The sequence below is a fragment of the Hippopotamus amphibius genome, chromosome 12 (genome assembly GCF_030028045.1).
Source record: "Hippopotamus amphibius kiboko isolate mHipAmp2 chromosome 12, mHipAmp2.hap2, whole genome shotgun sequence".
Classification (NCBI taxonomy): domain Eukaryota; kingdom Metazoa; phylum Chordata; class Mammalia; order Artiodactyla; family Hippopotamidae; genus Hippopotamus; species Hippopotamus amphibius.
Genome location: NC_080197.1, coordinates 11,447,060 through 11,573,702, shown reverse-complemented (window position 1 = coordinate 11,573,702; position 126,643 = coordinate 11,447,060). Strand labels below are relative to the sequence as shown.

General features: G+C 42.8%; 1 protein-coding gene and 1 non-coding gene across 8 annotated transcripts; one reads left to right on the top strand and one right to left on the bottom strand.

The window, feature by feature from the left end:
* Positions 1-11,623: 11,623 nt before the first annotated feature.
* B4GALT5 (beta-1,4-galactosyltransferase 5) lies at positions 11,624-85,726 on the bottom strand. Of its 7 annotated transcripts, XM_057703371.1 has the most exons (11): positions 57,662-57,796; positions 48,672-48,794; positions 47,423-47,740; positions 33,433-33,567; positions 22,710-22,823; positions 21,477-21,601; positions 20,346-20,462; positions 19,539-19,726; positions 18,705-18,827; positions 15,673-15,774; positions 11,624-14,756 (listed from the first exon to the last, which is right to left on the bottom strand). In XM_057703371.1, the coding sequence occupies exons 4-11, from the start codon at positions 33,548-33,550 to the stop codon at positions 14,609-14,611; spliced, it is 1,035 nt and encodes a 344-aa protein (XP_057559354.1). In that variant the 5' UTR covers positions 33,551-33,567; positions 47,423-47,740; positions 48,672-48,794; positions 57,662-57,796; the 3' UTR covers positions 11,624-14,608. The 7 variants fall into 7 exon arrangements, with proteins under 7 accessions (XP_057559354.1, XP_057559350.1, XP_057559353.1 ...); XM_057703367.1 differs by lacking the exons at positions 47,423-47,740; positions 48,672-48,794; positions 57,662-57,796 and adding exons at positions 69,735-69,848; positions 85,444-85,726; XM_057703370.1 differs by lacking the exons at positions 48,672-48,794; positions 57,662-57,796 and adding an exon at positions 85,444-85,726.
* On the top strand, positions 38,973-39,102 carry LOC130834224 (small nucleolar RNA SNORA17). The gene has a single exon (XR_009048612.1). It is a non-coding gene; the product is annotated as a small nucleolar RNA SNORA17 (small nucleolar RNA).
* Positions 85,727-126,643: the final 40,917 nt, after the last annotated feature.

Sequence of the window (126,643 nt, the reverse complement as noted above, 5' to 3'; positions counted from 1 at the left end):
CGCCCTTTCTGCTGCCTGAAATAAACACGTGTGAGGATTCTCACATTCCCCTCAGCATCCTGATCTCTCCAGGGCTCTGGACGTGAATATCTAACCGCCAACTTGAAACATCCTAAAAAGACATCGTGCATTTCTCCAAACACTTATTCCTCCCCCATCCCCACCCCAATCTCCAGTCTTTGCTCCTCGTGACACCACCCAGTGGCTCAGGCTCCAAAGTTAGGCATCACTCTTGACTCCTCTGCGCCCCTCACCACTACCTCTAAATATGTCCTGAATCGTCCACGTCCACTGCCAGCACCTGGCTCCAAGCCACCACCATCCTCACCTATAGCCTCCTTGCTGGTGTCACTGCTGCTGCAGTGCTTCCCACAGCAGGCAGAGGGAAAAATTTTTCTTTTTTTTTGCTTCATTGTGCAGCATGTGGGATCTTAGTTCCCTGACCAGGGATTGAACTGGGCCCTCAGCAGTGAAAGTGTGGTGTCGTAACCACTGGACTGCCAGGGAACTCCGGAGAGGGAACTTTTAGAAACGTAAATCTAAACACGTCACTTGCCTGCTGAAGCCTTCCAGTGGCTCCCAGCCACCCTTCCGCCATCGCCAAAGTTCTCACCACGGCCTGCAAGACCCTGTCCTTGCCTCCTCCTCTCCCCTTCAGCTGCTCTGGCTTCCTTCTGCTTTCTCCAAAAGCTAAGTTTTCTCCTGCCTCAGGGCCTTTGCACTTCCTCTTTCCTCTTCGTGTAACTCTTTTTCCTCTGTTCATGTCATAACGGCCCTTTTTTCTTTTATTCTTTATTTTTTTTAAATAAAAATATTTAAATCTTTTGCCTTTTTTTTTTTCTTTTTTCTTTTTTTTTTGGCCACGTGACATGTGAGATGCTAGTTCCCTGACCAGGGATTGAACCCATGCCCCCTGTAGTGAAAGTGGGGAGTTTTAACCACTGGCCCACTAGGGAAGTCCTCTGCCCTCTTTCTTTTAAACCTCAGCTGAATCGTCACCTTCCCAGGGGTCTCTTCCCTAACCATCCAACCATCCAATAGAAGGAGCCCCACCCTGTGTCCTGGTCATTCTCAACCCCATCTCCCAGTTCATTTCCTTTACAGCTCTTAGCACACCTGGAACTCATTTATTTATTTACTTGTTTATTGTCCATCCACCCCTCCTCCCCAGAAAGTCAGTTCCACGAAGGCAGGGATTTATGTCTGTCTTGTTTGCTGCTGTAGACAGAAGCCAGGCACCCAGCACAGTGCGTGGCACAAAGTAGATGCTCAGTAAATATCTGTTGGATGGATGGATGTATAAATTCATATGCAACTAGACAGATGAACCTAAATGACACCTTTAATCCTGCCACTCTCCCACTCAAGAACCTTCCTTGGCTCCCCACTGTCTATAGAATAGATAGGAAACTCTTCTTTGTGACATTCAAAGCTTTCTTAACTGGTCCCAAATTGGGTGCTCACTGCACCCCTAGAAGATAAATCATTCATCCTGGCCCATTAAGAAGTGGGTTGGCTAGCTGTCTGCCTCACCCACAGGGCCACGACCATCTGAGAACAGGGTCTCAACAGTCTTCATCTTGGTCTATTGGCATTTAGCGCCTGGTCAACAGCACCAGAGATGTTTGATGGATAAATAAACACAAGAGTGAGTGAGTGAGAGAGAGAGAGAGAGAGAGAGAGAGAGAGAGAGAGAGAGAGAAAGTGGCCTCACTGTGACTCGGGAAGCCAGCAAGCAAGAAGGCTCAGAAGCAGGAAGCTTCAGACTCAGAGAATCGCACTTTCTAAATTTAGAATATGGGAGTAGTTTCACTGTTTCAGGTCACTGCTCCTGGTCAGAGTTTCAGAAGGGCATAAAGGTAGGGTTTTGTGGTAACAGGGAAATTTTGAAAGCTGCCAGCAATCAGCCCAGCAGTATCTCAGGAAGGCATGATTCGAAAGATAATTATCGGACCCTCCAGTTCTGAGAGCTGTGCAGCCTCAGATTAGTAAAAACACACTCTCGCATGATTTTGACAAAAACCATGAAACCCCACAGCCCTGGCAGAGAAGGTTGTTGAGACTTACAGTCTTGCTGGCGTTCTTCTGGTCTTTGCGCACCTCTCAGGCCCTTTCAGATCTCTTGGTTTGCAGGTGGGATGGGAGCAGAACTGTGATGGAGGAGAAGCAGCTATGAGAAGCCACCATGGCCTAGCACACTTGTCTCACATTGCGTGCTTATCTGGAGTGGTTTGGAGGGCACTGAAATTATGGGGAAGAGACAAAGGCACTTCCCACAGCCCTGATGCCAGCCCTTGATGCTACCATTGGCCATAACACCCCAGGCCTGACACGACAGATGGCAACGTTCCCTCCTAACCTGGCCCCAGGACCCCACGCTACAGTGGGGCTGAACTGTTCCTTTAACAATCATGATGGCTGAGCGCTGATTCATATTTACCATCACCTGCGAATTCGTTTCGAGGGAAAAGTGTTAAGGGTAATTTATGCCACTTGTGAAGTGAATTCTGCTCCTTGTTGTAGCAGAAAACTTCCTTGGGAGGTTATGAGCCGTGCAGCTCAAGACAGCACGGCTCTATGTCCTTCTCTCCCTCCTACCACCTCTTCCTGCTCCCCTCAGCGGCCCGCTCCTACTGCACGTGGCACCAACAGGCGTTGTTTGATTGATTTCTGGGACAATGGTGGGTGGCTTGGTGAAGTAGGTCCCTGTTTTGTGGGGAAGCAGGGTGGGAGGAAGGAATAGGGGAGATGGAGATGTAAATCTGCTCTTAGTTCTAGAAAGAAGAGGGACCAGGAAAGATGCTCTATAGCTGGATTCCACTTCTAGAGTTAGCTCTATAGCTGGAACTCCACAGCCTGGGGAAGTCATTTCACTTCTCCAGGATTCCATTTCCTTAGCAGTGGTTCATATTTTTTGTAAGAAGGACAAATTGAAAAGCCAAGAAGTCTGGGTAGCTGGGTAGGCATCTCTCTCTCTCTCTCTCTCTCTCTCTCTCTCTCATTCAACAAATATTTTAAGACCCTCTACTGTCACACCCTCCCCTGGATGGCGAGGAGACCTGCGAGTCCTGCCCTGCAGAAGTTTACAGTGTAGAGGGGGAAGAACAACAGAGAAAGAACACAGAACTGGGACAGTGGGCTGCTCCAAAGTGGGTGTTCAGGGAAGACACCTGAAATTGACAGAGTGCTCCCAGCAGAGGGAGGAGTAAGGGAAAATTCCCCAAAGCTCATGTCCCCAAAGTCACCTTTAAGTGCACTACAATTCTTGACTTACTACCCTACTGAAGATGTGCCAGATGCACCTATAAAATTTAACCTTTTAAACTGAATTAATTAGGCATGAGGCTGGCAAAATTTTTCCTGTAAAGGGCTAGATAGTAAATATTTTAGACTTTGGGGGCCATACGTTGTTGTCCCTGTCACAACTCAACCACTCAATTCTGCCACCGCAACTTGAAGCAGCCGTAGACAATATGTAAACCAACGGGCATGACTGTGTGCCAATAAAACTTTATTTATAAAAAACCACAGGCTAGCTAGCCAGAGTTTGCCAGCCCTTGTCAATTTTTAGGCTAAAGGGACTCCCTGGCGGTCCAGTCTTTAAGACTCCGAGCTTCCAATGCAACAGGTGAGGGTTCATTCCCTGGTCGGGGAACTAAGATCCCACATGCCACATGGCATGGCCAAAAAAATAAAAAATAAAACATAAATTTTAGGCTAAAAATTAACAGAAATATGAATGGTGAAGGAGGGTCACAGAATAAGAAATGAGTCCAGGAAAAATAAAACCAACAATGTGTACTTGCCGGTTTATTACCATGTAACACGTAATAGCAATCCCATGGAAGGAAGTCAAAACTGCCCAACAAGAATGGACAAACACTCTAGGCTCTGTCAACACAAAGGAAAAGGAAGTGACAGCAAAGAGTGACAGATTACACAGAAACATGGAAAAGCAAGCCTGACAGTGAAGAAAGGATGCACCACAGGAAGGATGTGCCAATTACCATATTAAACTATCCATTCCTTGATCCTGGCCAATGGCTGGAGAGAGTTAACCAGAGATTTAGAGCAATGGGGGACATGGTGTTTTTATCTGTCATTCTGTCTTTATGTCTGTCATTTTATGTCTGACAAAATTTATGTTTGTCATCTGAACAGATGATCAAAAAAAGAACAGAAGCAAAATTTTTTTTTTAATTTACAAATTGATTCAAAAAATATTTAATAAGGACCTACTATGTTAGGGGTTACCAAGACTTAAAGCGGGGAAAATGGCAGTTCCTATTAGATGGGGTTATTGAGAAGCAGAATTTTTATAATTATTTAAAAAAAAATTTTTAATTGTGGTAAAATATACACAATGTAAAAATTATCATCTTAACCATTTTCACATGTACGGTTCAGTACTGTTAAGTATATTCACACTGTTGTGCAACCGTCTCCAGAACTTTTCATCTGGCAAAAATGAAATTCTATTATCATTGAACAATAAAATTTCATTTCCCCCTCCCCTCAGTCTCTGGCAACTACCATTCCACCTCCTGTCTGTATGATTTTGTCTACTCCAGGAAGCTCATATAAATGGAACCATAGAGTATTTGGCTCTTTGTGACTGGCTTATCTCACTTAGCATAATGTCCTCAAGGTTCATCCATTCTGTAGCCTGTATCAGAACTTCCTTCCTTTTTAAGGCTGAATAATATGACATTACATGCACCACATTTTACTAATCTATTCCTCTGTTGATGGACACTTCGGTTGCTTCCACTTTTTGACTACTGCGAACAACAGTGCTATGAACGTGGGTGTACAACTCTCTCTCTAAGACTTTCAGTTCTTTTGGATACACACCCAGAAGTGGAATTGCCGGATCGTGTGGTAATTCCATCCTGAATTTTTCAAAGAGAGACTGTTTTCCATACCATTTGCACCATTTTACATTCCCACCAACAGTGCACAAGGGATGCAATTTCTCCACATCCTCATCAACAGTTACTGGAGGCAAAACAGTTTAGAACTGAAAACTTAGCTGCACTCTGTCTCTCTCTCCCTACCATGATATATTGATATATACTATGAAGTGGGTTTTGTTTGGTTTTGTTTGGTTTTCTTCCCTACTGGATTGGAGGATAAGGACTCTGTTTTTCTCACTGCTCAATCCCCAGCACCCAGTCCAGGACTTGTATACAGCAAGACCTAAGGTATCGTGTAGGTGCTCACATATTTGCTGAATGAACAAAAGAATGAACCATCTCAGTCTGACAGGGAAAGAACCAGATGAGCTAAGGGGAATGCAGAAAGAGCCAGACACTTCCAGCTCTGAATCCCACTCAGGGGCTGGTGTCCTTAGTGAAGTCACATTTCTCTGGTCCTGTTTTCTCTTTTGCAAAAGGGTGACAATACTTTCCATATGAAGTCATTTTGAAGGGTAAGTGCAAAGACATATGTGAGTTACTTAGCACAATGCTTGGCACGTCATAGGTAGTCTGCCAATTTAGCCTCCATCATGGCGGCTTCATTATAAAGCACCATATAAAAAACTAAGGTACTCTTATTATTAGTAAAGACTCATTCTTTTCGCTTCATTGAATTCTGAATTTTGAATTTTGAATTTAAAAACAAATTTTCTTGGCCGTGCCACACGGCAGGTGGGATCTTAGTTTCCCGACCAGGGTTTGAACCGGCACCCCCTGCAGTGGAAGCTGAGTCTTAACTACTGCACTGCCAGATTAGTACCTAGCAAAGTGTAATTTTTTTTTTTTTTTAAGAATTTTTGAGATATAATTGACATACAATAAACTGTATATATTTAAAGTGTACCATTTGATTTTTTTCTTATTAGTAATGTATATATGGCGATCCCAATCTCCCAATTCATCCCATCCCAACCGCCCCCCCACTTCCTCACCTTGGTGTCCATATGTTTGGTTCTCTACATCTGTGTCTCTATTTCTGCCTTGCAAACCAGTTGATCTGTACCACTTTTCTATATTCCACATATATGCGTTAATATACGGTATTTGTTTCTCTCTTTCTGACTTACTTCACTGTGTATGACAGTCTCTAGGTCCATCCATATCTCTACAAATGTTCCAATTTTATTCCTTTCTATGGCTGAGTAATATTCCATTGTATATATGTACCACATCTTCTTTATCCATTCACCTGTTTTTTTTTTAAATTAATTTATTTATTGGCTGCATTGGGTCCTTGTTGCTGCTTGTGGGATTTCTCTAGTTGCAGTGAGTGGGGGCTACTCTTCCTTACAGTGCACAAGCTTCTCATGGCTTCTCTTGTTGTGGAGCATGGGCTTCAATAGTTGTGGCTCATGGGGTCAATAGTTGTGGCTTGCAGGCTCCAGAGCACGGGCTCAGTAGTTTTGGCACAGGGGCTTAGTCACACCGCAGCATGTGGAATCTTCCCAGACCAGGGATGGAACCTGTGTCCCCTGCATTGACAGGCAGATTCTTAACCACTGCGCCACCAGGGAAGTCCTATCCATTCATCTGTTGATGGGCATTTAGGTTGCTTCCATGACCTGGCTATTGTAAATAGTGCTGCAATGAACATTGGGGTGTATGTACCTTTTTGAATTTTGGTTTTCTCTGGGTATACACCCAGTAGTGGGATTGCTGGGTCATATGGTAATTCTATTTTTAGTTTTTCAAGGAACCTCCATACTGTTCTCCATTGTGGCTGTATCAATTTACATTCCCACCAACAGTGTAAGAGCGTTCCCTTTTCTCCACACCCTCTCCAGCATTTACTGTTCATAGATTTTCTGATGATGCCCACTCTCACCGGTGTGAGGTGATACCTCATTGTAGATTTGATTTGCTTTCTCTAATTAGTGATGTTGAGCAGCTTTTCATGTGCCTCTTGGCCATTTGTATGTCTTCTTTGGAGAAGTACCTATTTAGGTCTTCTGCCCATTTTTTGATTAGGTTGTTTGTTTTTTTGATATTGAGCTGCATGAACTGTTTATATATTTTGGAGATTAATCCTTTGTCTGTTGATTAGTTTGCAAATATTTTCTCCCATTCTGAGGGTTGTCTTTTCATCTTGTTTATAGTTTCCTTTGCTGTGCAAAAGCTTTTAAGTTTCATTAGGTCCCACTTATTTTTGTTTTTATTTCCATTACTCTAGGAGGTAGGTCAAAGATCTTGCTGTGATTTATGTCAAAGAGTGTTCTTCCTATGTTTTCCTCTAAGAGTTTTATAGTGTCTGGCCTTACTTTTAGGTCTTTAATCCATTTTGAGATTATTTTTGTGTATGGTGTTAGGGAGTGTTCTAATTTCATTCTTTTATATGTAGCAAAGCGTAATTCATAAGACCAACTCACCCACCGGAGAGGTAATTTAGAGCCAAGATTTCTAGTTGGTGACAAGATCACGGACATTTCTGTCAAAAGAATAATTGTAATGGAATGAAATACAAAATAATACAACAAAATAGAAAGATGCCATCAGATTTGTTTGCCTATCATTTAGGGATTTTTCTTTTCTCATAGTATTCTGGTTGTGAATCCACTAATAAAAACATAGTTGCAGGATCATGAGTTGGTCACAGCTAGAGGGAATGGTTCATGTTTTCTCTGAGCAAAAGGATTGGGTAATTCTGAAGATTAGACTTCATATTGTAAGGACACTAAGTCTTCCCAAATTAATACCTCAATGTCATGTCAATCATAATCCTACATCAGTTTTTTAAAGAGAACTTGACAAAATAAACCTAAATTTCACTCGATTAAAAAAATACATAAAAATAACCATGACAATTTTAATAATAAACAACGATGAGGTTATATGGATGTATTCACTCTGACAATTCAGAGCAATTCACTTATGATTTATGGACTTTTCTGTAGGTATACTCCACTTCTAGAAAGCTTACATTTAAAAGTTGGAGGAGGATACAGATGAGAGACGCTTACCTTATGAAAACATACTACAGGACTAAACATAAATTATATAAAGCAGAATGAGACAAACAGCTTGGTGGGATGAAAGAATCTTGCTAAAGAATTTAATGCATGAGACATGGTATTTCAAAAAAATGAGGAAATTACATATTATGACAAATACTATTGGGACAATTAGCAGTCCATTCAGAAAAAAAATAAATTCGGACCCTCCCCCTACCTCAGCTCATACACAAAATCAAAGATATAAAGGGCATGGTCATTCATAGACAGTGGAGGGGTTCATTCAGACTGCCTCTCTGTAGGACAGACTGGTGTGTTCCATCAGCATTTAAAATGTGCAAATCCTTCGCCCCAGCAGTTTCACTTTTCGGACTCTCTCAAGTTGACCTACTTACATATATGCTCCCGAATTTATGTGCAGCTGTGTTCACTGTGGTGCATATGCTGTGATAGTGGAAAACTGGAAAAAGCCTCCACGTCCATCAGGAGTAGAATAGCTAAATAAATTACATCCATCCATACCATGGGTTACTACATGCGACCATTCAAAGGAACATAGGTCCATTCATCCGTTCATTCATTCAACAAATATTCACTGAGCACCTACTCTGTGCCAGGACTGCTTCTTGGCACTGCGGATAAAGCAGAGAACAAAACAGTCTCTGCCTTCATGGGGATTACATTTGAGTGAGGTTGACAGTCAGTAAACAAAGAACAAATAACCATATAGTAGGATTCAGAGTAAGAAATCTTATGAAGCAAAAGAAAGGTGAATGAGGGCTGAGGTATAGTAGACTGCGTGCCTGTGCAATGCTTCCCGGAGGAGGTGACATTTGTACTTTATTTGAGAAAGCTCTTCATTCATAGAGAAGAGGTCTCCAAGAAATAGTAAGATAAAAAGCCAAAAGTAAATACAATTTACGTTTCTTTAAAGGTATACACGTCTTTATCTCCCTATACACGCACGTAGGTATATAGGTACATATAGACACCAGCTAAACTGATAACATTAAAGGGAGAGTTAGAACTTTTTTCAGCAAGCATGTGCTCATGTATTACTTTTATAATAAAAATATCTGAGAACTGTGTTTGTGAACAAAAGTTAGTAAGAGCCCATATACAAAGAACTTGCATCAGACGTAGCGTAGGGGTTCAGAGCAATTACCTTGAGGTAAAAATGACCTGGTGTTGAGATCCTGGCGGGCTCCATGACTAGTTTTGTGACCTCAGGCAAGCGGTGGCTTCCGTGGCTTCCGTTCCCCAGCTCTAGAGCAGTGGTTCCCAAATGGGGGATCCTGCTCTCCCTGAGGTCATGTGGACATATCTGGTGACATGTTTGGTTGTCACAGCTGGGAGGAGGGAATGCTATGCTACCAGCACCTAAAGGGTAGAGGCCAAGGGTGCAGCTAAATAGCCTACATTGCAGCGAGCATGTCAACGCTCCCCTCTCCATCCTGTACAAAGAATTACCCACCCCCAAATGTCAAGAGTTGAGCGCGCTCTAGAAAAAGGGGCAGAGTCCACCTTGCAGGGCTGAGGACTAAGAGTGTACAGTGCACTTAATTAGCACAGCCCCTGACCCAGAAGCAGCACTCAGTGAGTGGGAACTACTATTTTTATGACTGGACTTCCCCAAAGTAGAAAAAAATTTGAGTGGGGAGGAAGTGGTAGAACCAGAAATCAATTCAGCCAAATTCTGATTCTCGTGACTTACTGAAAGGGACCCTGGATTTTTGTAATAGCAACATGGGTCTTCACAGGGTGTTTGCCAATGACAGATGGCATAGGAAGGGCTCCTAATTCCTCCTGGTTTTGGTTTTTGCTTGGATCTCACCCCCTGCTACTAGCTCAAGAGCATTCCTTGTCTCATGTATATTCATCTGTCTTTCTATTGTGGGCATCTCCTTAGGGTTCAAAAACACACTCAAGTTTCTCTTGTTGGAAAACTAAAATCAAAATGCACCCTGAGCCTCACACACTTCCTCCAGGTATGAGCCTTCTTTTTTCACCCCTTTATAGGAAATTCAAGAAACACCTGCACTCGCTGTTACTCCATCTCTTCCTTTCTTGGTCTTCTCCAGTGTGGCTCCCCCTGCACCCCGACTTCAGCAAAATGACTCTTGCTTCGACCAATGTCCTCCCCGCTGCTTATCATGAATCCTCACACCTCATCTTGCATCACTTCTTTGCTGCAGTCATTGCTATTGACCACTCCCTTGAACACCTGTCTCTTCCCTTGACCTTCCTGTCCTATCCATGCCTGTCTTCCTCCTACCACTCTTCCTGTCCACCTCGCTCACTCATCCTCTTCTTCCCAATTGTTATTAATGGGGATCTTAGAGGCTTGGGTCAAGGCCACTTTCTGTTCTCTCTCTATGCGTCCTGTTCTACTCTGTCCCTACGCAATCTCACCCACTCCTAGATCTTCACTTGTCTCCTACCCCGGAGACTCACAAACCCATCCGTGGTCCCGATCATTTCTTTGAGTACCCGAACGAGCATACAGAGAACAGTCTGTTTGCCGTTTCAGCTTGGTTGTCTCAAAATCCCCTGAACTCAGCCCACTCACAACTGATCTCATGATCTTCCCCATGAACCTGGTTCAATTCCAGTGCCCTCATCTCATGACGATGGCCTTGCCAACCACACAAGTGGGGAAGCCAGAAACTTAGGGGATTCCTCCATCCCAACAGCAATCTGTGTCCAGGTCTCGGGAGTATTACGTCAGCATTCCTCCATCTCCTCTCCTCCGTCCGCACACCACGCCCCCACCGTGACTGCATTCAACTACCTGGTCCCCCTACTTCTTTGTTTCTCTACAATCTGCCATTCTCCCTGCAGCCAGAGGCCTCTGTTCAAATTATTCTCTACTCACATCACACCCAGCCCTATCTGCTGGAAACACTTGAACCCACTGCTCTGAAGATAAAACCCAAACGCTTTACCTTGGCTTACAGGGCCCTGCACTGCAAGGTCCGGCCCCGTCCATCTCCCAGCCTAACACGGCCCGCTGTGCCCCTTTGCCCTTTTTGCTCCTGCCTTACCAGCTTTCTGTTCCTGCAGCTCCCGGGGTACCCTGCTCATCTCCCCTCAGCTCACCCACCACACCTCAGGGATGCCTTCCCAACCTTGCACTCACGGTCTGTGGTTACTCCTTTATAGCACTTACCCTTGTAAGTTAAATCATACCCCCTATCTGCGAGTGCAGGAGGAGAAATGGACGGTAAGCTTTATGAGGCCACTGACCCTTTATTATTTTGCTAATCATTATATCCCTAGCACCTGGGCACAGAACTTTCCATGCAACAGATATAAGTGAGTGGTAAACATTCAACAAAAAGCAGCTATGATCACATCTCCAAGCAGAATCAGGCAGACAGCAAACTCTGGACTGGCCCCAGAGGACCTTCTGCAGGTAAACTCCATTGACCCTCACCTCACCCCTTGCCCAGGTGTCTTATTTGACTTGATGGGCATCACCTGGGCCAATTCTTGAAAGAAGACCCATGCATGGGCGGATGCACAGTGGGGTTCGATGCTTTGGCTACAACAGCAGCGTTTTTCACTCAACTGGTGTGACTGCAGGGCTTGGGCCGACAGTATTTCTCTCAGGACCACCTGGAAGTCAGCCTGGCAGAGCGGAAGCCAAGGTTCTAAGAAGCCAAACTGTCCTGGACAAAGACAGACGACCACCAAGGTTCAGTTCTTGAATAGGTATTTTTTTTACTGAAAAAATCATTCATAAATTAACATACAAAAATGTACAAACACATGAGTAAATAATGTAATGACAAAGGACTATTTTTTGTGAAAAGTGTTTTTTTAAAACATCTTTAGATTTCAGTGCAAAAATGTACCCCTGGCACCTCTTAAAACATAAGAGCAAGCTCAAAAAACCGTAGTGATGGTAATAAGCTAGCTACGTTCAATGTCATTGTCATTGGTGAGTGGATACAATCAGCTGTTAACATCTGTGGTAGAGAGGCTCTCACAAGAAGCCCTGTAATGTCAACACGAATAGTTTTGCAGATAACTTCCCCTCACCAAAAAAAAAAAAAAAAAAAAAGCATGAGAGGAAAACTTTTCCCTGTATGCAGCAATCAAAAGACAAGACTGATTTCAGGGGTCGTTCATCGATAGCCTTAAGGAATTTCAGTTGCCAAAATATGTGCAAGGGCACATTTGGTTCTTGTTTTTTTTCTTTAACATGAGAATTTCACACTATTAACAGCACACAGGACTGGTTGTGTTTTTCACTTTTACGTTTCTCCACATGATACTCAGCTTGGTGGAAAAAGGACTTACAGTGCACAGTAAGAGATTTCACATGAATAAAACAAACTCACACATGATTGCAAGATGATTTAAGTGACCCTACTTCGAGCAGTGGAAAGAGACTTCCTTTTGCCCTCAAATCAGCATTTTCTTCTTCAAATCAGGTGTTAGCCTTCTGCCAACATTTTGTTCTTGATAGTAAATACATTAACGAAACGCTTCAAACAAGATCATTTTACAATACGCCGCCGAGTGTACCCGAGCCACTCTTGACCGAGAATCTGTCTGGCCTGGCAAATTCTTCCAAATGACATCATAATTTTGTCACACTGAAAGCGGTTCACAGCCCTCGGAGAGAGAAGAGGCCAGGCCAGCACAGAGGCCTGGGGGTGCACGGAGGAAGCGGGGAGAGAAATCTTTATTGCTATATACACCATACATCAAAGGAAAGCCAAAACAACACCTGTGTGTCCTGTTCCTCATGAAGGTCTTTTAAAGCTAGAAATGCTCAAAACTCTTTTTAAAACATTATGACACAACTTACCAGCGTGTTCAAGGGCAGCAGTCTGCTCTCTCATATGAGCCAGTAAGAGCTCTGCAATGCAATTTATTTTCTAAATAGCATTCTCCTCTTTGAAAGAACAAAAACACAACAACAACAACAACAACAACAACAACAACAACAAAACAAGGCCTGGCCAATCACTCCCACAGCTTGTGGGGATCATATGTCCACGGAACCAACACATGCAACAGAAAAAAACCCAACCCACGAGTATGTACACAAATACAGCCCCTACGCACGCGTCCATGTAAACCATGAAAATTAAGGAAGTTGAAGGCAAACAAGGCAATTAAAAAAAATATGAAGTACTCTTCAGAGAGTACTCCTAATAACGATATATAAATATGCTTTATGGAAAAAAGGAGGGGGAAAACCTGGCATTTTTCAGAATTCTGCGGAAGCCAAAGGGGACTATGAGGTGAGGGATTTGGCTCAGGGGAAAACAGGCACAAATTCAAATGCAATTTAGAATCTGACTTCAAAAAGCACATGGGGGTGTGAACGGAGCACTCGGGCTCCTGCATCTGTCCGGCAGCTTTGTTCGCCTGCTCCCAAAGCTTGGACTTGGTCTAACCTGGATCCCAGCCGACCCGCAGCACACGAGTGTCACCTGATCTCCGGCTGAGTTCTTCATCATTCAGTTGCTCATTACTCTATGTCCTAGTTAATTATGTTGACAAAAAAATCTTTCCAGAAACCAAAAAGGGAAATATTCAAAGGAATCGTTGAAGCTGGCTGGTAATTTAGGCACAGATTTCAGAAACTGTGGCCGAGTTCCATTAGAGCAAGTGAAAGAGAGAGAGAGAGAAAGAAGGACAAACCAACGCCCACACTCTTTCTCTATGATGCTGCAAGTCCAGAGATCCAGGGGGTACGCACAGTGGGCCCACCTGAAGGGCTGGCTTCGAGCAGGAGAGCAGTGTTCTAACACAGCAGCCTCCTGTTCAGCACAAGACCGGGATGAGAGGATGCGCCCAGCAGGGAAGAGAGAATTCAGAGTTGATGTCGAGAGCGAGACTTTCGGAAAAGCGGACGGGACGGGGGAAGAAGTTAGCTACCAGCAATAAAGATTGGACTTTTTTGTTCTTTTGTGACATGCCCTATATCCCCTCCTTTCCAGAGTGCCAGCAATTTGGAAGATGATGTTATTCCATTTTAGCTGAGTTCCTGCATCTGCCAAACAAATACGGGACCTAATGTATAAACCCTCGGTTTGAATTGGAGCCAGCTAAAAAATTAAATGTAAAAAAGGCATTTTACACGGCTTATTTACAATTATACTTCTTCAAGAAGTGATTGTAATATGTCTATTTATCTTCCCCAGTCCCTCCCCTCCACCCTCAATCCCCACCCAAAGCAGGTAATTTTTTTTTTTTTTTTTAATGAAACCAAAGAGAACACCAGAGATGTAGAAGAATGGTTGTGTGGAGTTTCTTTTGCTCTTCCTAAAACACAGCAGCCCTGTGGCGGGTCTGCCTCTTTGCTCCAAAGGCCAAGAAGCTCCCAAGGCCGTTTGCAGGAAGAGGCTCCACTGCAGGCCGGTGGCGGGTCACAGTTCCCGTTCTGGGGATCATGGCTGAGACGGTACGTCAGGGCAGGAGACGGGGGAGAAGAGCAGCAGGACAGAGAAAGTCAGTTCCCAGCTGACTCCCTCAACCCCAGCAGGTCCAAACGGTGAAGGCGTTTTGTGCATGTGCTCTGTTCACATTTTTTCCTTGAACCCTGTGATCCTTCGCGAGACACTGGATCTCTGTTCTCTTCCTCTGTGGAGCCCCGAGACACGTCGTCAGGCTGCTTTCTTGGGGGTGGTGGGTGAAGCAAACATATATTCTCTCCTCGTCTCAGTACTCGGTCACCTGAGCCAGCTCAGGTGTCAAGTTGACAGTAATGTTTTTATACAAGGCGTCGTATGTGATGTTTGCAAAGTAGTTCAAGTTGTTGAGGCCGTCCAGCGCTTGTCGTTCTTTGGACTTCCTCAGCAGAGCATACCTGTCAAGCAGAGAACAGAGGGTGGCTCTGAGCAAGGGTCCACGCCCCTCACGACAGGGACGGAGCAGGGCAGACCCCTGAGGGTGCACAACCCGTGGCGATGCCCCTGTCCAGCATGGCAGGGGACCAGCCGTTCAGCTCCTCCAGGCCACACGTCATGATGAGGATTAGAAACACCTCCTATTTCATATGAGGTGTTTTCCTTACAGCATGGTTTCATTTAATGCGCCTGCCCCTTAGCACATGAGGAAACCAAGGCTCACAATATGAAGTGGCTTGCCCAAGATCACAGCGTGGGGAAGTGGGAGGTAAGCTGTTAAATACATCAGATGAGAACGTTCAGTCTGTATTCAGTGCCCGCTTACTCTCATGAAGACGGACTTCACGCAATCAGATGGACTGTCCGGAAAACAGTCCTCCCCAAACTAACAAAAGACAGAAAGAGTCACTCTTGAGAACACAGAGATGCACTCCGTCCACATGCTCCGCTCAGTCCAATCTGGCATTTCTTTATTGAAACGTAGAGGGTAATAAAGCAGCTGCAACCACACAAATACAAGCTCAGGGACACCCTTCCAGAACCAGAGTTTGCAGAGAGGGTGAGTGTGAGTTACACAGGAACCCTTACCTGAGGCGATTCTTCTCCAACTCCCTGAAGGCTACAGAGGAGACTACAAAGCTTAAGACACAGAATGAGTGATTTCCTTGAACGATCTTACTATCAAATTTTTCATCAATCATATGATTTGGCCCCCAAACACCTGCCTCACACTTAAATTAAAATATATACAGGAACTCTAAAACAGCTGCCTGAACAAGACCTTGGAGAGGGGTGGGGAGCAAGACAAGGGGCTGTAACACCTGGGGACACCTGGAAATGTCCCCGATGTCTGTACAAGGAATAAACTGCACCAACCTTCCAAGGAACTGGACTTCTCCTCGATGGTGATGAGGAATGGATTTGTACTTCCCTGTGTCACCTTCCGGCCGACTCACAGAATAGCCTGCATTCTGTACTCTGTCCAAGAAAGAGAGGACAGGCTTTAAGGTAAAATGATCAAGTCCTACAGGTGACCAAACCTATCCCGAGGCTGAAGAACCCCAAGGTGAACAAGAGAACTTCTTCTGCATCTAAATATTCATATCGTCTCCCCTCTGGATAAGTTCATGGTTTTAGGAAAGACATCTACCATACAAAAACGTTTCAAAGAAGAGAAGTTTGAAATTCAAAAAATAAATTCAAAACTCTTGAGGTCTGACATGGGGTCTCAGCGACAGGTACAACCATGAGGGTCCCCAGCAGGCGGGTGCACACACACTCCCTCTGGGCCAGCTTGTTTGGGTCCTATCACAAACACGTTCTCCCCAGTGGGCACACCTTTCCTTCCATGACCCAGTGCAGAGCAAGCCAGCAGAGTCAGAGTCACCACGTGTTTCCTCCAGTTAGAGAGGTCTTATGTCTCTGCCCACCTCCCCCACCACCAAAGACAAACTAACTTATATGCTGTCCTCTGATCTAGATGTAAAACTTCACAATTTATGAAAAGTCACTATGAAGGAAGAAGAACTCAGAGGAGGTTTTCAGGATACATATTCTTAATATGATAAAGGTAAGATTTCCCCGACTGGGTTTCCTGGAAACTTGATAGGATTCCAAGAAATGCTCAACCCACGGGGTGGACTCTGGACACCTATGCAATATTTATAGTCACTTCCATATTTTAAAACTGTGGGGTTAGAATGTTTCCATATCCTCCTTGACTCCAAATTAGACTCTCATTTTGATACAGTCATCCCTCAGTCTCCAGGTGGGGGTGGGAGCTGGTTCCAGCACCTGCCCCGCAGATGCTGACATCTGTGGATGCTCAAGTCCCTTATGTAAAATGGCACTGAATTTGCATATAACTCACACACATCCTCTGGTATACCTTACAGCATCTCTAGCTTGCTTATAATACCTAATACAATGCTATGTAAACAGCTGTCGGCATGTGGCAATCCAAGTTTTGCTTCTTGGAACTTTCTGGAATTTTTTTTTTTTTTTTCATTTTTTCGATCCATAGTTGGTTGAATCCTCAAATTAGGAACCCATGGATACGAAGGGCCAACTGTGTTAAGATATGTTCTCACTCTCATTTGACAAATATATATGAAATGTATACTCTGTGTTTGGAATTGTGCAGGGTGCTGGGAAAAATCAGTCACAGGTTCCTGCACTGAGGGGCTCCTTGCTGAGCCAGCGAGAGAGCAAGATGAGAATTGTGGCAGATGTCCTGGGGGAGCTCAACTGGATTCAAAAACCGGTCAAACCAGTTAAACGCATGGAAAAGTTGTACATCCTCACCAGGTTCCTGAGTAACCCAAATTAAAAGGATGAGATGCCATTTTTACCTAACAGACTGAGAAAAAATTGTCTGGAGCTGCTTTGCCCAACAGTAGCCACAAGCCACACGTGGCTACTAAAGAGCTGAAATGTGGCATGAATTTAAAAGGTTGTTTTTATTCCATGTTGGTGGTGCTGTAAGAAAATTTGTATGCTAATGCACTGTTGGTCAGAATAATTTTGCAACCTTTTCTGGAGAAAAATTTGACAATAACTATCAAAATTTAAAAGTGCATTTACTTCTTGACTCTGCAGTTCTGCAACTAGGAATTTAATCTAAAGAAATATTCACACACATGAACAAAAGATGTTCAAAATTAAACAACAACGTTCATCAGTAGGAGAGGATTAAAATAAATTGTTGTCTATCTACATAAAGAAATACCATGCAATTGTTAAAAATAATGGAGTGGCTCTCTATATTAACATGGTTGGAAGGGGAGAAGGGATGAGTCTGGGTTGTTTATGTATGAATAGAAAGAAGTATATAGAAAGAAACAGCCTGGGACTTCCCTGGTGGCACAGTGGTTAAGAATCTGCCTGCCAATGCAGGAGACATGGGTTCGATCCCTGGTCCGGGAAGATCCCACATGCGGCGGAGCAACTAAGCCCGCGTGCCACAACTGCTGAGCCTGTGCTCTAGAGCCGGTGAGCCACAACTACTGAAGCCCGAGTGCCTAGCGCCCGTGCTCCGTAATAAGAGCAGCCACCGCAATGAGCAGCTGCGCACAATGAAGAGTGACCTCCACTCCCTATAACTACAGAAAGCCCGCGTGCAGCAGCCAAAACCCAACACAGTCAATAAATAAATAAATAATTTTAAAAAGCTTAAATTAAAAAACAAAAACAAAAAAACACATTTTTAGAAAGAAACTGCTTGTTCAAATGATTCCTTCCTGGGAAGGAAACAGGATAACAACCGGGGATTAAGATCTACACTCTGGATTATGCACTTTTGTATCATCTGAATTTTTACCAGCAAATATTACTTTGTATTAACAATCAACACATCCTTTCTTTTTTTAAAGCTGAGCTAGAAAGTGGATACAAGGTAGAAATTCTTTTGGTTATTTGTTCCTTATTAGGTTCCTATTTACTTACTCTGTAAAAATACTACTTTACTACTCCTCACACACAGGATTGTTCATACAAACTTACATAATGCAAGCCTTATCTCAAGGCATGGATACATCTGTGTCCACATAACTAACATCTGACCTCTGGTTTGGGGGGGTTTCAGTGAAATGTGCTATGAGTGTAAAGTACACACCAGATTTCTATGATTTAGTAAGAAAAGAATGAATGCAAAATATCTCCAATATTTTATATTGATTACATGTTGAAACGGTATTATTTTGCATATACTGTGATAAAAATAATTGTTAAAATATTTTTATTAATATAATAAATTAATTTCACCTTTTTCTTCTTTAGCCTTTTTAAATGTAGCTAGTAGAACACTGAAAATTACACACATGGCTTAACACGTGATATTCCTATTAGACAGTGCTGGTCTGGAGAGTCTAAGGTAGCGTTTCTAGAAGACATCAGAAGAAGGGTAGTACCTGTTCCACAGGTCGTCGTCTTCTCCGCCCCAACCCCAGAAAGCATTAGGGAAGCCGTTGATTTTCCGAAACTGCTCCACTGTTAAGCCACTCACTCCGCCAAAGAACTCAGTATAAGGAAGCCTAAAAGGAGATGTCAACCATCTGGGTATTAAAGGCTGATTTTCTTCCCCCTAGAACAGGCCATCTCACTGGAGAACTAAGTCTTAAATAACACGATACTCTCTGTGCTACTGAACCACCTGAAACTGTTTCCTCAGGATGAGACGCATCAACCTGAGTAGCTAATGGAACTTTTTTCTAATTGATTTTTTAAAATCACAGCTTTACTGACACAGAACTGACATACCATATACTTCACCCATTTAAAGTGCATACTTCAGTGGTTTTTAGTGTATTCGTGGAGTTGTGCAACCATGCCCACCCCGCCCCCCCCCGAAAGAAGCCCTGAACCCACCAATCAGCAGTCACTCACATCCCCCTGTCCCCACCAGCCCTATGCAACCACTATTCTCCTTTCTGTCTCTATAAGCTTTGCCTATTCTGGACATTTCATACAAATGGAATCATATAATACATGGTCTTCTGTGGTTAGTTTCTTTCACTGAGCATAATGTTTTCTAGGTTCATCATGTGGTCACATATATCAGTACTTCATTCCTTCTTATTGCCAGATAGCATTCCACCACATGGATGGATATACCACATTTCGTTTATCCATTCATCAGGTGATTGCCATTCGGGTTGGACCTAATTGGATTTTGCCATCTTTGCATCTCTCACCCACCATCCTTTTAGATTTAACCTCTTTAATGAAGGGGAAATGATACTCACAGATACATATACTTATCCAGTTTGGTTGCAAAGTGCCTTGGCATCTGTCCACATCCATAATAGTTACGATCACTTTCTGGTATATGATCCACGTCATGAAAAATAAGACAGTCCCAGTCCAAGTCCTTCATTGCTTCTTGAAAACCCACGTTAAAAAGCATGGCTCGATTAAAAGGATGGGTACCAACCTAAAAGAAGCAGAACTTTATTTTTAGAAGGACTCTTGAAGCACAATCTTTGCTGCCTCAACTCTGCCTAAAGGAGAGCTTACTGAGAGATCACTGGGCCAGAAGGGAGGTGGGTCGTCCTGCCCAGCTCATCACTGACCACAATCACTTGACCTCCGGCCTCGAATTCCTCAGAAATAGAAAGCGGTGATAAGAAAACCCAAGTTCCCCTCTCCCAAGGCTGTTATAAAGGCAGACGGTCAGCCATGTAACAGCATTTAGAAGGGTACCCAGCCCCGTATATAGAAGGAAGAACAACACTGCCATATCTACCTGTGGCTCCTTATCTTAAGGGAATTTCCTGGGTCTGGAGCCTAAAGACACCACACAAAGCAGCTCTAGCAAAACCAGCCCACAAGAGGCCTTTGTTCAAGGGTAAACACATTTCCATGCTGTACTCAAATCTGCTGGTATTGAGCAACATCTCAAACCAGGAGAACAGACCTGCTCTCTGTTCCCCCGCCACTGCAGGGCAACTCAGACGTGAGCTTTCAGTTTTACTGCCTCTTAACACCAAGGATGGATGAGCCTGAAGCTCTCTGTCTCAGAAAGAAAGAAGAGAGAAGAAAGGACCACTCACTTGCTCCACCACATAAAACGCAAACTGCAGGCGCTGGCGCTGGAGCATGGGAACCAGGTGTCGGAACAGGACCGGGAGGTGCTCGTGGCGGTTCCGGAAGGGGATAAGGATCGCCACCTGCAGTGGGTCACAGCAAAAGAGGCTGCCCTGTTAGTCCCCTCAACTGCTGCTTTGCAGGAAGGCACTCCTGCAGAACTGGGGACCAGCTCTTGGGGAGTTCTGGGAGCTGCCTTATCTTCAGCTTCTCTAAATGAAGACCTGTGGTGGCAAGTCGACCCTTGAAAGTAAGTGGACCTTGTTCTTACAGGCACCATGCCAGGTACGTAGTGGGCCTGCGAGTGAATTCGAGACCACGACCCAGAGAAAGACATGCGTTCTATACTCACTGTGACCCAGTCCACAAATACAAAAACATACAACTAAAACATGCTGCACAAAACATGCAATGCACTTACACATATATATATCTATGGATACATATATAGATATATCTATGTATCTATATATTTTAATGCTGGTCATTAAATTGATTTCACATCCCAGCGATGGGTTAAAAACACTGATCTGTTCCAGATATGCTTTGATCACTGCTGCACCACAGCATCTCACAGGGCTGGCACAGAATAGCACTTTACTAAATACTTGTTGAAAGAATGGACTTAAGCCGGTGTCATAAGCTTGATCCACACTACTGATGTTTCCTGATTACAGCCATGCAGAAAAAAAACTAAACAATTCTCAGTGTCAGGCTAGATAACTCCACTTTTTATTCTACTAGACTCCCAGCAACAATGCCAAATAAGGCAAGAAGCACTGAATTTGTGAAGATGGCTTCTGCAAATTTGTCACAAGAGACCTACCACCCCGTACCCCAACTGCTTAGCCAATATTCCTGTAAGGAAGAAAAAGGGTCCTGGCTCAGTCACCAGAACAATGTGAGTTTCTGTGGCTAAAGAAGAGTCCTCAGGGAAACCTATTCCTCCAACATGTTCCCATCAAATGCAAATACTTTGCATTAAGTAGTAAGTAGGGTGCAAATTACAAAATGTCAGCATGAAACCCACGGTGATTCAGATGATGACAAGTCCCAGGTAGGCTTCCCAGCACTTGGGGTCTGACCTCACCCCCTACCTTCCATCGAGGCACGCAATCCGACGGCTTCCAGTGACCACCGAGCTTGATGGTTGGGTCTTTAGAGAAGAGTTCATGGATGGCATCCATCCCAATTTCACTCATGTTTATGTCTATGGGGCCCTCTGAACAGAGAAGGGAAAAAAATAATAATTAAGAAGCCAGAAAATGGTAGGGTCTTATTCCTATGTTCAGGGTTGTAATCTCTGGAGCAGTTCAGTGCTTTTTCAGCAGGTTATGTTTTTAACAGGGATGGGGGTCCCGTCCTCTGCTTTCCAACTCATTGTATTTCAGTTCATCACTATTACTGGCTAAAGCAGCAAACCAAGAAATTAAGACTTCAGAGTTCTGCTTCTGCCAAGGGTGTAGAAAGAAATTAAGACTAAGTGCAATAGCAGCCGAACTTCTTAAAGAGGAAGGAGAAAAGCAGCTGAGCTTGCCACCATCTCTGTGTGCTCCTGACGCAAGTACACACACACTGTCCCAGTTCACTGATCACTGACCCCGGCTGGTCATGTCCAAACTCAGAGCACTCATCAAGAAGTGGACTGTCCAAGAAGCCCCAAAGTACAGAAACGGTGTAAGAGTACATCGTAATTGCTTTAGATTACACATGAGATTCTAAGAAGGAAAAGGAAGGGGAGGGGAAGAAGGGAAAGGAAGAGAAAGAAAAGATGCAAGAATTTTTTTTTTTTTTTTTTTTTTTTTTTTTTTGGCACACGGGCTTAGTTGCTCCGTGGCATGTGGGATCTTCCTGGAGCAGGGATCGAACCTGTGTCCCTTGCACTGGCAGGCAGATTCTTAACCACTGCGCCACCTAGGAAGCCCGCAAGAATTTTTTTTAACCAGCACTTTGTTAAGAAAATAACTTTCCTCATACCGAATGTTATATAATATAATCAGTATGAGATTTACACTAAAAGACAAAGCTGGTTGCCTACACTTTTTCTGGGACATCGTAGACCCCAGGTTACAAAGGAGGGACCATGTGTAAAGCAAAGAGTGAAAAATGTAGCAGAAAATGGCACCAGGAACACAGGCCACCCTGCAGGAGGGCTGAAGAGGAGCCAGGGCACAAGTAACTTTCATAATCCCTGTTTCTAATGGCTGGGGGGCATTTGTAATCTCTATAAGTAGACATTGAGAGATCAAGAACAAGCTCCCTTTTATTTCAATCAAATAAAAGGACATCAGTTTTAAAAGCAGAGGAAGATAAACAAGAGCTCTACTCACTCATGGAAGGGAGCCTTTCGGGGCAGGTATGGTTTGCAAAGTAAGTGAAGTCTTCGGGAAGAAAAGTCGTTGTTTGTAGGAAGGTTTCGCTGTGGTTCAGGTCAAGAGGATAATCTAGAGAGGTAAGAAAAAAAGGCAGCTCAGATTGGTACATGTCATCACTTCTGCAATTCTCAGATGCCTACCAAAGGAGTATTTTTCTTAGATATCATCTTTTGGGGAGGCAGGATGCTGGCCTAGCTCTTCAGCTAAAATTTGAACCCATCAATAAAAATGTTAACCAGATGATACCAGTTTATCAGTGTTTCTATTCTTACTGTTATTATAGCTATATATGCAGTCAGTTCACAGTCAAATAACACTACAATGTAATTAAAAAAAAAAAAACAGCACCCCCTCCCATGTCTTTCTCTAAAGGAATTGCTCTTACTTCTTTCAGCAACTACCTTAGTACTTCTCTCCATCAGCCTGTACAGCCAATCTCGATGCTTCGGTTTTAGGTCTATCTGTTGATTTCTCACTATAGGGGAGGAAGATTTGTTCCCTTTCTCCCCTGCCCCCACCACACACATAGCCTTTCCATCCTCCAGTGTCCCTACGGTCAAATATGATCATTGTGGTTAGGACAATCTTCAGTATTTATATTACGATGATTTGATACATACTCTGCAGCTGAGAAATGTGGAAAGTTATGATTACTTTTCCTTTCCTGCATAATCTTTTTTTTCCTGGAGTGACTGTCTTGTTTTTCTGTTTGCTTAGTTTTATGTGAAATGATGACAACTCGACATCATGCCCTTTGCCACTTCATCTCCCCTTAAGACACAGGCACCAGGTCTTCCCTCAACTTCCTCTTCCCTAAGCAGGCCCAGCATCCCCTGATTCACTCCCAATTGGACAGGCTTTCCTGTGAACCTGATGTGCACATGCTACTCAGGGATCTCCCTTCCTCAGTGTCCTGGGGAGTCCCTTCATCTCCCTATACTATCGAACCTCAGTTTTCCTAAGCTCAGCTTCTCCCCGCTCTCATTTGGTAGAACACATTCTTCCAGTGGCTTCCTAAGAAGGCAGAAAGGGCAGTGATTTTGAAACCCTGTATATCTGATTATTTTTATTCTTCCTCATGTGATACATGGGTTGGTTGGTTTTATAGAATTCAAGGCTGGAAATAATTTTCTTTTATAATTATAAAGGTGCTATCCCACTGCCTTCTGGATCCCCCTGTGCCTGTTAAGTCCAAGGCCGTCCCAATTCCTGATCTTTGTAAAAGGTGACAGTAATTTCTGGAAGTGTAAAGAACTTTCTCTTTATTCAGGAAATTTCATATTGGTGTGCCTGGTCCACTGTGTTGACCTTTGGGGGGCCTTTAAAGTCTGGAAATTCATGTCCTGTTGTAGAACTGGGGGGGGGGGGCGATTGTATTATTGTGGTGATGATTTCCTCCCTTCTGTATTCTGTGCCTTCTGAAGAACAGAAAACATGACTTAGATGTCGGACCTCCTGGCCCTATAATTTTCTCATCTTTTCTACCTGACTTTCCATCTTGCCATTTTTCTGCTCTACCTTTGGAGAGATTTCCTCAGTCCTACCCAGCCCTTCTTTTAATTATCATTTCCTGCCATTATATTTTTTATTTCAAAGTGTTCCTTTAATTTTCTGAATGTTCTTTTTTTTTTTTTACAATATCTTGTCCCATGTTTGCAATCCTTTTCCTCTGACCCTCGAGCACATATGAGATAGTTAAGTTTTCTCCTCCCGGCATATTCTGTCTCTTCCAATTTGCAGCTTCTTGTTTGGATCTCTAGCACCGTGATCCATGGCCACGTGCTGATATGTACGAGTGTGAGGCGCGCATCAGCTAACTGGAAGGGTCTCAACTGAGGTTCTTCATTGGTGGGCGTTCTGGCCAGAAGTTTGGTTTGCAAACCTCCAGCGTCAGTATCTTTGGGTCTTTCCTCTTGGTCCAGCCAGGTTCCCCAGAGAAGTCTATTCTAATCTCCTGCCAGAATGGTATAGTCTTTACTGCAAGCATCCTAAAACTGAGGAGGAGGAAAAGGCTGGGCTACCCTAAACCAAGCCAGGTGCCCCCAGTTGAGGGACCCTCTGCTTCACCATCTCTGGAGATTATCAAGTCTCCAGTACTTTGCCAGGGTGGGGGAAGGAAGCTAGCTATCTGACCGCTTTTAAAACAGCTTTCAACCAACCTTTAACTTAGTTGCCACCTTTATTCTTATCTCCAAAAGTATTTGATATTGCTAACTCCTGAGCTTCTGAGGGGTTCTGGGGTATAAACTGTGGTGCTTGCTGGCTTTCCTTGCTTCCACATGAGCAGTCAGTTTTCTTGGGCCCATGAAGTCCTTTATCACTGGTCCATCTGCTTTCCAACTTTCAAAATTTTTTTTGCTGTGGTCTCCTTTTTTGTTCTTGTCAATTTTAAGGGTTTATGCCATTAAACACACAAACACATACACAAAATCTACTGTCATTTTAGTGACATTTTAAGAGTAAAGCAGATGCCTTTTTCCTAGGGGGAGGTACAAAAGGGATCCTCCAACCTCTTCTCTTTTTACAGATAAAGAAAGTGAGGCACGGAGGGACTTCCCTGGTGATTCAGTGGTTAAGATTCTGTGCTCCCAATACAGGGGACCCCAGTTCTACCCCTAGTCAGGGAACTAGATCCTGCATGCCGCAACTAAAGATCCCGCACATGGCAATGAAGAAGACCCTTCATGGTGCAACTAAGACCTGACACAGCCAAATAAATAAAGTTAAGTAAGTAAGTAAATAAATAAATAAAATATCTGGGGATTTCCCTGGTGGTCCAGTGGTTAAGAATCACTAATTAGAATCCTTCTAATGTAGATGTGCATTCGATCACTGGTCGGAATTAAGATCCCACGTGCTGCGGGGCAACTAAGCCTGCATGCTGCAACTACTGAGTCTGTGCTGCAGCTAAGACCCAGCACAGCAAAAGGAAGGAAGGAAGGAAGGAAGAAAAAGAAAGAAGGAAAGAAAGAAAGAAAGATGGAAGGAAGAAAGCAAGCAAGCAAGCAAGGCAGACAGGCAGGCAGGCAGGCAGGCAGGCAGGCACTGTATACACAACTCACACAAGGAGATGCGGCTAGTGCATAACAGAGACCCTACTGAACTCTGGGTTGGTGATCTGTCCATTACTCTGCACTATTTTTTCAGAGTACGAAAATCTCTTTCACCAGTCCTTTTGGATTCATGCTGATGCTATGAAAATTAAAACTTCCTATTCTCACTCAATTTCCACCCTTGAATTCTAGAATCTTCAACTAGGATATTTTTTTTAAAAAGCACTAAGAAAGGGCTTCCAAGAATCAAATGGCTAATGCAGAGAACCCTTTTACACAGACCTATGGCTGCCTATTCTACAAGTACCCAGAGGGCAAAACTCAATGAGAGGCAACTTGAAGAGAATTTTAAGTCTCTTTTTTTAACATTATGAATATTTATTATTAAAATGGCCGAATACATGGACTCACATATATATTATAGGTTTAATATCATCTCATGAATACAACAATATTTAAGTCTCAACAGGGGATGAAAGGAACAGAATGCTTTCTGTCCTTTTTAGTTGCAGCTTTCCTAAAAAATAATAAGCTTGCATTTACATAAAGACATAAACCAAGTCACATGAACACTAAAGGTAAAATTACATTTACACAGAAATTAGCCCTAAGTCCTAGTTCACACATGCAAATCTATCCTAAGTTGAGCCCTTTCTGAAGGTATGAACACTTCAAAAAGCTATGTCAAGAACCTCCAATGCTAATCATTACTCTGGATGATTCTCATTTCACTTCTTAATTATATGTACATATAATAAAAATTATATATATATAACTTTTTGTACATAAAATGATCTCTTTAAGGGAAAAAAATTAGTTTTCATGTGTTCTAGAAAACATGTATGTCTGTGATGTGCACATGTGTGGAGGGAGAAGCTGGTTAGAAATGACATTACAGTAATTAGGCAAAGAAATTCCCAGAAGTATTACAATAGGCATTTTCATAAACAAATCAACAAGAACAAAAGTGTAATGCTGGGCAAAGACAGAACCAAGCCTTAGAGCTACAACCTAAGTAGGAAATAAGAAGTTAAAAAAACATGTGGGGAAGGAGACAACACACCTTCTAACCTTAAAGATGCTACTTTTGGGGTCTACTTGAAGACACAGATCAATTCCTTTCTAATTCCTTCCAACACTGATATACACAACAGGTCTGGTAGTGAAACCACACAACCCTAACTGGGATTTGAACTCACTGTTTTGTTTTGGTTTTGGTCGCACTCCACAGCATGTGGGATCTTAGTTCCCTGACCAGGGACCTAACCTGCACCCCTGCATTGGAAGCATGGAGTCTTAACCACTGGACCGCCAGGGAAGTCCCATGAACCCACTCTTTTAACTGAGATCAAATACCTGGTCTCAGGACTTACTGAAGCTCAGGTTGTTTATGTCTCAGCACAGAAATTCAAATTCAGTGAGAGACAAAGTGATAGGTAAGAAATGGATTTGTTTAGAGAGATATACATTCCACAGACAGAATGCAGTCTGTCTCAAAAGGCGAGGAGAGTGGCCTTGGAAGAAACACACTCCAGAGACAGAGTGTGGACCCATCTCAGAAGGTGAGAGGCCCCAAAATATGGGGTTGTTAGTTTTTCTGGGCTGGGTAATTTCCTAGGCTAATGAGTGTGAGGATTATTCCAACTATTTTGGGGAAGGGGCGGAGATTTCGAGGAATTGGGCCATCGCCTACTTTTTGACCTTCTCCAGTTGGCCTCGGAACTGTCATGGCGGCTGTGGGTGTGTCATTTAGCTAATGTATTATGAAGAGTATAAAACAAGGCTCAAGGTCTACTGGAAATCGAACCTTCCATTATCTTGGACCTAGTTGGTTCTGACCAGTTTATGTCGTATCCAACGGCTATGTCATTCTTTTAAATTTTATTTATTTATTTATTTATTTATTTTTGGCTGCACTGAGTCTTCGTTGCTGTGCACAGGTTTTCTCTACTTGCAGCGAGTGGTGGCTACTCTTCATTGTGGTGCAAGGGCTTCTCATTGCAGTGACTTCTCTTGTTGCAGAGCTTGGGCTCTAGGCACGTGGGCTTCAGTATTTGTGGCACATGGGCTCAGTAGCTGTGGCTCACAGGCTCTAGAGCGCAGGCTAGTAGTAGTGGCGCAAGGGCTTAGTTGCTCCGTGGCATGTGGGATCTTCCCGGACCAGGGATCGAACCCAAATACCCTACATCAGCATGCAGATTCTTAACCACTGCACCACCACGGAAGTCCCTATTTTATTTTTTTAATATTTTACTTATTTATTTGGCTCTGCCATGTCTTAGTTGCAGCATGTGGGATCTTTGTGTGGCATGCGGACTCTTAGTTGCGGCAACGGTGTGGGATCTAGTTCACTGGCCAGGGATCGAACCTGGGGCCCCTGCATTGGGAGCACAGAGTCTTATCCACTGGACCACCAGGGAAGTCCCACTATGTCATTCTTTTAAAGGTTGTGCCCTGTTCCCCCTTCCTTCCTGTTTCATAGCAGCTAGCATGAAACAAAACACCACTTACTTTTTTCTTCTGGTTACTGAATTAATAACATCATTTAAAGAAAAGAAAACCTCAAATACACAACTCCTAAATGCAAGTCCTCCATAATCTTGCCATACACCTTGGAGAAGCCCCACTCCTCAAAAACCCTAATTTCCTCATTTCTAATTTTAAATTCTTTACATAAAAATTTAAACAAAATCTACCTTCCCACTAGCAGCAGAAACCTTTTCAAGTGGAAGAGGCAGAGGAAATTAATTGCTCACGACCTGGTGAAAACTGTGCCTGGTTATTGTGGGGGCCTAGCTCTCCTGCAGCTGCCAAAAAACAGGCGGACTAAACTGCATACTCTCCTTAGGGGCTCCAAACACCAATTTCTCAGTCTTCTAAAGCACGACCCCACTGAATGAGGGAACTGCTGTAAGAAAAAGCCAGCCTGCTGAATTTCTAGGGCCACAGTTTTACGTTCTCATTTAAATATAATCCATTTCGAACCAGGACATGTTCTTCTAGCAAGGGAGGTTGACGGCAAAGAAGGCACCTGCTTTTACATTGATAACATAGGAGAACAGACATCCTTCCTATCTGCAAATTCAAATGGCCTGCTTGGTCAACTGTGCTTTCCATCAGTGGTTCAGCAGCCTTGGCTGCATATCAGAATCATCTAAGAAAGCTTTAAAAAAATCCTTATGCCCAGACTATACCCCAGACTAATGAAGTAAGAACCTCTGGGGTTGGGGAGGCAGGCATCAGTAAAGCCCTCCAGGGGAGTCCAGTGTGCACTCAGGTTGACATGGCTACCTCAATAGGTGGTGTTGGTAAAATTCCGCTTTCTCCATCAAATTACCGAATCCAGTTGAGCAGGGAATGAAAAGCGCTGACTAACACATTCCAGGACGAATCACGACTTTCTCCTCCCATCTGAGAAAGGGCCAAACCCTTGCCTCTCTGATTGAAAGACGTGGAAATGCATATATACTAGAAAGATGTCATCAGGACAAGTATTTGTAAAATATAAAGAAATCTGCATTCTTCGAGAGTTAGTACGCTTAAGGCTGACTACCTGCTGGGAGAGAAGACATAAAGACAAGTATGGACTTAGCATCCAAAACCAGAGAGAAAGAGGTGAAGAATATCTACCTCATTGAACATAGTACAAAACGTGCTGGCAATGACTTTGTTCATTTTATTTGTCTACAACAACAGACCTGTTTTGAAGGATGCAGGCAAGAGAACACTCTTCTGAGTATGTGACCAGAAGGGGACTGGGACCATCAGCGTGGGGAGGTTTGAGTGCATGCGCACGCAGGTACAGAGGGAAGAAACCTCCCTCTGGGTGAAAGTGACTGGGGCGAATGGCGCCTAAGTGCCAGGCCACCCAACCTCTCACCTCAAATACACAACTAAGTGGCTGGATTGGATGAACCCAGAGAATTCTCTTCTGATGCCAACATTCTCTTGCGTGTCTCCCCCCACTGCTCAGAGTAAATTTTACAGGACTCACAATCTCATGTACCGAAGACAAGAAGCTTCACCAGTCATTATTTCAGGCTTATTTCCAGGTCACAGTCCTAACCCCTCAAACTACATTCTTTTTAGGCAGCAGCCACTGTAGCTTTCAGGGATAAAGAAGGGTAGCACTGCTCCAAGGACACACTAAGCTTTTTAGCTACACCGGGCCTCCTGACGGCCTGTGAATGTGGGTGTCTGCCACAGCACTTTCTCCAGGGTGGGGCAACACAGCTCACGAACTACCTCAGCCCAGGCTACACTCTCTACCAAGCCCACAGTGCTCCTGGTGGGAGTGGCCAGGTCAGCAGTGATGGTCATTTAGCTCTCTCAGCAGCGTTAGGCCCCAAACGCTCTTTCTGACTGTGGTAGGCAGAAAACTACTTTGAAGTGAATAAAAGTAGTTGGTTTTTACTGGATAACTTCCAATGAAATGATGTGCCAATAACAGAAGCCAATCAAGATGGCAATTTCAGAACTAGGTTACAACACTTAAAATGTGTTTTCTTGTGAAATCTATCCACTCACACACTCAAAAATCACTCACTCCGTGCCTTCTGTGTGCTAGGCAGTGTACCAGGTACTGGTGGTAGAAAACCAAAACGGGCAATGAAGGAGGTGCTGGGGTTCAGAGGTCAGCAAATCCCAATCCCACTGCTGCCCTTCATCCCTAAAAGGGGGACACAGTAGTTATCTTACTGAGTTCTTGTCAGGAGCCCATGACATAATGCAAGCAAAGCGTCTACCCCACCATAAGCAGGCCCCGAGGGCAGACTCCAAATTCACAAGGAAAAGAGACACACTAAACATGAAATGGATGATTAACTAGTCCAACCGGAGTGGTGCTGGGAAAAATCACCTTAGTGTATGAGAATTTGAGGATAAACACATACAAATTCAAATAATGATGGATCCCTGGATACGCTTTCCATGGGTGTACTCACTTCCTGCTCAGCTTCCCAGGGACAACAACCCCTCTGGGAATTAGCGTGAGCCTGTGTTGCAAGACCAGCAGCGGTGCAGGGACAGAGAACTGCTACACGCCCTCTAACTTTGCGAGGAAACAAGCCACCTCACCAATGACCCAGAGAGAAGCTCCAGCATCCTCTGACCTTGGAGAGGGACGAACACTTGGAGTGGGTAAAGGCCATGCCAGTACACTGCTCCTTTATCCAGAGTGACACAGGGGCAAGAGCTCCGAGTGGCAGTCGATGGATTCCCGAGTTTCATCATCCAACTAGAAGCAGGTTCGGGCAGAGTATAGGGAAAGTCACATGACAAGCCACTCCGGCACCCCCAAAATTATTTGTACACGTGAAAAATGGAAGTAACAACCCTGCCTCCCCAATGGAGTCATATCCGAGTCCAGTGAGACAACGTGTGTGGGATCATTTGCAAAACCCAACACCACCACACAGGATGAATTTGGAAACAAAAACGCGCTCAGCCTTCCCCCTTGACTTCAGGTTCTGCAGGGACTCCTCTTCCAGGTACGGTGCAGAGCTCAGGCAATTCATCCCATGGGGTCACAATCTGGCTGAAAAGCTCTGAAAAGTTCATCATTTGCTCTTTGCAAACAAGAAGAAAGGAAGTACCGAAGTTTATTCATTTGCTAACAGTAGTTCTTGGATGCTGCTAAATTGGCCAGCAGGGCAGATTGATAAATTAGGATGTGGTCAGTTCTTCTCAGGATTTAACTTCCCTTTCACAGGCAATGCTTTCTCTTGAGATCCCAACAACACAGAATAATTCTCACTTGGCACATTTGCAAAGCAATTTCACATGCTACAGTGAGCTCTGGACAATCTTAGAACTTACTAGAGAAGAACAAAGGACTGATATGGAGGAAAGAATAATTTTTAAAAATACCTATTTTATAACACTAGGCTTGGGTGAAATCAGTAAAAAGCCACAGGGAAGCACATTAGTCCTTAGTTAAAGAAATAAGAGGCAAATCATAAATGTGAAGCAAAATGAAATTTCAGAATCTATTTTCTAAATAAAAACCATCCCTGGCTGGAAACTAGAGAAGCCTCATGACAGACCCATTTAACCATCTGGAAATACTTCCTCTGTTCAATTTTTGGAACAGTTAAAAAGACAGATAAAAAAGACAGCTTTAAAAAAAATAAAAATAAAAAATAAATAAAAAATAAAAAAGACAGCTTTCTCTCAAAGGTTAAGAACTTGTTATGTATAGTCTTTTGTAAAAATCGTTTAAGTCAAAACCACAATTCAGGAACAAGTTCTTACAATATAATGTTAGGCAACCATCTAACATCAGTGTTCTTTTTCCCTCTTTACATAATTAGTGCTTATAATATAATACAAGCTACAGGTAAAAGTTCCAAAGATTAAGGCAGAAAAGTTCACTCCTGGGTCCATCATTGATACTTAGCTGAATAATCTGAAAAGCTTTCTTCAAAGCTAAATGAGTCTGGACTTCCTACATGGCACAGTGGTAAAGAATCCACCTGCCAATGCAGGGGACACGGGTTCGAGCCCTGCCCGGGGAAGATTCCACATGCCACGGAGCAACTAAGCCTGTGCGCCACAACTATTGAGCTTGTGCTCTAGAGCCCGTGAGCCACAACTACTGAGCCCATGTGCTGCAACTACGGAAGCCCACGTGCCTAGGGCCCGTGCTCCACAACAAGAGAAGCCACTACAATGAGGAGCCTGTGCACCCCAATGAAGAGTAGCCCCCGCTCTCAGCAACTAGAGAAAGCCCGTGTGCAGCAACGAAGACCCAGCACAGCCAATAAATAAATAAAATTAATTAATTAATTAAAAAAAAAAAAAAAGCTAAATGAGTCTGACCACCAAACTCAGGCATGCAGCTAGTATTCAACCACAGGATGAAAACCACACCTGACTGGGGAAGGTAAACTAGGTGATCCATTCAACTTTTCTTCCAGAAGTCGCTTTTATAATTTGTGGAAATTGTCCCAGACTGCACGATGATTATGAAACGGAAATCTGTTAAGCTACAACTAAAGCATTTATAAACAATGAGGTGAACAAGTCCTACTGGGCTCAACAAGTTCAAGCAGCATCCAGAGGAGCTGGACCAACTCTTCTTGTATGGCCACCAGGATCATATTACCTTTGAAAACACTGTGGACACACCACTACCACATGTAACGCAAAAAACAAAACTAACAAACAAACCCCGCAATGTTAAGCCAAAAAATAAGTGTAAGCAAGTCCACGCAACCTGTTTTTCCTCACTGACGGTATGGGTTTATTTTTTTAAATCAAGTTATTTTCAGGAACAGCTTTTAGTGCTCCTGCTTTGCTGGTGTCCTAAAGATACATGCTTAATCTGCCCACTTAGGGCAACTACACAAAAAAGTAGGTCTTGAAAGATACTCCTGACCTCCCCCACTCTCTGAAAAGTATTAGGAATGAAATGGAGTCATCCAGTCACCCTTAATACACTGTTAGCAAAACGAACAAGGATTCATTTTGCAAGAGCTTCTTCTTTTGGTGATAACATAAGACTCAGCCAAAACTTCCCTCCTTCACAATGCACTTTTTTTCCATCAAAAATAATTATTTGAAGCAAATTTACCTCTCCTGGGAGGAGACACTCTGAGCAGACCACCCCTTTACTAAAAATATACCTGAGTCATTCACGCTGCTGTTCCTCTTGGCATAAGCGCTCCGAACCACCTGCTCGTAAACCTGAGCGCCGATCGTTCTCATGTTGTCCCGGATGAGAATGCCTTGAGCCTGCATCATGAAGAGGTAGGTGTTCACTGCAGAAAACAGAAGGAGAGGGAAAAGAGGTTAATTCAGAAGCAATCAATAACACAAAACACACAAAAAAGCCACATAACTTTGGCTTTCTTTTTTTCCCCCTTTTCCTTTTGAAACCTCTTTCAGCTCTAAAACTCTACAAATGCCCTAACTTCTATTTTCCAAATTGGGTTCTACGTTTTCAGGACACCAATATTCCTTGGGTAGCTAGTAGGACTCAGGGGAATTTCTGTCCATATTCAGCAGTTTAAAAAAAACCATAAATTAAAAAAATTATATTCCACCTGGTCTTCAAATGCCCAAGCTGTATCCTAATACTGTCAGGATCAGAAAGACCTTTAAGAATCAATTAAAACATTTTGAAAAAGATCGCTGCTCTCTTTAAGTTCACATTCTTAATACATGACGGCTATCCTCAGAGAAAGGAAACCACTGACTGCCCTGCCTTCTGGAAACACTTAGAGGTAGATACATCTGGTCCTGGCTATCTTTGGAAAGTGGCGATGAAGGTTCTAGCTACTTTTCTTTGCGGTATTTGGAAAGAAAAAGAAGATAATGAAAGAATGTCAGCAGTCCTCGCTACCCACCCACCTTAGCCCCAAAGTCCAAAACAGGAAAGAAGCAGGTGGTTTGGTCCAGGTGTCAGCTAAAACATATTCCCTTCATGACACACACAAATATCAAATCATTATATTGTGCATCTGAAACTAAAATAATGTTACATGCAAGTTATAGCCCAAAGAAAACAAAGCAAAACAAAAAACATATTCTTAACAAATGATTATTCAGATTAACTGCCCAATCATCGTCATCTTTGGAGAGCGATCTCCCCTTGGGTTTTCCTGAAGTCTCTACAGCATGAAATTAGAGGATCTCAAATATAATTCCTGTATTCCATTTGCAATCTCAAGTATCATTTATTTTCAAGAAATTGTAAGGTTTGTAAACACAGCTTCTTCACCAGCCATCCTAGTTTACTCATGTTCCCCTCACCACTCACTGTGAAAGGGGGATGTTTTACAGGGGTGGCAAATGCATGAGTCTCCACTCTGGCGTGTGCTAGGGATCATCTGAACACCTGGCTGACCTCCAACCAGGCCCCAGGCAGGTATGCAACAGAGAGGCTGGGCCACTGCTCCTGACTCAGTACACACGTCCTCGGGTGGTCCTGGCTCTTCAACAAGGCATATTTTGTGGACACTGTCTCATCATAATTATCACGGTATCCTGCACGTAATGGGCAGTAAATAACGACTAAATGGATGAAGTTTAGAAGTCAATTTACTTTTATTTCAAGCTGTTGTGTGTGGTGCTCGTACGTGTGGTGGGGGTGAGGACAGGGATGAATCATCTGGCACAACTCTCAACGTGGAAAACCTCCGGTGGCCCACATTAAACGGGGACATAAAATCTTTCAAAAGATTTCAAATCATCTCTAAGGTAAATCCAGAGCCATAAAATAATTAACAAAAGAAATCAATGTTCAGAATGGTTTTCGAAACGAGGGAGCCGTTTCACATTTGGCCTGGCAGTGACTGGAAGACAACTGCATGGTTGTTACCTCCTGGCATCTTGGGGAATAGATCTGATGCAGTGTTTACTCTCTGTAGCAAGAAAAAGTCACTGGGAAAAAAACAGCTTCAAATCCTTAAAGAAAGTATAATGCTCTGAAAACTCTGAAAACAAGAGTAGCATCTCATTTTCTATTTACAGCAGAGAGCACAGTGCCCGGTCACAGTAGGCAGGCAGTGAAGCCTAAGATTTAAACTTCATCCAATATCATATTTCTAATGTGGTTCTGTAGTATTTTTCTTAATCACTTAGGCTATACATTATGTATAATACACATATTAAATCTTCCTTCCATCCCCAACATACTACTAAACCAGTTGTCTTCAATAATATAAAAACAAATATTTATTGAACATTGTGTATAAAGCTGTCAGGCACTGCATAAAATACACTACCTCTTTTCTCCAAAATTTCATTTTCTCTGAGCTTCTTATCTTCTACACTGTAAAGGACACTGTTGTTAGCCCCTCTTTTAAAAATTTCCTCCCTTTCTTAGTTATGCAGGATTCCCCTAGGACAGTTCTTAAACCCCTCCCTGCCTATCGCCTGGAGAGCATTCTGAAGCCTGCTTCTCCGCCTCCCACCCCCAGATACCCTGATGCAGTAAGTCTGAGTTAAGGCCCGTGAATCTGCACTTGTAACAAGCTCACAGGTGATACCATTGTGGCTGGTCAGAGGACCACACTTCCAGAACCACGGCTCTAGGGAACCTCAGGACATAATAAATAATAGTGAGTAACATTCATTGAGCACTTAATTACTTAATCCTTTATCTTGTTTAATCCTCATAAACCTAAGAGGCAAGTAACACTCTCCAACTTAGAGTTAACTTCTAGGCTTTGGTTTCTCCACCTTGCTCCACCAAGGTCACTGAGGGGTGGATCTGAGCCAGGTGTACCTACGCTCTAACCACTAGGCTTAAGAACGTGCTCATCCATGTTCTAGCCACAACCTGTCCCTCAAAGATTTCACACACCCACAAGACTTAAATGATTGCTCTTAGGCAATAGCTCTCAAGTCTTTATCTCCTACACAAAGCTGCCAAGTGGATCTATCTTAATTACAGATTTATCCACACTGCTTCTTCTCAAAAGCCTTCTACGTCTCTTGCCTTCATCCCCGGGGCTTGTGCTGATCGGCAATGCTTCTGCTCTCCTCTCTGCCATGCAAATCTCATCAATCCTTCAAGCCCCAGTTTATAAATGTACTTTTCCAGTCTTCCCCTTCTAGAATTTCTGTGGTACTGTTAAAGATTGTCAAAAATTTGCCTTTTGTTTATATTTTGTCTTAGTTTGCTAACAACTGTCTCATGTGTTAGTCTTGTCATTCAATTAACAAATTTACACAAACCACGTATTATTAATGCTATTTCTAATTATCCACAGGAATTAAGCACAAGGCTGAAAAAATAAAAGGCTGAGGAAATAAATTTTGCCAAACAAAAGAAAATAATCACAAATTCACAGACTCGGGGTTGGATGGGATTTTAAAGAACACTTTTCAATACCTCCTCATACACCACCACCTCAAAACTATACCTTCCAAGAACACAGAGTCAGTATGTAAAATACAGCCATCTTCAAAGAAAATTCTACTTTGGGTTGGGTCCAAAATGTTTTCCAGTCACTTTTACCTACTGATTCTCATCCTGCCCCTTGATGGAACCGTCAAGGCCCTTTCCCACACTCCAGATATTGGAAGACAGGCATTTTCAACCTCCCCCCACCCTCACCTCTGCCCCACCTAACCTTCTCCTGCAGCCCCATGCTAGAGAGCCCACTTCCTCTGTGTGCCCTCCCCACCCTGGAGTCACCACAACTTCCTTCCCCATCCTGGCTGATCTCCTCTGGATACCAGCCCAGGAGTCTACACTTTGACAAAGGGTGGTGCCCATGCTGATGGTGGTCCAGGTGCAGTCTGATGCGCCCAGAAACAAGCAGAACTACCAGCAGCTCTGTTCCATCTGTTCCCAAAGTGCTGTCAACTCAAGCCCCCTCTTGGAGGTGCAAATGCACAATAACTCAAGGCCAAAGAAATCCTACAACGGGGATGCTGAATCATCTAATCCACCATTTCCCAAACCTGCCCCTTTCCCCACCACATAACATAACTAGTAGCATCAGGTGATTCCCTGCAGAACTCACTGTGGGAAATTCTGTTTTGGATAATTTTAGTAACAGAATTTAAAACTCCCATTATATGCTAGATAATCAATCCATAACTGCTGAGTGTTGTTGGCAGACAGCAGTCACACCACATTATTGATTCACAATAAGCTTGCTAGAGGCAAAATACTTGATCTTTTTAGCTGCTAAGCTACACTTCCTCTTGTTCTGTGCTCATGCAGTTGGTTATATACATCAAACTGCAGGACCTTATAATTGTCCCTATTAAAAGTTTTGTTACTAAATTTAGCCCATGGTTCTGGCCTAAACTAGTAAGTACCTATGCGCAAGCACACACACCTTGCTTTCAATCTAAATGATCTCATTTAAAATTCACTTCTTTGTGAAGTAGATATCATCTTGATTTCTTGAGATAGATGTCAAGTCCTCCAGAAGTCATTTACCCAAGGTCACATAGTGAAGTCAAAAACACAGAGAGAGGGACTTCCCTGGTTGGCACAGTGGTTAAAAATCTGCCTGCCGATGCAGGGGACCATGGGTTCGAGCCCTGGTCCGGGAAGATCCCACATGCTGTGGAGCAACTATGCCCGTGTGCCACAACTGCTGAGCCCATGTGCCACAACTACTGAAGCCTGCACGCCTAGAGCCTGTACTCCTCAAGAATAGAAGCCACCATACTGAGAAGCCTGCGTACTGCAACGAAGAGTAGCCCCCGCTCAATGCAACCAGAGAAAGCCTGCGTGCAGCAATGAAGACCCAACGCAGCCAATCAATCAATTTATTAAAAAAAAAGAATGAACCTGAAATACTGTATTTAAAAAAAAACAAACAAAAAACACGAGAGGTTGAGTTAGGCGTTCCCTACCACTTTGATGAACATTTCTTTGAAAAACGGTACTCTCCAATAATGTGTTCCTGATCAACTGTAGGTGAATCACAGGTTAAAAAAAAATTACACTGGCACATGGTTGTTAAATCCTCCATTGTGTCAACGAGTGCCTACTGAGCCTCTACTTTCCTATGTGCTTTTTATTTTTTTACACACAGTACTAGGCCGCTGCATGCCAAGGATGAGCAGGACAACACAGAATAAGGTACAGACACAATTAAACAGGAAGGTATAATGCAGTGTGATAAATGCTAAAATAACATTTACTACAAATTCAGGCTTACTAGTAACTTTTTTATACGTTGGAGAAACAGTAATATTATCCAGCACCTATTTCTGGATTGAGGCATCTCTTATGATCATAACTCAGCTGAGAAAAATAAGCCCCACTCATGTTTACGTAATTGGAAATTTCCACCAAGATGCCAGTGTACGCAGACTTGGGCCATGGCTTTAACTGGAGAGTTTCCGGGAGTAAAGCACTGGACCTCCTAACAGGAAGGCATCCTCTCCTCTCTCCAGGAGAGTTCCAGTTGGCCTCCATATCCATATCCTTATGAATCAGGTAACGTGGGATTTTCACTTGAAAACCCACATCTGACGCTGAAAAAATTCCTCACTAGATAATGAAATCTGACATTCCAGATTAGGAGCAAAATAATTTGACACCATGAACCCAGGAGGAAATGACACAATTAGAAGTTTCTGTACCCTTAGGAGTTCATAATTTTTTTAACCTAAACATGTGTATCCTTGATGCCTGTTGCATCTGGCTTGGTAAGCTAAAACAGAATTAAGAAGTAGAAAAAGAAAGCCCACTGCCCCTAGAGGCATTGCAGGTGTGGCTGCTGTGTCACGTTTGTGTCATTAGGGGCAAAGAGAAGAGAGGCTTGTCCATAGCCAGTGCTCTGGCCCGTGGGTGTCTGGATGGTGGATAGTCTGACACTCAAGGGTTAAAAAAAAAAAAAAAAAGAAAGAAAGCAAGCCATTCCTTTCCTGACCAGTCTTTAAAAATCTGTGTCTTAACACCAACACTCAAACACGTGCATGTGCACAGCCCCCAGCCACCTTTCCCTCTTTATTTTTCTATTTAACATATTACACCTTCTCTTATTTGTCTTGTTATCTCCCTTAGAATGTGAGCTCCAGGGGGCAAGGATCTATGCCCATGGTGGCTAGAAGAGTGTGTCTGGAACACAGAAGACGCACAATTAACACTTGAATAAATGAGTATCTAAGTTGGGACAATGAACAGTGGAGACGTCTAAACTCAGCTGTGCCCAAGAAGGCAGGGATATGGGATTTCAAGCCTCTCTCTCTCCTTTACCAGAGGAACTCAAAATGTTTTGAGTTAACCAGCTTCACTGCACAAACCTGTTCTTAAGAAAAGTTCAGCAATTCCTTTTTACCAACTGAGCAGAGCTGCCAAACAGATTAGCCTTTCACTAAAAACGTTCTCTGGTACTCTCACTCGTCAAGTTGTGTGGTTTCTTCATGTTTCTTAATATGAGGCACATGTTTATTCAAAACTTTGTGCAATATTTGTAATCGGAAAACACTGGGAAAAAACCGAAACGTCACCCAAAGGGAAATGGTTGAATAAATTACTGTACATTCACATAGATGCGATACCGCGAGGCTACACAAAAGAATGAGGAATCATTCAAAATAGCCCCAAACTGGAAAGAACCCAGAAGTCCATCTACAGTAGAACAGATTAAAAATGTGTGGCCCATCTGAATCTTGGAATACTATACACCAACCAGAAGAGACAAACTACAACTATAGCAACCACACGGATGAGTCTCTCCTACATCACATGGAACAAAGACACCAAAGGGCACTGATGGTGTGATTCTATGAACACAGGGCCCCAGAAGAGGCATGACTCATCTGTAGTGTCAGAAGCCGGGAAGAGGTATCTATGGGGCAGGGGAGGAGAGCTGGAAAGGGAACTTCTGGTCATTTTTTATTTCTAGACCTGGATACTGGTTTCAAAGGTATATTCATTTTGGAAAAAGGCATCAAGCTGCTCACTTATTTGTGTACATTTTAATATGTATGCTATACCTCCATAACATTTACCACCCGCCCCCTCCTCCCCCCAAAAAAGAGGAAAATCTATGAACTAATTTCCAGAATATATTGTTAACTGGGAAAAAGCAAAGCTCAATAGCGTGTGTGTGTATGTGTGTGTGTGTGTGTGTGTGTGTGAGAGAGAGAGAGAGAGAGAGAGAGAGAGAGAGAGAGAGAGAGATGCTGAATTGTTCCAGAAATACGGTGAAATTTTATACACACACATATTTTTATAGGAAGAAACAGAGGAAAGGCAAACCAGGTAAATATTCATTTTACACCCATTATGTGCCAGAAACTGCCCTCTACTCTGTGAACAAAGTGATAATTAGAAGTAAGATACAGTCCTTGCCACTATCTTAGTGAAAGAGCCAGACAAGGAAGCTGTAACCAGTGCTGTGTGGAAGGGAGCACAGGAGGGTGTAACTTATACTGTGAGGGCAGGGGTCAGAAAATACTCACAAGAAGAGGTGACTCTAGGATACAGTCTTGAAAGAAGAGCTGAAACAGGAAAGGGAAGAGCAAATGAAAGGGCACAAAGAGAGAAAATACATTTGAGGAACTAAACGCAGTCGGGTGTGGCTGGAATGAAGGGTATGTATGGCAGAAATGCTATGCGGGGAGACACGACTAGAAGAGCAGATGGCAACAGGATCACAAAGGGCTTTCTGCACTATACTTAGGGGCGTGACATTGAAGAAACAGTCCAGGATCAGACTGCAGGTGGGCCAACTAGTAGGAATCAATCAAAACAAGCGAATACATCCCTACTCAAATTCACGATTCGCGGCTTCAGATAAAAGACAGCTTTTTTAGTATCCAGACCTAAGTTCCTTAAAGGAAGGAACTCCTTTGGATGAAACGAATAAGGTGCTGTACGTAGAATCCCATTTGGTTACTACAAGCTGGATGCCAAATCTTACCAAAGACTGTATTTCTGCTCTACATGAAGCAGCAGGAGGAATACCCTGTCTGCCAAATCTTGGAGCAAGCAGATGGAGTAAAGACATCATGACATAAAGCCAGTACTACTGGTATACAGCCAGGGAGAGCTGGTGCAGGGCTGGGCAAAGGTGGGCCGAGTGTTCAGTGTGGGACCAGTGTTCAGTGCGGGCCTGTCAGACTAGGTGTTCTTTCCTGTGGGTGACTCACATCTGGCATCTTTGTTCTGAACACCCCCTACAGACCAATGTGTGATTTCTAACACGGTCAAGTACATTCCAGGAAAACAATGGAACAAATCTATGAACCAAGGATTATACCCCATTCACATTCATATGATTTCAAAATAAAATAAAGGATGGGGAAAGGGAGAGAATATACAGGGAACAGAAGCAGAAAAGGAATAAATAGAAGAAAACAGGAAGGCTGCTCACTCTCTCTTCCTGCCCCCATATATAAAATACACAAGTGAGATGTAATAAAAATCAAGGGGAAACAAAGCACAGAATATGTCATAGGAATGTTGAAGTTTGATTTCTGCCATGCTAGAATATCTGCAAAGCTTGCACAGCATTTTTGGACCAATATTTTCTGAGAAACACCAGAACCTGAAAAACAACTGATTTCTACCCTCCAAATCAGAGATGATCAGTGCTCACTGCTCCGCACAATAGGTGTCCTGTACAAAATGAATCCACATATTCTGCTTATAAAGAGATGGAGTCATGTAAAAGGCAATTCATTTCTTGAGTCCCCTGGGTGCCAGTGCCTCTCTAAATACCTCCTGCATTACCTCATTTCATCTTCACAATAAACCGAGAGGTAGGTTACTATCCTCACTTTATAGGTGAGGGGACTGAGGTCTGGATAAGTACCTTGACTATTTGGAGCCAAGATTTCCCACCAGGTCTTTGTCTCCAGAGTCCAGGTTTTTAACAAATATGTTCCATTATCTCCCAGGTTCTGGATGCCCAGGAGTCCTGTGAACCTACAGCTGTCACAGCCACACTTTGCTCGCTGATTCCTTTCACCTGGATCTTTACATCAAAATCTTATACATGGGGACTTCCCTCGTGGTCCAGTGGTAAAGAATCCGCCTTCCAATGCAGGGGGCGTTGGGTTTGATCTCTGGTCAGGAACTAAGATCCCACATGCCGTGGGGCAACTAAGCTCACACATCAGAACTACTGAACCCATGTGCCTCAACAAAAGACTCCCCATGCCTCAACAAAGATCCTGCATGCCACAAGTAAGACCCAACGCAGCAAAAAAAAAAAAACTTATACATGATTTGCCTCCAATATCCCACTTCAGTGGCGGTGCCAATGACCATGGTATAGTATGGTACATCCCTAAAATTTTATTAAGTTTTACTATAATTTTATCAATTTGAAGCTTCAGTATGAATCCTGAATTTCTGCATTTCAGATCTCCTTACAATGTTGGATATTCATACTATACAGAGAGAGAGATGAAGCTCCCAGGTTGTGGGTACACAGTGACATACATTTAAGAAAGAAAAGAAAGCTGCGTGGGTTTTTTTTTTAAAAACACAAGGAATTTTTTGACAATAAATTTACACCCTTTGGCACATCTATTTTAATGTTCTGGAGCAACTGTGTGATAATTTCACCCAAAAAGTATTTAAAGAAAATGAGGGTGGGGTGGGGAGGGGGCGAGAGACATTAACAGTAAGGAATCCCAAAAGTTATTTGGGGGGGAGAATTTCATTTGATGAATCTCTTTCTTTCCCAGTCCTACCCATCTGAGGCAGAAAAACCACCAAGTCAAACAAGGTTTTTTCCACCCTCGCTAGTTATTATTCCCAGCTATTTAAAAAAATTTTTAAAAAATCCAAGTGGTAAAAATTAACAGCTTTGAAATACCCTGTAAACAGTTCCACTGACCTGTTAGTCTGTTATCTGTTAAATTATTAAACTGTACATGAGACTGGAAATGAAAGTGCTGCCTAAACAGGTATTAGCTAGCTGAGTAGCCCATGGTGGTCACTTAACTGATCTAAGCTGCAGCTTCGTTTCCCCCCAAATTCTTAATAGTGTGATCAATTAACAACCTCCAGAAATACACACCCACGAGAGGGGCTCAGCAAACAAGCTTGCCCAATCTAGCACTGGGTCAGAGACAATCAAAAATTACTTTTCTGCTGCTGTTTGCATTGAATTGCCTGCAGCTACTGGCCCTGCCCCGGGGGTAAAGCTGCAGGACGAAGAGAGATATCACAGATGAATGTGCCTCTGCCCACCTCTTGGGCCTAACCTCTCCCCCTCAGTCCCAGTGGCTGGAGAGAAGCATGCCTCCTGCAGCTGCTGACACCTCCCCAGCTGCTGAACCTCCCCTCTGCATGAATGCACTCTGGGGACACCTGTTCATATTAAGCTTTAGTGGCTCTTTTCATGGCTTTTCCTGATAGCATCCCATCCCCAAGATTAGATCTGTCTTGACTCTTTCCCAGCTGATACATAAGCTCTTGCCATGACCCCTATAAACGTGAACATGTCTCTTACAGCAGGCTGTAAACTCCTTATGAGTACGGACTGTCTTACTCTTTTTTTCACCTACAATGTCTGATAAACAATAGATAATTAGCTATTTATTAACGGAATGAATTATAGCTCAGCAAACAGCTTTGGCCATTTGGTGGAGATGCCTTGTTTTCTCAAGTTAGAAGTAGGCTGGTATTTCTGCAATCATACAAGATCCTATAAGCCAGAAGACGGCATAGTGAAACTGATACTTGACTAGCTTTGCCTGTGTAAATGTAAATTGGTATAACCCTTTGGGAAAGCTATTTGCAAATTCAACAGAGCTATAAAAATACTCATATCCTCTGATCTAGCAATTTCAAGGAAATTATCCTAAATATGAGGACATTCTATGCACAAAGTTTTTAATTAGATTATTCCTAAAAACCTGGAAAACAACTCAAAAACAACAATAAAAGAACAGATAAGTAGGGGCTTCCTAGGTGGCGCAGTGGTTAAGAATCCGCCTGCCAATGCAGAGGTCATGGGTTCGATCCCAGCTCCAGGAAGATCCCACATGCCGCGGAGCAACTAAGCCCGTGTGCCAAAAAAAAAAAAAAAAAAAGAACAGATAAGTTAACTGTGATACATGTACCTGGTAGAATCTTATACAACTTTAAAAGTAAAAGCTATAAAACCTTATCAACAGAAATAAATGTAGAACACCTAGCATAGACTATCATACTCTTACCAATATGGGAAAAAGTTGTTATGGTAATTACCGTTAAACAACAAGCACATGCATAAGACAAAAAGTGACTAGAAGTGAATTTACTAACATGTTTAGGTATTGGGGTAACAGTGATGTGAGATGACTTTTTTCCTTCTTTCTTCTGCTTTTCTAATTTTTTTCTACAACAGCTTTTTGTTGTTGTTGTTAATATATAATAGGGAAAAACTAAAGGATTCCTCCAGCCAGACTGAATTTATCTAACATGATAGCAGACATTTCTAAACAAGATATTCACAATTCCGTTCTTTGCTTGTCAGGCTAATGGGAGATGGGGTGGGTGGGTGGGTGTACAAAGTGTGCCGCTGCCACCCCTGAATAATCTGCACATCCACATTCTGTCCTAGAAAGGCTGCCAATAATGGCTGTCACATCGTCAAGTCCTCCCTACCTCGAAGCCCAGGAGAGCTTCTTAGACCAGAACTGCCTACAGAAACCAAGAATTTACGCACAGACAAGGTGTTCTAGTTTCCTCTCTTGGGAGTAGGGTATAGCTACACTACACAAACGACAGACATGAGGGGAAAGAGAAGAAACCCCTCATGTTCTAAGGGGGAAAGGTAGAGGCGAAATTCTTGGACTGTGGAGGCCGACGACACTGGTTCGAGTCCTGTCCCTGGCTGGCTCTGTGGTCCTCTCTGGACCTCAGTGGCCCCATCTGTACAATGGCATTACGAACTGGATATGGTTTCCTCATCCTTTTCTACCAAGCCAGACCCCGATCACTGATATTCTGCAAATAAAAACATTTATATTTACACTGAATGTCTTTAAAACATGAAATTATGTAGCACTGAATGTGCTTTTACAAATCACACAAACCCCTATAAATTCTGATTCTTCTTCCTTCCCTTTGGATCTTGAGAAAAACTAGACTGCAAAGTCTCTTTCAGTTCAAAATCCCACAATTATAAACTCGTTTTCTCCTCTCCTCATTTGGGAAAAACTGTCTTACAAACACCTCAGGTTTACGTCTGTCTACCTCCTCTCTCCTCCCTTTCCACAGGAAGTGAGGGTTTGGCTGTCCTTACACTGTCGGCCTTCCTTTCGCTTCATCCCTCCTCATGACAAAGCGGGGAGTGGAGCCTGAATGAGATGGGGAAGCACATTCCAGAGCCACCGCCCTCTCTGTACACAATGGAGAGATCTGCAGGGAATCCGGGTCCACACAGGGCTTCTAATTCTTTGTATTTCCTCTCTTCCTCTCTGACCATGTTGAAAAACTGCATTTTCATGATAATTTTTTTTATAAATTTATTTATCAATTTATTTTTTATTGGTTGTGTTGAATCTTCGTTGCTGCACACGGGCTTTCTCTAGTTGCGGGCGAGCGGGGGCTACTCTTTAGTGTGGTGCGTGGCCTGCTCATTGTGGTGGCTTCTCTTGTTGTGGAGCACAAGCTCTAGGCATGTGGGCTTCAGTAGTTGCAGCACATGCGCTCAACAGCTGTGGCTCATGGGCTCTAGAACGCAGGCTCAATAGTTGTGGCGCAGGGGCTTAGCTGCTCCGCGGCATGTGGGATCTTCTTGGGGCAGGGATCAAACCCATGTCCCCTGCACTGGCAGGCAGATTCTTAACCACTGTGCCACCTAGGAAGTCCTTCATGATAACTTAAAAGAAAACATTTCTATAGCAAAGAGCTGAATTTCTTTAACGTGAAATGCTATCTGCCTACAACTAAGTTTCTTCTATCCCCTTGCAAATGTATAACATAAGATTTTAGGATGAGGCTAAAAGTTGCTTGTCTAAATGATTCAAAAGACGGACAGTAATGAATGATGGTGAGGACGCGGGAGGAATAGGTGTCTCCTACCTTGCTGAAGGGAATATAAGTTGCTATCACCCATAGAAGGCAACCTGGCGATGTACTATGTCAAAGTGAAATGTTCATACTCTTTAAACCCACTTTCAGGTATTCATCCTAAAAAAGTAACTTGACAAATACGAAGTATGTTCAAGGATGTTTATTTCAGCATTATTTATAAAAGCAAAACACAAACCTACCTAAATGAGCAACAAAAGGACTAGGGGCAAAATCTGTAGCAGAGTCATACCATGGAAAACTAAGCAATCTACCTCGTGAAAAGAAATCATATTGTATAACAGTGTATACAGGACATCACATTTGTGTTAAACTAAAAGACACAGAGGAAAATACATGCATAAAACAATTTTGGAAACTATACATCAAGAAGTTCACAGTGTCATTTCTACTCAGTAGAATTATGGGTCTTCTGCACCTTCTTTGCTGTTACAAGGCAGCATTTCCATGACAGTCAGAAAAACCCTTGTACGATAGAGAGATTCTCTGTTCCAATGGTGGAAATTCTTGCAGTAACCAAATCTGTTTGAACTGATTCAAAATTTCAAAGTTTCCAGAATTACTAAGAAATGCCTTTTTCCACACAGCATCTATTTAATATCTAGGAACAAACTCTAGGAATGCTGCCTGAGGACATCGTCTTTTTCTTCCTCTTCATTATTTTTAAACAATAATCACACATTTTTATATGGGAGGGGGGCACAAAAACACAACCAAGCGTTTGCCTTATTAAGGATTCCCCTCGCTTTACTGCTCCAAACCCAAATAATTTCCCCAATCCCAAACCATTATTCTACTTTTGCCTACCCCCAAATGATTCATAATTATCCTAAAACTTCTGGTGCTTCTAGTTATAACTTCACCAATCAAGTTTTCTCCCTCTAGCCCATGACCCCAAAGCATTTTTCCATAGACAGCTCTTTGGTCTCCTTCCTGATCCTCTTTTGGAAAGGAGATTATTCTCCATGTCCTATGGGGATAATATATGATAATCATATTATTTTTAGCCTAGAAGATTGTAACAGACTAATAGGGTTATCTACTCTTTGGGAATTTAAGTGTTTCCAGAAGGCATAATTCTAGCTGAAATTAGCAACCCAATTGTCAAACACATGAAATCAGAGCCATGATTTCTATAGAAAGACAAAAATTACCAAAGAAAGCACTTGAAAATGTCTTGACTCCCAGGCATAAATATTCCACAAAACAAGGTCTTCTCTTAACACCCTGTGGGTATGAAACCGTCCCTCCAGACCAGATGGCTTGTCTTTAGCAAACATCAAACTGTAGTCCTAGAAAGGGGTCTTCTGAGCCACTCATTTTCTGTCATCTATGATATCAATTTGCCTTTCACTTGATCCAGAATGATCAGACGTAACTCTTCTTTCTTCAGCTAAGTGATGCTCACATGTTACAGCAATGCAAGGCCCATCAGGTCCACAAAACAGAAGGGCCAACCCTACAAGGGAATACTGTAAAGTATAAACCATGGTCAAAACTTATAAGACTACTCTGGAACATTAAAAACAAATTCTTGGGGCTCCCCTGGTGGTGCAGTGATTAAGAATCTGCCTGCCAATGCAGGGGACACAGGTTCAAGCCCTGGTCCGGGAAGATACCACATGCCACAGAGCAAATAAGCCCGTGTGCCACAACTACTGAGCCTGTGTTCTAGAGCGCTTGAGCCACAACTACTGAGCCCATGCGCCGAGAACCCGTGCTCCACAACAAGAGAAGCCACCGCAATGAGAAGCCTGTGCACTGAAATGAAGAGTACCCGGCTCTTCGCAACTTCAGAAAGCCCGTGCGCAGCAACGAAGACCCAACGCAGCCAATAAATAAAAAGTAAATAAATAACAAATTCTTCCCACAGATTACTTGATTGCAAAGAGCAAAGTGCACATTTTTAATGGAGATTAGACAGGCATCCTTGACCAAGGGGTCAAACTGGGCATTGCTAACATTAAAACATGGTAACATTACCATCAAGAGTATTCCTGCCAAAAAAACTTTTAGCCTACATCTAATCAAGATTTTAGATCTTCTGGTTTACAAAAAAAATACAGGGGATTAAGGAAGACATCAAACTGACACCAGGCAATTCCAATTTGTAGGATACTCTATGAAACAACTGGCCTGGACTCTTCAAAAAGTTACTGGGGGGTTGGTGGAGGGGGCAGGCAGCTACAGACTAAGAGATCAAAAAGATGTAATCAAATATAATAATATAATATATGATTGGGGGAAGGGAAGCTATAAGTAACACTTTCAGCACCACTGGGGAAACTTGGACACAGACTGAATATTAGAAGGTATTATGAAAGTAGTGTTAATTTTATTAGTTGCAATAACAGTATTGTAGTTATAAAGGGGAATATCCTTATTTTTACAAGAGATGCCTACTGAGGTATTTGTCTTGAGTTAAATATCTTGATGTCGGGAACTCCCTGGCGGTTCCAGTGGTTAGGACTCGGCGCTTTCACTGCTGAGGGCGCAGGTTCGATCCCTGGTTGGGGAACTAAGATCCTGTAAGCCGCAAGGCACGGCCAAAAAAAACAAAAATAAAAATACTTGATGTTTATCTACAATCTAATTTTACATGCTCAGAGGAAAAAGAAAAAAGCCAGAGTTAAAGTAAGCAAAGTGATAATAACTGTTGACTGTAGATGGAGAGTACTGTGTTATTTTTTTTTTTTAACTTTTCTGTATGTCTGAATTTTTTCATGATAAAAGTTTGGGGGTGAAGTCTGGTTTTGTATGTATCTCAATTGCCAACTAAATCTAAGTTAAATTATACTAATACTATACTAAGAATTCTGTAAATGGGTCAAAAATTATAATACAGGGAGTAAGTACCCTAATGATGGTCACATAAAAGCATTCAGTGGCTATTCTATGCCCTCCTCCCCAATTCTTTGTTTTTGGAAAGAAAAATTGCATTTACTCTTTTCCTGAGGAAAGCTGAAGAGAAATAAATAAATCTTCCTGCTCCCTCAATCTTTTGAATGGCTTTCCACCATCTTCAAGGTCAAGTTCAAATTCTTGCTTAGCATGACTTAGAAGAGTCCATAAAACCTGTCCAGTGTCTGCAGTTTCAGATCTTGCCACACCCCAATTCCAGCCACAATGGACACCACCAGTTCTCCTGGATCTCAGATGCTTCTCCTACTGCCTGCATCTTAAAGGCACTAAACCCAAGATAAAGACGAGGAAAACTTCCCAGGAGAAATCAACTATCACAGAAAAGCCATGTGCTTGGGATGAAAAGGGAGGGGAGGGGAAAAGATTCCAGTGAAGACCAAACCTAGCTGTGCCTCCCTCTCCCCTCACACATTCCTAAGGCTGGCTGGTTGGCGGCTCTCCTCAATTTCATTTGTAGGTTCACCAAAAGAAAAATGACTAATTCCTGACATTGGACTTATTCTCAGGCAAAAACTAACTCCTGGGCCTGCACACCCCACAATCAAAAACACTGCAGTATGCCCAAAGACCTACGACACTGACGCTGTGCCGGCAACCGTATAGCACTGAAATGCCATGAAAATTAAATTACAGTCCTTTGTAATAGATTTAGCACTTTATTTTTAAGTATTAACAAGACTGCCAGAGGGAGTAAGTTTGTTAAGGGATAAGAATCCTAGCAGAGGCCAATTAACATTTCCCACCACGCCTAACAACTCTGCTCTCCAGGTGTGCAAAGTTGCTTATGACCCTGTGGGTTTGTCAGCAGGTGCCTCTGACCAAGAACCTATTACGATGAATGCACCAGGGGTTCAGTGTACAGGGAGGAAACCCTGAACTATTAGAAATAACTACCTGAGCAAACTTAGTACTGCCCGTAGTTTGTTTTTTGTCTTTTGCTGTCTGACAATCCAAAATCTAACGTGGCTGTTTGATTTTTAGTCTCTTTTCTCACCTTGGTTTTCCCTTCTCAGTTATTTTTAAAATCAGCAAGTGCCTAACATTCGTAAACTGTCAGTGGCCATCTGTGCTTTTCACAATTAGATCGCTGTTAAAGAGAAGCAAAATTTCCAGCTCTAGACTTTACTTCGACAATCTGGCAAATCATTAAAGGGGTGAGCGAGTGACTTCATCTTTAGAGTAGGGCTGCTGTACTCTGAGGCCACACTAAAACAAACCTAATTCTTGAACTCAACTGTAGGCCCTGAGTCTTCTGGCTAGAGTTTTATTACTGCCTTTCCGCCCCACTCCAACTCTAGCTCCCCAAACAAAGCCTGGCCCTTTCTGGGTCCCTGCTCAGAAAATGACTCAATCTACTCATGGGGTCTTCAGCAAATTTTTAAAGGACTGATAATATATCAGGTAAAAAGTAAATTAAAAAAAATGTTCTGGGAGAGCTATAAACTACATAAGAATAAAAAGAAAATTCAGGAAGGAAGGAAGGAAGGAAGGAAGGAAGGGAAAGAAAAAAAGACCGGGTAGCACCAACTATAACCGTCTACCCACGTGACCCCTCTAAGTGGATCCACAGAAGATTTTCTTGAAATGCCGTTTACTAATTTGTAGTTAGAGCACAACACAAGAAAATGATGCTCACAGCAGGACACTAATACTAAGTAATTCTACGAGATTATGCCCGTGTTTGTGCTGAATAATTTATGCTGGGAGCGGTAATAAAATCAGAGATGAAGTTAAGCTATTAATTGAAGACTGTACTAACCTTATCCCCACCCCAAAAGGGGGGGCGGGGAGAGAGAAGGATGAATGAATGAACTTCAAGATCCAGTGTAATGTACCTGCCAATTGATCTCTTCCGTCTTTAAAAAGCCCTGCTGCTCTTACTGGTATACTTTTTGCACTTCGCAGTTGTGCAGTGCCTGTGTAGTCTGCGAAGGCCTCCTGGTACGAGGACTAGAGCTGGCACATGTAAAACTAGTAGGAAGCCGGCTGAAGGGAAGGGAGGCACGAGGGACAGAAAACTGTGAACAGCCTGTCCTGACCCATCTCGAGAGAAGGAGAGAGAAAAAACTACACAACAATAGTTTTCACTCTTTAAAAGAGTAAGGTTCAGGACTTCCTAGGTGGCGCAGTGGTTGGGAATCCGCCTGCCAATGCAGGGGACACGGGTTCAAGTCCTGCTCCAGGAAGATACCACATGCTGCGGAACAACTAAGCCTGTGTGCCACAACTATTGAGCCTACGCTCTACAGCCTGAGAGCCACAACTACTAAAGCTCACGTGCCCAGAGCCCATGCTCCACAAGAGAATAAGGTTCATGACATTCATTCTCTGTGTTTAAGATGACTAGTAGCTGCTGCTTTCTGATGAGTAAGGAAGGGGCGTGATCCTGAGAAGCAGAGAATTTCTTCCGTGTTCCTCTACAACATAAAGGCATCATCGTTCTAAACATGGGGACTCGGGCATCCTAATACCAGCCTATGAGGTGTGTGTGCCTATCTTTTAAAAGGTGCTACAGTTTTGATGACTTCTTTGTTCGCAGGGGCATTTTTGCAATCTTTTCAGAAGAACTTTAGAGTATTAGCCACAAAGCACTACAACTTTCTGATGTCAGTCGGGGAGCGTGGGCTAAAAAGGGAACCACAAGGCTTCAACGATAACCACAAACACACCACCTACCGTGCGAAGATGATCCACACTCAACGCAAGAGCACCCTGAATATGAGAATTCTTAGAGTCATTCTTCCTCCCCAAAGTCTGGCCTAAGGTCACACCTTAGACACTGAGTCGGGTAAAATGCTCACAATCTCCTTCAACCCCGCCTCCCCCGCCAGCAGCATACCTCCACTCCAGTTTCCCCAAAGCAGTCTTCCCACAGCAGCATTTCCAGGACAGCACAATTCCATAATCCACTGAAGCTTCAACACTGGCTAAAGTGTACTGTTATTTCTTTTTTTTTTTTTTTTAATTCCCTTTCACACCATTTAGACCATAAACACACGAATCTCTAATCCCAAATGCCAGGTGCAAACCCTTGGTGATTATGTTAAAGTCAGGGTTTTTTTATTCTATTTGATCTTTATCTGGTTGAGGTGGAACTGTCTGCAGAGGAAAAGAGTTGAAACTGCTTTTTTATGATGCAGCTGAATAGATAAAAATTAAATATAACCAGAACACAATACAAAATTAAGTCATACCCTCCAAAATTACACATGGATTTGGCTAATGTGATAGGTGAAATATCTCTTAAAACAAATGTTAGCATATATTCTAAAGACATTTTCCACCTTAAAATTCAGAGTAGACAAATTTTACTTCTTCAGAGCACAGGAGAATGGCAAGGTAGACACTGAGATGACATTGGAAGAGAGCCTAGATCTTACCCCTCCTCAGATGCCAATCAGATACAGCCTAGGACTCCTGGACTAAATTAGAGAATGAAGGTCAACTTGGTTACTAATCTCCCAGAGACAGCCCAAGGGAAGCAAGATAGAAAAGCAGAACCAACCCTGGAACTCAAACAGGACTGAATGCATATCATAGCACTATTTATAGCCCAGGACAGGTGGATAATAATTCGGCTGGACAAGAGTTTACGCTTTTTTCTGAGTTTACTCATCTACTGTTCAAAGAATGCAGATGCCTTCCTATTGTAGCCACAAGCTAGACACCAGCCAGGAGTCCTTAAGTGGATACACCCTCTGGTACGGGCGGGCGAGCACTACCTGTGAAGGGCAAGACTCACAATCAGCTGGCCATGAGGTCTTGAAAAATGCCTATCAATGTGTACTTGATAAGATACATACTCACTGAGCCCTGGAAGCCATCCAGGAGCTCACCAGGTCTTTGGGAGGGCAAAGTGAGACCGATATAACAGTCTAACAAGGACACACTCCTCTCAAACCTCCTCTCCGCACAAGCCTTGATCAAGAAGAAAATTAAGAGATAAGGGAGTTCATCTGACTTTGATGAAGTAAGTATTATTACTTCCATTTTACAGAAAAACAACCTGGGAATCAATCATTGCTCTGACCTGGCTTAAAAGCACCCACTAAGCTTGCTACTAAGACCTTGGAGACCCTTGGCCTCCATATATATTGTTACTGCTAACAAGGGAAAAAATGAAAAGTTCTCAGGGTTCTTGGAGCCCAAAGCAAAGTCCCCTCCAAGCTCCCAGACACACTAATTTCATCCCTTGCCCACTAGATGATGACATAAAAAAAGAAAACAGAAAAAATTTAAAACCTAGGGCCAAGACCCAAGGCCAACCATAATTCAAAAAGAGAGAACAATGATCTCTGCCTTCCTTTTCAAGTCTCATCATAGCTGTTTTCAGCACTGCTGGGGTGGCTCAGTGAATTATGGGAAATGACCTGAAAGGTCCTCTGGTAACAACTAAATGGGGACTAGGTCTTGAAAAAGACTTCTTGCCTCCAATTTTTTTTTTTTAAACAAGAGGTTTTTCTGCAATTGCCAGTCCCAAAGTGAAGCTGAACATTAATTTTCATTCTACCCTGCATCCTTCTCTGCCACCCCAGGCAAGAACATCCTTGAGCCTTGCCTATGAGACCGAATGTTGGTTAAACAAACATCACCTTGTTCCCATGTCAGCTGAGCCTGCAGCACTCAACCCCCAAGCCCAAAGGAGAGCCAGATTTTCCTTCAATGCACTCACTGCCATAAACACCACTGTTATCAAGGAAAGAGTGAAGAAGTTATTTAGGAGACATGGCAAATAACACTAAAATTGCTTTGAAGGGAGAGGCGAACTTACAGGACTTGCCCCCAAGCTCAGCAATTTGTCAAATGAGCCAGCTGTAAAATTACACTCCCCCAAATACCTCTCGGCCCATTTCCAGAAGAAATCTATTCTGACTTGACTGCTCCCTTTAAGTTGCTGCTTTTTCAGGTTTCCTATCGATTCCAGATGAGACAAGCTTATCCTTTGATTAAATATCAGAAAATTCATCAAATCACATTGGCCAGAGAGTAAATTATCCAGCTATTCAATATCATCGTCATTGTTTTACTAGTAGCACAAATAAGAAAGAGGGCTGCATGGGCTGAAGAGGCACTTCACAAACTCTTAAAGCTTTCCAGACACACAGACCATGAGTATTTTGGGACATGAGGCTGGGTTATCAAGACTGCCCTGCAGCAAAGAACTCCTCTTAGAAATAAGACTCAGCACAAGAGGTCTGTATTAATTATTCAAAGAAGTTTTAAAAAGTAATAAAAGCACTGACACAAGCTATAACATGGATGAACCTTGAAAACATGGGAAGCCAGACACAAAAGCACAAATATTGTATAATTCCATTTACATGAGGTACCTAGAATAGGCCAATTCATAGAAACAGAAAGTAGAAATGTGATTTTCTCCAGGGCCAGGAGAAAGGGGGACTGGGGAATTGTTGTTAAATGAGTGAAGTTTCCATTTGGGATGATGAAAAGGCTCTGGATATGGACAGTGGTGATGGTTGCACAATATTGTGAAGGTACTAACTTAATGCCACTAGATTGTACACTTGAAGTGGTTACAATGGTAAATTTTAAGTTTGCTTATTTTACAATTTTTAAAAAGCTCTGTGTAAAAACTAGAATTATAACAATAAAATTATAGATGGTAAGTAATAAACCACTAAAGGGCATAAAGTTTCCGTATTTAAAATCCACTTAAGATAACCAACAAGGAACTGTACTCAATATTATGTAATAACCTATAAGGGAAAAGAATCTGGAAAAGAATACACACACACACACACACACACACACACAACATGTAACTGAATCACTGTGCTGTACACCTGAAACCCACATGATACTGTAACTCAAGTACACTTCAATAAAAAATTCTTTAATAAAATTTAAATACATACATACATACATTGAAGAGTCAAATGAATCAACACTCCCAAAGTGTCAAAACAGTGCAGACAAAGCTACCACTGCTCTCCTACTTCTCTCATCCGGTCTCAGTACTTTACATACCATCTGTATGCTGAAGGCTCCCAGATTTGTAAGTCCAGCCTGGACCTCTCCCCCAAACACCCTGTCTGTATACCAACTGCATCCTCCACCTCTCCACCTGGATGTCCAACAGTCCTCCTAAACTTAACTGGTCCAAAGCCAAATCACTGTCCTTCTCGCTCGCGAATCTGCTCCACCTGTCGCCGTCCTGTCCCGGTTAGTGGTAACTCTACCCTCTCACCCTCACCCCTTTACAGTCATTCTCAACCAGGCAGCCAGCAGCATCCTTTTAAAACAGAAGTCAAATGATCTCACTCCTGTCTATTCAAAACCCTCCAATGAATTCTCATCTCACTCAGAGTAAAAGTCAAACTCTGGACAATGGCCTACAAGGCTCTAAATCAGGAGTCAGCAAATGCTGGGGGCCAAATCCTGCCCACTGCCTATTTTTGTAAACAAAGTATTATTGGAACACTGCCACACCCATGGGTTTTTGTATTGTCTATGGCTGCTTCAGCGCTGCAAGCTACAAGGTGGCACTGAGTGGTTGCTACAGAGACTACAAGGCCTAGAACATTTACAGCTGGCCCTTTATAAAGTCTGCCCACCTCTGCATGCAATGATTTGCACCTCATCCTCAACCCCCTGCCAGCATAGCATCTCTTTCCACTCTCTGCCTCACTCACTCTGCACCAGCCACCGCGGCCTCCTTGCTGCTCTGCGGGGACCCCAGGCAAGCTGGCACCTTAAGGCCCCTGCCCAGGCAGCTCTCTCGGCGAGGCTGCTCTCCCGCAGACAACTGTACAGCTTGCTCGTACAACTCCAGCAAGACCTTCCCTAACCACACTCCCCACCCCCCGCCCCCCTCCCACCTCTGCTTATCTTTCTCCACAGCACCACTCACCTATTAAGATACATTATTTTCTTTTTTGTCTGACTTGACCTCTATGAGGGCAGAAATTTCTGCATGTTTTGCTCAGGCATCCCAGTTCCTAGAACAGTGCCTGAAACCATAGCAGCCAATAAATATTTGTTAAATATAGCTGAAAGAGTATGTGTGGTATAGTTTGGGAGCCTAAGGCTAAGTTCAAGATTTCTACTCTAATCATAGGGGGTAAAACTCAAATGATTAACAAAAGAGATGGGAAAAATTAGGATCCATACTTTAAAAGAATTTGAAAACACAATTTTGGCTTCTAACACATTCCAAATACAGACAAATACTTCCAAAGTTAAATTTCTCAATCAAAAAATCAAACACCAGCCTAGAGTTTCAATTAAGTAATAAATACCATATGTGCTCAAAATTCAAAACTGTTTTAAGCTGCAATCTCCAATTTATTCATATCCTACTGAATTTATTTTTAATCTTCCAAAATCGACATCTTAATTTATACATTTCCTATTATTCTATTCCAATATCCCATTAATATTGCTTTTCATATCACCCTCTTAGCTGAAATGACCAGAACTAGAGAAAAAAAACTCCGGTTTTGATGAAGTAGGTTATAGAAATATGTCTGCCAAAAAACCCAACCAACCCTGTGCTAACAAAATTGGCAGTTCCAGTTTTTATAAGCAATATTTTAAAGAAGAAAAATGTACCATGCAAGTAAAGTCACAGATGTTACACTAATAGTAAATTTTTTGCCCCACTATCAACACCACCAAGGAAACCTGAAAGGACAATCTGTAAGAACTGCAGGTTTTGAATTTATAACAAACCAGCCCTACAGGCAGAGAGTTTAACAAATACAATTTTGATATTGAACAACACTAGTATAGCTGAAATGACTCAGAAACTAATAACACATTAGTTTGTTTAGAAAAGAGCTTAGAAGAACATGCGGCAGGCTGTTTAAATAGCAGTTACCTGGAGGAACAGGTGGGATTACGCAGAATTTTTGACTTTTTAAGATAATACATTCTGTAATGTTTGAATTTTATGAAACTTCTTATTCCTTCGTAAGACAAAAGAAAGATATAGAGAAATGATACAGAAATAAGTTTGTATACAGCAGATAAAAATACTCAACTAAAAATGATTAATGAAGCAACTATCTTAGGAACAAACTGTTTTCATTTCACAAATAGCTAATGTTCAGATGAGAGGCTGCAAACTATCCACACACAAATATGTTTTGCTTGGCCTATCAGGTATCTTCTGGTTTTGCTTTCACTTTCAAACTGCAAATTAACTGCCAGATAGTTTAGTGGTTAAAAGTATCCATTTTGGAGCAAAACTACCTAGGGACAAATGAATGACCTTGGGCAAATTAACCATTTTGTGCCTCAGTTTCTTCATTCATAAAATGGGGATAACAATATCCCTACCTCATTTAGGATTAAATGAGTTAATATTTGTCCCATACTCAGAATAAAGCCCAGAACATAATAAGCATTATATTTTTATTTAAATTATTTATTATTCACCTAAAAATCCAGAATTCTAGATTCTCTTGGAATACTGGAAGATCTAGCAAAACTGGGCATACAATTCCCACCTTGATACAATCATCAGGTGCTGAATAGCTGAGCGGCTGTCTCCTCTGAACAGAATACACCTTTGTCGTCGACTCTGATCCTCACCAGGGCCTGCCTAGTCCTTACAGACACCAGCACTTGAGTTTACACCCTCTGATCTAAACTGAAAAAGAGAAATACTTTATAAAATCAGAAGTTCATTGTTTCCACCCTCCAAGGAGTTGCTTTTATATTCATTAATTTGTTAATCTAACCACCCATCAACATTTAAGTGTCTACTACGAAGCAATGGGGATTCAAAGACATTAAAATGGGACTACAGTTTAGTGTTTAAGAGCCTGGCCTCCAGAATAAGACTACCTGGGCTTGAGGGCTGGCTTCGTTACATGGTAACTGAGGAACCTTGGTCAAGTTACTTTGACTCTGTACCTCAATTTCCTCACCTATAAAATGAGGGAAATAGGGCTTCCTAGGTGGTGCAGTGGTTAAGAATCCGCCTGACAATGCAGAGGTCACGTGTTCGATCCCAGCTCCAGGAAGATCCCACATGCCACGGAGCAACTAAGCCCGTGTGCCAAAAATAAATAAATAAATAAATGCAATAGGAAAATGAGGGAAATAACAACACCTACCTCACCAGGTAAGGAAGACGAGTAACACATGCAAAGCTCTAAGACCAGGACCTTGTGTATAGTTAGCACTCACATTAACTTAGAATGTATTTTAATGAAGAAGAAAGAAAGAAAGAAAGAAAGAGAGAGAGAGAGAGAGAGAGAGAGAGAAAGAAAGAAAGAAAGAAAGAAAGAAAGAAAGAAAAAGAAAGAAAGAAAGAAAGAAAGAAAGAAAGAAAGAAAGAAAGAAAGAAAGGAAGAAAGAAAGAAAGAAAGAAAGAAAGAGGGAGGGAGGAAGGGAGAGGAAGAAAGAGGGAGGAAGGAAGGGAGGAAAAAGTTGGTCCCTGAACTGATGGAGGCCACATACCAAGAACATGAGCGTGCAAATCAATTACGTGCCATGCAATATTACTGGTGCTATAACAGAAAGAAATCAAGGCTTATGTGTAGAGACTTAAATGACACAGTGAAGAGCCACTTGTTCAAATAATTTTATCCCCATTCCCCTGTAAACAGAGAGGAAGTGAAATAGGGTAGGATTAGTCTTTCATTCAGCTCAGACCACGGTCTGAGTCTAGACCATGCTCAGCTGTGTAGTCTTAAGCTCAAGACTGAACTCACAGTCTTGTGAAAGTTGGAAATAACAAATGTCAGACCCAAAAGTTAGTGATTAGAAGAGAACAGGCCTTCAGTGAGTCAGTTATTATTTTCTTAAGCCTTTTTAGAATAATTTTACAGAAAAATTGTGATGATATTACAAAGAGTTCCCATACAATTATTCTTTTCTATCCAGATTGTTATTCTGATTGTTAAGAGAGGTAAATAACTCTTAAGCTACCTTTAAAACCCATGGCCACAATGAGGACAATCACTCTGGGAAAATCCTGATTTAAGCGCTTAAACGCACCACAGCACATCAATAAACTGACTTAACACGTTTGTTAAGATGTGTCATGGTTCAGAGGCTGACCTGAGTAAGCGGTCACCCGCATCACAAACCTCACTACACCTTCTCCACGTGACCACCTCCAACAGGAGCTTCAGCAGGTGTGCGGGGTATCCCCTCAACCCGTACCGCCAACCCAATGACTCCCAACAATTCCTTTTTATCTCCAGGGCCCATCCCAACACAGGTCTTCCTAACCAACCAGAAATAAAACTCTGTGCCCAGACAGACTTGCATTTGAAAACACCAGGAACAGCAGCGGCCGAGCTCTCGAAGGTCAGACTCTGAGTGGCCATCCAGCAGGCTGTGGGCTGGCAAACGAGGGGAGAAAAATGTTGGCTCCAAGCCTGGGCCCTAGTGCTCACCAAGCAATTAATTACTTGTCCCCTCACAGCTGCCTATCATAAAGGCAATGTGAAAAATATCATTTTAAATTTTGCCAAATAGAAATTAGGGAATTCAGAAAAGACATAGCCAGACAATAGCTGGAAAAGTGGGAAAACAACAGCTATTGTCCCAGAAATCAAATGCAGTTCACACTAACATTCAGACCAATTTTTTTTTTCTTTTTTGAGGCCACTTTTAAGATCCCTCAAAAGGCTTATGTCATAGACATTTCTGGATAGTTTTTTAAAGCCTTTAAGAGTAAGAAAAAAGCATCCTCTGAATTGAAGCTTTACAGTAATTAAGGTGAAAAGCTGCTACAAGATATGCGTGCATGAAAGATGGCAGCATTTGAGCTCTGTGGCGGGGTTTCTCCTCTTCACTGGTGCTGACCTGCTGTCCTAACAATCTTCTCTGACTCAGCACCTAAGAGCCACAATGGGAAGGGACTACCATAAAAAAGCCATGCATTATTAACAAGAACCTTGGAGTCGAAGCAGAATCATTTGGAAAACAGGAACGTGTCTGCAGAGTAAGAGAAAGAGTAGCAACAGCTTAAATCATTTTTGCCAGCGACAGAAATGTCCACTCGAACTCACTTTTCTTCTAAGCTTTTCCACTTTTAACCCTTAGTTTTAGCCCTAATTCTGATCCCTTTATGCTCTTTGTCCCTTAGATTCCAAATGGTTAATTACGCTCTGAGCAGACTCCTCTGTGTTAATTTGCTCCTGTCAGCTTAGACTGTACATGTGTTAGATCACAGTGAAAACAGATGGTAACAGTACTGCCCTGCAGAAGCCCAAGGAGATACCACACATGGGCTGGACCAGTTACTATCACCTGGAAATCAAGCGTCTGTCTTCTCAAGTGACCTAAGCTCCCAATTCACAGCAGGCAAGCTAATGGTGACAAAATCTATTTACTCTTATAACCATTTTAGGGCCCCAGTGTCTACTATCAAACGATCAGGCAAGAATGAAGCTGGAAAATGGTTCAATGGTGAAAGACAATAACTTGAGTAACTCAAAATTCAATTCCACTTCTCTGGTGATATATCAAATTAAGAAAACTACTCTCTCCTCTTAGACCAGCAGCTCTCAACCAGGAGTGATTTTGCTCACCAGAAGACATCTGGCAGGATCTGGAGACATTTTAGGTTGTCACAGCTGGGGGAGGGGGATGCTATAGGATCTTGTGGGTAAATGCCAGGGATGCTGCTACACATTCCACACTGCACAGGAGAGCCCCCGGCAACAAAGAATTACCCAACCCAATACGTCCCTAGTGCCAGTATTGAGAAACTCTGCCTTAGACAAATCATTCACCGTGTTCATGCCTAACACTTAAATTAACCATTAATTGCTAGACAAAAAGCATAGTGGTAATGTATAAGTAAGTTTATCAATGGCTGGTTCACTTTGAGATTAATAAACAGAGCATATTTCCTTTCAATTCCCTTTGAACTGAACATGTCTTCCTTAATAAACAGAGCAAAGACTAATACCACCTTTTCTACACCATAAGGAAAAAACACATGAGCAAGATTTATACAAAGTAGTGTTTGCTTCCAACGATTACTAAGTAGTTTACTATAGACCAGGGATTCCTCAGAGGACAACTAGAAAAGCCAAATAAAATACACACACACACACACACACACACACACACAAAGTTTGAAGACTTTGGAGATCTGCTGAGGCAACTAGGACTTAAGGAGACAAAATCCTAGAGAAGGGAGAATCCCTTGGCAGTGAGTCAACACACTGCCGTTGGTTTGTTCCTCTGGGTATTTGCCAATTCTGGGCATCAAGAGCAAGGCCGAAGAAGCAGGCTGGACACAGGACTGAAGCCACTACTAAGAGGCAGAGAAACCAGGAGAGCTTTTGGCAGTTATCTCAGGCCTAAGGGGACAAAAATGGAGACTTAAGGGGCCAGGATCCTAGTGAAAAGAACTGAGCCAGTTTTCCCTTTAAGAGATTTATAGAATCCCAAAGCTGCATAGGTCAGGAGGCTAGGAAACCAATCTGAAAGACTCTGAAGGGCACAGGTGGGCTCTTATCCATCCCATGTGCAGAGGAGACAAAGATTAAAGTTCAGGACACACCATGGAGGAAGGGCCAAGGTAAACAGCCCAGGTTCTCAGTTGGAACTCCTGCAGGGCAACTCCCTAAGAGTAGGCAAAGCAGAAGTAAACGCAGCCTCACCAAAACCACACCATAGCACTGGTCAGCTCAGTCTCTGATAGAATAAATGGGATCAGCTCCCATCCTATTTGCCTAGCAAATAAAGTGAGCCTTCTCTAGAAAAGGATAAAATCATGTAAGGCCAAACTACAATTTTTTATACACAACATCCAGTTTTCAATCAAAATTACTAGGCATGCCAAGAAACAGGACACCAGATGACTGAATATCAAAAGAAGAACCAGACAATAGGAAAAGATCCATAGGTGATACAGGTATTGGAGTTATCACTCATGGGCTTTAAAAATGAGTACATCCTGGGGAAAGCGGGAAGGGTTTGGGGGAATGAATTGAGAGATTGGGATTGCCATGTATATATCACTAATAAGAAAAAAATACCAAATTGTACACTCTAAATATATGCGGTTTATTGTATGTTAACTGTATCTCAATAAAAGTTCTTAAAAAAAGAAAAAAGAAATAAGCATAAAATTCTGAAAAAAAAATGAGTGCATTCAAGAAAAGAGGAAAAAACTTAAGAAAAAAGATGGGGAGAAAAAAGAATTTCAACATAAACTGGAATCTATATAAAAGTATCAAATAAAAATTCAAGAACTAAGAAATTAAGAATTTAGTAGATGGGTTTAATACTGGATTAGAGCAAAAAAAAGGAGAATTAGAAGTCAGGACAACAGAAAACATACAGATTGAAGTTTGTAAAGTAGGAGAGGAGAATAGAAAAATACAGGTTTGCAGTGAATCCGGCCCTAGAACGTGCCTTAGCAAAATAGTGTTTATGTGCCCACTGGATGTTATATGCAGAAATGAACACAGGTACTACCTTTGACCATTACACAGGGTTTATGTTACTAGGTTATTTCCAGGACAGTACAATAATCAGAAAAATAATCTTTGGATTCAATGAGAAAGACCGTGAGAGGCTTAACACAATAAAGACGGAGAATCTAACAGTTCTTAGCTCGCTCTCTATCAATCTCAAAGTTAAAATGATCAAATCAGTAGTCAGATTCAAATGGCTCCGTTTCTGCCCTATGGTAACGAGATACTAATTTATAACATTTTTAACCAATATTTTACTATGAAAAATTTCAAACATACAGCAAAGTTGAAAGAATTTTACAGTGAAACTCATATACTCACCATCTGGATTCAACTTTTTTTTTTAAATTGAAGGACAGTTGATTTACAATGTTGTGTTAGTTTCTGGTGTACAGTAAAGTGATTCAGGGATTCAGAAAAGAATATATATATATTCCTTTCCATTACGGTTTATTACAGGATATTGAATGTAGTTCCTTGGGCTATACAATAGGGTCTTATTGTTTATCCATTCTGTACATAATAGTGTGCATCTGCTAATCCCAACCTCCCACTCCAACCTTCTCCTGCTGCCCTTACTCTTAACTTTCTTATCAAACACATCCATCTATCTATTCATCAATTCATCTTATTTTTTCATGCATTTCCAAGCAAACTGCAGAGATCAGTATACTGCCCTCTAAATACTTCAGTTTACATATCATTAATAAGAGATTGATATCTGCATAAATATTCCCCTTTTGGCTAAGAATCCGCCTGCCAATGCAAAGGACATGGGTTCGAACCCTGGTCCAGGAAGATGCCACATGCCGTGGAACAACTAAGCCCATGCGCCACAACTACTAAGCCTGTGCTCTAGAGCCCTTGAGCCACAACTACTGAGCCCGTGTGCCACAACTACTGAAGCCGGCATGCCTAGAACCCATGCTCCACAACACGAGAAGCCAACGCGATGAGAAGCCCACGCACTGCGAAGCCCATGCACTGCAAGGAAGAGTAGCCCCTGCTCACTGCAGCTCAAGAAAGCCCTGCATGCAGCAACAAAGACCCAATGAAGAAAGAAAAGAAAGAAAGAAAGAAAGAAAGAAAGAAAGAAAGAAAGAAAGAAAGAAAGAAAGAAAGAAAGAAAGAAAGAAAGAAAGAAAGAAAGAAAGAAAGAAAGGGAAAGGAAAGGAAAGGAAAGGAAAGGAAAGGAAAGGAAAGGAAAGGAAAGGAAAGGAAAGGAAAGGAAAGAAAGGAAGGAAGGGTCGCTCTCTCTGCTGTGAACTGTAGTTACCTGGCGTTATCTCGCAACCAGTTAATTTAACATAAATTAACAGATTATGCCTGTACTCTGGTCCTAGAATATTATTAGACAGAGAGCAGATAAGAGCTAAGTAAGTAAGTGATCAAATGGTGTTTGCTGAACCAGGCAAAATTTCCTTGAGGATTAACTACTATTCTTTTCATTTCTGAGGCTTTCTATAGATGGGAAAATATGAGTCATGCTGATAAAAGTGAAGATGCAGCATAACCAGCCTGCTTTAGACACTGCTACTATGTCTGAAGCGCTCTGCTACGGCACATGGTAAAGTCCAGATTCTCTTCCTGGACTGAAAATGTGAAAGTCACTTTGCCTCTAGGTTGTTTTAAGACTTTAAGTTAGTATATAAACCTGTACATATAATGTGAGCTCAATTATGTTTTTGAAAAAGTACACACATACCAAAAAAAAAGAAAGAGACGGACAGAAAGACAGAAAGAAAGGGCACCAAAATGTTAATAACAAATTGTCTTTGGGCTGAGATTTTAGGCTGTCTTTATTTTCTTTATGCTTTGCTGTATTTTCCAAATTTAAACAGTGAATGTATTAGTTTTACAATCCAAAATAAATACATACTTAAAAAAACAAACGCTCTAGCAGCAACTGACCTGTAATGTCCCCATTTCACTCTGATTACAGACCTACAATGTCCTTTGTACCTGCTTTATCTTTCTGCTCACCCCAAAGATACATATAACCTGGTTCTCCCAGCAGCAAACCAGCCTGACATCCCACTTACCCCATGTATGTAAGGACAACAGATGGTAATTCAACTGTTTTAAACCTATGCCCCCTATAATCATGCTTTCCCGCTATCTTTGATGTATTCCCACCTGCCAAGTTTTTTTTTCAAACTTATTCACTGTAGTCTGCATTATAAAAACAATAGGTATGTTGAGTGTGCTTTTTCTATTTACACACAAACATCTCCCTGCCTCATCCCCAACCAAAAAAAAAAAAATCCTGGTATCATCATTTCATTATCATTCAATGCCAACTTTATGAGAGTCACTGATAAAACTGGTGAAAATCCCTGTTATTACAACTAGACTGAGAATCAGCTCTAGTCTTGGTATTGCCTGGGAGACTGAGTAAATCCTGCAACATCTCTCAGATTCCATTTCCCCACCTGTACAATACAGAGTTTGTTCCAGTAACCCTAAATGTCCTTTCCCACCGTTTATGTTGTGATCCTATATACGTGACTTAGTTCTGAAAACACATCTAAGATTACAGTCTCCAACAGGCAGACTACTAACCACAGTAGCAGCTAACATTTATTGGGCATGCTCCCCACTGCCGGGGACCTTGCTAATAATAAGCACTTCACTATGAGGTAGGAACTGATATTATCCCATGAGGAAACTGAAGTAGGCACAAAACGGTTCAATAAATTTGCCTGAAGTCACAAAACCAGCAAACTGCAGAGGCAGGACATGAGCTCAGAAGGTGTGACTCCAGGACTCATTACAGTTTACATCTCTCAGGCGCAGGCGAATTCCCCTTGTCCTAAACAGAGCACAGCGGTGGTACAGTATAACTTGTGTTTCTAAAGGCCTGTAAGCCAGGTGACTGACTGACTGATAGAGGGAGGCAGGGAGGGAGGAAGAAAAGGGGGAGGGAGAGAGACAGAGAGAGAGAGAGAGAGAAAGGAAAGAAAGAATTCTATACCTCTGATTTTTAGGAGTCTAGGAATTCTAAGTATAAATATCCTTACTACTCTCATGGTTATACACCATCAAGAAACAAGCTTACTCGCCTCACCCCTTTAAAAAGCCTGACTGACTTGACTGTGTTTATGCTCAGATGTGGTTAGCTCAGCTCCATGGTTAGAGAGCAGTGCAAATGAGGTTAGGGTGCCAGTCTGACTCCAGGGCAAGCCTGCAGCTTTGCATAAAGAAGAACTCTTTACATAAGGAGTAGCCTGGGGGAAGGTCCCCAATTCCTGACAGCGACCTCACCAGTCACAAGGGAGAGCTGATGTAAAGGGAGACAAAGGCACAAAACAATTCATCCCTGTACCTGGAAAATAACTCAAAACCACACGATGGAAATCCATTTCCATCATAACAATTAGCCACATCATTCCATTCACCAAAAAATGACAGCCCTCAGATGGGCTGATAAATAAGCAAAAGGCTAAGCTGCTCTTCCTTAAAAAGCAACAAACAGCTTAAGTATACTTTTTAAGACCTTAATTTTCACATTAGTTTCCAAAGAGAAGTTTGAAGAGTTTTGATCATCATACTTCAAAGTGTCCTGAGTACAAAGAGATGAATTGTGCCCAGATCAGGAACAAAAACAACAAAAAAGGGTTTATCTAGGCTTCACACCTACCACTTTTTTGGGCCTATTCCAGTAACACAGTCATTTAAGTGTCAGTATTTCCACACAGCTAATGGCATCTATTTTTCTTCTTCCAATTACAAATTTAAAGAGTTTACACTTCCTCTTCCTAAATCAAAGGGAATCAAAAACAGTGACTGAAAAACTCAATATAATCAAATGTATCTTCATACTATAGAGGCAGCATAAGCTTATTCAAGAGCATAGGTTCTAGAGAAAAAGCAGGCTCAGGCTCAAAACAGCTTTTATGACCTTGAATAGATTATTTAACCTCTCCAAGCCTTGGTCTCCTCATCTCTAAAACATCTAGGTCTCACAGAGCTAGAGTGTTAATTAACAGGATAATATTTGCTAAACACTTCTAGAGATGCTCAACAAACGGAAGCAGCACCAGCTGCCACTGTCTCGTTGGGAGACAGAGGAAGAGGGACCACTGAGCTGGAAGAAGGGGAGATGGAAACAGAAACTACTGACCAAGATAATCACTTCCGGGAAATAGGGTTTCTCAAACACCACAGTCCCTAAGTCATAAGAAAGACTTAAGATGGAAGGAAGAGTCACCATAATTATGTGGGCTAAATAAATGTCACTTTGTCCCCCTCTAGTTACCTAAAAATGTGCAGTCTATAGGAAGAACTCGAAGAGTATCCTGTGCATCAAGAGACACAGAAAATAGTCTAAAAAGAATTTCAGACAGCTATGGTGACTATTTTCAGAATGCCACACTAGGTGACATGCTCAGGGAAAATAATTTTTTCCCCAAAAATGTGAATTTACCTATCAAGAAGTTTTATATAGTGCCTTCCCCTTTCCCTTTCCTCCTGGAAAAAAAAAGATCAGTCCTAAAGGAAGCCATTAGGTGGGGCCAAGCTAGATAGATGTCCATGCCAGAGGGAGACAGAGGAGACACAGATACACAGAGGTATGTCTGAACACAGCAGGAGGGGTGGGGCCTGCCCTGCACGGAGTGTCAGAGCCAGGAAGGGTGAGGAAAGCATCCAACAGGGAAGAGGGGATGCCAGGGTGGGGTTCCAGAGTAGAAGCAGGGTGAGAGGAGGATCCACACAGGGAGGAGGGTGCAGGCTTGTAGGAACCCAAGTGGGATGAAGAGGGAAGACAGCCCAGCTAAGAGAGTTGAACTATGTTTGGGGTGAGAAACATGTCCGAATAGGGACTGGAGACAGAACAGCATGGTTACACATGGGGGACTAGTCAAATAAGTAAATACAGTAAGGAAAACGGAAGTTAGGATTCTCACTGTCCTTTCAGTTACCAACACGGAGAGGGAAAAAACTAGAATGAACCCTTAGGTGTTAGATTTAAATTGTGGGTATTGGTGTGAACTCACCATTTTCTATATATATACATGAAGAAATATAGATGTAATGTGTGGGTGTGTAAGAGTGTGCGTGTATATACATACATATATTCCAGAGTTCTATACATTGATGAGAAAGCCCAGAAGTCACAACACTCCAATAGCAATGAGCACATCCAGAACCAGGATCTTGGCTTCTAAGTACCCATTCTCCACTAAAAAGAATCAGTTTTTTGGAGAAATAGTTGATTGCAGGTCCAGGGTAAAGAAAGTATAAAATGTACCTAGAATACCTTGTTATTCCAGAAAGTAAGGAAGTGTTCAAGAATGAGAAGGACCTGGTGGCGCAGTGGTTAAGAATCCGCCTGCCAATGCAGGGGACAAGGGTTCAATTCCTGGGCCGGAAGATCCCACATGTCGCGAAGCAACTAAGTCCATGGGCCACAACTACTGAGCCTGTGAGTCACAAGTACTAAAGTCCACATGCCTAGAGCCCGTGCTCCACAACAAGAGAAGCCACTGCAATGAGAAACCGGCGCACCACAAGGAAGAGCAGCCCCTGCTCGCCGCAACTAGAGAAAGCCCACCCTCAGCAACGAAGACCCAACGCAGCCAATAAATAAGTAACCAAACCAAAAAAAAAAAAAAAAAAAAGGACAAAAAGACAGAGGCCAGGGCAAAGGGGTTCCCATTGGCCTAATCAGGACAACTGAGCATGAACATAAATAACGACAGTAAACAGATTAAAACCACAAGGCCATGTTGATAATGATAATTTTCTTAAAATAAAAAGCACAGGTATAAATAAATACATTGAAAAGTCTGATAAAGAACAAGATATTTATATAGTTTTAAAGTATCTCCCCATAAAATACATACTGATTACAAAAGGGAAAAGAGTCACTTTATGGTGGAAACTGGGCAGATACCTCTTCAGTCAAGTGACCAGAGCAAACATCATCAGCAAATCACAACCCTGTGTCACCTGACACAGGGAGAACGTAACACCACTCCTGTGATTTTGCTGCCAAAGATGCACAACCTGAATCTAACTATAAGGAAACATCAGACAAACCCAAAGTAAGACCTGGTGTACCCCCCTCAAAAAAAAAAAAAAAAAACCCCAAAGTAAGGGACATGCTACAAAAGAGCTGGCCTGTCATCCTCAAAAAGGTCAAGGTCATGAAATTCAAGGAGAGACCGAGGAACTTTTCCAGATTTTCCTGAAGGAGATTAAAGAAACATTACAAAACACAATGGGCAATTCTGAACTGGATCCTTTTGACATAAAGGGCATTACTGGGGCAATTGGCAAAACGTGAATAGGGGTCAGAGGATTCGATGGCCATAAAGGTAAAGTATCAATATTAACATTAATGGTTATATTGTCCTTGGCTGGAAAATCCTTCTTTGCCGAAAAACACTCTAATATTTGGGGGTGAGGGGGCATAATGTCATAAATGGTTCAAGAAAAAGTCACTGTATTACATGTGCAACTTTTCTGTAAGCTTTAGATTTCAAAACTTATTTTTAATCTTTTTTTTAAGTTTCACATATTGATACAAATTATATTTTGTCTTAGTCAGTTCCATTACAACACTTATTTTGAAAGTACACATTTGTTCCAACACAACTGACATATTTGGGAACAATCTGAGCATAACTGGAATTTTGCGTTTGTTTATGTGCAATTTCGCCCACGAGTGACACCTAGAAAACAACTGGCTGAACACCTATGCACACACCTCAAACATCTACCAGTGACCTCAGTTTACCGAGTGAATATCCCACACACATGTGGATGTTACAACAGCCAGTACTATTTCAGCACAACGCTCCTTCCTCCACTTCACAATAACTCACAATCTGCAATCCTTCTGATGCCCATTTCCACAAGCAAACTTCGGGTCTTTTTCAAAATAAAGTGCCCTACTTATGGTGTTTCTTAACCACTTAACATGTGTAACACTGTACTGGTTTCATTAGGTTCCTTTTTTTTTCTTTTTTAAATATGACACTAATTTAGTTTTTAAGTGTGTGTGCCTTACCCCATTTTCCCCATAAGCTCTACGGTTTTTATTCAACAATTTTGTATAGCATAGTGATTTTCAGAAACACTTAAGTCATGTTATAGCAGAACTAACTGCATTTAATATAATTACCTTTACAGAAAAGAATAAATTGCGTGACGTCAATGGCATCCCCCTTCTGTACATATAGGTATGGGGATCTCCCAGGTGGGATCTTCCAAAGGGCAAAAGCAAGCCCAGGTCCACCTAGAGAAGGCCACACAAATTAACTTTACATATTTAATTCCTTTAACTACAGATTTAGAGGGCAAGCTATGTCACACAGCTACACTCGAAAAGCAAATAATGGCAGTAATGTGTATGCTTATAATATGGCCAGGGCAGTCCAACCTACCCGCTTTGGTTTCTGCTCAACTGATCTGATTCGTCTTTGAACCGTTTCTTAATCAGTCAAAGTTTAGTTACTCTTGACAAATTGGAGAAAAAAATATCAGACTGGAGAAAAATAATCACTAAGTACAAATAAGTTTCTGAGAAAGACTTTATTTCTACTTTGTAGAATCCAATCAAAGAAGGAGACAGATCAAATATTAAACTTTCACATTAGATTAGCCACACTTATAACATTTAATAAAATTTAAGGTTCTCCCATTTGACTTTGTTGACAGTATTTAAGAATAAGATTAAACTGACTTGACACCACAAGGGCTAGAATGTCCCATCAAGTTCTCCACATATTGGTAAAGAAAGCAAGTATGTTTTCTTTAGAGCTTTCATTTCAAGAGTTGCTTGCCGGAAATAATCTTATATCAAGACACTATGTTTAGTTATAGTGAAGGAAACAGAACTAACCAGGAAAAGATGTTACAGCAAAGAGATTGTACAAGATTATTCTAACACAAACACTCACAGCATTTAAATTGCTGCCACCCTTATAACGTCAATTCTCTCAGCCTAGCAATTCCTAAGGTACAAGGTTTTCAAATATCTGTGTGCATATATAGAGACAAGAAGGAAACAACAAAATGAAAATACTTGTGATAAAAAGGTGATTCTGAATAAATTACTGTGATTTCCTTTATCATCCTTAAAGTTGATTTAACAGTTTAAAAATATTGCTCAATAGAACAAGGGTGGTAACGTTTGTTAGGTCCTAACCAAATATGATTCATTCTGGAATGCTTCTGATGACACAGCTTACATAAATAATCTACTGGTAGGTCTGTTCAAAATTCACAATAAAGAGCATCAGTTTTTCACACATACTCTACAACCTGAAACTACAGTTTCAATCTATGCAGACTGCTTTACTTTTTTAATTATAGAATTAATAAATTAATATAACAATACTAAAATTGAATTGGTGGTATTGTTCATTTGTGGCTACTGGGCATGTTACTAAACACAGAGCACAAAATCTGTGCCAACACAAGTCCTAAAAGAGGTATTTCTGCCATTCTTTCCTCTGCAAGCTTGGCACTTGGCTTTGGTCAAAGCTGATGTAAACAGCTACGGAACTCAGCAATATATTCTCAGAAAAACAGGCCAAGAGAACCAAAAGAACACAGGTGGAACACACTCGAGCAGTAATCGTCTGCTCCCGGGGCACCTCCGAGACTTCAGCATCCTCAGCCAGAGCACCTGCTCCTCAAGCCCAGGAGTGCCTTTGAGATACCACCACAGCACAGAGAGGTTTATCCTTGGCAAACATCTGACCCTTGTTCTTCCATCTCTAAACTTCGAGGGTTCAAATGAAGCATGGGGTAATAATAGAAAAAAATAAATACTCTGGAAACTTTGCTGTAAGCAACTCTCTACTGTGTACCAGTTCATCCGAGTGTCCCTTCCCCTCTCTATTCCGGTTGAGCACTGATTAAGGAACTGTGAAAGGGCAAGGGGACATTTACCTGTTGAGCATCTAACTGGTACTAAGCCATGCAAACATCTGTACTCTCTTCTTTAATCCTCACGATAAGCCTATGTTTATATACTTTTGGTCTTCCCTTTTTACATATTAAGAAACACTCATTCAGGAAATTGGATCAGCGAAACATCTGAACAAAAATGAAATCCCATTATCCAAAGGTTTTAAAAATACAGGTTATTAATTAGCCTAAGCTTGTACTTCTGTTTTGTTGGGGGAAGGGGAGCTGTCTTCGGGCCCTTTCACATTTATATTTTTCACAAATATAAAGGTCACATCAAAAATTACCTTTGTTCATGGGAGTTCATTATACTAGTCACTCTACTTTTGTGTATGTTTGAAATTTTCTATAATAAAATAAAACCATTAAGGGAAAAAATTATCTTTAATGTAAAGCCAACCCCAAGAGTAGCTCTTACCTAAATTAATTTCCTGTAGTGCCAAATGAAATTCAAAAAAATACAAATCTTCTAATTCACACAAATCTTAAGATTTCTGAATACTTAGAAGCAGAATGAAAAAGCCAAGCATGCCAAATCAATAACGAAACAGAAAAATCAAGCCAATAGCAAAACCAAACATTTCACTTCCTCCCACTCACATTCTCACACACGCACACACACAATATGAAGGATTCCAGTTGTCCCTTCCAGACAAAGCAACTGATGTGTGCCAGCCTAGCACGAGTCAGCTCCAAAATAACCCTCAGTAACAGAGGCAAGGTTATGTCCACCTTCTATCCAATAGCATGGAGCACAAGAGACTAGCTCTTTACGAATAACAGACTTACTTTCCATACCATCCATATGGACTTCCAATTTCAGAAAGTGTCTCTTCCTCATCGCTCCTTGGAAGAAGTAAAATATAAAATAATTTCTCATTTCCTAGGCAAAAACTACCTCTCAAATTAAAGACTGGCAAGCATATTCAAGACATTAAGGTATGGCTGTTATAAATTTGAAAACACCAAAACCATTAACCTAAATACTTTTCTAATTAAAAATTAGAAACAATGTTCCCAATAACATACAAGAATTACTGTATCTACTTCTTCCTAAATCAGGACTGTTTTCCTGTTTATCAATTTTTATTTTTTATGTTTTACTTTTTGGCCGTGCAGCGAGGCTTGCAGGATCTTAGTTCTCGGACTCAGACCCATAGCAGTGAAAGCGCCAAGTCCTAACCACTGAACCACCAGGGAATTCCCTGTTTATCAATTTTTTCATCTAGATTTCAAGTTGAGGAAGAAAACAAACCATTAATATATTCGTGATCTGCAGTTTCAAAGCATTATCATACACATACTGTGTAAGATACAAAGCACTTAAAAGGGTTAAAATCCATGTTGAATCTTAAATGGGTAAAACTTTAAAATTCTACTTCTCATCTGCCCGCAAACCAGGCCCCCACAAAACCAAACATCTGATTGAATTGGGCATAATTAATCTGAGGCTGAGCTAGGAATCATACTTTCAATTACAATTAACATTTTTACAAATCCATTGTGTTTTTATTTGATCCTTTTTAGTTCCTTACCTTGAACTCTTAATAGTTAGCATAGCAACCTTCAACATACTCAAATGAGCGGGGAATTGACTAGTTGTAATTTCAGGACCTCAAATCTGTCCACCTCCACTTTACTGCACTGATGTAACAAATAAATATTTATTGAGCACCTACAGTGTGCCAAATCAGCATTCTCGTAAGGATACAACAGTGAATGCGAAAGATGAGGTCCATGCATTTGCCACTGAATTAGAGGCCTAAGGATGGGCAGGAATATTTGAGTAAGGAAAGAGCCCAGGCTATACTGGAAACTAGGTGGGAAGCCCCATGTGGCAGGGGGGAGAGAAGTGGCATAATTGAAGCTGGAGAGGAAGGTAAGAGCCCAGATAACAAAAATTCTTATGAGCTACAATAAGGAGTCTGAACTTTATCCTAAAAGCAATGAAAGCCACCGAAGGGTAGGAGGCAGATTGACCCCGTTTGACAAATGCTCTCTGAGCACCTTCTCTCTCTCTTGGGCACTGAGAAAGCGCCAGACCTCTATTCTAAGACTGACGCTTTTCCAGGTGGAAGGGAAGAGGCCTCAGCACATAAATGCATCCTTCCTCCACTGGTCTAGAGAGCATCTTGTTACCAAAGAGCCTCAGGTCACTGCTTACCACCATTGCCATGAGTCTGTTCAGGACATAAAGAGCAGAAACACTCCATGTAAATATAAACATCACCAAGAACAGGTACAAGCAATGGGCCCAGTGGGATAAGAAATTTCACTAAATACCTCTTCAAGGATTTCTTTAAAATTTTTTTGCTGTCTTAAAATATATTCACTATTATTCCTGGCAATTAAGAAATGTTAACATCAACTGAACTGACCCTCAAACACATTATCCGGGAATATAAAATCACTCAAAATTCTGAAATTTTTTACTAAAAGTAAGCCATGCTCCGTTGCTGAACACTTCAGAAGTGACAGAGCAATGATGTCTGCATCATTCATCACTGTATCCCCAAACCTAGCACACTGTGAGGGTTTAACACAGAGAGATTAAGTTAGCTCTAAGAAAACAGACAAATCAGGAAAATGCAAAGCGAAGTTTGTAAATTTTTTTTTATCACAGGCCCCAAAACACAAAAATTTTCTAAGTACCGACCCGTCTTTAATCACTACCATTATCACTCACGTTTAGATATGTACATTTGAAACTCAGCTGATACCAGGAAAAAAAAATAAAAATAAAAATGCCAAATTTTACCATGTCACAGTTGCAGAAGCCCAGCAGGTTTTACACGTTAGACTTTTCTATTTCCTCATTCTTTAACATTCTCTTCATTTTCTGATAATGTTATAAAGGAAACAGGAAAAAAAAATCCTGTGCTCACATCACATGCCTCCTAGTCAGCCAGGTACCATCCTAGCAGCCTGGTTCTCATTATCACCTGCCAACCTGTGCCTGTGCAGTGGCTGGGGAGGCATGGGGAAGCAGAGTGCTCTGGTGAATAAAGAATTGTCAATATTCAAAGAATCAGAAGGAAAAAAAAAATACTAAACACCAAACTCAAAGTCATGCATCTGGGTCTACATTCTAAGCATCATCACTTATTAAATAGCAAAACATAAAAGGTGCTGGTTAACGGAGACTTGAGGCCAACAAATGCCAAGTGATACTTACTTTTCCCTATCTTCAAAATCGTCCTATACTTTCATTTCTGTATGGAAAAAAAGTGAGCCCAGTGTTTCATGGACTATGTTCATCAATCTATAACATTTTCTAAATTTCTCTTCTGTATCATATGTTTAATCAGTAAATGGTATTGTCCCCAGTACCAAAAATTTGGTGTCCCAACATCCGGCCCTGTTTTACATGGACTTTCAGAGAACTGCAATTAGAAACTGAGAACATTTAAATTTAAGTTACATTTCGGTCCTACTGAACAAAATAATCAACAAACAAGACATCGATAAGATATGGATTCCCCGCCCCCCTTCATCAGAAGAGTCAAAGGACTCTTCAAACAGTTGACATATTTAATGGAATCTGCACAGCATGTCAAGTTTGGCAAAAAAGAGTAACCATTTTAAAGACCAAGAATCAGAAATCAAGAAATCAGCATCAAACTTAAACAAGTAAGAGAAAGATAAACCAAAAAACCTTGCCTCCTGCTTTCTGAAAAATCAGCTCAATAATAGCTTATGTAAGATATGCCTATCAGTAACTTACGGAAACATTCCACAGGCAGAAAAAGGAAATGGGTACAATGTAGGGAGCAAAAATTAAGTCATAAAATTTACCAAGTAGTATATTTTTTTAAAGTACAAACAAGTAAAATAGACAGCCAGTGGGAAGTTGCTGTATAACAAAGGGAGTTCAACTCAAGGATGGATGATGCCTTAGAGGACTGGGACGGGGAGGGTGGGGGGTAGTCGAGGGAGGGAGGGAATACGGGGATATGTGTATAAAAACAGATGACTGAAGTTGGTGTACCCCCCCCCAAAAAAATAATAAATAAATAAATAAAAAGAAAAAAAAAGAAAAAAGAAAAAAATAAAACCTAAAAAAAAAAAAGTACAAACAAAAGAAAAATATAAATAAACCTTACTAAAGTTAAAAGCTTTTGTGATACTACCAACTGTAAAATAGTCAGTGGGAAGTTGTTGTATAACAAAGGGAGTCCAACTCGAGGATGGTAGATGCCTAAGAGGACTGGGGCAGGGAGGGTGGGGGGGACTCGAGGGGGGGGCGTCAAGGAAGGGAGGGAATACGGGGATATGTGTATAAAAACAGTTGATTGAACCTGGTGTACCCCCCAAAAAAAAAAATAAAATAAAATAAAACTAAAAAAAAAAGCTTTTGTGCATCAAAGGACACTACCAAGAGAGTAAAAAGGCAACCCACAGGATGGGAGAAAATACTTGCAAATCATATACCTGGTAATGGCTTAATATTCAAAAAACATAAAGATCTCTTAATAGCAGACAATCCAGTTTAAAAAGGGCAAAAGAACCAGAGCAGACATATCTCTAAACAAGATACACAAACAGCCAATAAACACATGAAAAGATGCTCGACCGCCTTAGTTATTAAGGAAATGCAAAACAAAACCACAATGAGCTACCATTTCACACCTATGAGGATGCCTACACTTAAAAAAGAAAAATTACACACTCAAAATAAGTATTGGCTGCAAGGATGCGAAGAAATTGGAACCCTCATATACTGCTGATGGGAATGTAAAACGGTGCAGCCACTGTGGAAAGTCTGGCAGTTCCTCAAAAAATTAAAAAGAATTACCATATGACCCAGCAATTCCACTCCCTGGTAAATACCCAAAGAATTGAAAGCAGGGACTCAAACGGATAATGTAGGCCAACATTCACAGCAGCACTATTTACAACAGCCCAAAGATGGAAGCAACTCAAGTCTTCATCAACAGATGAGAAAACAAAATGCAGTACATACATGATGGAATGCTATTCATCCGTAAAAAGAATACAGTTCTGACACATGCTGTGACGTGAATGAACCTTGGAAACATTCTGCTAAGTGAAATTGGGCAGACACAAAAGGACAAATGTTGTATGATTCCACTTATATGAGGTACCTGGAGCCGTCAAACTCACAGAGAGGATGGAAAGTAGATCAGCAGTTGGGAGTGGGGGCAGTGGATGCGGAATCATTGCTTAATGGGAAGAGACTTTCTGTTTGGGGCAACAGAAATTTTTGGAAATAGTGGTGATGGTTGCATAACATTGTGAACGTAATTACTGCCACTGAATTGCACATTTAAATTACCAAAATACATGGCAAACTTCATGCTGTAAATATTCTACCACAAAGAATAGCAAGGGGGGAAAAAAGACAAAGTAGTTTTGAGCAAAATGAATTCAAAATCGCTTCAAAATCAGGATTAACAGAAGAAGCAATCCTTCCCCCAGATTAAATGCAATCCAACAACAAAGAGGCTAGCTTGACCAGGCAACAGTTTCTCCATTCATTTCAATAAATATTTACGTGCGTATAATGTGCTAGGCACAAGGACATGACAACCCAGAGAACTTCCCTATCACTTCTCTATAGCTTATTATGACGATATGGATGAGTTTTTCTTTAAAAGTTAAACGATTAAATGGTTTTATTTAAAATATGAAGATTTATAATAAGTACATCAAGAATCCTAAAGTCAGTCTCTGGTCCATCTGGTTTAACTTCCCTATGTTGGCAATTTTTTCATTTTTCTGCAATGGAATAAAGGATTTTTTATTTTTTTTGAAACTATACAAACATGACAACAACACAGCATTTAGGAAAATACTATTTTCTGACCTTCAAAACCCAATCAGAAAATACATACATCACAATCATGAGTATAATTTAGGCTTAGTGCCTAAAAGCACAACTACTCAAAATGGGGTAACTAGCAGTTCTATGAGTAAAAAAAATACTCCTGTTTTTCCATTTTTCCAAGTGTACACTCGTTCAACACATGGGAATTAAGCAAAAGTTTAAATGTCTATTAATCATACGTTTAGGACCACTTGGAGGGTGAAAAAAGTTCCCTCTTTATTGATACTTAAATGTTTTACAGCTCTTTAATAAAAATAAACAGCTGTGCTCACTAGCATACCTCTGATTTAAGTTTTAAAACACAACACTGAGCTTTCCTACGATCTACACTTCCCTGTACGTGACACTCCACAACATTTTTCATCATCTAATTATGCCACTAATAAGCCTCAGAGAATTGTTCATAATTGATGAGGTACCTCAGAAACAATGCCCATCTTTCCTTCTAGTCACTGCACAGGACCTGGGTATCTCTGTAACCTGGGAAGGAGGCGGAACAATACTTATAGTCTAATAATTACTCAAACTAACAAAAGGGGTGGGGGGAGGGAATCTGAGAAGAGACAGCACTTTAAATTATTCAGTGTGATTCCCAGGCTTGGGAAAAACACTGGATTCATGGGAGCAGCAGGAGGTATGAATGCCCTTCCATATAAGCCACAATATTAAAAAGAATTACTGGGTCAAAATGTAATATTCATTTTTCATTTAACATCCAATTACCTAGAGGATTGAAGATGGGGCAGGAGCTAATGAGTCCAGGGCTCTATTTTATGCTTAAAAGCAAAAGTGTGAAGCTAGAGGAAAAGACTGATTTAGCAGATTAAAACTAAAAGGATCACCCCAGGGGACAAGGGGGGAGGGAGGGGTGTGGAAGAAAGAGGAAAAAAGAAAAAAAGAAAAAAAAAGTCTTTAACATCCCAAAGATATTTCCATAAAATTCTTTTTGTTTCTTTTTCTTTTGACCAAGACAACAACACAAATTTCTTTTTTTTTTTTTTTTCTCTTTCTTTGTCACAATGATTTCAAAGATAGACTTCAGTACAGACATTCTAAACCTTACTTTTAGGGCAAATGTCCCCAGACAATAGCACTGCCCAGTCTGAATTTCTCCATTCACCCTACAGAGTGAAACTGTGAAGTCTGATGGTTACACACCAACACTTCACCACAGAACCCATGGCTCAGTATTTCACTAAAAGTGCGAAACTAAATGAACGGAGATCCAAATTTTTTTAACGGGGTGTCTTTACTTGACAGAACTCATTATTCTTTCTTCTTCAAAGTTCAATTCACACTTGCTCAGAATCATGGAACTTCAGATCTGAGAGGGACCCTGGAATCCATACTTCAGTCCACTGCTTCAGTTCACGGATGAGAAAACTGAAGTAATGGTTCCACCTAGTTATTGGTAAAGTCGGACTGGAGGCAGATCCTCCTCTCCGTTTACGACTAGCATTAGGCCAACAGGATGTCTCCTATGGTTATAAACAATAATCATAAACATATGGAGCTTTGTGTCAAGCCCTGTGCCAAGCCCTCTTACATGCATATTCCACTCAATTCTCACAACCACCCTGAGAAAGATGGTATCCTCCACTGGGAAGAAAAGAAAATTGAGAATAGTTTGCCCACTCAGTCAGAGCTGAGAGAAACCCAGGGCTGGCTGATTTCTAAGTTAATGTTCACTCCTATCCTTACAACCCTTACCCCTACAGGGTCCTACATGGCCCGACCCCTACCATCCTTCTAAACTCATTTCCTGCAACTTCCCATCACTTACAAAAATCCAGTCAACCGTCCCTCAACAGCATTGCTGCCTCAGGGCCTTTACATATGTTTGCCGCCCCCCTCATCACCCCAATCCCCAGACCAGTCAAATATCACCTCATTAATGACGCTTTCCCTAACCGCTCAATTTCAAATAAACCCTCAGTCACTCCTGCCACTATCTGAAATTATCTCGTATATTAGCTGTCTCTCCCTCAGAAGAATGAAAGCACCAGGATGGCAGAAACGTTCCACCTTACTCATTTCTAGACTGCCTAATACCCAAAAAAGTATCTGACAAGAGGAGGCACTCAAAAAAAACTACTTATTGAATAAAGGAATGAGTGCCTGTGTCTGAACCTCCCACCTCATCAAGGGCCAGTATCATACAATTCAGCAATTGATTACATACTATCTTCTATTTTCTCTAGTTATTTCTCATGGTTAATCTTGTCTTTTCAACCATAGGGTATGTGCTTCAGGGATATTTAAATTTATTTATTTATTTATTTATTTACTTACTTATGGGGTATTTTATAATTCTCAACTTTGGGCAAGTTAATGACTCAACCTGGGCTTATATAATCATGTGTAAAATGAAAGAAGCAATCGAAAGTCTAGAATTCAAATATTTCCCAGAGCTGGTAACATGATAGGAAGACGCTCAAATACTGGATCATTATCAACCCACAGATCTTAAATTCCTTTAATTTTCTCACAACTTTCTACAAAAATACACCCAGTGTGCAAAGGAAGGCATGCCTTTATTTAGCTAGTATTAGAGACTAAAGAATAACTGCCCTTTTACTAATAGTACACACAGGCCTGCCTCTTCTCACAAGTCCTTCAACTTCTTTTAAGCCAACACCCAATCAGTTTGCTTCTGATTAACCTTTATCTTGACCAATGTTAACCACTAATTTTCTCTAGTTTTTTTTTTTCTTTTTGGGCAGGGGCAGGGTGGGGAGGCGCTGCGCTGGGTCTTCATTGCAGTACAGGGCTTCTCTCTAGTTGTAGCTTAGTTGCCCTGCAGCATGTGGGATCTCAGTTCCCCAGCCAGGGATCAAACCCGCATCCTCTGCATTGGAAGGCAGATTCTTAACCACTGGACCACCAGGGAAGTCCCCTTCTCTAGTTCTTTGACAGGCCTTTGCAGCATCACATTGCCTACTTCTTGCTTACTAAAGTTATGTTTGCTTTATATAGTTGGATGTGCACAACATATCTTCCGTGACCTAAAAAGCTGCAAAATTAGGGAAGCAAGTAAGTCAGTAGCACTTTGGCTTCTAGGCTTTGGATTTCTACTCTCTTGAAGAGCTCTAAAGAGTCAAGGCAACACAAGAAGACCCTCCTTCCTGGCACGATGTTATATGCTGCTCCCAGTGGCGTGTCAAGCTCAGTCGGGGTCAGGCGAAATGTCCGGGTTGGAGCAGAACTATCTACTGGCTAGAGTATTGATGTCCTGGAACACCAACTGATACTGTCTGAACGGCTGCTTCCAAAGACTGTCCAAGACTAGCATATTTTCACTGTTCGTGAGACTTCAACTCCAAACCCAAGACTTTGTTTCCGACATAGCAAACTTCTGCAGAAAGGACATAAAACATCATCAAAATCCTGGTCAAAAGTGGTGCTGTTCAGTTTTATAACTTCAATCTGTTCTCCAAATACGGTTTCCTTCTAAGAAGACTGACACAATGCAATCAATACTCAAAGGAAACACAGGAGTGAATGAGTCCGCACAGGCACACATGGGGAGAAGGAGGTCCTTTAACAGGATGAGGTTTTTTAATTTTCTAAAATAAAATAACCCACATTATTCACAATACATATTTCACTCCAGAAAAGCTCAGAAACTAAGTGCACTGACGCATTTAGAGGACACTTTCATGTGAGGAACAACAACAAAAAGGCTATTTTCAAACTACACTTCACAAGGGGGGAGTCTGAAATTTTCCTGGGGTTATTAGAAAAAGTTGCATTTGATTATATAAAACATGTTTCTTATCTAAAATCTTAGGTCCAAAGTTTGTATAGTATGTGACTGAATTATCAACTTTCTGCCCATAAAAGCTTCTCACTAAAAGTTTGGCTAAGATGCATTCTGGTTTTTCAAACAGTTTTGTTTTTTGGCCAAGTATAAGATCAGAGAATCAAGTGACTTCCTCAAGGTCATCTGGTCAAATCAGGTGGGACTAGAATTACTGATTCCTGCCTTCCAAAAGCCAGCCATGACTCAAACTTTTCTTGGAACTAAGCAGGCCAAAAGGGAAAAGTCACTCCCCATTTCCTTTCCTCAATAATCAAAAGACAAAAGAAAATTAGTTTCAATAGTGGAACTTCAATAAAACCTCATCAGTATACAGACTCTTGCTTCTAACCATGCACAGGCATCTCTCTCAAAATCTGTAACTAAACAATTTGCAAAGGTCAGTAACCTCTATACAATCTTCCCATGTGACAGCACCATAAAGTTAGTAAGATCTTAAAAATCAGCCCTTCAAATATACATCCGTAAATAGTTCTCTTATCTTTTAAAAGACCTGGTCAGACTGGAATATGGAGGTACTCCAAGGTCTTAGATCCTTTTTTTTAAGTTAAAGGATCATAAATAAGTTCAAAGTTCTCTTCAAAGCCCTAAAAGGAACAGGGATATTTCAACAGTGCAGGTAAAACAAGTGATGAAATAAATGATTATCACTCAGGCTGTGGAGGGCAGGGGGCTGCAGAGAAGAAGCACGTATGCCTTTTTCTAACCATATTCCCTTCCTCTTCCTTTTTCAAATCTACCACCTCCCTTGCACTTTCTGCCCCATCCTTTTCATTTCTACTTTTACACTGCTCATATAAAACACTACTTTTGATTTAGTAACAAAAACATAATGGCCAAAGAAGCCACATTTTTAAATTACTTAACTGGATTGGCAGGGGGTTATTAAAGTAGCTAAGAGCACTCTGTATTTGTTACAAACACATTACAGTCATATTTAGTAATATTCCTCGCATCCAATTTTCTAAGTCAAATGGTACCACTATCCCCGTTTCAGATGATCCTCAAGTCCAGGAAAATTTCCCTTTGCTTTTAGACTATGGGTCACTAATTAATAAGAGCTGGCATTAGATCTCAAAACTACCAACAACAGTTAGACTGAAACTGTAGCTGGGCTATATTCCACATAAGCAACTCTGAAACATTTATAACTAACATGGTTTTTCTCATACCTCAGATTCAAGTCTACCTATTTCCGAATATAGCTGTAATGCACTCTTGGACTGATTATTTCTCTTTAGCCCTAGAGCACAGGCAACAGGGTATACAAAGCAAATCAAGGACTGGAAAAAAAAAATCAAACCTGGAAGGAAATACAAATCTGACACTTCTCATTATGCCAGGAACCAGAACTGTCATTACTTGTAAATGTATTAGGTTGAGCTATATCAGACTGCCGATATACAACTGGTTTTGACCTGCAAAAATGGGAATTTCATGTGATTCAACCTAATATTATTTTCTAAGCTCATTTTAATAACTGTCTCAAATAAGGCCTTCATAATCCTAAGCATATAAAACCCTCTATTTCTCTAGATTGCCTTAACCTTTTGAAAAGATTTGCCACCCTCTGTCCAAAGTTGATTATTTAAAAAATTAGGTTCGTTAACAGGAAAGCCAAGATAAAGAAAACCACCAAACTGCTCAACGGGTACCCATGCTTGTGAGACCCCTAAAACCATTCCACATCCTTCCACCACTCCCCTTTCCAACTAACAGAATTTGAATCCTAAGCAGACCTGCCCTTTAGAAGACTTACATTTAAGGAGAAATCAGTGAATATTTAAGTGCTTTGCATCTTCTTCAGCTATCAGTGATGTAGGAATCTAAGAGTGGTAGAAGCCCACTGCTTTACACTAGGGTTCCACTGACCTAAAAATCTACCATTGACGAAATTGAATTAAGCTGATAAGTTCCATTTCTGTTTTAGAATCTGGCTTCCAATCTTTCTAATCAAGGGGGTGATTACCATCCCAGTGGGATATATTTTTCCATTTAGACATAGCTGACTTATGCACCCACACCAGAAAAAACCAGTCACTTTCACAAAAGGGGTTATGGCTCCAAGACTGCCTCCGGGTTCAAATCCATCATGTCACACCCATTTCTATTAGAGTCTAATACCCAATATGCTAATGAACACTTTTCTCAATTAATTCCAATAATTACTCACCTATTCTTACTCTGCCCAAACTCCTATCTCCACATCCAATCCATCAGGCCACATACAGTACCTTCCCATAGGGATGCTTTTCCTAAGACACTTCATAAACTGTTAAGGAAATCTGATGTTACCTGTTCTATCTTCCTAGATCTAGTTTGTAGTACAAATCATCAATATTAACCATCAAAAGAAACACACTCTTAAAAAAAAACAAATCAGGAGAGAATCTCCTGCTCTATCTGGAAATTTCTCTATTCAGCTAGTTCAGTGCTGACAGGTCAACAGAGAACAGCACTAACCACTACTACAATCCTAAAGGGTATTTCCCTAGAGTTAAACCATTAACCCTTCTAACATTCAAATGAGCCAGACTTTTGACACCAGAATTTACTCTCCCTGCCCCAAACCCTAATCATTTTTCACCTTAAACTGAGGTTTTCTCCAGGGCCTCATGGTGATGCCAAGTCAGGCAAATATTGAGTTGGCCCAAAAGTTCCTTCGGTTCTTCTGAAGGATGTTAGGATTAGATGTTACAGAAAAAACCCAAAGGAACTTTTTGGCCAATCCAGTATATACCTTAAACCCTCCATCAACTCTCTTCTTTGTTGAAGGCTACATATAACAGCTTTTTTTTTTTTAACTCTCTAAGTATCAGGTACAGTAAGTGCTTTAAAAGGGAATTTATCTACTTCCGCCCTTAAAACCCTATGAGCCTAAGATGAGTGCCCCCATTTTACAGAAGAGAAAAGCTGAGGCTCAGTATCTTGCTCAAGGTCACAAAGGGCAGGGATTAGAATCCGAGTCTGACCTCCATGTCCTCTGACCTTAACCTTCATGCTGTTATTTCCTTCTAATTTCTTTCTTCACATCCCAAATTTCTACTCTGTGGTCTTAGACAGACTATGCTTGGGCAGGGTTCAGTTTCTCCAGGGCCATCTTTCTTTTAAAGGACGTGCCTTTGAGAAGAATAAGCACCCATTCCGTCTTTTCTCCATGCTCCTGCTTCCCACCTGCACCATTTCCCCAAGGCCCTTGTCATATCTCCTCCTCTAGGGCCAATTTAAATGCCGTCGTCCCCGCCCCAAAGCAGGCATCATAGGATACTGAAGCGCTACCTTCTATCCTCAAGGCTAGGAGAGGGCAGAAGTGAAAGAAAGGTAAGAAATGAAGAGCCCACACAGCACCCCCTTCCCCAAGTCTTCAATCAGGAAGAAACTGTGGCTGAGGACCTGAGGGAGGTGGTGAGGATTCGGGGAAGCGTAGATTAGGGAGCGGAGATGACAAGGGTGTGCCCTTGGGGGTAGGCGGGGCAAGGGGAGGGGATGGAGGAGGCGTGGGAGACTCAGGGGCTAGTGGATTGAATGGGGGTAGACCTCCATGGGGAGTGGGGGCTGCCACCTTGCTAGGAAAGGGATCTGGCCACTAGGAAGAAGGGAATGTGTGTGTTAGGAAGGAAGACCTGGAGGTGGATGTAACAACGGAAAGTGGAGGCAAGAATGGGTAGGAGGAAGAGCAGGAAACGGTAGAATCTCCAGGGAGGGGAGAGGAGGAGGATGGATGGGAACCAGGAAGGTGGGACGCCTGGAGACCCCGGCACAGGAGCTCCGCGAGGAGGAGCGGGCGGGCCGCGGAATGCCGGGAACCGGGGCTGGAGCAGACCCCGGGGGAGGAGGAGCGGGAGTTCTCGAGCCGAGGAGCGGGAAGTGGAGGTTCCAGGGAGGCCAGGGAAAGAAAGGGGGGCGTCCCAGCACGATGAGGGGGTGTGGGGGGGGCACCATTGGATTCGCGAGGCGATGGGGTTAAAGGAGGGCAGAGGATAGGCAGGAGGCTGGCGGGAGGAGGGTGGTTCCGGAGCCCATCGGGGTGCAGAGGGCGGGAAGGTCCCGGCGCCCCCCGAGGGCCAGGCGTGGGGTCTCCCGAAGGCCGGTCCGGAGTCCCCGCAGTCTTCTGAGGGCCAGGCTCGGGGTCCCCTTCCAGCCGCGTGTCTTCCGAAAGCCGGGGTCCCCTCGGGGCGGGGCGGGGGTTCCCAGGGTCGCCTCGAGGCCAGGGCAGCGCCCCCCCGGGGTCGCGGGCCCCCTTCCTACCTATGCCGGGCGCCACATAGACGAAGTAGAGCAGCGAGGACGAGAGCGAGAAGAAGAAGAGCGCGGCGAGCAGCGAGCGGCGCGGCAGCCGCAGCAGCCCCCGGCGGACGCGCATGCTGCAGCCGGGCGGCCGCTCGAGGGCCAGGCCGGGCCTGCTCCCGCCGCTCCCTGTCCGCCGCCGCCTGGGCCGCCGCCGCCGCCGCCGCCGCCTGGGCCTCGGCCACCACCTCCCGGGCCTTGCCGGCCGCCGCTCGCCGCCGCCTCGCCGCTCCCAGCCGCCGGCCGCCGCGGGCCGGGCCACATGAAGCGGGCGGGGGCCTCAGCGGCCCCGGGAGAGAGCTCTGCGGCGGGGGCGGGCCGGGCCGGGCCGCGGGGGCGGGCCGGGGGCGGGGCCAGCGCCGCCGGGCACCGTCGCAAAACACCCGCGCGTGCGCGCGCGCTCACAGCCTGATTCCCCTGTCCGGCCCCCGGGGCGGTGCGGCGGCCCGCAGGGAACGTCGCCAAATGGCGACAGCCCCTCTACCGACGCGGCCGCCGCCCTGGCTTTTGGGGAGCGTCGCTCAATTGCCGTAGGTTTGCTTTTGGACGCCCCCAACCTGGGAGCCGAGGGACCGTCTGCAATGTCTGACGCGGTTGGGCACCGACTGCAATGGAAGAGCGGGGACTGTACGCATGGGGGCTCAGCATACACCATTCATTCATTCATTCATTCATTCATTCAGTTCACCATTTATTGAAAGCCAGACATATGCCAGACACCGTTCTTGACTCTGGGATGATACATAGAACAAAACAGACAAAATCTCTGTCTTTTTGAACCTGACACAAATGGGAGGAGAAAAAGAAACAAATCAATTCGTAATGTCAGGTACTGATAAGTGATATGAACACAATAAAACAGGAGAATATGTTTGAGGCAGACTAATGTGTTCTGGGAAGGCCTCACTGAGGGGTGATGTAAAAGGATGAACAGCTGATGCAAAGGTCCTGAGGTTAAAAAGCCTAATCTGACCCCAGGTTACCTCAACGCTAGCATGAATAAAATCCAGTGGGACAGGGAGAGTGACAGGGATGAGGCTGTAGCTCTGGGCAGGTTCCACACCCCAAAGGCTCCTAAGGAGCTTAATGATAACACTTACCAAAGTGAAGACTAGCCCTTGAGAGACACTGGGCTTTACCTACCTCAGTAAATCACCCCAACAGCCCTAAGATGTGTGCTCTTATTACTCCTATTGTACAAATGAGGAAACCAAGGCTCCTAGACGGAGAAGCAATCCACCCAAGCCTTGCAGTAAGGGCTTAAATCAAAAAATGACCTGTATCCCAAGGCACCCTTGATGACTAGGTTGTAAGGGCCTCAGCATTCCATCTGGACCCTAATTCTCATCCTGAAGATAAATTCGTGTCCTGCTTGGTAGGACAGTGTGGGCCACACCCAAAACAATGCTTTAAGGTCAGCCCCAGGCCTGAAGACCTCTAAGGACAGTAGGCAGTAACTAGAGACTCATGGTGAGGGCCAGCAGAGCCTGCCTCCACCTCAAGACGTTGCCCACTGAACTGGGGAGGCAAGTGTCCCCTTGGAAAGCCAGAGCAGTCAGGAGAAGAAAGGACTTTGTAGGGATTCTCTGAGAACCAACAATAACCCTGCTCATATTCCGGAAGTGCTTTATACTTTTAACAGGGTTTCTTTGACTCTTTAAATGAGGGCTCTAGGGACTTCCTAGGTGGCGCAGTGGTTAAGAATCCACCTGCCAGTGCAGGGGACACGGGCTCCATCCCACATGACGTGGAGCAACTAAGCCCGTGAACCACAACTATTGAGCCCATGTGCCGCAACTACTGAAGCCCCCCCGCACCTAGAGCCCGTGCTCCCCAACAAGAGAGAAGCCTCCGCAGTGAGGAGCCCGAGCACTGCAATGAAGAGTAGCCCCTGCTCGCCACAACCAGAGAAAGCCGGTGTGCAGCAAAGAAGACCCAATGCAGCCAATAAATAAATAAATAAAATAAACATTAAATGAGGGCTCTAGAGCTAGACTGTCCTGGTTCCTTGACTCGTCTCTTCCATTCTTAGCTGAGTGACCTTAGGCAAGTTACTTAACCTCTCTGCCTCTCAGTAAAATGGCAAGTATTATTAGTAATGACTGCATCAGGTTGTTGTGAGAATTTGAGTAATGCATGCACACAGGCTCTCAGCCGACCAACACCCCTGGGAAATGGGATGGGCGAGAAGAGGCTTCAACAACAAAAAAGAAAAGAAAAGAATTCTGACTCAGACAGATGTGAGTTCAAATCTTAGCTTGGGCTCAACTGGCTGTGTGACCTTAGACAAGTCACTTCACCCTCTGAGCTTCTATTCATTACCTGCGCAATGGGCCCAGTGTTGCCCACCCCATGGAAATGTGATGCATAAGCAGTGAGCTAGCAGAGGTGAGGCCTTAGACTAGAAGTCTCAAACTAGCTGGAATAATCTGACCTGCCACTACTTTTGTTTGAGCCATACAATGCTCCCCTACCCCCCGTCAACTCTGTCTTTAAAAAATGTTTTCAAACATTCAGAAAAGTTCAAAGACAAGTACAAGGAGCTCCTGTACACTGTCCACCTGGATTGTTGTTTTTCCAGATTTTTTTTTATTTTTATACAAGTTTTAGGTGTTACTTTCCATTTACAGTTGTTACAAAATCTTGGCTCTGTTCCCCGTGTTGTACACTACATCCTTGAGCCTATCTTACATCCAATAGTTTGTACCTCCCATTCCCTCATCCTTATATTGCCTTCCCTTATTTTTTCAGATTTATCTATCTATATTCATATGTACAGTTTTTTTCTGAATTATATAAGTTAGTTGCTGCCTTATTGGTACTTCATGCTTCAATACTTCCGCAGAAATCCTAAGAAAAAGTACATTCTCCTACATAAGCACAGTAATATTATCACCTAAGAAAATGAACAATCACACCACAATGACCTGTAATATTCAGTCCATTCCGCAATTTACCCTTTGGCTTAAAGAATGTCTTTTATAGCTTTTTTTTTCTTTTTTAACAGTATCAAATCAGGGTTTACACATTGCGTTTGAAATTATTTCCATGGTATCTGTTTATCTACCACAGTCCCTCTATCTTTTTTTTCTCATCATCCCTCTCCCAATATTTTATTTAAAACACATTTTTTTTAGTTAATTAATTAATTTATTTGTTGGCTGTGTTGGGTCTTTGCTACTGCACATGGGCTTTCTCTAGTTGCGTCGAGCGGGGGCTCCTCTCCATTGTGGTGCGCAGGCTTCTAATTGCCGTGGCTTCTCCTGTTGCAGAGCACAGGCTCTAGACACTCGAGCTTCAGTAGTTGCAGCACCTGGGCTCGAGAGTTGTGGCTCATGGGCTTAGTTGCTCTGCAGCATGTGGGATCTTCCTGAGCAAGGATCGAACCCATGTCCCCTGCATTTGCAGGCGGATTCTTAACCACTGCACCACCTAGGAAGCCCCCTAAAACACTTTTAAACCTATTGGGAAGTTGAAAGAATGGTACCGTGAACACCCACACACCACCATGCAATGTTTTGTTTAATTGAACTGGTGCTGGGTCAGTTGGATTTCCATATGGGAAAAAAAAAGAAAAAAAAAAAGGCTCATCACTCCTACCTCACACTATCCACAAAATCAATTCAAGATGGATAGTAAATCTAAATATGAACAATAAAACAAACCAAAAAAAAAGCTTTTAGACAAAAGCATAGAAGAATATCTCCCTGTCCTTGGGGTAGGCAAGGATTCATCAAACACCAACCAAAAAGGAAGATTTTGATAAGTTGGGCTACATTAAAATAAGAATTTCTCTTCATCCAAAGACACCTTTAAGGGAAAGCATATGCTGGACAGAAGAAGAAATAGACATATGTAGCTGATAAAGAATTCATATCCAGAATATTGTTTAAAACACACATATGCACATGATAAGGAAACAGAAAGACTTGAATAGGCATTTATAGAAGAAGATATGCAAATGGCCAATAAGCACCTATAAAGGTGCTTGTGTTCACTTGTCTTCGGAAAAATGCAAATTAAAACCATGCCTCGATACCATCTGTAAGCTGCTGGTTCAGCAAAAGACAGGGAACGCCTAGGGCTGAGCTGGAAGAAGTCCACCTTGAATGGCAGAGTGGAAAATTTTGACTCTGCCAAGGAGACAGAGTGCTCTGGAAGCTGAGGAAAGGGGTGCCTCTTGCCTTTATGAACGAGACCAAGGTGGTCCCTAACCGGCCTTGCATGCATCTTTTGGAAACGCTCGCTCCATCTTTCCACATGTGTAAATGACACTCACAGGACTGACTTCCTCAGAGTGCTGCGAGGTGGAAAGATCTCAGGGACTTGTGTACTGCTAACCATGCTGGGACAGGGAAAAAAGGGGGTCCGGCCCCTCTGGTTGATCCAAAATGGGCTCCAATTAGGAAGGGGATGGTAGGGATCTAGCTGACTCAGAACAACAAATCTCCTCCACAGTTGGACTCCCTTACCGTCCACCTCTAGCCTAGCCTAGGTAGGCAAGGAATTCCCCTGTTTCCTGTGAAAAGAGACAGGGAGGCCCTCCCACAACTGGACTATATATACTGATGACCAATCTCCACTCAAGTCCATCTGAAATAACGAGGCATTGATGGGTTATTTTTTTAAATGGAAGGGGGAAAAGGAGATGTTAAATTCTTTCCTCCACACTCCCTTTCTTCTCCAAGTTAGGTTTCCAACTCACTCAAGCATTCATTCATTCATTCATTCACTAGTCAGTCTCTCAGTCAAACATGCTCACTGCATTCTGGTCTCTGCTCATATGTTATCTCCTCCAAGAGATTTTCCTCTAAAATATCTTCCTTCTCCCCACCCCAGAGCTGTCGATCCCCTTACCCAGGTTTCTTTTTCTTCATGCTGCTTTTCATCCCTGACATCATGTTATACTCATATGTGTTTATTTTTTCCTTTTCTGTCTCCCAAATCGGAACATAAGCTCTGTGAGATCAGGGATTTTTGTTTCATTCTCTGCTGAATCCTTGCATCTAGGACAGCAGATTCTTGATAATTATTGAAGGAATGCTGACTGAATAGCAGATGTGCATGGAGCACATGTGGGCATGACCAATGCAGAGGTGACTGAGAGGAGGTGCCTGCAGTCCAGTGGCAGGACGGACGCGAAGGTGAGTAACTGTGGTACAGTGAGATGAGGGTGGGACTCATGTGACCAGAAGTTTGGGAAAGTGTCCTGTGAGATTCTAGATGGCCTTTGAAAGGGAACTGAAACATGCTTGCTTGAGGGGCAGTGAGAGGAGGCCAGCCTGCCTGGAGCAGCTGGTGCCTCCAAGGAAAACAAAAAGGGGCAGGGTTAGACCAGAGTGGCCCTGACCCTGTAGCTCAGTAGGGGCCCTAGAGTCAGAAAGATCTCATGACCAACCAGTTCAGCCTCTTCCTCACCCTCATTCCATGACCTTGACAACTATGATCCTCCATTTCCACATCTGTAAAATGGGGATCATAGTTCCTTCTTCCTGGGGTTGCTGTGAGGACTTGAGATAGTGTCTACAAAGTGTCTGGCAGGTAGCAGGCGCTCAGTCAATGGAACCTGTGCTATTCTTACACTTTCTCCTATGGGCCATAGGGAGCCCTTGAAGGTTTTAAATGAGAGGAGTGGTCTAAAAAACGGGAGGTGGGTCCCTGATGAAATTCCAGGAGAGCACCAGTTGGCCTCACATGCTTGTCAATACTCAATTAAAGACTTGCCCAGGTAAAACACATAAAGAAAAGGATCCAGAGCCTGAAGTAAATCAGAAGTAACACTATGCCCTCCCAACCCCTCAGGCTCTCCTGTTCCAGGAACCTGCTCTGAGGAAACTCTTGAACAATCCATAAATGCTAATCACCAGTAGTATGATAACATTACAGAGTAATGACTAACTGAATTCAAACTCCCAGAGGCGATGAGTTGATAAAGATCACTGACATGACGTAACTGCTTTCCAGGCCCTAGAAGCCTTGGCATTGTTTACTTCTGGTGCCAGAAACCCCTGTTGACTGAACATTGACTGTGAGGTTCACCCTGGTAAACTCCAGCCAGGCAGTCCTTAATCAGTGCTTTCAGAGGAAACTGAGGCTCAAAGCATAAGTGACAAGACACCATTTCTTGCCAGCAGCTTTAAGAGCCAGTGCATCCTCTTGCCACAGTGACCATCAATGTTCTACAGAGCAGCTGCCCCACCAGCTGAGTCCCAAAGAGAGGAGAAAGCTCCCCTAAGCCCATGGGGCTGGTGAGCAAGAAATGAAGCTTTGTTTTAAGCAGCTGAGTTGCAGGGGCTGTTTGTTTTACTACAACATAACCTGGCTTATCCTAACTGATCACAAATATACCCTTGTGCAACTTGCTTTCTCTCTACATGTCTTTATAAGATAGAGCCGCCATGAAACATGCAGTTGGGGTTTATTCATTTCTTGATGATGTTTATTTAAGTTGTTTCCTTTTTTTTTTTTTTTTTTTTTTTTGCTATTACTGGTCCATAGATCCTTAGCCACAATTCAAAATCTAAAAAAATCTAAAACCTAAATGTTTTTCCATAATTTACCTGGCAGTATGACCTGACCTGACCTGAACTTCTTTAGTGGCAAAACTTGACCTCGATAGACAGAAAGCTATCTATAACCTTTATTGCACTTAATATGAATAATCATGTGTTCCGCTGAGGAAATATTTAGATTTTTACTCAAAGGGTGACCCATTCCTCTCAAAGGCTATTAGATAAATATTCAGTGTGTGTACCATATGACCTTTCAAAATTCTGAGATTTTTTTTAAAATTTCAAAACAAATCTGGCCACAAAGGGGTTTGGATAAGGGATGGTGGCCTGGTACAAACATTGCTGCAATGAATATCTCTGGGGGATTGTCATTCACAAAGATGGCCCAACAATATTTCCCATTCCCAGGTTTTTCTGGAATTTTTTGAATTCCCTTCCCTTTGAATCTGGCTGGGACTGTGAATCACTTATAGTCAATAAAAAGAAGTGGAAGTGGAGATGTACAACTTCTGAGGAAATGCAGCTTCTGACTTGTTGGTTGAAACACCCACTTTAGGAGCCTTTAGCCATCGAACTGTGAGGAAACCCAGGCCACAGGGAGAGGCCACATCTTGGTCAAGGTCTCAGCAGAGGGCCCAGCTGACCGCCAGCATCAATCACCAGACCTTTGAGAGAGCAAACCTTTAGACAGTCTAGCCCCCAGCTGTCAAGTCATCCTCCACCTTCAAGCCTTCCTAGCTGAAGGCCCAGACAAGCAGTCCTCACTGTGCCCTTTTCAAATTCATGAGCATAGTAAAATGGTTCTTTTTCAAACTCCTACGTCTGGGGTGGTTTGCTACACAGCAATAGTGCCTAGAACAGTGCACTTCTGTATGCATCCTGTGCACCAGGGCAAGAGTTTCTCCAGAGCACATATACGCAAGAGTGTATTTGCTGAGCAGTAGGATAGCACATCTTCTGCTTAACTGACTATTTTCTAAATTGTTCTCTGAAATGGGTACGTCAATTTATACTCTGCAGCAGTGAACAAGGATTTCATGACTTCCTGCCTCACCCCTAGTTGCTATGATGAGACTTTTCCAGGGCTCTGTCCCTCTTCCACAAAACCCCTCTGAAGAAAGAGAGTAAGATATGAGGAACTGGCATAAAAAGTTAGCGCAAGTCCTCCAAGACCATTGATTCTATAGAGCGCTGTGGCTTTACAGTCAAAAGACTGATTTATATCCCTTTTCTAAATTCTGACACTGTCGTTTCTATCCTGGACCAGGAAGGCCTAGGGCATGACTGGGTTGCTCCGGAGGAGTATTAACTGATAGAAGTGATTCTCTCATTTAACAAGTGTTTTTATCTACCAAAGTAGGTGCCGTGCAGTTTTTGAAAATGCTAAGAGAACCAAAGGGAGGAGGAGGAGAAGTATAGGTACCAGGTATTCATTGAACTTTTTTAGATACTTAACTTCCTTTCACTTCTGCATCAGTTCGAATTTCCTCCTCCTCTTACTTTCAGTCTGTGGGATTCTCTGAGGTTGCTGACTCCATTTCGGCCCCCAGACTTGTTAGGTGAGCCAGCCTGGCCAGTCAGAACACTGTACTCCTCTAGTAATACTAATTAATTCAGGGTTGGGTAGACCAGTCAGAGCCAATGAGACTCAATTCCTAGACATTTAAATTTGTGCTTTTGGAGAAGCCAGCTTTCTCTTTCATGTTAGACATAAATATGAAAGGTTGTGAGCCTGAAGCAACGGCAGCTATTTTATCCACCTGTGGAGCCTGGGGATCAAGCTGGCACATGGAGAGAAACGGTGCAAGCAGCAAAGAGTCCTGATGACATCGTTTGAGTCCTGAATCCATCTAGTCCTGGCCTGCCATTCTTTCTGCTTTCCCCCCCATCCCCATTTTCTACCTGCTGGGGTTTTTCTGTTTTGTTTTATTTTTAATGGAAGTGTAACATACATACAGAAACTTACACATATCACAAGTGTATAGCTCACTGAACTTTTAAAACTGAATATACCCATTTAACAAGCACTCACATCAAGAAAAAGGACATCACTGGCACTCACTTTGTATAGATAGAATCATAGAGTATATTCTTTTATGTCTGATTTCTTTTGTTCAGCATTACGTTTGTGAGAGTCAATTATATTGAGCATTGAGGTTGTGAGTCATTCACTTTCATTGCTGTATAGTATTTTATTTTTTAATTAATTTATTTTTTAAAATAAATTATTTATTGGCTGTGTCGGGTCTTCCTGCTGCACACGAGCTTTCTCCAGTTGCGGTGCGCGGGGGCTACTCTTCATTGTGTACGCAGGCTCCTCATTGCCGTGCCTTCTCTTGTTACAGAGCACGGGCTCTAGGTGCACGGGCTTCAGTAGCTGCGGCTCAGGGGCTCTAAAGCGCAGGTTCACTAGCTGTGGTGCATGGGCTTTGTTGCTTCGCAGCATGTGGGATCCTCCTGGAGCAGGGATTGAACCTGTGGCAGGCAGATTCTTAAACACTGCGCCACCTAGGAAGTCCCCTGTATTGTAGTTTAAATTTGTGCTTTTGGAGAAGCCAGCTTTCTCTTTCACGCTAGACATAAACATGAAAGGTTGTGAGGCCGAAGCAATGGCAGCCATTGTATCCACATGTGGAGACTGTGTGACTATACCACAGCTTATTATCCAGTCAACTGTCATGAGGCCTTGGGTAGTCTCTAGTCGGAGGTTACTGTGAGTAATGCTACTATAAAGCTCTAGTGTAGTGGCTCTCATCTAGTAAACTACTCTCTGGACATAATGTATTGGTCAGGAGTTTCTGCTTAAACTGGCTTAAACAAAAAAGGAATTTATAATAGCCTTAAATGACTGTAATAGCCTAAAGCAGGGTCACATGGCTTCCGGCATAGCTGAATCCAAGGGCTTGTGTAATGTTATCAGCACACAATTTCTCTCTGTATCTTAGCTCTGCTTTCCTTTGAGTTGGCTTCATCAGATTCACCTGCTCCCTGTGTAGAGGTGGTCCCCACAGCTAAGAAATCCCTGTCAAAAAAAGTTTTTATGAGCAAGTTTCATTGGCTTGGTTTCAGTCACATGGCCATCCTTGAACCAATCACTGTGACTTCGGGGATGGAGTAAGCTGATTGGCTGGACCTGGTCACATGCCTACCCCTTGAGCCAGGCAGGAAAGAGGAGCTTCATATAAACCTGTGACTGATAGTGGGAAAGGGTGACTCCCCAAAGGGAAACAAAGGTGCAGTTACTCCAGTGGAATAGATGCTGGGTAGGCAAAAACAACAGACATTTGTGGACCATACCAAACTTTTTTTATGCCTTCATGCCTATACATACTCTGTTTCTGCTACCTGGAAACCCTGGGTGCTCCTTTCTCTTCATCCTTTAAGACCTAGCTCAAATATTTTTCCCCATCATGAAATCTCCCAGAATTCTTGGTCTGAATACTCAGATGGGTGCTCTTGACCTCCATTTCACTCTCCTTCTATTGGAAGAGGCTCAAAAGCTTAAAATGAGGACTTCCTAGGTGGTGCAGTGGTTGGGAATCCACCTGCCAATGCAGGAGACATGGGTTTGAGCCCTGCTCTGGGAGGATACCACATGCCTCAGAGCAACTAAGCCCGTGCGCCACAACTATTCAGCCTGTGCTCTAGAGCCTGTGAGCCACAACTGTTGAGCCCACGTGCCACAACTATTGAAGCCCACGCGCCTGGAGCCCGTGCTCCACAACAAGAGAAGCCACTACAATGAGGAGCCTGCACACCACAAAGAAGAGTAGCCCCCACTCGCAGCAACTAGAGAAAGCCTGTGTGTAGCAATGAAGACCCTACAGAGCCAGTAAATAAAATAAATAAATAAATAAATAAATTTATTTTAAAAAAAAACAAAAAACAAACAAAAGCTTAAAATGACATTCCCCAGGCTCCCTTGCAGCACGGAGGCCAGTGGTAAATTAAGTTCTGTCAACTAGACGCATTTGCATGAGACCTGGAAGGTGGAAGAGAGGCAGTGGTCCTCTTCCTGTGGCTCTGGCAGCTGACCAGCCAGTCCTGGAAGATGGGATGAGCATGGCAGTGGAGTCCACCGTCCACCACCGTCCAGTCCCCAGTTTAAAGGGTGCGAGGCAGTAGGATGTGGCAGTGGTGATGGCAGGAGCAGCAGCAGTTTGGTGACTTCTGAAGCATGGCCATGGTGGAGGAACCTTCAAATCAAAAGTCCAAAATGGTCACCCCGATCACTCTTCCAGCCCTCCTGGTGACTTTGCAAGCACCTAAATCCTGTATCGAATCCTTTTGTGACTAAAATACCTGGAGTGGTTTCTATTTCCTGAACTACATCCTGACATAAAATCCTCCTATGTAGAATAATCATAGACACCTCTATGAGAGCACCAATCATACTGTTTTATATATACATACATACATGTGGGTTTATTTTCACGTGGGTGTACATAATAAAACAAGCACTTAAACTTACTCTGCATCAGGAACTGTTCTAAGCACTTTATAAAATAGGAACTTAATCCTTACAACATCTTGAGGTAAGTATTATCACCGCCTTCATTCACATATGAAGAAACTGCAGTCTAGAAGGATTATTTTTTAAGCTACCACCCTTCAGCTTATCAATACCATTTATCAATACTTCCTTCATAATTTTCATCATGTCACTCTTCTTATCAAAAACTTCAGTAGCAGGACTTCTCTGGTGGTGCAGTGGTTAAAAATCTGCCTGCCAATGCAGGAGATACGGGTTCCATCCCTGGTCTGGGAAGATCCCACATGCCACGGAGCAACTAAGCCCATGCACCATAACTACTGAGCCTTCACTCTAGAGCCTGAGAGGCACAACTACTGAAGCCTGTGCACCCTAGAGCCCAAGCACTGCAACTACTGAGCCTACTCGCTGCAACTACTGAAGCCGGCATGCCTAGAGTCCGAGCTCTGCAACAAGAGAAGCCACCACAATGAGAAGCCTGTGCACCACGATGAAGAGTAGCCCCCGCTCACCACAGCTAGAGAAAGCCTGCACACAGCAACAAAGCCCCAGTGCAGCCAAACAAAAACAAAAAACAAAAAACCAAAACTTCGGTGGCTCTCTCTAGCTTACAGAAGAAAGCATAATCTTCATTTGACCTTTAAGACCCTCCATGACCTGGCCATGACCCTTTGTATCTCTTACTTGTCTCCAATGTGTAAGTGGGGATGGAGAGTAAGTATTTCAAGTTCTATACTGAGGAGAGTGCTTAGTAGCATTCTATGATTCTACACCATACAGGGCTCAGTCAACATTCCATGACTCTATACAGAAGAAGGGGATTCAGCTAACATTCCTTGAGTCTATACAGATGAGGAAGCTCTGTAGATATTCCACAATGATAAGCAAAGAGGCTCTGCAAACATTCGATGATTTTATAGAAGCAGGTTTTCTGCAAACAGTACAAGATTCAAGCCACAAAAAGGGCCTCTGCAAACATTCCATGATTCTGTATATACAGCAGTGTTCCTCAAAAACAGTTCACAATTCTATATACAGGAAGGAAAAGTTGATCAAACACCCTAAAATTCTATATGCAGGGAATACTCTGTAAACATTTTATGATTTTATACCTAGGAAGAGACAAATATTACATAATTCTATAGATAGAAAAAGACTGTGTGAATCTTCCTTGATTTTCCAAGGTGTTTTGCAAACAGTTGGTGATCCTGGAGAGGATCTGCAAACAATTAATGATTCTACTCAGAAGAGGGTGTTCATTTCCTTGATTCTCCCTAGAACAGGGATGCTCTGTAAAGATTCCATGGTACCAAACATAGGACACTGTGTGCAGTTAATGATGCTACAGATCGGAGGGTGTCCTGTAAATATTCCTGATTTCACACAGAGGAGGGGTCAGTCTGCAAAGATCTCATGATTTTATATGTAGGAAAGGGTTCAGAACACATTCCAAGATTTTACACAGATAAAGGGAGTTCAGCAAACAAAGAATCTCTACAAATATCCCTTGATGTTACATACAGGAGGAAGATTTGGAAGCAGTTCATGATTTAATACACAGGAGAGTGCTTGGCAAGTGCCTGAGGATTCTGTGGGCTGTAGTGGGCTTGGCAAATCTGATCTTCTGAAGGAAAGCTGGGGGATGGGCAGTTTTGTCAATGGGCAGCGAAGGCCGGAGCCCAGAGCCTCTGAATGTTTTAAGTGTGCATAAGGATGTTTGAGACCAACACCGACTCCAAAATATAAAAAGGGAACTGCAAAAATGGAAATTAATCAACATTTAATTAAAATGTCTACAGAATATAATGTTAGGTCAACAAGTCATCTGCCTCTGAACTCACACAATTGCATCTAATCTACTGAGTCATAGGGATGCATTTTGCTATGCTTAATAGGATGCGGATGGGGCCTCACAAAGTAACAACGCTAGAGGCCCAGGAACATCCTAAAATGACCCTAGATGGGGAAGTTGCTGGAAAGTTCCCGTGGGAAGGTCAGAGGACTCTCATCTCCAAGCCACTTGCTGCCCCTGCCAGCTCAGCTCCTGAGAAGAACGCTGACATTCCAAAGCTGGGCTCAGTTCATTCTCTGCTGGGCTGAGAAAATATCCCAACTCCCAAGAGAAAGACAGGGCTCCAAATATCACCCACTGATTGGAGGAAAGGCCGCCCATGTCTGCAACAAGGAAAGCCAATTAGCCAAGGACATTATGTTGTGGCAGGTGTCTGGAGCAATCAGCTATTGTCATGATCTCAGGAAGGAAAAACAGCTGTGTCTGCTTCTACCCCTCCCATCCAGAGCATGACTTTGAACAGAGTAATGGGGGCCGGATGGAGGAGCTGTGGCTGCAGCTAAGCCCCAGGGTTACAGGCGGGAATGAAGTGTTGATCAAAGGCAGTGAGAGAACATCTGAGTCTAGGGTCTAAACATCCCAGAGCCTGGCCATAATCAATCAGCCAGTATGACAGCAAATGTAATATTGCCCTGAGCGAGAGGCCACAGGATGGGCAGAGGTTAGAGCTCTGTTCCTCCATTTTCTTAACCCATACCCCATTTCAATGAACATAAAAGCACCTCAGTCTCCTTTGGCATCATTTAGATTTCAAAAGAAATTTTTTTCCCTCTAACTCTAAAATGATTAAAAGAACATACAGAAGAATATCTTTATGACCTCGGAGAGAAAGGGATTTCCTAAACCAGCCACAAAAAGCACAAAGTATAAAGAAAAAGATTAATCTATTAGACTACATCAAAACTGAATATCCCTCTGTGACAAAAGACTTGGCAAAGGGAAAAGACGAGTGACAAGCCAGAGAAGATACAACCAACATAACAAAGAGATCATATCCAGAATTTATAAAGAACTCTTACAAATTAATAAGGAAAAAAACAATCACCCCAATGAAAAAGGACTAAAGGGTTTGAAAAGGCATTTCTGTGAGAAGAGGTAACCCAAGGGGTCCATAAACGTAGGAAAAGATGTCCCAGTCTCAGGATTAATCAGGGAAATGCAAACGAAAACCAGAATCAGATACTGTTTTACATCCAGAGATTGACAGAAATTCTATTCTACGTCTAGATATGCACTCCAAAGAAATTCTGGCAAATGAGCATAAGGAGATACATACAAGGGTGTTCATTGCAGCATAGAGTGTATCAGTGAAAAATTACAGGCAACCTAAATTCATTAATAGGGGAATGGGGGGGAAGTGTTTTTATTAGTCGCATGATGGCATGCTATCCAACAGTTAAAATGAAAGACCTAAGGCTTCTCTAGATGTCAATAATGTGAGAGCAGAGCAAGCTACAAAATGAGACGTACAGGAAGATAACATTTGGCTGAATTTAAAACATATAAATAATGAAACTATAAATACTAAAAGAAAATATGAAGGAGGGCTTTCTAATTATGATTCAATGTCCAGAAGCCATAAAAGAAAAGACTGATAAATTTGACTACATTAAAAAAAACCCCACTAAAAACAGATGATTGAACTTGGTGTACCCCCCAAAAAATAATAAATAAATAAATAAAATGAAAAAAAAAACCACACACAGACTTATGGCAAAAAGAGAGAGAGAGAGAAAGAAAAAAACCCACCATATGTGAAATCAAAACACAAATGACAAGCCAGAGAAAAATTCTTGCAACTCATCCCACAAAGAGCTACTCTTCCTCATGTAAGAGGAGCTTATAGAGACAGACAAGAAAAACGAACAAAACCCGATAGAAAAATGAACAAAGGATATAAACAGACAGTTCATGGAAAAGGAAATTCGAATGGCTGTTAAACATATGAAAAACTGCTTAGCCTCTCTCATTCTAAGAGATGCAAATGAAAACTACAGGAATCACCATGTTCCCTCTATCACTTTGGCAAAGTTCCAGAAGCTTGATAACATGCTGAGTGATAAGCGTCTGAGGCAACAGGAACCTTCATAATTCCTGGTGGGGTATAAATTGGTCCAACCTCTCTGAAGGGCAATTTGGCAAAATCTATCAAAATGATAAATATATGTACGTTTTGATCCAGCAAGTTCATTTCTGGGAACTCTGCCCTACAAATAACCCTGCATATGCGTGAGATGACAATTGTATGAAATTATTTATCAAAAACATGGATCAGAATAGCAAAAACACAAAACAAAACAACAAAAAACGAAACCCTAGTGTCCATTAAGAGGAGACCGGTAAAATAAACTGTGCTCCATGAAATAACAGAATACAATACAGCAGTTTAAAAAAAAAGAAAAGAAAGAATGATGAAGCTCCTGACATACTGATGTGGAAAAATCTCTAAAGTACATTGTTATGTGAAAACATAGGTGTGGTGATATCTACCTTGTATAAAAACAGTAGGAAAACAAGATGTATGTTCGTATTTGCACATGTATTCAAAAAGATACTCTAAATGAACACATATGAAAATAAAACAGTAGTTACCTCTTGCAGGGGGAGAGAACCATATGAACCACTTATTACCCACTTAGGGATTAAATGTGGAAACAATGAAGGGACACACACTTGTATAGGCACACACAAATCAGTTCATGCTTCTTCCTTGCTTCCTTAAAAACCTCCAAGAACTGCCCACTAAAATCACAATAAAATTCAGCACCTCACTGAAGTCCACAGACCCTGGATCCTGCAGGATCGGGTACCAACCAGCCTTCCTCTCTCATCCCCTCTGTCACCCTATCCTCACTTTCTTCACCTCTTTCGCTATATGCTCATATGGTTATATGACTGAAAAAAACAAAAAGTATAAAAAGGTATCAAAAAATTGGAACCCTCACGCACTGCTGGTGGGAATGCAAAATGGCTCAGCCACTTTGGAAAGCAATCTGGCAGTTCCTCTAACAGTTAAACATAGAGTTACCACATAACCTGGAAGTTTCACTCTTCCAGGTTATGTGGTATATGCAAAAAACATGTGAAAATATGTGTCCACGCAACAATGTGTACATGAACGGTCATAGCAGCGTTAGTCATGTGAGCTCAGAAGTGGAAACCTTAAATGCATATTACTAAGTGAAAGAAACTAATTTGAAAGGACAGCATACTGTATGATCCCAATTATATGGCATTCTGGAAAAGGCAGAACTATGGAGACAAGATAAGGATCAGTAGTTGCCAGAGATGGGGGCAGGGGGAAAGACGAACAGGCAGAGCAGAGGATTTGCAGAGCAGTGAAAATACTCTTTATGATGTTGTAATGGGGGATATACGTCATTACACATTTCTCCAAACTCATGGAATGTACAAGAGTGAACATACAAACCTAAGGTCAACTGTAGACATTGGGTCATTATGACGTGTCCATGTAGGCTCATCTTTGATTTAAAAAAACGTACCATTCTGGTGAGTGATGTTGACATGAGCAAGGCTATGCACGGCAGGAGGTGGGGGGTGTGGGAGGTTATGTGGAAATCTCTGTACCTCCCTTCCAATTTTGCTGTAAACCTAAAACTGCACTAAAAAATAAAAATAAAACAAAAAGTTAATATGCACACAAACACAGTCCTCAAGGGGGAAAAGACACAATTTTAAAATATATATATTGTTTGATGGAATATATATATACTGATGGAAGTAAAACTGAGGGTCACCTGTAGCCAAACCAGACGGCAAGTCATGAGCAGCAATGTGCCCCCAGGAAGGCCTGAGTGAAGTGGGGAAAAGCAAATTCAGATGTGTCCTTCCTTTGCTCTAATTCTTCCATAGCTCCCTGTTGCCCTCAAGAGAGAATCCAAATACTCTTATGTTTGCTAAGACCTGCATGAACTCATCTCTGGGCACCTCTCACTCCTCCTCACCATTTTCCACTCCATTTCTTTTCTCAGGAACATGGACTTCCCTGGTTTTCTTTATGTCCCTTGCATGAGCCCTGCCTCCCTCCTTCTCTCCCCCACCCACACACACCCTTTTCCCCTGAAAACCTCCCCTCCCTTTCCCACTCTCCGAGGCTAACATACACCTACACACCCTGCCAGGGAGAAGCTGATGCTGCTGGAGTGCAGTGAGGGGAGCGGGAGGACCAGGATCAGCGGTAATGTGGGTTGGGGGCCATCACAGAAGGCCTTGCTGATCAAAAAAAGGCTTTTACTCAGAATGAGCTGGGAGCCGTGTGAGACTTTGTGCAGAGGGACAGGATCTGACTTAAGATTCCTTTAGCTTTTGGGGAGTGGCTGGCAAGGGCAGAAGCAAGAAGACCCAACACCCTTGAGCAGAATTAATCTCCACTTGGTCTCTGCCCCTAGAACACATGCACGGACTGCTTTCTACAAGCACAAGCCTTTACTTCCAGTTCATGTTCTAGTTGACCATAAGCTACAGGTACTGAAGCATAGTGGTTAAGACCTCTGGGTTGAAGTCTAGCCTCTCCATCTAACAATCTGGTGTGATTTAGTTTGTTGGAACCTCAGTTTTTTCATCTGTAAAATGGGGTTGTTAAATTGTACTGACCTCCATAGAGCTGTCGTGAGGATTCAATGAGTTAATCCATGTAAAGGGTGCCTGCAGCATGGTCAATCTCCATAAAACTTGTTAGCTGTGACTGGAAAGTGTCTGTCTGCACTACTATAATAAGAACTCTGTGTTGATTGAATCTGGGTGGGCAGAAGCAGCTCTCAGGCTAAGTTTGCTGGAGATTCGAGGCTCTGCTGACTGCAGGAGGTCTCCCCGCCTCCCTGTCTCTCTCCCTCAAGCGCCCCTCCGCCCCATCCTCCTCCTCTTCTCTGTCCTTTTCTTCCTTGGTTTGTTGTGATTATTGCAACAGTTTCCTGCAGTGCCTTCACATGTTATCACTTCCAAAGGACCCCAGAGATCCATGGGCTTCCTGGACAGATGAAGAGACTTTCGGAAACACCCAACCACAGGATGAAGGGACAGGCGGGCCCTCAGAGCCCTCTTCTAATGCACATCGAGATGCAGAACGGGGGGACCAGAAAGCTTAAGCCACTAGGCACAGGGCACAAGGGTTAGGGACAGAACTGGGGCAGGAATCCAGGTTTCCTCTCTCCAGGGCTGAGGTACTTTTGTTTCCTTTTATAAATTTTTAATTACACAAGTAAGGCAGTCTCCTCATTTTTTAAAAATGCAGGTAAATGTAAAAAATGTCTTTAGTGACCACCCTGTGCCATCTGCCAACATTCTTTATCCACGTGCCTGCTCTATTTTTCACCAAAGCACCATTTTCCACTTGATATACCATCCACTGGAATGAAAACTCCAAGAGGGCAGGGAGTTCAGTCTGTTTTACTCATAGCTGTGGTCCTGGTGTAAAGACAGTGCCTGGCACAGAGTTAGTGCTCAATAAATACCTGTTAAGAGAATAAATACCCTGAAATCCTTGCCCCCTCCACGCCAAGGTAACCACTATTATCAGTTTGGCTTTTTCAACCAGCACCATGCAATAGAATGTTCTACAATAATGGAGCTAGTCTGTTACCTGCACTGTCCAGTACACTAGCCACTAGCCACATGTGGTGACTGCACGCTTGAAGTGTGGCTGATGCCACTGAGGGACTGAATTGTTTATTTAATTTTAAATAAACTTTTAAAACGACCTTACATTTAAAAGTAAGTAGCTAGACTTCCTAGATGGTGCAGTGGTTAAGAATCTGCCTGCCAATGCAGGCAACATGGGTTCGAGCCCTGTTCTGGGAAGATGCCACGTGCCACGGAGCAACTAAGCCCGGGTGCCACAACTATTGAGCCTGTGCCCGAGAGCCACAACTGTTAAAGCCGACGCTCCTCTAGAGCCTGTGCTCCACAACAAGAGAAGCCACTACAATGAGCCCTCACACCACAATGAAGAGTAGCCCCCGCTCACAGCAACTAGACAAAGCCCGTGTGCAGCAACGAAGACCCAACGCAGCCAACAAATAAAATACATAAATAAATAAATTTATTTTTTAAAAAAAGTAAGTAGCTATGTGTGGCTAGTGACAACCGTATTAGACGGTGCTGTTCCAGACATTTTTCCCTGTGCATTTCCATATGTATGTATCACTCACACACTGTTCTGCATTCTTGTGTTTTACATCAGTATTCATGTCTGTTCATCCTTTGGTTTCTTGCTTTTTGTCACTGACTGCTATATTTTGGAAGTCTTCACATCAGGCCATATAAATCTGCCCCTTTCTTTTTAACTGCTTCACAGAAATCCATAGTGTGGGTGTACCATAATTTATTTAGCCGTTCCCTTTTGGGAGATATTTAGATGGCTTTCAATTTGCTGCTATTAAGAATAGGACTTCAATAAATGTTACTGTTCATATCTCCTTGGGCACAGATATGACCTTTTCTCTCTGGTGAATATCAATAATAATAATTATTATTGTAATTATAGTAAAATCACTTGTATTTATTGAGCCTTTATTATGTGCAAGGCATTGTACTAAGCCCTTTACATGCATTAACTGATTCAATTCTTATTCTAGTCTAATAAGGGAGGTGTTATTATTATCTCCGTAGTACTGATGCAGAAACTGAGGCACAGAGAAGCTCAGTAATTTGCCCAAAGTCACACAGCCAATGAGTAGCAGAGCTAAAATTTGTACTTGGGCAGTTGCCTCCAGGGTTGCGTGTTCAACTTCGGTATTCTAAGCTCCTGTCAAACTAGCCTGCAGAGGGTAGAGGGGCTCCATCAGTGTACACATAGACATGGGTCCTTCACCTGCAGGGCCGAACTGCCTCCTCAGGGATCTGTTTTTCAGGGCTGAGAGCCTGGGCTCCTCGGTCTAGGGTATGACACACATACCTGGAAACTGTGGGGCTGGGCCCAGCTGCCCTCTGGGTCTATCTGGGCAGTAATAAACTCCTGCTGACACACCCTGCATCTTGTCCCCTCCCCTTATGGGTCCCAGGTCTTCCTCCCTGACCGGCAGTGAACTCAGAGTAGCATAAATAAAGATGACAGCAAGAGAGAGAGAGTGAGAGCCGCAGGGGAACTTACGCAACCCGGTGGAAAGTGATACAGACCCACCAGCTGACTGGAAACAGAAAAAGAGTCAGGCAGAGCTTCCTGGGCCAAAACGGGCCTCCTCTCCTAGGAACAATTGAATGTCACTGGGGTAACTGGACACTGCTGGCGAGACAGGCCTCCTGCCCACAGCCTCACAGAGCAGCCTGTGTGCACTAGGCCGGGCTCCAGAGGAAAAAGGGGCCTGGCGAGGTGCCCCGTGAGGCCAACTGAGGAGACACTGCCGTCTCTTCATGCTGGACCAGCCTCTGCTGCAGCCAGGCTGATGGGCCATAGGCGGGGGGATTTCCCAGGGCGAGTCTCAGGTACAGCTAACAAGGTAGGTTCTAGCCCAGTGGGCAGGCCCTGAACTCAGAAGCCAGGATACCTGGGTTCCAAAATGAGCTTTTCCTGCTGTGTAACTCTGGGCATGCCATAAGCTCTCATTCTTCTCCTTAATAGAAAGGGAATAAAAATGAGATCATAGATTAAAATGGGATTAGTCCAAAGGGGATAAAAACATTTTAAGACTCAAATAAGACAGGTCCACAAACCTTTTAGGTAACAGTCACTCAGTAAATATCTTAAGCTCTGAGAGTCATACAGTCTCTGCCACAGCCGCTCAGCTCTGCCATCAGAGGCTAAAGCAGCCACAGGCGACAAGAAACAAGTGGGTTCGGGCTTGTGCCAATAAAACTTTATTTTTGTATACTGAAATTTGTATTTCATATAATTCTCATGTGGCATGAAACGTTGTTCAGCTTTTGATTTTTTTTTTTTTTTTTTTTTTTGGCTCCACCAAGCAACTTGCAGGATCTCAGTTCCCCGACCAGGGATTAAATCCAGGCCAACAGCAGTGAAAGCCTGGGATCCTAACCATTGGCCACCAGGGAACTCCTAGCTTTTGATTTTTTTAAACCATTTAAAAATGTAAAAAAAAAAATCTTAGCTCAAGGGGTATACAAAAACAGGTGATATCCACCCAAAGGACCTGGCTTTGGTGTGCAACCAGGCCTTTAATTTATATTCATTTATAAATATGTCATGGAGAAACAAAATATGAATTGACCATCTAGGAAAACAAACAAATAGGCAGTGGGCTTAGGACTGAGTTTAACACAGTATCTGGCACATATAAGTGCTGCAGAACATTAGCAGTTATCATATTGAGGGCAACACATGGAATTTGTAAAAAGTAGACACAGGTGACCCTATAAGACTTTAACAGGTAAAATAATAACAGCTAACATTTATTTTTAAAAAAGCTTTTTTTTGGCGCTGAGAAAGTTTTATTGCAAGGGCCATGCAAGAGTACAGACGGCTTGTGCTCAAAAGACCTGAACTCCCCCGTGGTTTTTTGGGGAAGAGTGTTTATAGGCAAAATTTGAGGGGAGGTCTACATGGTGTGTGACCTTCCTCTGATTGGCTGTTGGTGAGGTAACAGGGTGGTGTTCCAGGAATCTCTATCATCAACCTTCTGGTTCCAGTCAATGGGGTCCAGTGCTTGTGCTCAGCCTGGAGTTACCATCCTCCCTCTGGAGGAGGGGGAGTGAGTTCCTGTAGAGCTCAGAGATATGTATCAGATTGTTATGTATATCCCTTCAGGAGGAGCCCATGCCCTGCCCTTTGGGTCAGCTAACATTTATTAAGTCCTTGCTATTTGCCAGGCCTTGTCCAAAGCACTTTGCTTGCATGTATGTGTCCACTGATCACAATAATCCTATTCTTAGGCCCATTTTACAGATGGGGAAAGAAGAGAGGTTAAGTAAACAGCAGGGCTAGAACCCTCACCCAGAGAGTCTAGTTCCAGGGCCCACATTTACTTACACGCAGTGATATTTCTAGGCACTCTCTGTTTTAACTCATTTAATCTTTCCCGAGAATCCTCTATAGTAGGGACCATTATTATACCCATTTTATAGAAGAGGAGAGTGAAGCTTATAGCGGTCAAGTAAATTAACTGAGTGTATGGTTAGTAAACAGCAGAGTCAGGATATGAATTCAAGAAAGTCTGATTCCTTTGGGAGATTGGAAGTGCCATATATACATTAATATGTATACAACACATGACTAATAAGAAAAAAAATATCAAATTGTACACTTAAAAAAAAAAGTCTGATTCCAGAGCCTATGACCTTAACCATGACTCTGCAATATATGTAACTATAGCTTTTCCTAGCATAATTTATTATATCATACTTGATTGAATCCCCACTCGGGGACATTTAGGTTGTCTCCAGTTTTAACTCACAACTCTCAGTTGTGAAGCACATCTCCAGGTTTTTTTCTTTCTTTTTTTTTTTTTTTTTTTTTTGGTGGGGGGGACGGGGGTGAAGTAGGAAAGGACGCCCTTATTGCTTTGCCAGGGAAAGGGGGACACAGCAAGCTCCTGCCTTGAAAAACTATGTGTCCCAGCCTGGAGGATTTGGTGAGGAGTTTTATAACAATACTTCAAGAGTGGGATTGCTGACAAGGTTAGGGTAAGTGCAGGGTCTCTGGTGGTCAAATGCTCTCCTAATTTTTTTTTTTTCCATTTTTTAAATTTTTTTTTTTTTTTGAGGTACACCAAGTTCAATCATCTGTATTTATACACATGTCCCCATATTCCCTCCCTCCCTCGACTCCCCCCCACCCTCCCCGATCCAGTCCTCTAAGGCATCATCCATCCTCGAGTTGAACTCCCTCGATGAGCTCCTCTGGTCCCTTTCATCTCGCCTCAGGTGATTCCTTGGCCGCTCCTCCTGGATTAGCATTCCACCCTCTGAAACTCAGGGAAGGTCACGGAGGCTGGAGTCTTGCCTGGTATCTGGACTTAGTGAGGCTCAGCTTCTTAATATCTCATCTCAGAAAGAATTCAGCGAGAGACGAAGTGATAGGTAAGAAGTAGATTTATTTAGAGAGAAACACACTCCACAGGCAGACTGTGGGCCATCTCAGAAGATGAGAAAGGCCTTCAGCCCTTAAAATAAAACTTTGGCCTGGTATTTGCAGGTCAAAGAGCATAAACTTGGAGATTTCCCATGCATATAATGTTGGCAGGTGGTGGTACATGGGCGTGTTCTTGTTGCTGAACAGTGCAGGTGGTGGTTAAAGGCCAGGCTTTGAAGTCATATAGATCAGGGTTCAAATTCCAGATCAGCTATTTACTATATGGCTAACTCGGGGCGAGTCCAAGTCACTTCACCTGTTTGAGATTGTTTCCTTATCTGTACAGCCCTGTCTTCACTGAGCCTCACCAGACTTCTGGCTGATCATAATTCCTTCCTCACAGATACAATTAAAATTGTCATCATTTGATGAATGGGAATTCCCATTTCTCTTTATCCCAGGCAGTTTCCCAAAAGAGAAAGCCAGGAAAAGGAACCAACAGAGTCATTGGGAAAGGAATGGAAGCATGGTTATCAGAATAGAAGCTCAATCCTAATCCTAGTCCAACATCTTTAGATTGTAAGTAACAGAACCCACTCAAACTGGCTCAAGAGAAAAGGAGGAGCTTACTGTGAGGAGCATTAGTGAGGAGCGTTTCCTTGCTAAGTGACAGAAGAAACCAACTAAAATTGGGCTAAGCAAAAAGAGAAGTCATTGGGACTTCCCTGGCGGTCCAGTGGTTAAGACTCTGTGCTTCCAATTCAGGGGGTGAGGGTTCAATCCCCAGTCTGGGAACTAAGATCCCGCATGCTGCATGGTGTGGTTAAAAAAAAAAGAGAGAGAGAGAGAGTCATTTGGCTCACTTAATTGAAAAGACCACAATGAGTACCAGCTTCAGGCATAGCTGGATCTGGGGCTTAAGTGATGCTCCAGGTACATTCCCTCCATCTCAGCAGTGAGCTTCTCCTCCTGGGAACAACACGGCACCAGCAGCTCCAGCTCTCTCGGCAACTACAGGGCCAAGAAAGTTTGTATTCTCACTGCTCTTAATGTCCCATAATGAGGTGCTCGTCATTTCTAACTGGGCCCTGTGTCCGTTTCTGAACCTCTTGTCACCCTCTGAGGATAAAACGCTGTGATTGGGCCAGCTTAGAGCCAAGTGAAGATGGAATCAGCTTTGCTGAACACCATGGACAGAAAGTAAAAGGGAAGTAGTTCCCCTGGGAAAATCAAGGTGTTCCTTCTGGAAGAAGGGGGAATCAAGACCTGAAAAGCTAAGACAATAGGTGTCCACTATATCACCCAGCTATCTTCATGTGACTGTTATCATATCAAACGCAAGTGCAGGAAGAGCAGTGGCCTCAGACATTTCCGGAACTAGCACTGAAAAACCACCAGGAACTGTATGGTCATATTCTGCATCCCTTTATCACCCCGCCCACAGATTCCTTCACCTCTGTTTCCCTTTTCCCTCTCTCTCTCTCCTCCTCTTCCCCAAGCCCATAACCAAACATGGCTGCCTCACAGGACCCGAGTGCATGACCCCTTCCTTTAAGCAACTACCCACAAAAATCACTAGGTCATAATCCCAAAAGCACAGGAGAGAGGATCTGATTGGCTCATCTAATCAGGTGCCCATCTTTGTCCAGTCAATTCTGGCTGGAGGGCAGGGTTGTGTAGTTATAAGCATGGCTTCCTGGGGGGCCCACACCTGTTTTGAAAGAGAGGCCACCATGGACTGGGCAGGTACCACATAATGTGTCCATGACGCTCTGTATCCAGATGAGGTGATCTACAAAGAGACTGTAGCCAAGCTGCAGAAGCAGTGCGGAAACCAGGAATGTGTTTCCTCAGGACAGGACCAATTCTTGCCTCTGGGGAATGGATGAAGCTGCCTGGATGGACGAGAGGACCCAGCTGTTGGGGTGGAGATCTGCAGGGTCCCCAGAGGAGCATTCGATCAGGGTAGGACCAAGAGAGCCTGATCCCACCAGGAAGCTACAAGAATGCCTGCAGGAAATAATAATCATGACAACAATACAAACTAGTGCTAAGGGTAATCCTTCAGCACCTCCACCAGGCATCATCCTAGGTACTTTAAACGCATAATATTTTTAATTCTCACAGTGATACCACGAGGTAGGTACTTATTTTCCTCATTCACAGAGCATTTGTTGAATGAATTAGCATTAGCTGATCACTTAACCTCATCTATTCATTTTAGCCATTCACTCACTCTCTGAACAAATGTTTAATGGATGCTGACCGTATGCCAAATACATGTGTACTGGGTGTTGGGACCACAGTGGAGGGCTAAAACGATCCCGTCCTCAAGAAGGTTATAGTCAAATGTTGGAGGATCTGAAGGACAGACAGACATTAATTAGGCAAAGAGGAAAGGAAGAAGCATTGCAGGCAGAGGGATAGCATGTGCTAAGGCCCTGTAGGGGGAGGGAGTGGGTGAGGCAGGAGAGACACAGGTGGACTAATGGTGACCCAGGTAGGTGGAGACCCAAGCACTTTATAACACATCTGCTGACTCGGTAAACCCTGTGAGAGGGCTACTATTTTCAATATCATTTTGCAGATGAGGAAACTGAGGCACAGAGAAGATAAGTAACTTGCCCAAGGACACATAGCTCCATCAGCAGAACTGATGCTAGACCTCTCCAGCCAGAATCCCAAGCAGCTCTAATCCTTACGTGAAGGAAGGCAAGAGAAATTCTTCCATGTGGGGAAGGGGTGTAGGCTGGGGGCCTTCCAGGATTATTTTCACTTGCATCTGCAGTCACAGACTTTGTGGTTTCTATAACAGCGGGGAGAAAAGTACACCCAGCCTTTCCCGGTCCCAGACAGGAATCCTTTCAGGCAGTTAGTTATTGATGTTCAACCACAGGAGATGCCATAGTGAGACACACAGCGGAGCCAGCCCTGGGAGAAGACCAGTGTGTGTCCTGAAGGGACTTACTTCCCTTTTCATTAGGAGTGAGTCTGTCAAAGTAGAAGGAGCTTGGACTCTGGGGCCAGGCTAAGCTCATTTCAAATGGCAGCTCTGTCACCCACTTGCTGTGGGACCTTAGGCAACTTACATCTGAGCCTCCATCCTTAACTTGTTCAAGCAGAATACAATCATCTAGGCAAAGTAAGTCTCTCAGGCTCTCTCCCATGCCCATCCCACTGCTCTCAGTCTCCCCATCCCCAGAATACATGCACTGGTACTAGGTTCATATATCACCTTCCAGGTACATTTTAGAGGTCGGTAGTTGATAGCTAGCTAGCTAGCTAGCTAGATAGATATTTAGATGTATACATGTATACCTATACCTAATATGCATATGTACACCATATATATATATGCATATAATGTACCTGTTGGGATGCTTTTGGCTGCAAGTACAAAATAATAACCTACAAATTATGATTTACTTATCAAGAAGTCTGGAGATAATAAATGCCTGTCACGTGTGTCCAATTATTACTTATTGACGTCTAATAGAAATCTCAAACATAATACAAAATTGAACTTTCGATTTCTGACCCTCCAGAACCTATTTCTCCCTTACTAAAAACCTGGTTGCTCAAGCCAAGAATCTCATTAGAATCACTCTCAGCTTTTGCCCTTCACTCACTTTTTACCTCCAATCCATCACTCACTCCTGTTTGACTTTCCTGTAAATCTAGAGGGTAGCTCTACCACGAACAGAATGAAGGAAAAGTTCAAGTCCCTCAACTGCACAGCCCTTTCAATGTGTCCACAGGGTCATGTAGTCCTGTAACATCTGTAAAGGTAAAGAATTTTAACTGTAATCATCAAGACCACTGTCTCTCCACCTCCCCCGAATTACCTGCCCTGGCACCAGGTGGCACTGGGGAAGCTCGGGCACTGGGGGGACCAGCTAAAGAAAAGCTGAATGGGGATACATTCAGTTTGGGTTCAGTGGATGTGACCACTGAGCTCCCAGTCTCTTCTATGCATCGTGAAAGTACTGCCTGCTGTCTTGGCATAGGAGTGGCTTCCAGAATATTCCAGCTGCCCACACTCCTAATTCACCCAGTATCAAGACTCAGAGGTGTGAGGCCAGAGGTCATACTGCCAAGGCCGGAGCAGAAAGAAGGGGAGAACCTGGATCAATGATGATATCATTGGTCCCTTAAAGTAAACCAACTTTAAAACTATTCTACATCCAGAAGTCTTATAAGTAAATCATATGTTTCTAGTTGGGTGTTTTGCAGCCCAAAGCATCTCAATGTATACAACAATATATGTTTATATACATCTCAAGTTTACCTGGAAGGAGATAGGTAAAAGTGGTAACAGTGAATGGCTCTGGGGAAAGGGCCAGGAGGCAGTGGGAAGAGGATGAGAGGAAGACTTACTTTTTCTGAATATTTCCATTCTGCTTGAATTTTGTTTTACTTGGGTCATCTATTACCATTTCAAAAATGAGAAAATAAAACTTTAAAAGCCAGTGGAACAATTGAGTTTTACATTTCTTTTAAAGGCATGAAATAAATACATTTAATCTGGCAAGCCTGGTCCTTACTGAAATAATCTCAGAGAGGCTGGTAAGACAGCTAAAACAGAAATATTGACAAATTCAGTTGTTAAAGGGTTGGAAGGTGATCTGGGACTCAGCACTGCCCCTGAGCAGCTCAGCCAGCCCAGCCTGGTGTTGCAGACGAGTTCCAGGAACCTGGCACCAGCTGCACTCCCTTGAAGTTCTTTTTGAATGTCTGCTTCGAATGCATTAGCTTGCCTCCTCTTCTTCAAAGGCTGTACAAAATGCTGCTGGTGGGCTGAGGAAGCTCAAGAGAGTTTTGTCGTCTGTTTTACAAGTCAGGAAGCGGGATTTTTTTTCAAGGTCACACACAGTCAATTGGTGACAGGGTAGGAGTTGCCAAGGATTCCCTTGCTTGCCCGTGTGCACTTGGTTTGGCCCCTTCATGACCCTGCTCAGCCCGGCTTCCTTATCTCCTCCGAAGGGACTCCCTGGTTCTCAGCGTTGGCACTGGGAGATTCCCTAAGTAAAAAAATGACCTTCGCGTCCTCAGTATATAAATTTGGGGAATGCCACATTCTATAGGCCCCTCCTGGAGATTAAAGCCTCTGGAAAGTAGCAGATTAAAGCCTCTGGAAAGTCCTGCAGTAAAGGAAACTACTTTATTAAAAAAAAATTGGGAGCTTCCCAGTGGTGCAGTGGTTAAGAATCTGCCCGCCAATGCAGGGGACATGAGTTCGAACCCTGGTCCTGGAAGATTCCACATGCCTCGAGCAACTAAGCCCGTGCGTCACAACTACTGAGCCTGCACTCTAGAGCCCATAAGCCACAACTACTGAGCCCACACACCGCAACTACTGAAGCTTGTGCACCTAGAGCCCGTGAAGAGAAGCCACCACGATGAGAAGCCTGCACACCGCATTGAAGAGTAGCCCCCACTTGCTGCAACTAGAGAAAGCCTGCGTGCAGCAACGAAGACCCAACACAGCCAAAAATAAATAAATAAATAAATAAAATTAATTTATTAAAAAAATTTTTTTTTCCTGCAAACAGAAGCTCTGGAATCAGCCTGTCTGGATTCACATCCTCACTCTTCCACATCCTAGCCAGGTAGGCTGAGCAATGCACATAATGACCCTGACCCTTGGGTTCCTCATCTATAAAATGAGGATATTACTAGTACCCACCTCACACAGTTGTCATGAGGACTGATCGCACAAGTCTACAATCCATTATTAGAAATCAGTGTTTCAAAATTTAGAAATTTTTACATTTCAGAAAAGTAATCAAATACATTGATATGAAACACACGAATATTCACACTAAGTGGATTCAACAAAGCCTATACAGAACCTCAAATTAGGTCAGGGTTTGTTCCCAGATGAGCTTTGGCACCAGACTTTTGGGAAACTGTTGGGGGAAAAAATTTCAAGACTTCCCTGGTGGTCCAGTGGTTAGGACTCCACGCTTCCAATGTAGGGGGCACAGGTTCGATCTGTGGTTGGGAACTTAAATTCCACATGCCTTGTGGTGTGGCCAGAAAAAAAAAATTCAGAATTGTGGATAAAAGAATGAGAACTTGTAGTGAAAATAATAGCTGATATTTATTGAGCATTTATTGAGCCAGGCCATGTTCCAAGCACTTCACATGGATTAACTTCATTGAATCCACAGAACAACGCCATGTGGTTGATACTATCATACCTCCCATTAGGCAGATGAGCACACTGAGGCACTGAGGGGCTAAGTAACTCACTCAAGCAGCAGAACCGGGATTAAATGAGGTAATGAAGATGAATTGTTTATCACACTGCCTGGCACATAATCCCCACTCCATAAATGTTAGCTATTGTTATCTTGTTAATATCGTCCTCATCAATGATGCAAGAATTATGACTGATTTTTGTCTTCTTTGTGCATATGTGCAATTTGTAATTTTACTATAATGAAAATAGTCTATGTGTGGGGTAAAAATGTTTCCCTAACAATGAAACTATTCTGAATCGAGACTCATCTCTCAATTGTTCTGACTCTTTTTGTCAAGGCTGATGCTGATCTGGGTGGAAATAGATTTGTCACTTCAATGTTGACTTCCCTGGGCGCCCTACAGCAGTCCTGGAGGGGCACAGCTTCAAGACAGAACTTGCTGTTCCCCCAGGAAGAGTGCAGTTAGCTGACAGTCTCCAGCTACAGCATCTTTGGGATCTGTCTAAACTTCAAGCCAAGGCCAACCTCTTCCTGACCAGCTCCCAGGCAATGACTGAGTATAGTGGGGGACTTGGACCAACCAGTTCCGCCCAACATGGGGCTCCTCCGACCAACAGTCTTTGCTCCGAAGCTCCTCATGGTGGTGAAGACTCTGTCAGATCTGCACTGAGGTCTGAAGCTCCTTTGATCAATTCTGCTCTCTTCCATATTTTTATCTTCCATAAGTATAACACTCCTCTCACCCACTATAAACCTCTTGCATTCCTAGCTCCACTATAGCACCTGCTTCATAGAGGACTTGAACTGACACACCACCCTTTGCTACCTCACAGGCATTCCCATTGCACTTCCACATCTTCCCTCCCCGAAGACCCTTGATTTGGGGCTCAGCTAAGAGACAGAAATCCCTTGATCTTTGAAAGATGGGTTGCTGTCCAGCCCCAGCTGATAAATCATGATCCATCTTAAGTAAGAGCAGTAACACCACTCCCCTTTAGCAATGATTGGTCCAGGATGGGCACACAATCCAGCTCTTAGCCAGGGGAAATCTGGAGGTTAACTTCAGTAATAACACACAATTTTGCCCGTACTCCTTCCTTCCTGCTTTGGTCAGTGTCCTGTGATCATATGATGCTGGGCACTGGCAGCAGCTGTTGTGGGCGATGAGTCTGAGGACAAAAGCCAACTGCTGGAGATGACAGAGCAGAAAGATGAGAAGAGCCTGGGTCCTTGAGAACACCATCAAGCCACTGCAACATCTTAGGAGCTGCCGACCTCCAGACTTTTTGTTATAAAAGATAATAACATTTTTTCTTTGCTTGGGCCACTATGAGTCAGGCATACTGTCACTTGCAGTTGAAAATATCATAACTGGGGCTTCCCTGGTAGTACGGTGATTAAGAATCTGCCTGCCAATGCAGGGGACACAGGTTTGAGCCCTGGCCCAGGAAGATCCCACATGCTGTAGAACAACTAAGCCCATGCGCCACAACTACTGAGCCCATGCTCCACAACTACTGAAGCCTGTGCACCTAGAGCCCGTGCTTTGCAATGAGAAGCCAGCGCACCACAAGGAAGAGTAGCCCCCACTCTCTACAACTACAGAAAGCCCACCCGCAGCAATGAAGACCCAACGCAGCCAATAAAAATAAATATATATATAATAAAAATATATATATCATAACCAATTCAATCACCTCCCCAGTGCCCTATTGCCCAGATTGCAAGGAAGGAAACCAAAGCTAGCAAACTCTTGAAGGTACAGAGCTCAGAGTTCCAGTTGAGGTATTTGGACTTTTTCTGGAAAAGAGATGTTTAGAAAATCCTCCCATCTCCAAATTGCCAACACCCAAATTCGACACTTACCTCTCCTTGCTTCAAACCCTCCCATGACTTACCATTGCTCTTAGGACAGAGTTCAAATTTCTCATTATAAGGAATCACAAGCCGGCCCCTGCTGGCCTCCTTAGGCCCCAGCCAGACTGCATTACTTTTAGTTCTTTAATATCATATCATATCACATCTAGGCTTTCGTATGTGCTAATTCCTCTACTTTCCTCCCATTTCATCCGGCCCTCGCTTCCTTCTTCAGGTCTTAGCTCAAATGTTGTCTCCTCCGGGAAGACTTCCTTGATTTCTAGACAGGATTCTGTAAACCCTTAGGATTCCATTGCACCTTATGCTTTACTCTGTTAAAACACTTGTCAATGGGGCTTCCTAGGTGGCGCAGTGGTTAAGAATCTGCTTGACAATGCAGAGGACATGGGTTCGATCCCTACTCCAGGAAGATCCCACATGCCACGGAGCAACTAAGCCCGTGTGCCAAAAAAAAACAAAAGAAAAAACTTGTCAAACTACCTTGTAATTGTCTGTTTTCATGACTGGTGGACTTGTTCTTGCTCCCCACTGTGCCACTTCCAACTCTTTTTCCTAACTGCTGGCCCTGCTGACCAAAAGCTGCCTTAAGCCCCTGGCCAGATGCTTGGCTGCAGACTCACAGAGGCAATTGCTTCCCATAGATCTCACAATGAACTCCCTTTTGCAATTTCACTTCTGCAGCTGGACATGCTTGGCTCCCCATTTGACTGATGATCTTATTTGATCTGCTGAGTCCTCTTCCAAGCCTTCCCTTCCCCACACCTCCCACAATTGCAGGAGATCTACTTCCTATAATAAATCCCTTTTCCTATGGGACAGTCACTCACAGTGACCCTGCTCCTCTAATTGATACACAGTCCGGGGCAGACACCACCTTCTGGCTTTTGGGTGGAGACATGATCCAGGCCCCCATCCAGATAATTCTACTTTCCTGTCCACCGTGATTGGGTCAGGCATGGGCACGTGACCCAGTCCAGGCCAATGAGAGCCTGCCCCAGGATTTATGCTAGAACAACCGGAAAGCAGAAGCAATCTTTCTACTGCTGTCACTGAGCTGGTTGTTTGCAAGCCTGGAGCTGCCAGCAATCATCTCCCCACAATATAGAGGGGCCTGCCAGCGACTGAAGCCAACAGACAAGGAAGCAGGATGAAGAAAGGGAGAGGCACAGGCTTCATGTGACATCACTTGAGCACCTGCATCCAGTTTTACCTGAAGCTAAACCTACCTCTGGACTTTTTCTGTCTGTAGTTCAAGCCAGCATGAGTTAAATTTCTGTACTTTCCAACTGAAAGAGTTCTGCTCAATATGGGTGAATAGTAAACGTCTATTGAATGAATGAATGAATGAATGAATCCCAAATTGTCAGTGGCTATTTACTTCTATTATTAATTTATTTCATCCATTTTTTTCCTTTTAGAAGAAAAGAAGGAAAGAATTTACAAGATTGATGTCATATGAAAAATGATAGTAGATTCCTAGGAGAGGATTCTAATCAACACTTTTTTGTTACATATAGGGAAACTGAGGCTCAAAGAGGAGGTATGACTTGCTTAGGATCATATGGCCAGGTTTTATTAGAATCAAAATTAGAGGCCAGGTTGAGAATGCATAATCTGAATCTGATCATGAGGAAGTATTGGACAAATCCAATATGAGTAACATTGTTTAAAAAAAAAAAAGACAAAGGTATTACTCAAAAATGTCAATGTCATAAAAGGCAAAGAAAGGCTGTGAGGTGTTCCAACTTAGAGGAGACTAAATAGACATGACAACTAAATGCAATATATCACCCTAAACTGGACCCCTTACTGGAATAAGAAAAAAACTTAAGGACACTATTGGATCAATTAACAAAATTGGAACACAAATTAAAATGTTACCAATGTTATAACATTAAAGGTACCAAGGTTGATAACTGCGCTGGGGTTATGTAAGGTAATACTGCTATTCTTAAGAAATACTTAGTGGTGAGGGGCCTTGATATATGTAACTTACAATCAAATGGTTCAAAAAATTGTGTAAACAGAGAGAGAAAGAGAGAGAACACAAATGGTAAAGAACATAGAAGAAGAGATTAACAATGGGTGTATTGGGGTTAGAAATTCTTTGTCCTATTTTTATTTGTCTAACTTTCCTGTAGGTTTGATGTTAACAAATAAAAAATTAGAAACAAAAATTAAAATGTTAGAGACCAGACTTCTAGGCCAGCCCACTCATACTCTCTGTGTTGTGAATGCTTGTAAAGAGCTTCGGGCGACTTTTCAGACTCACAAGGAAGGTACAAAACTCAGTCCATTGTGGTAGAGTCCTGATGAATTATTAACATCTATCATGTGCAAGAGCTTCATAATAGAACAGTCAGAGAGTAAAGTGGGAGAGGTCTGACCAGCTTTAGAACCAAATAATCTCTGAGAAGTGGCAGCCTCCTTGCCTTAAAATGTATAGGCTGGAGGGAGATCCATTGGGGTGCTTTGGGCTGCAGATAACTCTATACTCAGTGAAGATGGCCTCAAATGATGAGGACATTTTTTATCTCAGTTAACAATAAGCCAACAGGTAGGATGTTTCAGGCTTGGATAGTTCAGCATCTCAGTATTAGGGCAATGAGTCAGCTTCTGGAGGATTCCTTTGTCTTTCCCTCATGGTCTCAAAATAACAGCTGCAGCTCCAAATGTCACAACAACAACCAAAGGCTATAAGAAGATATCTTTGAAAGAAAAGGGGTTGGGGGAGAAAACTTCTCTTTCTTTTAACAGGGAGGAAAATCCTTCCCAGAAGCCCTCAGCAGACTTTCCTTGCTGCCTCACTGGCCAGGACTGGGTCCCAAGATTTCCCCAAGACTAAGACAAAGGGAGACAGGATGTTGCTCCTCAACAACAAAATTCAGTTCTGTTCGCAAGGAAGATGGGGAATAAAGCAATCTACAAAGTCTGCTTCGTGGTTTTGATGGACTCCTAAGTGGATGCCTTGGTTCTCCTTTCGTGGTCTGGACAAAAGGGCAACTTGGACCCACCCACAAGAGTGCCAAGAAGTCCAGAGCCCCTGAGCATGCAGGGGAGGTATATGGCCTAGAACAAAGATTCTACACAGAAAACAGGTCCTTGCCTGTCTAGCATTCATCCCCACTTGTTTGCTCACAGCACCCAGTATTTCTTTGGGAAACTTCCCCTCCTCCATGTCTAGTCCCTACAGGTGAGGTTGTCCCTACCTCAACGGACATGTGACTAGACCTGGACAATCAAAGCATTGCCTTCCTTGAGTGACAGTGATTGGTTCAGATATGGGCCATGACCTAAATGAGTCCAATCAGAGTGAATGCTGGAACTCCAGCAAAGTTTCCAGGGAATGACCCTCTCTTTCCCACTAGACTTATATCTGACAGGATGAGGATACTGGTTGCCATCTTGTCAAGTGGAGACTGAGAATGGAGCCAACACTGAAGAGCAAAGCCAAGAGATGGCAAGAGACTATATCTGGCAACCTCGTTTGGGTTCATGATCCAGCCAGGCCTGAAGCCAGAACTCTTCCATTACTTAAGCCAGTCCTTTTTCAGTTACTTAAGCCAATAAGTTGCTTTTCTTCGTAAGCCAGTTTTAAATGGGTTTTCTGTCATTTACAAATAAAAGAATCCTAAGTTTCTCAGGCTTTGGAGAAGCATGTTTGAAAGGCAAATTCCCAGGTCTGATCCCCAAAGATTGTGACTGGGTCACCTGGGCTGGGGCCTGAGACTCCACTTTGGAACAAGCTCCTCCAGGTCCCCCAACGTAGATGGTTTTGCCCACCGCAATCTGAGACTCTGACCTTGGGAAAGGTCAACTCTGACCTCGGGAAAGTCCTCTTAATTCCACCCAGGGGGTAAAAAAAAATCCAGGTGTTTCAATCACAAAATCCCAGCTACCTTCTTGGCCAAGATTGGGAAAATACCTTTCATTCTCTCCCAACGAACCTAGAGTTGAGGAAATGAAAAGCAGTTGATTACTCATGAATAATAGAAATTCCAAGTTTAGTCGGTACATGGACACCCGGAATAAAGACTACATTTCCCAGTCTCCCTTCTTAACTAGCTGTGACCATGTAACTATGGTCTGGCCAATGGGATGTAGGTAAGGATAATGTGTGTAACTTTCAGAATTTGTCCCTGTAGATGGTGGTGAGCCTTCTACTAACTGCTGGCAGGAATGGAAACATGATGGCAGGAGCTTGGAGCTAAGGCAGACATTTTGGGCCATGAGGTGAACCCCTCACGCCAAGAATGGTGACAGAGGGGTAAAAATTCCCACAGAGGTTTGAATAGTAACTGTGTTTCCACCATTTGGTTCAATGTATATGCTATAGGAGATATGAATCTGATAGATCCTCAAGTAATCTCAGTTCACCTGAGCTGCTCATGTGTTTTTCTTCAGTATTGCCCTAATACAAGCCACTCTTCACCTGGAGTTCAACTAGCTTTGATGTGTTCCAGCGTTGGCAGTGAGAGTGGAGAGATTAGCAGTGTTCAGCCATGTTCAGAGCCACTATGTATACAAACCCTACTTTGTCATGATTTCAGATTTTTTAAGGAGCATTTGACTATACCTAATTTTCACCTTATAAACCACATTAGGTAGTAATTGGTTAAGATACAGACTTGGCTCCCATATTAAAGATCCAAAATAACTATGACTAAAAAGAACAGAATTTATTTCTCTATTGCATAGTAGCCTGAGTTAAGCAATCCAGGGCTAATGTGGCTCTACCACGTCAAGAACTCAGTTTCCTTCTAGCTAGTTGCTCCACCATCTTTAAAATACGGCTTTCATCTTTGGATTCAAGGTGGCTACTCCAGTTCCCACCATCATCGGCACATTCCAGCCTGCAGGAACTGGGAAGGGCATGCCCGACTTTCTTAAGGAAATGGCATGGAAGCTGTGCGTGTCACTTTGGTTCACATCCATTGGCCAAGACACAGTCAGGTGGCCATACCTATCTGCAAGGAGTTGTCTGAAATGCAGTCTTTGGCCGCCCAGCTAAAATTCAGGGATTTTGCTACTAAAAAAAGAAAAGGGGTGGGGTGGGGAGCCCAAATGTCCTGTCCTGGCAGGGCTTTGTCTTTATTTTCAAGAAGGAAAGCCTTCACAGTGGACTTCAACTTATTTCTCGTTGGCCTGAACTGTGTCTCATGGTTTCCACTGGCCAGAAGAAAAGTGAAATATTTTCAGGAAAATGAAGTATTTAGCTTCCTGGCTTCTCTAGCAGAGGAAGGAGGATTGGGAATGGACAGCTTGAGCAGGGTGCTGAATTGTTCCAATGTGCCTAGGACTAAAGGGTTCTGGGGACACAGTGTGAAAACCAACTTCAGGATCTGCCGCCACCCCGGCGTGCACTGCCTCTTCCCCTTAACGACCTTCTCTTTCCCTTCATCACTTCCTCTCTGGCTAAAAGGTGGCCAGGCCTCTGCCTTGCCCTATATCTGCTACACTAAGTCCTTCCTATTGGGCCTCCTTGGCCCTCAGCTGCGTCCTGTCTCCTGGGAACCCCAGTGGTGCCAGAACACCTGTCCCGCTCCCAGGATCCCCTGTGTCCCCAGCCTCTTGTTTCTGCATCCTCTCAGCCCCTGAGAATCCGGGGCTTCAGAACTAGAAAAGAGAGAGACTCTTGCCAGTCTCATGGAAACAAAGTCACGACTTGCACTCCCAGCCCAGGGCTCTTCCTCCTGTACCTTCAAAATCCTTAGTGCCTGTCTCTCAGCTGACCAGACATTTCTCCAGATCTGAGATGAACTCCCTCTAAGATGCCCTTGCAGTCAGCAGAGGGCAGAGGACGTGGCACGTGAAAGAAACACTCAAGAAGCACTCTGGGTGAAATACCCCTAGGGTCCCCCTCTGGATCCCAAATGATCTCAGGAACTACTTGACCTGTCCAAACAGAATTTATCAGTTCCACTCCCTCAAACCTGTCCCCACACCATCCCCTCACAGCTGGGGTGGCTTTTTAGACCCCAATACACAACAACAACAACGTCCTGATATTTCTCAGTATCTGTACTATTGGCATTTGGGGTCAAATAATCCCACATGCCGTGGAGCAACTAAGCCCGTGCCCCACAACTATTGAGCCTGCGCTTTAGAGCCTGTGAGCCACAACTATTGAGCCCATATGCTGCAACTACTGAAGCCCATGCACCTAGAGTCCGTGCTCCACAGCAAGAGAAGCCATGGCAATGAGAAGCCCGTGCACCACAACAGAGTAGCCCCTAATCACCGCAACTAAAAAGAAAGCCCTTGCACAGCAAAAAAGAACCAACACAGTCAATAAAATTTTTTTTTTTTTTTTTTTTGGCACACGGGCTTAGTTGCTCCGTGGCACGTGGGATCTTCCTGGAGCTGGGATCGAACCCGTGACCTCTGCATTGTCAGGCAGATTCTTAACCACTGCACCACCTAGGAAGCCCAGCCAATAAAATTTTTAAAAAAATAAAAGTAACAACAAGCAACTTCAGAAAACAGAGTCGCTTTCACTGAACTGTAGATATTATCAGTGTGAAGACCTCAAGCTTGCCACGCAATACAGCTTGGACTAAAGGCCCTGGCAACCCCTGGCAGCCAGTTGGCTTCTCCCAGTGAGTCACACACAGGGACGCTGGCACCCCTGCCTCTCTCCCCACCAGGGCTCCCATAGAACAATAGAACACTCTCTGGCTCTCCAACCTTCTCTACACCCTACACTTAACTCTGTTTTACCAGACTTGGGGAACTTTATGTCAGGGCAGCTCTGTTTGTTCTAAGGCAATTAAAAAACGCCCCACAGCCTCCACCCTCTGTAGGGCACGTGGCACATTAACACACTTAACCTGGAGCTTCTCAGCCTCAGCGCCGTTGACATTTGGGACCAGATAATTCTCTGTAGTGGAGACTACACTGTGCACTGTAGGATGTTTAGCAGTATCCTTGTCCTCTACCCACTAGACCCTCCTTTCACCAATGCCTTCCCCAGTTACAACAACCAAAACTGTCTCTAGACAGCCACATGTCCTCCGGGGGACAAAATCACCCCCAGCTGGGAACCACTGTTAACTTATACTTCAAACCACTGAGGTTGGTAATATCATCACCATTTTACAGATGAGGAAACCAGGGCTTATGGAAGTAGGATGACTTGCCCAGATGGTAAAGGGCAAAATCAGGGATTAGAATGAATCTCTAAAACTGGTGTTTCCCTGCTCTTGCACTGTTGGTGGGAATGTAAATTGACACAGCCACTATGGAGAACAGTATGGAGGTTCCTTGCAAAACTAAAAATCAGAGTTACCATATGACCCAGCAATCCCACTACTGGGCATATACCCAGAGAACACCATAATGCAAAAAGATACATGCACCCCAATGTTCATTGCAGCACTATTTACAATAGCCAGGACATGGAAGCAACCTAAATGTCCATCAACAGATGAATGGATAAACAAGATGTGGTACATATATACAATGGAATATTACTCAGCTGTAAAAAAGGAACAAAATTGGGACATTTGTAGAGACATGGATGGACCTAGAGACTGTCATACAGAGTGAAGTGAGTCAGAAAGAGAAAAACAAATATCGTATATTAACACATATATGCGGAATATAGAGAAATGGTACAAATCAACCAGTTTGCAAGGCAGAAATGGAGACCCAGATGTAGAGAACAAACATATGGACACCAAGTGGGGAAAGCAGGGAGGGCTGGCAGGGAATGAGGGCTGGGGGGGATTCTCCAAGTGGGAGATTGGGATTGCCATATATACATTACTACTAAGAAAAAAAATCAAATTATACACTTTAAATATATGCAGTTTACTGTATGTCGGCTGTATCAATAAAAGTTCCTAAAATAAATAAATAAATAAATAAAACCGGTGTTTCCCAAATTCTTCAACTGACAAAATTCTTATTAACAGAGGCCTCAGCCCCATCCTAGACCCAACAACACCTGGACCTGTAGAGAAGGGGCCAGCGTTCTGTATTTCCCACAGGATGTCTTTCCAGACATCAGCAATTTCCAGTCACCAGTAAATCCCCATATTTCACAGTCCACATCCTCTGTCCATAGAGCTTTTTCCTCGTATGCATCTCCAATGTTTTGAGATTACCTCACTTATTGAACAAAATGTGCTTTTAGCATAATTCATACACATTCCAAGTGGGACTAGCAAATGGAGTTAATAAAAGTCATTGTCACTAATTGTCACCTATGAAAAGGACAAGACGTCCTCAAACAGGGAATTAAGCCAACAGTGTTTGTCTAAGAACTGTTACTCTAACTCCTGCTGGACCTTGGGCCCTTTAGCTGGCTTATTTTTAAGGCCCACAGCAAACATTGGAATGTAAGAACTCTTCTCATTTTAAAGAAGAAGCTGAGGTACAAAGAGATTAAGTGACTTGTCCAAAACCACACAGAAGAGTGTTATTACATGCTAAACCCACTACCAGCAAGTGGATGTTATGGCGTTAAAGTGATTCGCTTGGGCTATGTAAGATGTGTGTGTGTGTGTGTGTGTACACGAAGATACACATGTGTATGTGTACAGTCACTTGGACACAGAAACATTGAAGATGGGGAGAGGCCCAACCTTCCCCTTAAACACACAGCAATCCAATCCCCCCCCCCAACCCCACTGAGGTTCTGTAAATGAGAAAGAAGGGGCACGAAGGTTGCTAGACAGGCACCCACCAGTCTGCCACACACCCCTCTCACTTTATGCTGGGAAAGGCCCCACAACAAGTTAATTGGCAGGAGTGGACCTCGGGCCCACTATCCGGGCTGGCCGTCTCCCCACACAGCCTGTTACAACTGAGGACTGTCTACTGGCTGCTGTTTCCTAGGGAATAGCACTCAGCCACTGGTCACAGTCACTCAGGAACCCCCTATTCTTCACCAACCCAGTTCCTGGGAAGTCTACTCAGAACCCACCTGCTTGAAGAATAGGAGGTGACCCTCTGGTTACTAGGGGACTCTGTCCACAAAACCCCCTGTGAGTCATTCTACAAGGCTCCAGGGAAAAAGGACTCCCAGACAGGGGCCCAGTCCAGAAAGAAAGAAAACCTTGGCCTAAGGCCCAGACTTTCAGGGAAACCAGCTGGCCTCTTAGGGGCTGGGGGGTGGGGGGGGAGCAGGGCGGCAGGCGCAGGAGAGGGTGGAGGTCACCTTGAACTGAGGTCTCTCTGGACGGAACTGTTTTCTTATTTAATCATTCATTCATCAACTATTTATAGTTGTGACATTTATTCCTTCATTCAACAAATATTAATTGGGAGGGGCTAGGTCACTCACTTTTAACTGTATACTTTCGAATTGTTTGCATTTGCTATTGCAAAGAACAGGTGCTGCTTTTGTTTGTTAAGCTTTGTTTTTGGTTAATTTTTAGTAATGCGTGATACATAACTGCTTTCTCCCTGTGACCACCATGATGTGAGGTAACTTACACCATGATACGTGGGTGGTAGCTTTCCAAACTGTTTTTATGCATTTCCATACAGACCTATAGAAAATTATAGAATCATTTTGTGTGCATGTGTATATATGCTACTGTGAATTCGTGTGTAATCTTCTAAAAAGGAATGAAAATTGAATCTATTGAGGTGCTATTATGTGCTGGGTATGCCTAGGTACTAGAGATACCACAGTAAACAAGGCACATCTTCTCCTTGAGTCTCATGGGGGTACAACTGAACAAAGAGATCATTATAATACAATCCAATAAATGCAATGAAAATGGAGGAAATGGACCTGTGTGAGAGCCCAGAAAGAGCATACATCCCAGCTCAAGGGTGTGCATGGAATTGGGGAGTATTAGTCAGGCGTATTTATGTTGTACATGAAAGAATACCCACCAAACTAGTGAAATAAAAGTGGGAGAGGATGACTTACTGAGTTATAAGAAATCAAGATGTAAAACTGCCTTGAGGCATGACTCCAGGGACTCAATCAATATTAAAAAATAAATATCTCTGTCTCTTCTTTCATCTCTCTCTCCACCTTTCAGCTCTGCTCTCCTCTGTTTTGGATTCACTTTCAGACAGGCTCCCTGCACACGGTGGCAAAGATGGACAGAAGCAACTCCAAGCTCGCTGAATTCTTGTAACTGGCAACCCCAGTGGGAAGGGAGATCCCCTTTCCCAGCAATTTCAACAAAACTCCGAGGAATGAGTCTCGTTGGCCTCACTGGAATGATGTGCTCATTGGACAGGCTCACCCATGGAGCCAGGGGCCCATATCTGAAC

Excerpts from the sequence above, each read along its gene's own strand:
- B4GALT5 (XM_057703367.1), bottom strand. The coding sequence starts at position 85,558 with ATGCGCGTCCGCCGGGGGCTGCTGCGGCTGCCGCGCCGCTCGCTGCTC. Across the intron at positions 69,849-85,443 it reads CTATGTGGCGCCCGGCATAG|GTGGACCTGGGCTTGCTTTT; the intron begins GTAGGAAGGGGG and ends GGCCTTCTCTAG. Across the intron at positions 22,824-33,432 it reads CAGCAGCGTGAATGACTCAG|ATTATCCTCTTGACCTGAAC; the intron begins GTATATTTTTAG and ends TTACCTCTCTAG.